Source organism: Haliotis rubra, unplaced genomic scaffold (assembly GCF_003918875.1).
Source record: "Haliotis rubra isolate DU_JTF1 unplaced genomic scaffold, ASM391887v1 Scf230, whole genome shotgun sequence".
NCBI lineage: Eukaryota > Metazoa > Mollusca > Gastropoda > Lepetellida > Haliotidae > Haliotis > Haliotis rubra.
Window position 1 is genome coordinate 617,920 of NW_025766337.1, and position 144,179 is coordinate 762,098.

Genomic DNA, 144,179 nt, shown 5'->3' on the forward strand with positions numbered 1-144,179 from the left:
AGGTGTCTTTTCTACTGATAGATAAGCATAAAGGAGTGATAGAATTATCAGCACCGACATGACTATCAGAATTAGATTATCAACTCTGTTCTATGGTGACAGAGGAATATTGTGCAGAATTCCCCATACAGGAGACCTCGCTGCAGACACGCATGCTACCTGGGGACGGTTCTAGTGGCGATATCAGCGCGAGATATCCTTCCACGACAGCTAAGCTCTTTAATGTCCAGCTCCTCCCCTTGAAAAATGTAACCAATATAAAAGAGGCATTGCGCATGCGCGCGCGAGGAACGAGCGCGATATAAACACGACAAGTTAATTTTTGATTCGATGTCGCTAAAAGCAGTGTCATTTGTGATCAGGGGCGCTACTGGGAGTTTCATCGCACGGAATGGAATCTTGGCGTCCAACCCTTGTACCCCGGCCTCCTCAGTTCGTAGGTTTTCAGGGGTAAGTGAAATGACATTTTTAATTCAAAATACGTATTATTGATTGCAGGGGAAAATCGTGTGAAAAAAATATGATTGATAATTATGATCCAACCTTTTATGACTTTTTAAAATTTTCACTCACGTTATGCTGTAGGCTAATGGTGCATCAAATTAAATTTTTTAGCATATTGTGATAGCCTTTTCCTATGGTGGTGGTGCTAATACCGACGGCACGTGCATGGCACGCGACAATCCGCGCGCGACGTAATCGAGATAAAGAGTGAAGGGGCGTTGTGATGTTCCGTCGTCACAACCGGACGCAGCAGCCACCGTAGTTGTTGTCAACGTCATATACTCATTTCAAAACTATTTTGTACACTGTAACACCCTTTATAACTAGGAAACAAGACGAATGCTAAATATATATTGTCGTTATAAACATCAAATTGAATATACGTATTCATCAGGCATTTTAACCGGTGTTGAATCAAATCATGCTGTCATATTCTCAGATAACCCCAGAAGCACAATTTCATGTTCTAAAGATCAGGTTATGAATATATTTATGCATGTATTATGAAAATAATAATGACAGTCATATTAGGGTCGTTTGTATGGCGCTGCATTCCGACTAGGAGTATTCTCAAAACGCTTACAATAAGAATGGAATTAAAAACGTTCATATTTATTTATATGCATGTGTATAAACATGTTCGTGTGTGTATGTTATTTGAAACGCAAGATTAGTTTTTAGCGGATGGCAATGCATGTATTTTGAAATTAACATCTTCAACAACTAAATGTAGTAGTAGTAGGAGCAGTAGTAGTTGTAGCAGCAGTAGTAGTAGTTGTCGTTGTAGTAGTAGTAAAAGTAGCAGCAGTAGTAGTTGTAGCAGCTGTAGAGGTTGTCGTTCGGTGTTGCACCAGTCAGTACTTTAACTTTAAACTTGTATCCTCACGATTTTCATTGAAGTTCAAAATACTGTATTTAAAGAAAATATACTTATGTGAAGATGTATATGATATTCGCTGAGAGTTTGTGTCAGTCCAACTTCCTTATCCCCACAACACGGACAGAGGTGGACTCATAGCAATAAATATTATTTTTTATCGATGATATGGTTATTAAAGTCTTTGAAGTGAAACACATAAAGGCAAGACTTTGTGGATGTCATCTTCTTTATGTTAATGGAAGCGTCGTGTCCATCAAACTAAACAAGTTGACATCCATAAATTCTTGCCTTCAATATGTTCATTTCAACTGATGTTTCTTAAGCATGGTCTCTATATTTAAAACATATCCAGACAGATATATGACAGCCTTAGATTCAATAATATTAAGAAGCGTTTTGTTTTGCAGGTTTGGTGGTGAATTAAATTTCGCAAATTGTCACAAATACTATGCTGGAATTATTCTGATTTTAAATCACAGCCAAAATCATATAAAAAATAATATATTATATAAGCTTCAATCAAACAAGATATAGGAGAAACAAACTGAATTCAGTTATTACAGATATTCTTGTTACAATTAAAACAATGTTAATGTATGCGTTACTAGACACCAAGTTGTATATGATTCGGTGAAATGGCGCCATAGCGTTCATGTTAATAGGTTGTGAGTTATCATACCGAGGACCATATGGTGCATTAGGTTTATAATATAAAGCTTTATAGAACCAGATTCGAAATAAAATACAGAAAAATCATAATTATATTTCAATAATATTATTTCAAGAAGAGGAATTATTTTTTAATAAAATGATTTATGTGATTATAATTGAAATGAACTACAAAATTATAAAAATTATGTCCTATCAAATAAACGTAGAGCAATACAAGATATTTATATTGCAATAAAATCAAGAAATATGAAATAAATCCACATTAAATAACAGACTATAACGCTCAAGTATACATGTCGAAATGCAATGTTTGATGGGATACTGGAGAGGTTTAGCTTGTTAAAGAGTGTAGAGAAGAGTTTAATACCTTGGGCCCAGCTGCTATGGGTGTTTGTTGTACCATCATGCATAATACATACTCGTATCCCCACGTTACACGCGAGCTCTGGGGCCTTGTATCCCAGTGTTACACGCGAGTATGCTAAAGCACATGCGGTGGTGTCTTTGTGCTTCTCTGAAATGCTATTATATCATCTTTCATGTTCGACTCGCTATTGTCAAACTTGAATTGTATTACATTACCTAAGATCATTTGTTAAAAATCGTAGACTGGCATATTGGAAAGAAAGGCTTAATCCGAGATTCCGTATCTTAGCTTCTGAAAACAAACACGGGGAGGATTACATGTTTTGAGGAGATAGAGACGCTGGATGTTCGTGCTCAGTGTGTAACTGTAGTAGAAGAGATAGAGAGGCTAGATGCTTGGCGCTGGGTGTGTCACTGTGGAAGAGATGCTAGATGCTTGGTGCTGGGTGTGTCACTGTGATAGAGTAGATAGAGAGGCTAGATGCTTGGTGCTGGGTGTGTCACTGTGATAGAGTAGATAGAGAGGCTAGATGCTTGGTGCTGGGGTGTCACTGTCACTAGAGGAGAGAGAGGCTAGATGCTTGGTGCTGGGTGTGTCACTGTGGAAGAGGAGATAGAGAGGCTAGATACTTGGTGCTGGGTGTGTCACTGTGATAGAGGAGATAGAGAGGCTAGATGCTTGGTGCTGGGTGTGTCACTGTGATAGAGTAGATAGAGAGGCTAGATGCTTGGTGCTGGGTGTGTCACTGTGATAGAGTAGATAGAGAGGCTAGATGCTTGGTGCTGGGTGTGTCACTGTGGAAGAGATGCTAGATACTTGGTGCTGGGTGTGTCACTGTGATAGAGGAGATAGAGAGGCTAGATACTTGGTGCTGGGTGTGTCACTGTGATAGAGGAGATAGAGAGGCTAGATACTTGGTGCTGGGTGTGTCACTGTGATAGAGGAGATAGAGAGGCTAGATGCTTGGTGCTGGGTGTGTCACTGTGATAGAGGAGATAGAGAGGCTAGATACTTGGTGCTGGGTGTGTCACTGTGTGGATAGAGAGGCTAGATACTTGGTGCTGGGTGTGTCACTGTGATAGAGGAGATAGAGAGGCTAGATACTTGGTGCTGGGTGTGTCACTGAGATAGAGGGGCTAGATACTTGGTGCTGAGTGTGTCACTGTGATAGAAGAGATAGAGAGGCTAGATACTTGGTGTTGGGTGTGTCACTGTGATAGATGAGATAGAGAGGCTAGATACTTGGTGCTGGGTGTGTCACTGTGATAGAGGAGATAGAGAGGCTAGATACTTGGTGCTGGGTGTGTCACTGTGATAGAGGAGATAGAGAGGCTAGATACTTGGTGCTGGGTGTGTCACTGTGATAGAGGAGATAGAGAGGCTAGATACTTGGTGTTGGGTGTCACTCCTGATAGGAGATAGAGAGGCTAGATCACTGGGTGTGATAGTGATAGAGAGGAGAGAGAGAGGCTAGATACTTGGTGCTGGGTGTGTCAGTGTGATAGAGGAGATAGAGAGGCTGGATACTTGGTGCTGGGTGTGATAGAGGAGATAGAGAGGCTGGATACTTGGTACTGGGTGTGTCACTGTGATAGAGGAGATAGAGACGATGGATACTTGGTGCTCTTTGGGCCATTGTGCTAGAGGAGATAGAGAGGCTAGATACTGGGTGCTGGGTGCGTGACTGTGCTAGAGGATATAGAGAGGCTAGATACTTGGTGTTGGGTGTGTCAATGTGATAGAGGAGATAGAGAGGCTAGATACTTGGTGCTCAGTGGGCCACTGTGATAGAGAGGCTAGATATTTGGTGCTGGGTGTGTCACTGTGATAAAGGAGGTACATAAGCTAGTTACTTGGTGCTTGGTGTGTCAATGTGATAGAGGAGATAGAGAGGCTACATACTTGGTGCACAGTCGGCCGCTGTGATAGAGAGGCTAGATACTTGGTGTTGGGTGAGTCAGTGTGATAGAGGAGATAGAGAGGCTAGATACTTGGTGCTGGGTGTGTCACTGTGATAGAGGAGATAGAGAGGCTAGATACTTGGTGCTGGGTGTGATAGAGGAGGTAGAGAGGCTAGATACTTGGTGCTGAGTGTGTCACTGTGATAGAGGAGATAGAGAGGCTAGATACTTGGTGCTGGGTGTGTGATAGAGGAGATAGAGAGGCTAGATACTTGGTGCTGGGTGTGTCACTGTGATAGAGGAGATAGAGAGGCTAGATAGTTGGTGCTGGGTGTGATAGAGTAGATAGAGAGGCTAGATGTTTGTGCTGGGTGTGATAGAGTGATATAGTAGATAGAGAGGCTAGATATTTGTGCTGTCTGTGGTACTGTGATAGAGTAGATAGAGAGGCTAGATGTTTGTGCTGTCTGTGGTGCACTGTGATAGAGTAGATAGAGAGGCTAGATATTTGTGCTGTCTGTGGTACTGTGATAGAGGATATAGAGAGGCTAGATACTTGGTGCTCAGTGGGCCACTGTGTTAGAGAGGTTAGATACTTGGTGCTGGGTGTGATAGAGTAGATAGAGATGCTAGATGTTTGTGCTGTTTGTGGTACTGTGATAGAGAAGATAGAGAGGCTAGATGTTTGTGCTGTTTGTGGTACTGTGATAGAGTAGATAGAGAGGCTAGATGTTTGTGCTGTTTGTGGTACTGTGATAGAGTAGATAGAGAGGCTAGATGTTTGTGCTGTTTGTGGTACTGTGATAGAGTAGATAGAGAGGCTAGATGTTTGTGCTGTTTGTGGTACTGTGATAGAGGAGATAGAGAGGCTAGATGTACTTGGTGTCTGTGGTCACTGTGATAGAGGAGATAGAGAGGCTAGATACTTTGTGCTGGGTGTGTCACTGTGATAGAGGAGATAGAGAGGCTAGATGTTTGTGCTGTTTGTGGTACTGTGATAGAGTAGATAGAGAGGCTAGATGTTTGTGCTGTTTGTGGTACTGTGATAGAGGAGATAGAGAGGCTAGATACTTGTGCTGTCTGTGGTACTGTGATAGAGTAGATAGAGAGGCTAGATGTTTGATGCTGGGTGTGTACTGTGCTAGAGGAGATAGAGAGGCTAGATACTTGTGCTGGGTGTGTCACTGTGATAGAGTAGATAGAGAGAGACTAGATATTTGTGCTGTTTGTGGTACTGTGATAGACAAATGTAAAGAAGTATTATCTCGAGCTGAATGTCAACACATGACGACAACAGATTGAATTTCTGCAAATACCCAAACAAATTAGGACAATTTGCGAATTTAGCTGCACCTTTGAGACTGGTCATACTCGTAAAGTCAGCGATTCATTAATTCACTTTTCCCGCTAGTTACAAGTCTAGTAAATTAAATACATCTCTGAAGACAGCGTTCATTATCTTCGGCGATGCTTGCTAGATGCCAGTTGATCACACCTTTCACATATGTAAGAGTTTACTTGGAGTGAGTGAGGGAGTGAGTTTAGTTTTATACCCTTTTTAGCAATATTCCAACAATATCACGACAGGGGACACCAGAAATGGGCTTCACACATTGTAGCCATGTGGGGAATCGAACCCGAAGCCTCCTCGTGAAGAGCTGACGCTTTAACCACTAGGCTATCCCACATACACGGTGGCCCCAGGAAGTGTAACGGATTACTGATACCATCTATAACGTTATGTCTTCTCTAAACTTTCATTTTATGCAGTTACAAACATAATAAAATTCACATTTTTCATGATTTTTTGTCAGTTGTTTATTTATTTAATATATTAAGGACTGTTTTACATGACGTTTAACATGTATTTCAAAACATGTACAACTAAGTGTTATAATCAGTAGATATTAAGGGATTCGGTAACCTAAGGCTTAGTGGCAATATACTGTATACACAAATGCAATAAATTCATTCTGAGAGAAAAAAAATGTGAAACCATGTGCAGGCCAAATCATTGCAACATGTTGTCATGGCAACTTAATCTTATATCCTGCAAGAAATGGTAATAGTTGTCCTGATGTGTATTAGATGTGTGACTTGGTCCAGTATTCCCCTAGGTGCTGGTTTATCACTAATCTAATACTCAAACTTAAAAAAATGTTTTAACTTTTACGGTTTGTATTTCTGGCTTGTAAAATTCACCAACCTAACCTTTACACAAGGTTTCACAATACATGAATTCTCAGCCCTTTCAACCAATCAAGTTGCATTTGTATTTTATTATGAACCTGTGTTACTATTATCACCTTGTGATTACCCTATTATCACCTTGTGATTACCCTATTATCACACACCTGTGGCGTGTTTATTGTAAACGTTCGTGGAATACCAACGGTACATCTGGCTCTGAAATGTCTAAACTTTCAAACCGATGCTTTCTATAAATCCTCTTTCTTAAATTTAAACTGATAATAGTAACCACATGTCACTTATACCGCTGATCATATGCTATTTGAAGTTGTCCTTACATTAGTGAAATAATTTATACCACAGACCACATTCCATGTGAAACTTTTCTTAGTCTTTAAATGCATTTTATAAAAAAAAGGTTCGATTTTATAAATTACTTTCAAATGTATTTTTTAAAGTTTGATTCCAATATGTAAACTATTTGTATACATCGGGGACGGATTTTTTAATGTATTTTTTCTCTCCTGCCATATAAACAACGCCTAGGTGAAATAGTTTTCACTTTTGTTTATAAATAAAAATATTTGCCGACCATGTGCTTAACATTTCCTAGTTTGATGCATGACTTGTGGGCCGCTTGTACCAATCAATCAATCAATCAATCTTTATTCTCTTTTAACCACCCGCGGTGGTACAAGAGCATAGGATATATAGTATACATAAATTTAATTGCATTGTTGGAAGATCGTTGCATTATTTACAGTTTTTGCGTAGCTTTAACACGGTTATTGATAATAGATATAAACTTTGATAATTTCTTAAGAATAGACAGTTTTGTTGGATGCGAACAATGATTTCATCTTATACAAACTGACAGCAATACTCATATAGAGTCATCGGAACCGAACCCTCGTCCTAAGAGTATCTAGGCAACTCTATATCCACTGGACTACCCCCATACTCCCTCTCTACCCAACACCATAATATGGTTCTTCATGGAGTAACTAATTCTAACTGTTCTCGAGTTTATAACTCTGACTTCACTCAAATACAGATATCTACCGGCTGTCCTTTGATCTTATTTTTGTATTAAGTTATAAGTTAGCATAGTGCAGTTAGTAGGGGAAAATCATCAATATTCATAACCAAGAAATATTGTCCTCTCTTTCGGTTACATTCCACCCCCTGGCGCTTCTTCCCACGTCTCCTATTACAACCCCGCTACTCTACCTGGTCGTACACACAACACCTGTAACGAGTGGTGCGTTCTAACACCTGGAATATGCAATAAGGGAGGAGGGATATTTTCATAGTCACCCACCGCCACCTCTGCCTTTACTGTTAGGGTATCGGAGATGAGAGGCGAATGAATAATTCTATCAGATTAAGATTTGGTGGCATTGTTCGGGTGTGTCCAAAGTTGACACAAAGATATTATTCTGATCGTCTCGCGCCACGCGAGATGGTCCCTGTTCACAGCGCGCCCCTAAGAGCTCTATCACCCATCTGCGATGCGCTCCAGCCTAAGGCGCGCGAACCTCGACACGCTGGTTGAGTCCATGTGTATCTGCTCGTTAAAGCGATGTGGTTCATATGCTGTGTCTAAGAGTTTGACAAATTCTTGCGTTATTCATTTTCATTAACACGCTGGCCCACAACTTGGATATATCCCTTTGCTCGATGGACGGGACACATATATAGTAGACTGATATAATTATTTGAAAGAACAAACCAGTTCCATTTAAACTGAAAAGGATTCTCAGCGAGCCTGAACCTGAGGAAAATCAAGATTTGCTTCATTTAGGTATTTTGTGTTGTAGGAAAGGTTAGGCGGCGGGGGAATAAAGTGGTTCAAGGACTGTGAGACAGAAATATTTTATTCTCTTTAAACCAACAGGAGGAAATTGAAATATTTCTTTGCAAAAAGTTAGTGAACCAAACTGACATATTGTTTTGTCACTTTATCGTTCTCTAGTGATAACAATGACTTTCGTCATAGTTTAAATATTTTCACCGTTAATATAACGTAGACATTTCAGTTCGTATTCTGTAGGCAAGGTACAACGGTAACAAATTCATATTTCCTGGCTTCCACAACCCGACTGAACTGTCGGTTAACACAATTTGGCAAAGAACATGTGTAAAAAATAAAGACGTCTAAAGTGTTACCAAGCAACCGTTTCAATTCCCCTACCGAATTGTTTGAATAAATATTACGTTATGATCGTGTCATATTTCAACAACAATGAAATTATACTGTGTCATCATTCTTTATAGCATTTTCCAGTGTCAGCGAACAGTATCAGTAGAAACTAATACGTACATACCCTTATAACGAACTGCGGATGTAACGAACTCACGGATAAAACGAAGTGTTTTGTTTCTGTTTTTTTTGTCCTTATTGCTGTGTATTTTAGTCGAATGAGGAACTAAAATTATGTGATCCCAATAGTTAACTTCTGTATATTTTATTTCAAAGCCGACATTCAGTTAGATTACTACCAGAATTTTAGATATGAACGGGAGCCGATGGGTAGCCCAGTTGTTAATGCGTTCGTTCGTTACACCTGAGACCATGGATCGATTCCTAACCATAGTCACTGACATAAACGTACTGTGCAACTTAAGTTTCCTATTTCCGTTTAATCAAAACTAAACGATATGTAATTAAACTAAACGTCGATTAGATAAAGACACAGAGACATGCCCCAATCCACAAACTTTGGTACAAAGGATACACACACACATGTTTCATTGGAAGTTTACAGCATAGGCACAGATGTGTGTAGCAAGGTCTGTCTGTCCATAGGTTTATCTGTATATTATGCGCTGACATGGGCGTCTATGGTTGCGTAACACCGCAATCATTTCATCCGATCAGATCGACCGATTTCCTATTGACACATGCACTACACACACTATTAACGGCATAATTATCTGCTGATGTAATTTAGCTTAAATTTGTTTTGATGTTATAAAGTCACAGCTGACGTGATGTATTTCATCCAGAACCAAAACAAGTTAACGTCACATTTTTTTATATTATTGGCATGAAAAACACTATCAAGAAACAATACAACAAGCGACCCGCTTGTAAGAGGCGCCGCCGGCGCGCGTTCATTCCACCGACATATCCACCATTTTACTGCTTGTACGTGAATCACGCTCATCGTGACACCCACCACAAGTTAATTGAAATATTATAATTCTAAACCCGCAGTATTCATAACTAACACATGTTGCATTGCAATTCTCATAACTACGATTCAATAGAAATTCGACCATTTTTAAAATTTGTTTAATCTCTGAGAGATAGTGAATATACAATTTTATGCAAACAGCGTGAAACTACTCGGTACATTTAGCCTAACGACTGTCTGTCAATGGTAGTCCGTGAGCCGTGTCTGGCATACTGAAACATACATTACAAACTAATTAAAATACACGTTAGCATTTAGAATAATGTAAACAAACCGTGTTCCTTCACGGAGCGGACTGGGATAGTTTCGTTTTTATCTAAATACGCAAGTGTCTATTTTTTTCTGCCAGATTGTCGATACTGAAATTTTGTGTGAACATTAACATGTTATGTTTTGTATTCTTCCCGCTTTTCATTAGCATGCAATTTCAAATATTCCAATTTGCCCACAAAGTGAAATATTTCTCATTATTAGAATACCTTATAATGTTTGAATACATTAAAATTTAAACAAAGCACATAATTTTATATCTCAGCAATCGGCTGTCAGTGATCGTCGTGATGGGTAATATGTGGCGGTGTGGGGGTGAGCTCCTTCATGCTTGCTGGCTATATGCACGGACTTGGCAATGAAATGTTTGATTTAAATCAAAACAGTTTTCATGAATTAATAACCATATGCATGCATATTTGAAGAGGTATTGGTAAAACAATATCCCTCTGTATAGAACGTCTTCAATTTTTTAAGTAGCACGAATGTTTGTTCCTAATTAATAGGATATCAATGGGCAGCCGTGAGAAACATGGCGCCTGTTGCAGGAATCGTGGCAGCACCTTCAGTTGCTGGCGATCCAGGTACTGTGTAGCGTGGACAAGGTAACGGCGCGCGTACACTGGAACCAGACGGCAAACACACAACTTCCAAACTCATATTGACCAGTTGGTCCGTGGGTTATACTCCCAAAAATTCGAACTTAATTTAAAATTTGGGTGATTGGTCATTGCGCAATGTTATATTTTTTGTTAAATTAAGTTTTAAAATTTATCGATTATATTTTGGATTTTGTGTTTTTAAGGAGACAGGTAATTACTTTAAGGAAATAATATTTAAATTTCGAATATTTCTTTATCAAAGTGCACACAAATTGTTCCCCCATCTTCCAGTTAAGTTAGATGCTGAGGTGGATGACAGTTTTCTTTACACGCAGGTGGAAAACGAATAAACAACATATTTGTTTATCACCCTGTTTACCTGTAATCTTCCTTAAAGAGTTCCTGACATTATGTTTGGGGACTGTAGGGCGAGGAACATGTTTAGATTCTCACGGCGGGGCTGTATCATTGGTTTTGCTTGCTTAAAGATATACAATTTGCAACAAACCAATATTGCATATTTTGCAAAGCCTCGTGTGTCTTGGAATAAACGCCTACCTCCATCTAATCTGAAGAGCCATCTAGCTGCTGTGAAATTGTGCCGTCTCGGATCTGTATTTATTGAAAGTTTAATTAGAAGGAGTGTTTCCGTTGGACAACGATCGAACATGGCATGGGACCTTATGGACATTTCTCCGTCGGCTACAGGTGAAGGTTCCGGGCATCGACTCTGCAATAAGACACGACAATTTGAAATATGTACTGCAACTTTAAAGTTACATGAAAATATTCAGATTTATCTCATATGTTTTTATACATGAAAAATGATTTATCATCCAAAACTGTGTTCGACAGTAGATATCGCTTGTGTGAGATTAGACATCTAGATTTTGTACAATGCCCTGACAATGCTATGACGTCATGAACTTGTTGACGTCACAATGTTATGACATCGCTGCACTGCAAATCTAATGGCAGTACTGTGTTCAGAGATGTACATTTTTCATTGAAAACTAATGAAGAGTGATTTTTGATGATAAATAGAATCTCACCCTCGTGTCTTCTGATATCAAATATATCAACACTCGTTGATAAAAGTAAAAATATCCTCGGCAAGCCTCGGATATTTGTAACTTTATCAACTCGTGTTGATATAATTGATATCAGAAGACACTCGGGTGAGATTCTCTATATAACATTTAATATCCCAAGTGTTTTATACAATGAAACTGGCCACGGTGCTTTGCAAACCAGTGTGACGTCATCGGCTAACATGAGATCACAATCAAATGATGTCACTTCTCAGTCTTCACCTTGATCTAGTTCGTTGACGTCATCGGCTAAAATGACATCACAATCAAATGTTGTCACTCTCAGTCTTCACCTGGATCTAGTTCGTTGTGCATGTGTACACTCATATCATTACTTCTTCTGTTTACAAACAGAACGAATAATGGGGGGAATTACGTTAAAACCACTGCCCTTACTTCGATCAAAATCAGATATTTTAAAGTCTGTTTACACTTTAAACAGATTGTTTCGGAAAGTCGGTCGTAAGACTTTGTCAGTCCTAAAATTAGAACTTAAACACCGAGAAGCACATTCGAAAGTTTCATATTTTTCAAATAAAGATATATATTTTATAGGTATCTATAAATTAATATAGAACGAATAACTGAAACTGAACAAGTTTGGCATAATTTTTAATGTTTTCTTACTGAATAATACGGAAGTAAGGAAGTGGCTCGGATATTCTCGGATATTCAGCGATCAAAGGCTCTCTATTTGCCAGAATTATCTTTCGCAACTCCCTTACTTTTCATGTAATATGTATTCCCACGTACTTTACGTTGATGTACACAAGATGACACCGTAATAACCTCCTGTCTGTCAGCTGCACGTGCCATGTTGAAGTATGCCGTGGCATGCATTGTCATTGACATAAGAACATCTTGTCAATAAGAGACATTGTAGTGCTATTGCAAGCAGTGGTGTAGGGACCTGAAACAGATGCCTGTGTCGTGCATTCAAGGGGTACTTGTTTCCAGCGTGTTGACTCAACAAGGTGGACTACTTCTTCAAACTCTCTTTTTCTGTAACATCTAGTTTGTTTATGCATCAGACTGACAGTAAATTGAGGACAATGTTTATGGATATACAACTTCTTTATTCTGTTTCGCCAAAGCTTCTAATGTCGTTGTCAGGCAAGTATTCGTGGCTCGACAACGACATTAGAATCTGTCACGTGGAAACGTCGCCTGTACAGAATAAAGAAGTTGTATATCCATAAAAATAGTCCTAATTCTTCATCTTATTAGTTTCTAGAATGCCAATCAAAAATGTCATGACGGTACATTGTTCTTATTAGCAATTGAAGAATTAGGAATTAAAGACTTGACAAAAATTCCTTCCCCGGCCGAAATAGTAAATTGACAGGTGCGTGTAGAACGGGCGGAAACTGGGTCTAGTTAAAAGTAAAGATATTTACGTCACTGGTTTGCCGGTTTTACACGGATCCGCCTGATCGGCTGTGTTGATGACGAGGCGTGTGTTTGTCCGTGATGTCTAGTTGTACATCCCCCCTTCAGTTTATGCTGTTAAAGGTTGATTCTGTAATCGAGGAGCTGTTGGAAGTTTTGCGAGGGGTGAGAGGCAGCAAACTAAATGTGCCTTTAATTCGATTACAGGTGTGAGAGGAGAGCCATTTGTATGGCATCATAGCTCTTAATGTATACCCTAGCCACGGGCTTTGCAATGTTGATGGCAATTACAACGCGGGCAGTGCGAATTATATTACAATTTATTATTCTAAATGGCGGAAATGTTGCGCTGCAGATACCGAAATTACTGTATACTCGATGGGGGCCCTATTACCTAGACACGTGCCCTGAACAAGGATATTTATGACGAGGGGCTTTTAAGATGAGGGAACATTCATTCATCAACAGGTGCAGTATGGAGTGTGTTGGATATAATGAATAAACGATGAGACACGAACCAAATAATAGTTATACTTGAGCAGAACGGATCGACAAAAAGTAATTCGGAATCTTTCAGATTAACCATTTTTATGAATGGTTCATGTTGTTGTTTTGGTATATTATTTTATTCTTAACGAAAATAATTAATTACATTATAATTCACCACCTACCCATTGATATACAAGTATTTACATGTAATTGTTCTACACTGCACGATTCTCGGTGCTAAATAAATGTAATTGACCATAACAATTATTCCTTTATTTAATTTATGATGACAAAAAAGTGTTGCATTTAAGTGTGATCAACACTTACGTGTCTGCTATAGTCTGTTTGCAGTGAAAACGTACCGATGAATGTCAATTTAAACAAAAAAGTAAATCGAATAAGATGAAATTAAGATTGCGAATCCTCATAATTTTACCTTGCCAATTGAACATTTAAATCTCCGAATTTTATTCTACTAAGGATAGAAGTTGTTCAACAAACGATCATAGATTTAAATCGCTATTATTGGTTTGTATTACAAGGGTGTATGCACATTAAATGAAACACCGGTACATGTAGAGTTGGTCTAAGTTAACGCTCATCACGAACCGCACGTGCACTAGTTTCACTGTTCCATCTACTGCGCTCACCCCCTTGTAATACGAACCAATAATAGCGATTTGAATGTATTATCGTTTGTTAAACAACTTTTGTCCTACAATGAATAAAATTCTGAGATTTAAATGTTCAGTTGGCAAGGCAAAATTATGAGGATTCGCAATCTTAATTTCACTTTATTTGATTTTCTTTTTTGTTTAAAGTGAAATTCATCGGTACGTTTTCACTGCAAACAGACTATAGTATAGCGTTACGAGTACTACGTCTGTATGACTTAGTCCTACATGGCGTTCCACTATTTCTCACAATCCAGCTGTCCGGCTTTTTTTTACAATTTTATTACCCGGATCAAATAGCCAGATCATGACCAGTTCTGATCAGATACGGCTTATCTAATATTGCGTTATAATTTACAGCAAATTTTCTAATATCCTCGACATTACCAGATCGCAATCTTTGCTATCGGACCAGTCATGCATGTCAAAAACTAAAACACGACTTTACCAGAATTATCGGGGAATCTTAGCGAACATTCCAGGGTCTAGCATTGTAACATAAGACCTGTGCAGGATGGGGCCGACACACGCAGGTTGACAAACCCAAACACCTAAATCGTACAGTAATGTGGCTAAACTTTCGAAAGCGGGTGATAGATAAATGTACTTCCTTATCTTCAAGTTTGGTGATAAGGACGGATAAGGAGATTTCGATAAAGCAAATCTGATGAGAGTGCTTTTTTTGGAAATACATTAGAAAATATTTATAATGAATTCATCGAATGTAGATATGATTTGATGAAATTCTTATGATTATTTCTGAAATGGCTATATTCCATTAATACAGATTTAATGTTGTGCTCTGCATTGTTCCAACAAGAAATTGTATTTTAGACAGTTGTCCTGATACGATAATTATGTATCTAAAGATAAGAGTAATTGAATTACCATCGGTTAGAAATTAATTTAGTTTACTACTTTCAGTTTCATAAAATTATAAAGGTTTTGGTATTGTGTTTAATTTCTTCTTTCCAAAGAAGAAATTCATCGCTTTTAGTTATGTCATGTTTGTGGAATATAACCACGACAAATGAAACCTGTAATGTTTGTCGTAAATGTTTAAAGACTAGGGCGCAAATTATGAATGTTTTGTGTCTAAAATCCGTTGATTATTGCTCTACACGTGTATAGATTCAAAACGTCCCCTGCCATCCTATAGACCCGTATCTATTTACTTTCTGAAGGAAATGGTAAATAAATTACACCTGCTACTGTAGGAAGCATAAAGGTGTTGACTTTGAGCGTCTAATATAGCTGGTGGACTCATATTTATTGAAAACAGTTTCTTCAAACTAAAATACCAGTGGCGGGTAGGTTTCACTTTAAATGTTAAATTGGAAAATGGGACAGTGTATAAAATATTGGGCTACTAATGACAAAGGTGTCCGGTGGCATGTGCGTGGGTCATATGCATAATTTTGCAGTGAGTATTATGGGGAAGAATGGGCTGCGCCGGGACATGAAATAATTATGAAGATCATTTGTGCCGTGCACGTTGTTGGGGTATGCGGAGGGTTGCGTGTAGCCGGGGAGTTAAACAGTTGAGGGGATGCGTGTTAACAGACAGCATTACTGGGTAAAAAGATCCGCCAAGGTTTGTGGACATTCGAGCTTTCGACTGGAGCCACTTAGTGGGAACGTGCTGTATGGTTGCCGGATGGAGCAAGCCCAGTCGGAAGTCCCTGCTTGCTGTGTCCATGTAGGAGAACAAATACACAACTTCTCGATCTCGTACTACCGTACTGTTCCCAAAAGAAGTCATGAAGACAAATATTTGTAATACAAAAAAATATGAAACGTTACAAAGATTGATTCAAACTAATTTTATTTAGAAATGCTGAAGTTTGATGATGACGACGATGATGATAATGATAATGATGATGATGATGGTGATCATATGCATGCATCATTTCTATCATATTTTATTTTGACAAACGAAAAATCTTAATAAATCTCTTATAAATTTTACTATGATCTTTAAAAAACCAGATGTTCTCGGAAATCGTGTTTATTTTGCCAATATAAAATATATTTATTTGTATAAACCCTAGTTCAGGCTAACCTTTGGTGAAGCCGAACTCCTCACCCAGAGCTAATAATTGTATTCTCTCACGGCATTAGACTCTCGGGTAGGTTTCATATTTACCAGATCCAGGTTCAACCCTCACTTAAGTTGGAACTCTTTGACATAGTGTTGTCAGCATGCACGTGTTGTGTCAGCGCACTTAAGTCAGGAAATGCATATTCATGCATAATTTACGACCTTAATGTAGAAATGCTTAGACACACCGACTTAATATTTTGGGGCTTTCAAGCCATTTCTCGAGCAAGCAGATTCTTCATAGAACAGACATACCACTTACTGTATGGCAATAAAAGCCATGGGTGGGTCTCGGTCGGTAGCATTGTGTATAGAATCGGTAGTGTTTGGAGTCAGGGGCTATAGATACTGCTGCACTCAGTGTCAGTTAAACATGGACGATGAAGCGTCTGGTCCCATGATAAACCTCACTTTGTTGACGTGGACAGATGATGACCACCTCGGTACAGTCACATGTTTGGATGTATAATTTATGTGTTTGTGTGGAAATACTTGCGTCTGTCCGTCTGTGGGCTCTTAAAGAGGTATTAGGTATCACGTAACGCCGTATCGCGCATCAGTGGATTGTAAGGTTGTAGTATTAGCCTTTAACATTGAATAATGTGTTAAACAGTATAAACTAACCAAACAATCTCTCTCTCATTCTCTCTCTCACACACGCACGCGCGCACACGCACAGCAACACACACATACGCACACGCACACGCACAGCACACATGTAAGACAAATTGATATACTAACCTGCCCCAGAAACTGGGATTGATACACTAAAATCTTCCAGTGAGTGCGATTTTCAACTATACATGGTGTCTATCCGTGTCTATCATAAGAAGAATGCCAGCCATATTCGTGCAATAAGAGTCACATTGAAATATACAAGAACCTGCCCGTGACAGTGGGACTGAAGTACGACCAACCGTGACATACTGACTACCCATGGAATCTAGCCCCGAGTGAAACACACATGGAACCCATCAAGCATAAGGGGGCGGTGGGGTAGCCTAGTGGTTAAAGCGTCGCTCGTCACGCCGAAAACCTGGCCTCGATTCCCACATTGGTACAATGTGTGAAACCCATTTCTGGTGTCACCCGAAGGGATATTGATGGAATATTGATAAAAGCGGCGTAAAACTAAACTCACTCACTTCACTCATCGGGCAGCATGTGACTTAGGTAGTACTGTCGTCACGACGTAGATACACATTACATGTACGCCGTGCTGCACGGATCTTGTGATGACAAATAATATGTGGAAAAAATAAATAAAAACATTTTCTTTTTGCTTATCACAAATTTATCTGACTATTTTGTCATGTGTGCAGTGTTAGTCAAGCGTGTTTGTAATTTCTTGTGTTACGAAATAATCCATGATTTGAACATTGTTTGGCGAGTAACGCCAAGTTGGTTTTCATGGGAATATAGGAACAGAGTTTTCCAAAACAAAATCACTTTTTTAAACTTAATCCGTTAACAATTTTGGCAAAGTGCAACCTCAGTGAAACACATGCAGTGGCCGTGTATGTCAAGACGGGTCGCTCCGCTTAAGGGGTTGTAACTTGTAGCCATGTAAGGAACCGAGACTGATCTATGGCGCTATGAACGGGACCTGTAACCACTGGACCACTCAACCTTCCCTTTCAAGGGAAAGGGCGGCGGGGTAGCCTAGTGGTTAAAACGTTTGCTCGTCACGCCGAACACCCGGGTTCGATTCCCCTCATGGTTACAATGTGTGAAGCTTATTTCTGGTGTCCCCCGCCGTGATATTGATGGAACATTGCTAAAAGCGGCGGAAACCGATACTCACTCACTCACTCACTTACAAGGGTGAAGATCCGGATTACAGCTGGTCTTCCACATCAACTACAACTTGTTGTAAGAGGCGACTAACAGTATCGGCCCATCAGGGAGGATGTTTCGGTTGAGGCATCGTAACTTATAGTTGTGTAATTCGATGTTCTTGATGCCAGTCACTGGATTTTCTGATCCAGACTTTGGGATTAAAGAACGAGAAGATGTCATGGGAACAGAGACACAACGAGTTCGAAGAACGAGTTGTTTCTCTACTTCCATGACGTCTTCGAGTCCAATACAAAACATCCAAATGGACTAGTATGACGTTCTATATTTATTATATACACTCTTATCTTGCATTAATCTGTTACTTAATAAAACAAATCATAGCGTAGCAATGTAGAACTACGGAATCTGGATGCAATACGGAATTTGACCACGTCATCCGTATTGCACCCCTTTACTCCTATCCTAAGTTTACATGGGTATATCATAAAGTTGGAAGATTGCTAAGCGAGACAATAAATACAAGCTCTCCAAGTGACACCCACTAGGCCAAATAGAAGCATGCATGCATGTTTTTTATTTGTTTTTTATTTGTTTTTTTATTCAAAGACCATAAGCCCATAGGACGTACATTAACCGCACATACACATTTTGTTATACCTCAATATATAAACGATAAATACATTTCACAAGGTATTACTATAGTAATACACAATGCATGATAATAACATTATTGGTGTACCGATGGGTAAAGTTTAAGTGCTAGAAATACATACTTACTTAAATTTAGCAGTGTTTGAGGACATGTGGAATTGATAAGGTTTACAAATGCTGCAACAGAAGGATGTTCATGGTATGCAGGGTGAATCTATATGATTTTCGTAGATTTGAAAACGCTTTGCATACAAGTAAGAAATGGAATTCATTCTCTACTACATCGTTTCCGTAGCGGCGGAAGTGTGTACATAATCTGCTTTCTACATCTATTCCGAGTCTTCGTCCAAGCCCAATCCTTAAGTCGTGCATCCGCATGTAAATCTTGATAAAGCTTGACGGTATATTCTTAAGTTGATAAGAGTTAGATACTGTTCGACATTAAAAACTGACTTATAGGTAGAATATGAAGATAGTTTAGAGTTGTTATTAATGTCTGCTGGCCATTGTTGAATATCTATGTTGATGATACGTTGCTGTATTTCTGATAGAAAGAGTGTTCTATTGCCGAAGTCCTGCATGATCCATGTGTATCAAAATCCATATTGAAATAAAATCTGTTTAACTTTTGCATGCATGCATGTATACATCAGAAAAACAAGCCAGACATATAGATGTAAGCTGGATATATAGATAAACAGATAAATACATTTGTACAAAGTCAAAGATGTACCGATACATTAGTACAACCAAGATGGAACCGATAAATAGTTCCACAGGAGATCACAAGATAGACTTTAATTAATTAATATAGACACAGTTCTTTTATTTCTTACAATAGGAATAATTGAATTTAAATCCGCGTGATCGTTTAGATAAAGGTCCAAACTGTTTTCCCAAAGTACTATGATTACCGTCACCTGATCCCGCTTGCCCTGGATCCGGGTAGATGCATGCTAGATAATCAGAAATATCAACCCACTGTTAAGAATTTCACATCTTTAAAAGATTAATAAAACGATTGCAGAGGCATTCCGTTGAACGATAGAAGCAGCCAAAATAACACGCCTGCTCTCTCGCTTTTGTATGTGGTAGATAATCAGTGGAGTTGATCTTTATCTCCCCGAGACAATCCCCGTGACTATAGTGGAGCATTATTTAACTGTCGTGTTCATAATGTTAGATGTAAGATACGTAAAGACGTATCGCTCCTTACTGATTATCGGCCTATGGTAATTGTATTGGAGGAAAGCCGAATGGCTCATTACCAACAGGAATATTATCAAGCTTGCTTGAAATTCAAACCTATACACACGGCACATTATAAAAGCGAACGCCGAGGAAAATGTTTTTTTGCGTCGCGATGTTGAATATATACATTACTAATGCATGAAAATGATTCAAGCAAATAACTACAAGTCTGTATGATTTCTTTTCTAATTTGATCATTGTTTCTGAACTAGATTGTAGGAACGAAAAATGTCCTTTTTCGCTGCAGCATGAAGTGTGTTTTGATCATGCTTCAAGTTGGTCAGAATGCTTCCGCCTTGTGTAACGTCTGCAACACGTGTGATGTTGGCGATGACTTTTATAACATTTTTCTCTGCTCTTTCTTCAAACATACAATGTAATCGGAAAACATATATTCCTAACCGTCATGTTAAAAAACCCAACGTGTTACAATTTAACGAATTGTTTATCTGTAAACGAATTAGTGTTTTAAAAAAATATGTGTATTTTGTAATACCATCAAGAAAAGTGTTCAATGTTCCTGCCATGTACACGTAAATGTATATCTGTATCTCTTATGCCGAGTATCCCCTCCTGAGCGTGACACAGATTCTGTTCTGTTCTGCTCTGTTCTGTCATACGCTGGCCCATCATCATTATGTTTCTGTAAATAATATACCTATAGTGTATAGTTGTCTTGGATACACATACACCCACCGGGCAGACCTCTGTACACACAACGTTCCCTGAGTCAGTTTCACTTGACTAACGAGGAAACTTTAGAAATAGTATTCGACTAACGCTTAGTCTCTGACTATATATAATTTTGATTGTAACAAACAAACCCATTTAAAATAATGTCTTTCAGTAGCATTTAGAAGTTGTACATTGATGTCCAAGATATTTTTATGGATTAAACTTCTTCACAATTTCCCTCACGACGTTTCGAGACCATTCCAGGTCCCTTCATCAGGTGAAACGCCGTGAGGGAAATTATAAAGAAGTTTAATCCATAAAAATATCTTGGACACCATTTAAAATAGTCTAGCAAATTTCTAAAATATTTTAGGACATTTCTAAAATAGTCTAGGAAATTTTTAAAATAGTGAAGCATTATTTTCAAGCGTTTTGTTGGAAAGCAATATATTCCCAATGTATACACATGTTATCCCACGAGTTGACTGTATAGGTATTTATCTGTGCTTGCAGTACAAGTTGCCAGCGGAATGTATATGATGTCAAAACACATGTATAAATATGTCCATTATCTGAAAACAAATTATATCTTTCCGGTTTAACTAACTTTATAAAGAAAATACACACTAAGCCCCAGAATACTGACCCGGGAATATGGGACTGCTTATTCTTCAAACAATATTGCACCGGTTCTTCCTAATTAAATACAGGATTCTTACATTGTAAGAAGAAATAAGAAGAAATGCTTTTCCGAGCTGATTCATACTTTTACATATATTCGACATATTATAACACAATATCTTAGCATCCCAGCTTTTACATATAGTTAGTTAGTTATAACACAATATCTTAGTATCCCAGCTTTTACATATAGTTAGTTAGTTATAAGACAGTATCTTAGTATCCCAGCTTTTACATATAGTTAGTTAGTTATAACACAATATCTTAGCATCCCAGCTTTTACATATAGTTAGTTAGTTATAAGACAGTATCTTAGCATCCCAGCTTTTACATATAGTTAGTTAGTTATAAGACAGTATCTTAGCATCCCAGCTTTTACATATAGTTAGTTATAACACAATATCTTAGCATCCCAGCTTTTACATATAGTTAGTTGGTTATAACACAATATCTTAGCATCCCAGCTTTTACATATAGTTAGTTGGTTATAACACAATATCTTAGCATCCCAGCTTTTACATATAGTTAGTTGGTTATAACACAATATCTTAGCATAGCTTTTACACAATATCTTAGCATCCCAGCTTTTACATATAGTTAGTTAGTTTACATCTTAGCTTTTACATATAGTTAGTTAGTTATAACACAATATCTTAGTACCCCAGCTTTTACATATAGTTAGTTAGTTATAAGACAGTATCTTAGTATACCAGCTTTTACATATATTCTCCATGTTATAACATTATTTTATTAAACCAGTTTTTACAATTATTCTCTATGTTATAACAGTATTTTGTAAACCAGCTTTTACAAATACACTCCATGTTATAACAGTATTTTATTAAACCAGCTTTCACAAATATTCTCCATGTTATAACAATATTTTATTAAACAAGCTTTTAAATATATTCTCCATGTTATAACACATTATCTCATTAAACCAGCTTTTACAAACACGGTTCTGTTCATGGCAACAGCCTAGTAACAGTTTTACGCTAGTCTTTTATGGTAACGGTATCAGGTTGTGTGAAATAGTTGTTTTACACTTTGTCTGTTTGTCATCCGTTAACTTCGAAGATATACCAGGCAACATCCCCATTCTTCATCCTGCTCAGTATCACTTGTTTTACGCAGTTGTCAAAATCTACACCCAAACGTCAGCTCAGTTGTAGTAAATACACTTTCTTCATACAAATGGTCCTGTCCTTGTATCTCTCACTTGATGTGGTGCCACCTTGAACTGACTAGCCGTGATGGAGCTGGGATATTGGTAAACGCAGCATAAACCAGCCTAACTCACTACCCCGGTACTCACTCACTTACTCACTCATACACTCACTTATCTCACCTCGACCCACTCACTCACTCATTCACTTTCTCTCACCTCGACCCACTCACTCACCCATTCACTCACTCATTTACTCACTCATTCAATCACTTCCTCTCACCTCGACCGTCTCACTCATTCACTCACTCAATCACTTCCTCTCACCTCGACCGTCTCACTCATTCACTCACTCAATCACTTCCTCTCAAGTCGACCCACTCAATCACTTAATCTCACTTCGACCAACTCACTAACGCTCACCAACCCGTCCACTCCCTCACTCACTCACTCACTTCTAAATGCCAGTGGAACAGTCACAGTTACTGGAGAGGAGAGTCCGCGGTTGCAGCTCCAGTTCCCGGGTCTAGTGGTGCCTGTAGTTCCCGGGTCTAGTGGTGCCTGTAGTTCCCGGGTCTAGTGGTGCCTGTAGCCAGATCTGTGAGAACCCTCCGCTCATACAATTCACAGAATCCCTAATTACACCATCCTACAACTAGGGAAGTTCAACATTCCAATCGTCAGTAAAGCGTTTGTATGATGGTATGATACAATAACTTCTACGATTCATGGGTAGTGTGGTCTGATGGTGAGATATGTGGACCCAGAGGCAGTGATATCTACTGACGATATCACCTGATATTAGATATCTGCCGGCGTGCCAGGCAGTTGTGGAAGCGAGGATAGGAAACCGGATCGAATATCAAACTGGCAACATGGATGGCGCCTAGCTGCTTGAACTCCATCAAACTTTCACAAGATGGCCAACTCTAGGATCTACCGTTACCTGTAGCTTTCTATTTTGTAGGGAAATGGCGTGACCGACGGGAATTAATCCATCGCCCTTCGGTTTTACTTGCAGTTGGGTTCCCCGTGGGAATATTAATCTGAATTTCAAATCGTTTTGTGCATTCCACTGGCTTCGTGGGGCTCTGTTACACCGACATCGCATACTTCTACTGAAGCATTGCAACATCTCCTATCAGATTTATCACTGACGATCTACTGAAGTTTAGAATACCAACTCGTCACATTTGTCTGAAATAGTGACATGCGAATATATATTTTTCAGATTGCTAACATACCACACGAATTAATAAGATCGTCAACAATAGCATCTGGGTAATATAATGTATATACTCACAGGCAAAAGAAACTGATCAAGTTTTTAATCATCACTTTGAGATTATGTAACGCATATATCTGGAAAACCTTCTTGTACGATGTTTATAGGACTTGAAGATTGACACGGTAGCTTGTAAAGGGCAGGACATGATTCTCCTGTTCACGAATACCTGATCATATGGTTTTCAGTGATGCATTCATTTGATTGTCACAGTTATTCTCACCTTTCGTCAGATGGAACATGGTTCTCAGGATAGTCAAGAGTGGATATATATGTTTTTGCATTTGATATTTTAAAAAGATTAAAATTGAAAGAATTTACGTGTTTAACATTATTCCCAGAGGTTTTTGTGCTTTTACACAAGTAAATGATATTGTCATTTCCCATAAACAGTGTACCCCAGTGTGGATCGGGAACACATGTATATATTGATTGTTTGACTTAATCATGCGGGAAAATTCAAGCTGTCCTTTCCTGTCTTGACCATTGACCGTTAAAAGAGTGATTGAAGTGCTATCCGGAGATGGGGTTGTTAATGATGAGATTTTTACATTTAAGAGGGGGTGCGGGGGTGAGGGGTGTCAGCAATTTTTTACACATGTACTAGGGTGTCATCAATTTTTTACAAATAAGTATTTAAAAATTATGGGAAGAGGGTCATTGATTTTGTACATGATATGCAAGGGGGTCACTTACTTCGTTCGTAAATTTAAGGGGGGGGGGGGAGCCAATCACATTGTACATGCTTTTGCATAAAAATCATCATCACCCCCTCTTGCCATAAATTATCAACGATCTCTTAGGTTCGAGAGTCACAAATTCAGACCCGAATTCTTACGAGTTTTGATGCAAGACACAGAACGTGCGTTTTATTTGACTTTAGGATAGAGTCCATTACATTATCGTGTTGTACTCGGTAACTGGACCCCCGAAGATCCGGGTTGGAATCGAATTTCAGCAACCCATGTCGTAAAAAGCGACTAGCGGGATCGGGTGGTCAGACTCGCTGACTTGGTTGACACATGTCATCGTATCCCAATTGCGTAGATCGATGCTCATGCTGTTGATCACTGGATTGTCTCGTTCAGGCTCGATTATTTACAGACTGCTGCCATATAGCTAGAATATTGCTGAGTGCGGCGTTAAACAACAAACACACAACAATTCCTATATAACTGGGTGACATCTGGGTGACATCTGATAACGATACTATTGACATTAAATAATTGGTTAAAATGATAAATTTGAATTTGTTTGAAATGGATTGAATATTGCATATAACCGTTTCTTAACATTCCTACCTCATTGCAGAAAGTATCATATTTACATAACTTGTGTGTGGGTTGGGTTGTGGGGGAGGGGGTGACAACCATTATTGGCATGAGTATATTTGAATTTGTATAACGGAATTCTTCATGCTCTCATGTACAGTCCGTATAATCTGTACAATCTGTACAGTCTGTGAAACTGTGTTGTATCCATGGTTTCTTCCTTTGTATTACAGTTTGGTCCCACGAAGTGATGTCACAGGACCCGAGGCACTACCCCACTGCCTCCCCCCGATCAGACCCCCCGTGTTGTCCCCCAGGTTTCACCCCGACATCACCAACAGACTCCTGCTCTGTCCCCCTGTACCTCCTCACAACGTCTTCTACTTCACGCAGGAGGACCTTGACTTTGCACTCTACGGGTATACACCTTCCCATAATGCACCTGTGCCGTGTTCGCATGCTCTCAGCGGCATCAAATCTGGCGCCATGAACAGTAAGTATTGTTACCATAGCAACGTTACAGCAATTATACAAAAGACATTAATCCTTTGCCCTTTGTTATCGAACTCAGGTCAACGGCGTACAGAACGAGCGGTTCACCAACTGGGCTACCTTCTTGAAACTTTGACAAATCTTGAAATATTCAAAACCTAGCTTATCATTTTGTATGTGGCAAGGACGTCTAAAAGGTAGATGATGGTATGAGTTCTTGATCTGTTGACTGATGTTATATATCCAATACATAAAGGATTAATGCTTTCCTCATTGTTGTTGGGTATTGTCTTTACAATTAATCCATAGTCTGTAAATTCATTTGTGTTTGTAGCTGGTTTGTTGAGTTTCTATAGCGGCTGTGTATATAGGTTAAAGCACTCATGTGTTCACAGTTACCGATTTAGGTCTTTACATCGTGTAAGTTCAGGATACTTCATATGCCAATCGAAATGTGTTTTATAGGCGGATCAAGAGACGTGTGTGTCTGTGTGTGCAAAACCACCACACCACACCCCACACCCACCACCCTTGTCTGAAAGTTTATTTAATGACCATTGAAATAATTGAAATAACTGAATGATGAAATAATCTGTCCAGGTTTTAGTGGAATGGACAAGATGTTGACGGCATCAGGGGAGCTAACCGCGTCTGTCCCCTTCACCGGGTGGAGAGGTTATAGATCAGATCCACCCGTTCACGACCTTCCTCAAGGTAATAAATTCGGCATTTATTTCTTATCATTTTGTTTTCCAGTATACACCTTTATAACCCAGTTATATGTTTTCGCTGTAGTTATATATACACTAACGCTTAGTCTCTGAACATACATGTATATAATTTTGATAGTAACAAATATACCTATTTAAATTAAAAAGGAGCCCCAGGGAGACCAGCGATTCAGAGGAACCTGAGGAAATCTAGACTTGCTTCATTTAGGGCTTCAGCACTGCAGACAGGGCTTGGCAGTAGGGAGAGTGATGTGGTTCATGGACTGTGAGACAGTCAAAAGTTATATACTACAAGTATTTCCTCTATATATTCGGGTTTGTTGTACCCTTGCGTCTCTCAGTCGCTCCTCGCTGGTTCGAATCCAATCCTGATTATGATTCTCGTATTGTCAGCATCTAGGGAATCTGGGTTAATCTGAACCTTCTCTCGTCTTAGTGAGTGAGTGAGTGATTTGGGTTTGACGCCCCTGTGGGGGTTTTCCAGTTACACAGCTAGTTAGCTATATGTGTGAGGAAAGCCCAACGTGAAGCAGGCTTCGCATTTGGTGAAACCTACAAGCAGTGGTATGGTGGTGAAACCTACAAGCAGTGGTATGGTGGTGAAACCTACAAGCAGTGGTATGGTGGTGAAAAGCCTTGAAGCATAACGGGGATGAATCCAACGATCACAGGTTTCTGTTGTGCCAAAGGGAGGTAACTCTTCACAGCTACCACACCGAAGCCAGTTTCTCAACGCCGTCATAACACTGCGACTGTCGGAACCCCCTTATTTTAACAGATTGAGTGATTGAATTTTAGTTTTACACTGCTATTAGCAATATCCCAACACTATCACGGCGGGGGACACCAGAAATGGGCTTCACACATTGGACCCATGTGGGAATCGAGCGCGGATCTTTGGCGTGACGAACGAACGCTTTAACCACTAGGTTACCCCATCGCCCCTACTTTAACATAAACTGTCGTAGAGGGATGTTCACTTTGTGAAACAGACCCTGTTCAATGCCGGTTCTTCCATGTTTGTGTCTGACTTCAACAGAAGTCTTATTTCTTGCAGAGCTGTGCCTATCTCAAGCCAACATAGGAGGAGTTCCTCATTTTGGAGTCTTCTGCCGGAAGGACATAGTCAAGAAGGGGTCAAAATTTGGGCCATTCAAGGGCAAGATCGTCAACACCAGCGAGATTAAAACATTTGATGGAAACAGTTTTATGTGGGAGGCAAGTGTTTCTTATCTTGTTTCGCCGACAGGAATTGATAGAAGCTTGGGTCAGTGGGAATCGTAAATATCAAGCATACAATACGTTATAGAGTCTGTTGTATTTTTTTCACAAGGGCATGAATGGGAGGATTTGGTGAATACCACAATTCATGTTTTGCCCTAAAGCGGGAATAATCTGGGATCCGACCAAGTTTGATTCCAGAGCAGTAAGCTTCGTAATAACGAACTGGTTTTTGTTATATGGTTCTTGTCCGATTTTTGTGGTCCCAGCATTCTGCTGTAAACGTTTTCAGAACGAACTACCGTATAAAACGAACTAAAATAAATAGTCCCTCTGAGTTCGTTATAAGCATAGTTTACTAATAGGCGGATCCAGAGGGGATGGTTTGGTTTTTTTGCAGGGGTGCACACACACACACACACACACACACACACACACACACACACACACACACACACACACACACACACACACACACACACACACACACACACACACACACACACACACCTTGTCCTGAAAATATATTAAATGACGATGGAGACTCTCGTGAAAATGAAGTGTGCACCCCCACCTTCTCCAGAGTGTGCACACCAGCTTTCCCAAGAAGCTGTATTCGCTCCTGTTACTGTACTTCGAAGTGATAATAAACAGAAGGTTACAGAAGAAAGCACTCGCCCACGTTAGATTGATAGTAATATTACAACGAAATAAACATGTGGCCGTGTGTGATTCGGATACGTGCGTTAGGATCATACGTAACTGTTCCACACTTGTTACGTTAGGATCATACGTAACTGTTCCACACTTGTTACGTTTGGATAACATTGTGTGATAGGTTGGTCAAATTCAGTTTTCACGTGTACACTGTATTTTGCCGACAGTTACTTGGTTTAATTATTGTTTGGGGAATGACAAACAGCAACTTCACAAAATTTACACTCAATTTACAAACAACATTTCATGTTTGAACATGTTTCGTCATCTGGAAATATCCGAGAAATAAGTGTAAGTTCTAATTGGTTGCGCTCTAATGTATTAAAAAACATACTTAACAAAACTGGTTAAGGATCAAGAAAGTGAAGAGGATAGTTTTATGATTTTTTTCTTTAGTCGTCAATACAAGAAATTCCAGTAGAATATTGATGACCCAACATTTCGTTTGTCCAAGATAGGTTTCATGTCTCAGAATGCAGATAGTGTTAAAATATTGAAGGTGAATACCACTTTCTGAAGAAACAATAAACAACCGATATCACCCAATACTGATTGCTTAATAATTTAAATCAACGCCATTAAAAACTTAGTCGTTACTCCGGATACCATTTTGATGTATTTGGGGTGTAATTTTTAAAGCTCTCAAAGTTGATCTTGTTTTTCGTCACAAAATCGTATTCAGGGGCGTAGCTACCATTATAAAAAAGCCCGGGCTTACACATGATTGGTGCTAAAAAGATTGGGCAAGCCCTCAATACTATCTAAATATAAAGCTTTGCAACCTATCGGGCTTCCACGAAAACATTGTGTTGCTACGCGCCTGGTATTCTAACAAATATGTATATTTAAACAGATTTTTAAAGATGGCCGACTCAGCCATTTTATTGACGGAAGAGGCGCGGCCGGAAACTGGATGTCGTATGTGAACTGCGCACGTCACGGTGGCGAGCAGAACATGCACGTGTTCCAGGAGGGCGACGAGTTGTTCTACGAGGCCACGAGAGATATCTGCCCAGGGGCAGAGCTGCTGGTGTGGTACGGGGAGAAGTACGTGCAGGTGATGGGGATTCCTGTCACCATGAAGGAGGAGGTCGTCGAAGGGGAGCTGGAGAGGCCTAAAGAGACAGAAAGTAATTATCCAATTGATACATTATTTGTCACGGGTTTTAATTCACTAATAATCATTTGTAACAAATTAAACAGAATTCTTACCCTGTTAAGTTGAGTGTGGCGGTGGATAGCGATAGCGAAGCTTTGAAAGCGGATTCTCCAGGTGAGTTCAATATGTGAAGCGGAATATGCTAACGACGGCGAGAAACCACCCTCACTCACCATCCCCGATGGGAATATGGGTTAAAGGGTAATAAACAGACTCGGAGGTCATGCTCGATGACTTGCTAGTTTGCCGGAACCAGTACTATCAGTCACTGGTTTGTCTGGTCGGGACTCGGTCATCTACACGTTGTCGTGGCGGGAGACACAAACAACAAACAAACAATGCTTTATTGACGCGAACGTCAATGGATTTCCCTTTCTTTGTATCAGGGTATGACATTAGGCTCGTTCACTGCTATCTTATACCGAGGAATCTTTTTTATTGATATTCTTTGGCTGTTATTTTAATGAATGTAAACTGCCGGAAACTGCCGACTGGAATAAATGACCCGTAAACATCCGGGTTAGAATTGGTCTTCAGCAACCCATGCTTGTCTCCCGCGAAGATCCGGGTTAGAATTAGTCTTCAGCAACCCATGCTTGTCGTAGGAGGCGACAAATGGGTTCGGGTAGCCAGGCTCTGGTTGACACATGTCATCGTATCCCAATTTCGTAGATCGATGCTCATGTTGTTGATCACTGGATTGTCTGGTTCAAACTCGATTATTTACAGACCGCCGCCTTGTAGCTGGAATATTGCTGAGTGCGGCGTTAAACAACAAACACACTGAAATAAATATACTCTTTTGTCATCACTCCACATTCGATACTGGGTGATAAATCGAATATCGTATACAGTCTTGTACTAAAGAGAAGGTAAGAACATTTGCGCAAATAATGAAAATGAAGCAATTGTTATGTCGTGTCCTGCTGCTGGGAACAAAAGTAGCCAAGTGGTCACAGATCCAGGTTCAATTTCTTACATTTGCACGGCATGTGACGACCACCTTCTTTTCGCCCTGGATCAAACGAAATACACTCACTCACTCTGTAATAAGTACTCAGTTTGAAATGCTTTGATGTGCATGTTGTTATTTCATTCGTGTTGACTATACATAGATTCCGCACTTCCCTTCGAAACGTTGTTACTGTGCATGTAAGGAAAATCATCTTGTAGAACCGGGATTGTTTCAGTGGAACGGTTCAGCATGGTCCTTGCACTACTTCAATAATGAACATCCCGAATAAACGTATACTCAGAAAAACCGACACTTCCCAAAATAAAGTCCACATTCTTGTAATATGGACATCAATTTCGGTATTTTACTTAGATTTCGGTTTAAGAGCTTTATTTGTGTTATATTACCATGTTAATTGTAGCTCTCATGTGTTGAAGCGAGATCGAATACCGTCTGACTCGCATGTCTCTAATCCCACAATACAATTCAGCAATGGAAACAAGAAATGTTGCCGTTTTACGGCAAGTCGTAAAAAACCGGGTACGATCCAAAGCACCGCACTGGTCACACGGGAGTGTTCTGTTTATCGTCATTTGTTGAGGAGGGTTTAGGTAAAGCTCCCTCTAATAAGCCAGGCAAGAAGGCATCTGACGGACGTCATTTTTTGTTGTGCCATAAACTGGTTTAATCCTAACAGTCGAGTTCCGTGTCCGAATCTAATGAGAAGCCGTGTTGACTGAGACAACGAAATGGCCAATTTGAAGACGGGGCGAGGTCCTCAGGGAGCCGTCAAGGGGAGATAATCCACGTATATACAATTGTAATTCTTGCCCAATCTGATTGAGTGGTCATCATTAGAGAGGGTGGGAGAAAAGACGCAGACAAAGTGCAGAGTGATGCGGTTTTAATGTGAATAACATTTATTATAGTATTACAATACGTCAGAGTTATGTGTCGGGGATTTGTAAAGGATGAGATTTGCGAGGTCATGAAAACAACACTACTGTCTGGGATGTACTGACAATATCCACGATCATGACCAATCTTCAATGGCCAAGCGTCATTCTAATTAAAGTTGTGGACGTTTACGAACAACTTTCGAATCAATTATTGTTTACACTCGTTAGGAATATAATTATAAAGGCATAATTTTTTAGAACAAATTTATTTTACAAGTTAGACCCTATGTAATGAGATGTATCATATTCAGGGTCTGAATGTTGAGATTAGGTAATAACGATAACAACTTACCTGTGGAAAGTAACTCAAAGCGGCGCTAAACCCAAGTCACTCACTAACTCTGGTTGGTGGGTCTACGCCCTCCCGTTACGCGTCCGAAGGTGCACACGGGATTACCCAGCTCGTTATAATCAAGCACCTTCCGCGCTGCTGACTCAACGGATTTATCAACAAGACTCCATGAATCACATTTATGTTTGTTTGTCTTGGTCGCAAGATAGTTTGTGTCCATGTTCCATATATTTAATTGCTCGCAAACGGGAAGACAATCTTTTGGGGTGAATTGAAGAGTAAATGAAACGTGAACGCCAGAAAATAACCTGTCTGGATTAGTAAATTCGGGGAAACATATCCGTTATGAAATCAGTTGTTTTCGAAGAGGTTGAGCATGCCCTACGGTACCGCCACTCACTTGTGTTGCAGCTGGTGGTTGTGATACGAGGACGCCCAGATGTAGTCTTGGTTGTTGAATAAAGACGCCAAGATGTATTCTTGGTTGTTGAATAAAGACGCCCAGATGTATTCTTGGTTGTTGAATAAAGACGCCCAGATGTAGTCTTGGTTTGATGCAGATCTCTCCTTTCCTATTCATCATTGGTTGTTGAATAAAGACGCCCAGATGTAGTCTTGGTTGTTGAATAAAGACGCCCAGATGTATTCTTGGTTATTGAATAAAGACGCCCCGATGTATTCTTCGTTTAAAGATGGCTGTAACGACAGTGCATTTATTGAATTTAAAACACGACATGTTTACTAGTTTGTTACGTTCGTTGTATACAGAGGTGATATTCTGCTGGATGTAAGTAACGTTTCAGAAATATGTCCGATTTGCGACACTGTGGGTACAATATTAGTTATATCCAAGTTACAGCCCTTCCGACTTGGACTCAGAGGTGGTCATGGAGCGCCTATTCCAAACGCAGCTTAATATAAGAAAGGGTATTAGTATTAAAACATTCTGCTATCTATAGTTTTAGGACGGTTTTCTGCACAAATTCTATCAAGTAGTATAAGACTGGTTTCGTGTGAAAAATTCAATTGTTACATACATAAGTCATTGAAGCATTTGGGTATCAGTTGATTGCTTCCTTAATACTCATGGCGATAATTCAGACTGTTAAGTACAGGTACATTGAACCGTAAATGTATTTGTTGTTAATGTTGTTGCCATTAGTTACAGAGTGGTTCTTGTTCCAGACACTGACGGGTACCAGTGCGAGCGGTGTGGGAAGGTATTCGCCTACAAATACTACCGGGACAAGCACCTTAAGTACACCAAGTGTGTGGACCAAGGTGACCGGAAGTTCCCTTGTCACCTCTGCAGCAGGTATGAATGTACATTGAACGTGTTCCCAATGACTGACCATCACACTACTCAGAACAGGTTTAACAACACCCGACATTTTAATTCGATCTTAGTTAATCCGTAATGTCATTCATAGGGGTCTGGAGTGAGTGAGTGAGTTTGGATTTACGCCCTTTTAGCAATATTCCAGCAATATCACGGCGGGGGGACAACAGAAAAGGGCTTCACACATTGTACCCATGTGGGGAATCGAGCCCGGGTCTTCGGCGTGACGAGCGAACGCTTTAACCGCCAGGCACACACACACACAAACACACACACACACACACACACAAAAAAACCCAAAAAACACACACACACACACACACACACACACACACCTAGGGGTCTGTTTCCAACAATTTTGTAGCCACAAGACATTTTGTCCATACATAATCTAACGAAACTAGTTAGGAATGATGACTATTATGAGGATGTTAGTATAGTATTTGTTGTAAAGCACACACTTTGATAGAAATACCTCAAGACGCCCAAAGTAATGACAACTCACTTATAGTTCAGGTTATAGAAATTTACACATTTGTATTTGCCGAGTGTGGTGAATGTGTCGCTCTTACGTGTACGGGGTGGTGGGATAGCCTAATTGTTAAAGTGTTTGCTTGTCATGCCGAAGACCGGTTCGATTCTCCACATGGGTACTATGTGCAAAGCCAATTTCTGGTGTCCCCCCGCGCTGTGATATTGCTGGAATATTGCTAAAAGCGGCGTAAAACCATACTCACACACTCTTATGTGTACATTTATTTCTATGTCTGGACGCAGTGACCGATAACACTCCAGCGCAAGCAAATTCCTAGCCATATTTTATGCTTTAACAATATTAAGTAGTTGTCACGTTTGGACATTCAGTTATTTGTACAGTTATTTTACATGAATTCTTGCAGGCTGAATGTATTTAAATGTAAATAACACTGGCCTTAGGATCCCTGAATTTTGTCAGTGCAATTAATGCCGGTTTCACAAACAATTCATGCACCTTTAAAATAGGCAGGGTAATTATTTCTGGTCTTATACAGAATTTCTGCAGGTTACAGCAGATTGAATCAGTGAACATATTATTGGCGTTAAGCACCGGTTAATGACGACACCTCAACACTATGTATGACACAAAGGTCCGTTGTGGTACTAAGTTTACAAATATTGTTAATCGGTAGAAACACGGTCACAATCTACTCAGGGCCCCGTACCACAAAACCATCTTAGCGTGATGACGATCGAAGCCTGTGTTAAAGTGCGGCAGTCACGATCGCCTTAGCGCTAAGACCGCTCTGTGAAACTTTCCTCGTATGCAAATTTCCCGTCCAAGGACGTTGACATTATCTATCATATTTCTCTACCTATGTCCACTTTTTGTTTTCCCAGATCGTTTGAGAAGCGTGATCGTCTACGGATCCACGTCCTGCACGTGCACGAGAAGCACCGCCCCCACAAGTGTGCTGTTTGTGGCAAGAGTTTCAGTCAGAGTTCCAGTCTCAACAAACACATGAGGGTAGGTTTGCATATTTCAGTCGGCGTTTGTTTGTTTGTTTTGTTTGTTTGTTTAACACAGGAACATTCCAGACCAAAGTGATATCGTATCGGCATTCAAGATTGTTTCACTTTCATAGACAACCGTTCAGATGTGTGTACAGCTGCATGTGTTAATAGTACCGACAAGACAAAACAAGGAAACTGATGCTCTGAATGTAACAATCGTTGAGGTGTAGATTTACAAAACGGTCGCGGTGCGTCTTACAGTAGCATCTAATCACAACATGAAATTTCGTGAACAACACGTGATGCACGTGCATGCAGAAGCCCATGCGGAGACTGGTCCGCTACCATGGCAACCGAGAGTGTGCCCAGATCCCGTATGCTATCAGGGTGCGTTGCATGCATCTCCCAACATGGCGAACAAACCGGATGTTGATCTTCACACTGGAAATCAAGTTTACAGACATCACATCTTCACCACCAGTGCATCAGTTCCCTTATTTTATGTACGTAGCATAGTCTTGAGTAAAACATATTTTGTACTAGCCCACTGAGATACCATGCCACCGTTTAACACAGACGCAGGATACAGACTAGACCGACCAGTCCTTGTTTCATTCCCGTAATGCCTATAGCCAGGCAGAGAAACAACAAGTACCGTCTTATAACGTCTTTTGGTATGACGTGGCCTTGGGTTCGATGTGTTCTATTTATATTTTTCTGTACCATTCTTCAAAATGGGGTCGAACAGAAGGCATTATGTATATTTAAAGAATAGCTTTCCAGAGACTTTTTTTCATAATGATTATGATAACGATTAAAGCTACAGTCATATCGACTTCATGGCGGAAGTACTGAGTTATCTGACCCGTGTAGATCCTGGCTAGAACTGGTCTTCAGCAACCCATGCAATTGTCGCAAGAGGCGAATAATGGGATCGGGTGGTTGACATATCACACAACTGCGCAGATCGATACTCATGATGTTGGCCACTGGATTGTCTGGTCCAGACACGCTTATTTACAGACCGCCATCATATGTTGCTACGTGCAGCGTTAAACAACAAACAAAAAACAAACAGAGTTATCAGCCCCTGCCCTTTCAGGATCATTATTAAGATAGATCAAGAAACAAACCCCCATGTTTGAATATTGCCATGTGGTTGATGCTGAGTGTGTGCGGTGTTGCAGGTTCACAGCGGGGAGCGGCCGTACAAGTGTGTCTACTGCAGCAAGTCATTCACAGCCTCCTCTATACTGCGCACCCACATCCGTCAGCATTCCGGCGAAAGGCCATTCAAGGTGAGGGACACCGCTGATCATTGTTAGGAAAAGACCGATATCGATGAAACCTTGATTTTAATGTTTCCAGTCCTCTCGAGATATCAGGCGACTATCTTGTCGTAAGAGGCGACTAACGGGATCGGGTGGTCAGTTTCGCTGACTTGGTTGACACATGTCATCGGTTCCCAATTGCGCAGATCGATGCTCATGCTGTTGACCACTGGATTGTCTGGTCCAGACTCGATTATTTACAGACCGCCGCCATATAGCTGGAATATTGCTGAGTGCGGCGTAAAACTAAACTCACTCACTCACTCACTCTCGAGATATCACAGATATTCTGTGATTCAGTGAGTGAGGGAGAGAGATTTGGGTTTAGCCCTGTAAGAACATCCCCGCCGTGATTTTGCTGGAATAGTGCTAAAAGCGGCGTAAAGCCATACTCACTCACTGACTCACTCACTCTATGAACAGTGTTTCAGAATTGTCACGGCATGTCAGCTGGTAAGCGATAATGTAGACAAACCAATAGCCATAATTAGAAAACAAGGAATCGAATTGGTCATAAGATTATGACACGCTTAAGGGACGCAACTCTGCAAAGCAGATCGCGGCGCCTTACGTTCACTGAGACAATATTTCCGTTAGCTCAAAGGAGTACTGACAAATTCAATCCTACATTGACATGGAAAGTACCAGTTACACAAACAAATATAATGATATACTACGAATTTGTTACTCCTTTTTATCGGCACTGCCTCACTTTATATTGTTGTGCCCAAGTTTCTACCGACAACAGAACAATCTCTTCTTTCCCCATTCTTGACGTTGAAGTAGGTTGCCATGCGCGTGGAGCATGTCGCTTGACAGTAAATGTGCACAGATAACCTGATGGGTTGTTGTTTTTCAAACACTCGGACTAAATGCTTGCCAAAGTTTTTAAGATTTAGATGAAAATGTAACAATTACATGGGTGGATCCAGGAATTTTGAAACGGGGGTGGGGTGGGGGTTTCAGGGGTTCGAACCCCTGAATCTCCCTGGCTCCGCCAACGCAAGAAAAAATCTTCAATGTGGTCTTAAGTCATTTTCAAAAGGGGGGGTTCGAACCCCCTGAACCCCCCCTCTGGATCCGCCAATGAATTATGTTTTGTTTTCTCATCGTCCGATGTCTTCAGCACAGATGGAGAAAGCAGATAAACCCATTCTACAACCCTGGAACGCTTCATCTGAACCCGTATGAAAACAATGTCGTCAATACTAATGGCTCCTACTTTTCTTTGCAGTGTAAATTCTGTGGCAAGGCTTTCGCTTCACACGCCGCCCATGACAGTCACGTGAGACGCACGCATGCGCGTGAGAAGCCCTTCGTTTGTAAAGCATGTGGCCAGGAATTCGCTCATCAGTTTGATCTTAAAATCCATCTTCAATCACACATAGGTACGTTATTGACACCAGCGCGTTCATCTTCAGACATGTAATAACAAAACATGGTAAGGATCGGTGATGGGGTGGGGTGGGGTGGTTTGGTTTATTTTCGTCGTGAAGACTAAGAACACCACTGTTCGCAACAGCATCAACAAATATATTCATGGTACCCAGTTATTCTGCATCCTGTCATTCACCTGATGATGGAGTAAGCATAAAAAAGATGACATCCAAAACCTCTGTCCTTTATCAGCTTATTATGATTAGGATTTATATTTTAGTTCTATTTGGTAACATTTCAGATTCCTCGCGCCCTGTTTGGTCCGCTTCTCCATCAGACGATACACCGGTCACCATGGTTCCCATGGCAACAAATCCGTGACGTCATCCTGACGTTATCTCAGAAATCTCCGTGGATCAAGCATCGGCCGAACAACTATAGGCTATACAACCACAATATGACAATCCGTTACGTCATCAGAATTTTTATGATGACGTCATACTCTATTACGTCACAGATTGTGGTACAGATATGTCCAGCGTGGTGAACCTAGTCATTGATCACGTGCAGATCGTCCACAATGAAGGACACTTGAGAGTATTAATAGCCTAGCAACTGAGCGAATATTACTTGGTATGCCCGAGAGAAAACATCAGTATCTTCCCATCATAAATATGAGAGATTATTACTTACTGTCGCATCAGATCTTGAACATGACCAGCCAATGACAACAATAAATGTCTCATTTTGTAAATGGATCTTCAATGCATTACGTTAGATGTATGTAGCGTTGTATACAGGCGTCAGTGGTCGCGTTGATAACGTGTTGGTTCGTCACCCACGGTTCGATTCTCCCCGTTACCAGCATAGTCCCTATGTCCACTATGGTGATGGTCCTGACATGTCGACATCGGTAGAACTGTTGGTGTGAGGTCCACACTGAAGATGGGGTCGCCGAGTCACGTGAATGTACAATGTATATTAAATTATCTAATATTTAACATTGTTATGTTTTCCTTGTGGGCTTGTTTGTTTCTTGAACCCCGTACTCAGCAATACGGCGGCGGTCTGGACCAGACAATCCAGTGATCAACAGCATGAACACCGATCTATGCAATTGGGAACAGATGACATGTGTCAACCAAGTCAGCGAGTCTGACTACCCGATCCCGTTAGTTGTCTCTTAAGGCAAACATGGGTTGCTGAAGACCAAGATAATACTACATGCATATTTGTATATAGCACTATGATCACAGTTGACAGTACTATAAACAGATACAGTTGACAGTACTATAGACACAGTTGACAGTACTATAGACAGTTGACAGTACTATAAACAGATACAGTTGACGGTACTATAAACAGATACAGTTGACGGTACTATAAACAGATACAGTTGACGGTATTATAAACAGATACAGTTGACAGTACTATAAACAGATACAGTTGACGGTACTATAAACAGATACAGTTGACAGTACTACTACCCATCAAAAGTTTAGACTCACTAGTGTAAATGTAGCCACTTACTTGTCCACTGTTCTAAACTAGCTTTTTGCAAAATATTCCATACTGTTTAAAGGTACTGTTTAGTTATGAACTGGTGTATTGTAAAACATATTCGTAACATTGAAAAGATTATTGTCATGAGTTCAGTAAATGATTAAAATCTGTGAAAATTGGCGAATTCTTAACAAAACTTTACACCAAAACGCATCTGTTCACATGCACGACATTTGCTCATGCCTTTCGCAATTTGAAGCATCATCCTTGTGCAATTCATCTGCATAAGGTTTTCAGTTGGTTCCCCCAAGTTGGTGGAGAAATTCATCTTCGATGTAACCACATACATATACATAACATATAGTGAGTGCTTTAAGTGAGTCTAAACTTTTGATGGGTAGTATATATAAGAATCTCAAGTAGAATGCAAATTTATTTTACTGAGTAAATGAGTTTTGAGATGACACGTCTTTGCCATTTGAACGGGTCGATTTAACCTCTTCGGAAACGTTAGACAAAACACTTGCATTTAAGCTAGCGCATCAATATCTAATTAAGAACGTTCACAGTTCTCTCGCGTGCCAAGCTCCAGTGAGTGAGGAGGTTTAAGTCCGTTATATGAAAACAAAGATTTACAACCGATCGGACTTCACAAATGGCATATTTCATAATTCATATTCATAATAATTCTAAATGTCGTTCTATCTTTTCATCTGGAAACAGGTTTAGTACCTCATAACGTACCGTACATCACCGGAGAAGACATTTTGGCGACAAAAAATATGAAAATACTGCTGGAGAAACTGTTTTGCACGTGCTTACTGTGTTTCTGCACGTGGGCCTAAATTATTCACACTGCCACGGTCCATAAAGTAGACAATTATAAACTGCAAATGGCTCAGAAAATTGAAATATTTACACTTTTGGGCATTTCTTCAGAATTCTAAAATTGGCCATACACTCGGTAGAGCTCGGTTTTGGAATTTTTTAAGAAACATCTTATGCGTATTAGCTGCATTTCAGTTTCGAGTTTTGGTTGACTGGACATCGGTGGAGCTCGTTCTTAGACAAATTCAGATAAGTTGTTTATTTTTGTTTTAGTGAAATAATTGTCGGTGCAACATATGGGAAAATCAAACATTATCTGATTTGAAAAGTCAAATTCCCACTTCCACGACAGTACCATATGAAATTCAGAATTATCTTAAAACACGTAGAGGACCGAGGTGCCGAGGTCCCGGGAGGCGCCGTAAGTCGCCCAGATGTGTTGCGTCCATTGATCGTGGATGAAAAGAAGACGAAATAGTCGTCGGTAGTTCGGGTAAGTTTACTAGCATTCACGTTTCTAGTACAGGCATTCCCGCAACATGTGCGAAGCAAGGCACGGACAGCACGTGGTTACATCAAAAATAGACACACACGAAAAAAATCGAAGTCGGGTGTTTCTGGCGGGTGTATATAATTGTTGAACTGGCAAGAGGCGAAAAGCCTTAATTTTCTTATAATTGAAAATCGAAAAGCACATAATTCATTACTTTCTGACAGTGAACAAGAGGTTTTTTATAGCAGACTTCGTCTTGGGCATTGTGGTCTTAGTATATGTCTCAGTAGTATTAATAAAAATATGTCTGCAATTTGTACAGAGTGTATTATTTACTGCATTGAAAAATACGTAAATCAACGTAAGGCAATGGTGTAATCTCTTACAGCTCTCAATATTGACCTCTCACTGGCTGGACTATTTGTTCAAGGAATATCGTTCACCATGAAGTTCACACTGTAATTCCTGCTTGTATTAAAGCGTGTGGCAGCTTTGCTATTTTATGAAATTTTAGAAACTTAGCAAACCGTTTTGGTGGTCAAGGTGTAAATGGGCCTAGTGGCCCGAATCGCTATAAATCTTAAATGATTTATCAATCAATCCATCGTGGATACGAATGCCGGCTCGCCCTACTTTGGATGATACATGTATGAGTACAGTCACTATTTCATCCTCAGCCAGACTGTATGCCACACAAACGAGCACTGGTCTAAATAAAGTATTGGTTAGTCCAGGGTATCCATCTGCCGGCCTTTACTTCCGCCGTAACACAGAGGGCAACACAAGAAAATAGTCTCAGATTGAAGGAATAAAACCCAGGATTTAGTGTGTTTTGTCTTTTGTTGTTGTTTTTCTTATGCATTGTTTAAAAATGGTCTTTGATGTTACCTACTTTGATTCTGATCGTCGGTTGGACAATCCACAGATTCGGCTCAATTATGACGTATCGGTATACGTATTACAGGTAAGTCTGAGGACGTCACACGTGACGTATTAATGCGCCACTGCGACATGAGAATGAACAAAACACGAACCGATTGGATGCTAGGATAGCGAGGGTGCATTAGGGACAGATGGGTGTACACCTGTCTGCCATGTGCCATATATTCTCTCACTTCAGAAACGTTTTGACACAACTTGTTGTAAGATATATGCTATATGAAGGACACATGTAGCAATCTCTATTATGAACGAGGACACAATCAAACACAAACATGGAATTCATTTCTACGTTAAGACACACGCTCAACAAACGTGCTTTATTAATTGGAGAAATGACTCCCCGATTGTATCCAGAAGACAGAGAGGCGTCGCTCCGCCGCGGAATGACGACAGTCTCGCGTTACTCCTTCAGGCAAAGGAAGTAATACACTCGTGGAATCAATTCCTTAATGTATTAAAGAGGTGTTTTGCTTTCATTACACCTCTCCTCGACCATATCCGAGGTCCCAACGGACAAGTGTTTCCTCAAACCTACGGATTTGAACGAATGGTTCCGAATGCCCCAGGGCTGTGCAGAGCCAGCGCACATGATATGTACCTGCAACTTGTTACACTCGAGAAGGCTGCTCGCGCTGCCGTGAGCTGAGATTTAATGTGAAAATATCAGTTATTGTCAATGTAAGGCGTCCAATATAGATTTCCTGTTTTGAGGCTGACTGTCAAATCCATTTATCAGACTGGTTCTATTGCCTAATAAACTAAAAGTGCAGATGATTCTAAGGATGGATATTGTTATAATTTGAATAATGATAATTACTATAATTATCGTTTTGTTCGTATATATTTAGTTTCAGTACGGTGAATTCCGTTAATCCGAGCGGTGTCTTTTAATCTCTGTGAATCGGTGTATTTATATCAATCTGTTTTCTTGTATCATCATAACATAATATAATGAAACAAAGAATGGCGAAGTCACCCATACACAGTAAGGCTGGATCCACTCCACACACGATGAGTGAGATTCGTAATAAACTGCGAATTAAACAACGAGGTTGCATACATTTATGATGAACATAATTTTAAACAGCCAGATACAAATGTCCTGTTGTTATAGGGACAACACTTATATGGGGGAAATGCAGACTGAATTATATGTTCGGATACGAATGAGCACGTAGAAAATGTACACATTTTCACATTTCATAGAATCCAATAATCCAAGAAGAAAGTGGTCTATGGAAAATTGGATTTAACCAAACAATTAAGAAGGTCATCCATACGTTTCTTGGTAGAAAACAATGGAGACAAAGTTAGGTATCCATTACCATCACATTTCAGTAATCATCCATGCGTGTATACTATGGTTTAGGTTATATACATATAACAGGGGCGGAGTGGTTAAAGCGTTCGCTCGTCACGCCGAACACCCGGGTTCGATTCCCCACCTGGGTACAAATGTGTGAAGCCCATTTCTGGTGTCCCCCGCCGTGATATTGCTGCAATATTGCTAAAAGCGGCGTAAATCTAAATTCACTCACCCGCCCACATATAACGAAAGTTACAGAGATACATTATACGATAGACATACCCACCAGAAATCTAACAGCATGTGGGGCGGTTGGGTAGCCTAGTGGTTAAGGCGTTCGCTCGTCACGCTGAAGACCCGGGTTCGATTCCCCACATGGGTACAATGTGTTAAGCCCATTTCTGGTGTCCCCCGCCGTGATATTGCTGGAATATTGCTAAAAGCGGCATAAAACCATACTCACTCACTCACTCTAACAACATGCATCTGAAGACCCTGTACGCATGTCATACATAGCTGCATCTCCTATATTCCTATTACATCGCACGCCAAAGTCGTTCGGTGGACGTTTTCCTCGCAGAAAGTGTGGATTCTTTAATTAATTGGTTGCAGTTTGTTTGCTTGTTTGTTTGTTTGTTTCACACCATATGAGTGCGGTATGTCAATATTTGAGTCTTGACCAGACAATCCAGTGATCAACATTATGAGCATCGATCTACGCAATTGGGATACCATGACATGTGTCAACCAGGTCAGCGCGCTTGGGATACGAAGCCGTGTGCTGTAGTGCGAAATCAAAAGAGATGTGTTATGGAAGGGTGTCCCAGCTAGTGGTGACCACTGGAAACAACGAAGTTTACAAAGGAACTGGCCTATCCGGAAAACTGGCAACTTCACTCTGATTGATTGATTGAGTTTACTTTTACGCCATTTTTAGCAATATTCCAGCAATATCACGGCGGGGGGCACCAGAAATGGGTTTGACACATTGCACCGATGTGGGGAATCGAACCCGGGTCTTCAGCGTGACGAGCGAACGCCTTAACTATAGGCTACCTCACCGCCCACTTCACTCTGAGTAGAGATCGAATTTAATATTATCATCATTAATCATCATGCACTTGGTGTAGAAATGACATCATGCGAGCCCCAGACGGCCATACAAGTGTTTTCATTCCTATGTTACAAGGGTTATCATGGCAAGATAGAAATGAATTTGAGTTCCCATCCACGTTCAGCTTTATTAGAGCGATTAAACTGTTAAAGAAACATTGGCTTTATATATCGACGTTTATAAACTGGCATATCTTTATATTATTTTCTCCATGATCCGTCCCACAATCGTTATTTATCTTCATTTATTTTTTATTTAGTGGCTGAAAGGGGGCAAAATAATGGGGGAAAAAACATCTTTCCTAACAAAATATTGAAAATCTGATACGACAGTTAAGCCATAATAGTGCCTCTTTAATTGTCAACACCATCCGCTGTAGTTAACCTTTAACCCGGAAATCAAGACTCAACGGCAATCAAACCCCCGCCGAGATCACGCCCTCTCCCTCTCATAAGGAGAATTACTGCCCTGGCGCTGTACGGAGTTTGCAATCGGCGGTCAGTTGCACATGTGGCGTTGGGCTTAATCGCCTTAATTGAGACAATCTCCTGAAAATCAAGTTCATAAAAATCGGCAGAGAAAACAAGAATTGGAATCGAACTCTCACGGGTCGACTTAAATTTGCCTTGCCGTGGGCCGTAATTGCTAGCTCTTTATGCGCGCGACTAGGCATTAAAACCACTGCTAAATAGTTTGTCTAGTTGTGAATTCAAGGGTTTAATTTCCTCTTTATTGCACGAGGCGACATCATAAACCGTCTTGCATCTCAAGGACTCAGCCTTAACTGTTCATGCCCGTTACTATCTTGGTCTTCCGGTTACTGCTATTGCCACTTCCGCCCCAAGGGACCAGTCCGTACTCTTTGTGTTCTGATTTCTCAATTTGATTGTAATTAAACGCGTTGACAAAGAGAAATAATGATCGATCCCCATTCGGGCATGAATACAAGATAGAGCTTGAGACACAACCTGAGCCGGTCATCTATCAAGGAACTATTTACTTTAGCGGACGAACACCGGTCTTTTTACACTGTCCTAAGTTTGAGTATTGCTCTCACGTTCGGCCGTCTTATCTCCTTTCGCCATTACGATGCAATGCCGGCGAATTGAGCTGGTAAAATTGTGGTGATTGTCGCTGGGTGAAAACAAAACGGACGCTGGGCGGCTGTAATCAAGTCAACATTGTAAGCAGTAGAGAAGATTAGTGAGTGAAAGCGGGCCCGCTGCACAATGATGAATGTTCCGTTTGGCGTTCATTAAAATGAATGCATGCTTAGAACACCGAGGGTAGGAGCCTTGAGGGAGGGTTGTATTAACAGCACCGCAGAGGCCGTCCTACCAGACTAAAAACATCTTTAATATAATTTTAAACCAACTTGTGCGCGCTGTTTGTGATCTTTGGGGACGGGCTATTTGTCAAAATTTACCACATGTAATTAATGCCGTTCTCATCTATCATGTATAATTTGATAAAACTTTCATATTTCATCTTGGTTTTAGTTTTAGTCAGACTTTATAACCCCCGGGCCCGACGTGAAATCCCTATCTCAATCAATCAATAAGGAATACAGAAAATAAACACTTTTTGTGTATTCAAGTATACAATTTTAAATACAACTTGGTTTCGTATTCTTTTTCTGAAAATCACTCAGAAATTCTGTTTGGTCTAAAAACAAATATAGAAAAGAAAAGGAGATGGTTTAAACGGTTTTGCAAAAGGATAAACCCAGAATAATATATATTTAGACCTTTATGGAAAGACGGAAACCGATTTAGGCACCCATGCAGCACGGAAAATACGATACTGGTGGTTTCTGTATGAATATTGACGAGTGACTGACTCCACACCCAATAAAGATGTGTCACTTCAGTGACGGTGTTTTTTGTCACCTTCGGTCTTTTCCAAGTTTTTGTGCGGTTTGATGAGACTTATCGCTGAGACAACGGCGTCTAAGTGGAACCTCGTTGTCAGAAACGTAGCCAAGCGTAAAGTCGTCGCGTCCAAGAATGTCGTTAATCATAGCTTGCATACATTCTTGATAGCACACTGAATCACTTGACTGGCGTTCGACTCATGTTTGGTTGACTTCGGAATGTAGAATGGCGCATCAACGGCGTAAATGTCCATTTAACTTGAAATTTAAAAACTGTTTTATACATTTTGAAATTGATACACAAGTGTCTGTTTGATATTTTTATGTGAAATACTAGTATTACATGATTTATTTCATACGGAGAATATTCTACTTGTAAATGTAGATACATATAATAGCGATATAAGATAGGAGTGTTGTTGCACACAGTGAGTGAGTGAGTGAGTATGGTTTAATAGTCCGTTTGCTCCAAAATCGTACAGATGAATTCCTAATTACAAGGAGTTACAAGTAATATTTGTCAACAATTTTCACATCTTTTTTATTTGTTTTCCTGTACCAACTCATGATGTAACTTTGGCACATGGATATAAAGTAATTAAAAAACGTTGCTTAACAAATTATCATAAGACTGCTGTTGTTATAATACATTTAGTTACACGGGAGGCTGTACAATCACTGTAACAGCCGAACACGATGGATAGTCCCGGGGACAGTCTCAAAACTTTACTCTTAATATTCACTGTCACTGTGGTCACTAACATCACTGTCAACTGAGATCATATGGGCTGAACTGTTGCATGGTGTAAATCATCACGTCTCCAGTATGCGGATTCCACATCTCTCACAATTATCGCTACACACCTGGCCCAAACCTCCTGCGAAATGTTTCCAAGACTCTGAGTCACAAGTTTTTGAACATCTGATAGTTTAAACGTCTCGTTTTGTCTGTCAACATCACCTTTTACAATACCCCAGATCATTTCGATGGGGTTCAAGTCACAATGGTAAGGGGTAGACGAAGAACACCATGTCCATGTGCATGTGACAGTTTGTCCACTTTGTACACCGGTTTGGTCTTATTCGGCTTGATGACTTCATACAGTTCAGGTTTTGTTGCTATTGTTGGAAAGGGAACATTGCTCGTCTGCAACCAAGTTATCATGTCTCCTTTCCGTGGGTTTGACGTTGGCATCTTCGTGTTCAGATCCTGCACACTGTGGTAAGAGGCCTTCTCCTTAATGATGAGGGACTTCTTTGGCAGACCAGGAAGCAGTTGTTTCTCCGTCCACTCCAGGAACTAGGGTTGCGCAATATAACCGGTTCAGACATGAAGACGATACGTATTGCGATACGCTGATCGAAAACCGGTATTTTGACATGCATTCGGAAAACTTCGTAACAGTCGGAAATCTTCGGATATTTCCGTTTTTTTAATTGTTCTTTTCCCTGTTTCATTAGTGCCAAATGTTACTTACATTTTTATTTTGTCATGATTAAAAGTTTTTATAAAAGGTTAATCAATCATAGTGATTTTGTTGTGTTTTTGCTTTATAATCAAGCAATTACTCGATTATAAGTGGTTTTTGTTAAAAAAATAATCCTTGCAATATATTGCAATACATATCGCAATATAGGCTTCCGCATCGCAATATATCGCAATATGAAAATTCTCTGCAATACCCACCCCTACCAGGAACACAGAGCCATTCATCTCTGTATGGTAGACCCTGTTGTCTTTCGATTTCACATCCTGGCAGAAGTCCTGTACCTTCACAGCCAGCATGTAAAATGATAAGTCTCTCTCCTTTGCCAAGTTTGCGTGACGTCTTGGCGTAAGAGGCAACCCATTGATGTTGTGCCGTATGACATGCATTCATCCTGGTCTTATCAAGGTAGATAATCTCGTATCCCCCTTCTCTCTTCTGAATGAATGGTACGAAGATAATTGTTCCTCAAAGAGACGACGTCATTTCTCTCACACAAAACATGTCTTGTCTCTCCTGAGATCTTATTGTAGCAATATCCAAAAGAATGCAATAACTTCCATAACTTCCAAAGACAACGTTTGAACACAATCAACGAAAATTCTTTCTTCATGTATGATTTCAATAATCGTAATGAAATGAACTGTTTTCTGCAAACAGTTTTCGGATTGCATCTCTTACAATTTTCTTTTGAAAACTGTCAAGTCAATTTAATGAAATTGATTTTGAGACGACCCCGTTATTTGTCCTGTCTATCTCATACCGCTTCTGCGAAATGTATGTCAGTTTACGTTCAGTAATACCAAGAGCCTTGGCAGATCGCTCCCGATATTTAGGAACGGATCAAACACACACCCACCCACCCACCCACCCCACCCCCCCCCTCTCTCTCTCCTTCAGTCTTATTAAAGCTATAAACTTGACAGACAAGCTTCTCCATATCATCCGTGAACGTCATAATGTACCGTCTTTATGAAAGCGTTCGCATTTAATTATATATTAATATATATATATATATGTGTGTGTGTTTGATATGGGATATGGGATACATGTGATATGTATTATGTATACATGGGTTTCATTTGAAGGGAATGTTTATATTATCGCATAAATGTATGAACTGTATAAAGATTTTATTTTCACCACTGAATTATATTAATTCAAAATAAATTTGATATCTAACAATCGATGTTCCTTTTAAGATGTGTGCACTTGAATTCCACCATATACGGTAAAGCCCTTGCGCGAATGATCACACTGACATATATTTCTCGTGCACAACAATCGGCTGTTACAGTGATTGTACAGCCTCCCGTGTAACTAAATGTATTAAAACAACAGCAGTCTTATAATAAATCGTTAAACAACTTTTTTTTATTACTTTGTATCAATGCGCCAAATTTACGTCATGATTTGGTACATGAAAACCAGTGAGGAAAGATGTGAAAATTGTTGACGAATATTACTTGTAACTCCTTGTAATTAGGAATTCATCGGTACGATTTTAGAGCAAACGGACTATAGCAGTATTCCTACATCACAAGAGCAATATCAAAGAAATCGTGTTGTTGGGCGACACGTATAGGAAGAATCGTGATCGAGGTGATTATAACATTATAATTATTCCAATGTCACACAGTCTCTGTCAGCTACAGTCCGTTTGTGGGGCGATGGGGTAGCCTAGTGGTTAAAGCGTTGGCTCGTCATGCCGAAGACCCGGGTTCGAATCCCCACATGGGTACAATGTGTGAAGCCCATTTCTGGTGTCCCCCGCCGTGATGTTGCTAAAAGCGGCGTAAAACCAAACTCAGTCAGTCAGTACAGTCCTTTTGCTTTCATTTGAGACCGATGACTTGCTCACTAACACAAAATCTAATAATTGTAAGAAAACCAAATTTTGCACAGTCACATGAAATCGACAGACCAACTCGTCTCATAATTTTAGACACCCGAATAAAAAAGTTGTTTAACAAACATTATTTTGTTGTCACTTTACCCTTTTTTTTCGAGGGGGACCACTTGCTGATAGAACAGCCAGGTATTCACCAACAGAAAAAACACAGTCGATTGAGATTGTTATAATCAGTGGTTACCATTTGCAGGCAGCCGTGAAGATGCGGGTTAGAATTGGTCTTCAGTAACCCATGCTTGTCGTAAGAGGCGACTAACGGGATCGGGTGGTCAGGCTCGCTGACTTGATTGACACATGTCATCGGTTCCCAATTGCATAGCTCGATGCTCAAGCTGTTGATCACAGGATCGTCAGGTCCATGCTCTATTATTTAAAGACCGCCACCATATATCTGGAATATTGCTTAGAGCGGCGTAAAACCTCACTCACTCACTCACATCCATGTCTGCAACCCAAACTATGGTCCTGTCGGTTTCCGTTCAAACTGCGAAAAACATAAGTCAGCTACGTGCATGTAGGAGATGAATAATACCATATATATGGCATATTGCTGAGTGAAGGGTTAAACAACAAACAACATAATCGATTCACAGCCACTGTAGAGGTGGTTTATTTTACGAAAATCTGATTTGAAGTTAAACAGAAAGTTGACTAGAATGTTGTATTTAACACACATTTCCTTCAACGTTCACACACAACATCTGAACGCATGGCGTTACACATCAGTGATGTATATACTGAGGAGCAAAAGAAACTACACCTAGTTTGCTTTCTATGAAATAAAAACCTGACGAAAACGTTAAATTTCATAATGTCCTTTCACCACTCCATAAACTCATGTGTGCATCATCGTGTAACAAATAGTCTATGCCTGGAGTTTTGTGTCAAGTTAAATTGGTTCAATGAAGACTGGGGTAAGAAATATATTCGCAACCACGTGAAACCTACCATGATCGAAAAGTTAAAATTTACCCCGAATGTATCCAATTTTCAATGATGTCTAAGGTACTATCAACAGTTTTCTGTTGTTTTCTTTTAAGTTTGAATAGTTTTAAATCAAAATATATTTTTCACAAATATAACCATGACGTGTATGTATTCTCGGAGTGATGACGTAGCGCAGTTCACCTTCAGGGCATAACATCACTACGTAAAGCAAATACTTGACAAAACAACTGAGAGGTGTGGTTTCTTTTGATCCTCACTTCATTATGTGTAAACATTCATCTAACCATATCTTTAAATAGATATGAATACCGCACGGCAACATAGAACAACACGGCAACACAACATAGAACGCGGCAACATAGAACGCGGCAACATAGAACACGGCAACATAGAGCACAATACATACAAACGTGTAGTTCTTTGTAATATTTTAGCTGTAGTATAATCAATCTGGTTTGGAGTTTTGCCTTTCATAATCAATATGATTATTTAGGGTTTGATATGGCCCTTCATCACCAATAAAATTCTGTTGGGTTTGAAAACCAGGACTAAACTGGTGTTGGAGCAGTTATAAGCAGCACATATTTAAACAACGTCCACGACGTAACAAGGATACAAATAAAGCGTTACTGACCATTAAACGACGGCCCATGCTGAGGCAAAGCGGGAAAACGCGAGAATGAGCAGAATAGTTCAACATTATCGGGAAGATTAATAATATAAAACGTGTTTAATGTTCTAAAGCAATACTGCATCGTCTGTGTGATAACGCTGTTCCTTACCAAAAGAGATATATGTCATAAAAATAATTTCTCGGTAATTTTTTTATCATCCCCTCATGCCTGTCATAGCGTTGGCAAAAATCGATAAGTTGAGTTTTCCTTCATCGGGTTAAATGACCAAAGGGAGATAACTCATGTAAAGGTATTGTGAGCCGCCACATTCTTCAAAGCGATCCAAATGCGATGTGATTGTGACTCCCGTGTTTTTAACGAAGACATACGACCGTCGTAACGCTTTGGATATAACACCGTGACATGTCTACATACAAACACCGAGACAGCTCAAACTGACTGTGGTATATATATAAAAAAAATTCCTTTACAAATGTACAAATATAACAGCTCAAACTGACTGTGGTATAAATTCCACTACAGTCTTGTACAAATATAACAGCTCAAACTGACTGTGGTATAAATTCATCTACATTCTTGTACAAATATAACAGCTCAAACTGACTTTGGTATAAATTCCTCTACAGTCTTGTACAAATATAACAGTCATCTCATCCAATTGTTTGGGACTCTATAAAAGCGAAATATCTCGCTTGAAACATAACATTAAAGTTACATATCACAATTTACCTGAGGAAAATACGAATCTGTGTCAACTGAAACTGTCCTGTGTTTAGGAAGGATGTACCCTCTTCCCCGATATCGTCTCCGGTTAACCCGAAGATTGTTGTTAACTCGAAGTGACTACATGTTCGTCTCTTGTTTCAAATTACAAACGTAATTTTGACTTCCTGGTACAGGGTCAGTTGGCAAATGGAAACTTATTGTGAAAGTACATACCAACTATTCGTCGCGTTAACCTTGACGTCACGTCACGTCACGTGACACCATTTTTCGAAGTAGAAGGTAATTATAGATTAAAAGTTGTGGGGAAAAGCAAAATGTCTCGAATACCATGAACTCATTCGCATATGTGTTTTAACCTGCGATTTCCGTCACCATTTGTGTATGAATCTGACATTCGGTTCCTATCAGTCTACGGAATGGCGGCAGTAATGGTTTAAGAATCGTGATGGAATGACGCATGCGTAGTGCGTGTCCACGGGTTAAGCGCACCACCAGTTTCCGCTCCTTCCGAAGATCTCGATGAGGTAGGTGTTCATGAACATGTCACAAGGGTCCACCTGTGCCAGTTTCCGCATCCTTTGGAAGTGGTCCAGATTGTCACCGTAGACGAGTTTGATGTGGTCAATGATGCCGGGAATGTTGTCGTGGCGTTTTCCCCAGTGGGGTCTGACCTTCTGGTCGCGGAAATGGTCAACAAACTGGAAGAAAAATGATGATGAAAGATTAGTTTATGCCACATCGCAGAATAACGAACGGCAACACTCGTATCCTTCCGGGATCGCTTCCGCCCATTGGAAAACCGTTTCCGAAAACTTTCCGTGAATTGTGCAAAGGATAAACATGATTGGTCGCGAATGCAGCTCGAAAACTTTCCGGAAATTGGCGAGTGATATAATTGGTATAATTGGCTTATATGGTCACAAAGAATTCGACACTTTGATTTAGTTGTGATCAATCCACAGAAATAGAGTTATCTGCCCCTGCATTAACGCTTCGCCCCAGCTAGCTGGCTGTACAAAATTTAGCATGCGCTGTTTAGACAGGGGGCCAGTTTAAGAGTTCTTCACGCTTGACGATGCTTAAATGACACCAAAGCAAGTCAACGCTTCACAGCATGTGTACATACCTTCCTGGCGGTGGGGTAGAAGCCGTACTGTGCAGGGGGAGCCAGGAAGTCGATGACGAGGGTGCGGTTACTGTCGTCGGGCTGGGAGATGTCGTAGTTGCCGGGGCAGAGGTCGCAGTCCGAGTTCTCGAAGAAGCGGGGAAGGAGGGCGTTCAGTGGGGTGGAGCCGTTAGCCTTGATCTGATTCTCGGCCTCCTCGATGATGAACTGGAGGAAACATGCAAATTAAAAGTGTTTAATCGACAAATGTCTTGATTAGTGATGTCGGGTCCCGCTCCCAGCTCTCTTTAAACTGGAGGCGGTGGGGTCGTCCAGTGGCTAAAACGTAGCTCGTCACGCCGAAGTCCCGGGTTCGATTCCCCACTTGGGTACAATGTGGAAAGCCCATTTCTGGTGTCCACCGCCGTTACCGCCGTGATATTGCTGGAATATTGCTAAAAGCGGCGTAAAACCATACTCACTCACTATAAACTGGATCGGGTGGTGAGGCTCGGTGACTTAACTCTGGTCTTCGTATCACGGGAAGTGGTTTACAAAATGACATCACCCACTTGCCTGGCCGAAGTCTATGATACACGTTCATACAAGACTTCGCGAAATGAATTTTCAAACACACTCAGAGAAACTTTATAAGATCGAACCCTTAAAAACAGAGATGTTTATGGGCGTCTACATTAAAATATGACGTCATTCTTTCTGACCACTTAGTTTTTTTGTGTTGCGTTATTTGAGATCCTCCCAATTGTAAGGCCCTCCCTCACTGCACCATCTGCGACGTATGTCTCACAGTGTAGCAAGAGGACAAGTATGATTTTATTACGCTTCATATGTTTTGTTGATACGATACCAAACTCAGTGCATGGGTTGCTTGCGACCATTTTTCAGTAATTGAGCTTCATATATCACCCTTTCTCGGCATTGAGGAGGGAGCCGTGAGTCACAGAGGGAAACATGGTATTCCGGTTTCAGGGGAGACGACTCTTGTCAGGTGTAGACCGGCAGACCAATGACTGTAAGTATTAACAGCAATCCATGCCACTTGGGCGCCAAACGTCTCTGTCCTCCAATCACAGATCGCTAACCGATGTGTTTGTTTGTTGTTTAACGCCGAACTCAGCAATATAGCAGCTATACGGCGGCGGTCTGTAAATTATCGAGTCTGGACCAGACAATTCAGTGATAAAAAAGTATGAACATCGATCTACGCAGTTGGGATACAATGACACGTGTCAACCAAGTCAACAAGCCTCGCCACCCTAACGCATTAGTCCCCTCTTACGACAATCATGGATTTTAGAAGACCAATCCTAACCCGGATCTTCACGGGTCAAAAACTAGTTCCTTATAGAGTATCTGTTACAACAACTGGAGGCCTTCAGGGAATGGGGGAACTACGGGAGGGGCCTTACCTGTAAGGCTGCTGCCGCTCTGGTGAACTGGTTATCTATGTTGAGCATGAAGGCGGCGCTGGTTTCTGTCCCCCATCTTGGCGGGAGTATGACGGGAAATGCGTTGACAAGATGGTGGTAGCTGACGGTCGGGACACGTTTAGCAATGGCCACGGCCTCCTGAAAATAGGATGACGTGTCAAGACTAAACAGTTTTAGCTCTGAACATTAGAGTGAGTGAGTGAGTTAATATTTAACGTCACATCGGCAATATATCAGCCATATCGTGACGATCTGAACATTAGACCACATACAGATTCTTGTGTGTATTTTTACAGAACAATAGATGATGAAGAAAAACAGGACTTGTTAGTTTTAACGAAAAAAACACATATTACATGTCTCCTTTCATCAACAATTTTAGTGCTATATCTTGATGATTCCGCCTCGTAAACTGTATCCACGGCAAGTGTCTATTGAACTTACCCTTCCTCGGAGAAGGCTTTTCTCACTGCCTCCGGACAGTGACCCTTTAGTGGGGAGGAAGTGGGTGGGCTCTAGGGGTCTTCCTCCGAGCTCAGCCTCGCTGACGATGGTGATAGATCTGTAAAATCAACATCATCATGATAATCATCATCATCATTACCATCATCTACGGGCCTAGTGGTCAAGCCGCAGAGCTGGGTTTGGTTTCCCTTATTGGTACAATGTGTGAAGCTCATTTCTGGAAAAATGCTAAAAGCAGCGTAAAACGTAACACAGTCATTCATCGTCATCATCATCATCATCATCATCATTGCCTGAATAACGGTATGACTGAAACTCTGTTCGTAAGAGTGTCTTCACTCACTCACCCAGCAACTCACTTACTCACTCAGCCACTCACTCACTCAGTACCTAAGCCAGATGAAGTCCCGCTTGGCGTTCCAGGCAGTCGGTATTGTGCCGTCCTTCCTGTAGTCTTCGGCCTCAGCGTCCGTGACGGAGTTGAAGGGGAACCAGGAAATCTCCGTGAGGAAGTTGCCGGTGACGGTGTCGCGCAGGGCTGTGTGGTTGTAGATGATAGAGTCGAGGGGAACGAACTGGTTGTGTACTTTGGCTATCAGGGTGGGGTATACCTGGTCAAACAAGAAACGTGTCACGTGACATATGTACCGGATGGGGGTTGAACAGTGAGTTCTGTATGTCAGCAGCTCTGTTTTAAGTATAACTAGATCATATTTTAAGTATAACTAGATCATATATTTAAAGTATAACTAGATCATATTTTTCATCAATTTTTTGTTTAACTAAGTCGCACAGTTGTTTTAAGGTTAAATGGCCTACTCAGCTCATATTTTTCATCATAAAAAAGATGTTTTAAGTTCAGGTATCTCTCTCAGATCATATTCTTCGTCAAAATGTAGGTTAACATGATTACACGGTGCTAGTTACGGTGAAACCATTAGAATGTACCAGAATGTATGGATCACAATCAGCGTTACAAGGGAAAGATGGTTGGTTGGTTTGTTGTTTTACGCCGCACTGAGTAATATTATATATGTCAGCAGTCTGTAAATAATCGAGTCTGGACCAGACAATCCAGTGATCAACAGCATGAGAAGTGAGCGGTGAAACGGTCGTAAAATCACAGACCCTCTTCAATCCGAATGGTTCAGATTTTGTCTACAGGGGCTTGTAACGCAGAAACATATCAGGGGATCTTTTTTTATATAGTACTGACACTGGTTGTGTCTATATATCATGCAGGTACTAAGTTTGAAACTCCCGGTGCCTTGTTCGCCTTAACTGAACAATCAGAATCAGGAATACCGATACATACAAACATTTGTATAGCGCTAATATCCAGTACAACTGCTCAAAGGCGCTTTGTTTTCCCTCGATCATTGGATGTCCCTGGGGTTCATACAACTCTTGCTGCCTACTAGGCGCACCGGGTTAATGTGGCTTTCCCATCCTAACGAGGCACCCATTCACAGCTGGGTGGACTGGGACACATAGTCACAGTACTTTGTCCAACTCTGCTGCACGTTGCTGTACCCGCAACTAGGTGTTTGAACGTATTCATGTGGCCACCATCTGGTCATCTACCAACGGATTCGTGGGTTCTTTTAAGTGCACAGGGTTGTGTACTGTACACTAGGGGTTGTGACAACACTGAAAGTGTTAATGTCCGATTACACTGACCACTGATTGGTCGCAGTGCGTTCCCCATAGTTCCTCACGCTGTTAGCCACCGGTTTGTCCGGTAGAAGTAAACAACACCCGCTACAACCGCCGTCAGTTTGATATTTCAGCAGAGTTATCTGTATTTACTATGCCAGCTTTGAACCCATGTGGGAATCGAACCCGGATCTTCGGCGTGACGAGTGAACGCTTTAACCACTAGACTACCCCGCCGCCTCTCTTATTTATTTACCTTACACTATCCCAGCAGTCTTACCTGTATACCCTCTAATTACGTTAAAACTACCCCAGCAGCCTTACCTGTATGGTGATGTCGTACATGATGCCGAACATCCCCAGGTTACAGATGACGGCTTTCATCAGTTCCGGGTGCCTCTCTATGGTGAACCGCCGGAGTCGGCCACTGGAGTCCATCAATCGCAGCTCCCTCACGTACCCACTGTAGGTCGGGGCGCTCCACGTCGACCCCTGGCGGGAGGAAGGGGAGGTTACTCACAACCATTGATTGAATCCATAATGGCTCATTAAAATCGTTTAACGCTTCCACAGAAATAAACAGGTCTGATACTTTTCGGTAATAATTCGTGTGTGCATCACTGAACTGGAGACATGTTTAATTTTTGTTGTGATTAGTTTAACACTGGCGGAGCTGCCTATGTGTCCCTTACTGCCTTCTCCAATGGGTTGTAAGAGACGGGATATATTTTCGTAGCTCAGCAATTTATAATCAAAACATGTTTTGTTTGCAAGGACACGTATCATACATGCACTGAAGGTAATTATTTCTATGGGGTATTAAAACTGAATTCAGGTTTTTCATGACCAATTTTGTTTTAAACTACAATGGAGGTCTACTGACGTGTGTGGCTGCGGCGACCATCCCTCCAAATGTCTCGTTCACGTTGAGTGGCTGTGACAGCATTGTGACGTCATTCCGGACCATGAACTCATTCAGATCGTATTCATATACGCCAGTCATCGCTGTCAACGTCTTGTAGTTCCGGATGTTGTTCTGTAGCAGAAACATATATGATGTATACAGAGGAACCTCGCTATTTCGAAACCCTCACTTTCTGAACGGTTTCTGTTCATTTGGATTGTTAGTGTGTTGAAATATGTATTTAGACTGTGGCTTAGTGGATTGGGGGTCTCCATTGAGTAGGTCAGAAGTTAAATCCCCAGTCGCGTCATACCAAAGGATGTTAAAAGATGGTACTTTTTGTTGCCCTGCCTGGCGCTCGACATTACGGGAAACAAGTACAAGTCGGTTTGGAGTAAGGCTATTCATGTTAAACATGCGTCGTGTTAACAAATTGTCTTTAATGGCGTACTGTATACTGGCATGGTGGTGAGGTGAGGTTTAACGTCGCACTTAAGAATATTTCGCTCATATGACGACGTGCATGCGTGTGTATGTGTATGTGCGGCTACTTGTACTAGCCCAGACTGAAGCTGGTTTTATAGTGCTAGACCACTGAGATACCCCACTCAGACACATTATACTGACTCCGAGCCGACCAGTCCTTGTTGTACCCATTAATGCCGAGCGCCAGGCAGGGACCAACAAGTACCATATCTTAACGTTTTTTGGTATGACGCGACCGGGGATCGAACCCGCGACCTTCCGCTCTCCGGACCGACGCTCTAACCACTACACCGGTCCACGAGAGATGGATAAACTTTCAACACTAATGTTTTTGTGACACAGCTTCTTAGAAATGGCTGGATAATTTCATGCCGTTAGTAGCAGGGCCATCCGTTTTTCCAAGAACCCGTGTGATTTCAGGACGACACAGCCGAGATGGTTCCACACAATGAGTCCTGGAAAACATACCTCGGGGTTGATCTGCATCCGGGGCCCATCATGTCTCTCCAGATCTCGGACATCCATCATGATGTTGCCTTCGTCAACATACAGAGGTGATCGGCTATGTCCGGCCCCAGTCGCCCTAACGCGCATGCCCAGATGCCTAGCCACCAGGATGATGCGTCTGACCTGTTACGACAAAAACACATAATGCGTTAATCAACACGTCACCTGTATTCGTTCAGAGCTGTTTAAACATCTAGCGGGAGTAGTCATATCCATAGCAACAGCGTCGTTTTACGGATGTGGTTTGCAGTTAAACAGTGTGCCGAAATATTCCAGCTTTTTGGCGACAGTCTCTTAATAATCGAGTCTAGAGGAGACAAGTCTCTGATTCACATTATGAGCGTCGATTTTCGATTTAAAGATACGATGACATGCATCAACAAGTCAGCTGGCCCGACCACCCGATCCAGTTAGTGGCCTTTTACGACAAGCATGGGTTGCTGGATTTCAGTCGTTACCCGGATCTTCACAGGAAATGAAGAATGTCGTCTGCTCTCTGAATGTTTTGGCACTTCACGATTTTGAATAAGTTCTAATTCCTTCATCATGCTAGACTAATGCTTAGTCTCTGAATATATATACTTTTGATAATAACAAACAAGCCGATTTAAATTGAAAAGGAGCCCTAGAAAGGACCAGAGATTCAGAACCTGAGGAAATCTAGACTTGCTATATTTAGAGCTTTAGCACTGCAGAGAGGGCTTGGCAGTAGGGACAATAATGTGGTTCAGAGACTGAGACAAGCTATCATCATGCTATAGCAATTTGTTACACCAAATAGGAACACCATAAGCCTCTTATAGAGTTACTTACCTTTCCTGTTCTCAAAATCACTATGGCACAATCATTGATTCACAATATCATAGTACTGACACGTGCACGTCGTAAGAGACAGCAGGCTCGGCAATTCTGTTAAAGGGTTAACCAGAATTCGCTGGTTTGGGTTTTAGGTTCACCCGAAACAAAAAACAAATTGTGCTTGTAGCTTCCATAAAGTACTGGGATTGGTTCTTAAATCGTTTTGTGTGAAGTCCCCCGGCGTGATATTGCTGGAATATTGCTAAAAACGGCGTCAAAACTAAACTCACTCACTCACTCTTACATCGTTCGCTCGTCATACAGAAGGCTTGAGACAGTTCCCCAAAACAATGTTTGTATCTCATTTCTGATGTTCCCAACTATCCACCGCCACATCACATACCAAGCATACTCATTCACTCACTCAATCACTCACTCACTCACTCACGCACGCACGCACTCAGAAAGTCGTACGCGTGTACGTCCTGTACTCACACGTCAATCTTTTAAAATTAAACAACATGATGTAAGTACAAATAATGAAAATACTCAAAACCAACACACTGGTATGTTTCTGTTGAACGACCCGATGCTCGAGGGAAAATATATCAGCGCCTTGAGCAAGCACTAGTTGCCTGGATATGTGCGCTATATAAGTATCATATAATAAATAAATAAATGCTGCTATGTATAGACGGAACCTAGTTCACACTAACCTGGTAGATGCTGGTAGGTCTGGTGTAGAAGAGGTTGTCGATGTTGATGGTTTTGTCCCAGTTGACGTAGTGGTAAATCTCAATTTTAGGCTCCCTCCCGATCAGGATTTTGAGAATAGACAGCAGACTGCGCATGCGATAGTATACCTCTGAAACCGTGACCGGAAGTAGGATGTCAATCGCCATCGTTTGACGTGCATCTCAAACACAAATGTGTCAGAACAGATTGTACGTTGTCCTTACACAGCCGCCAATAGACAACAAGTTGTGACTAAAACATTGCTCACTCACTCACTCTCCCTTTTTCTCAACACTCGCGTTTTTTCAAACTTCCTCATTTCCGCGCATGTATTTTATAGGATCCTCCTTATGTTAATTAATGATCTAATATTTCTCGATATAGACAAACTTCATGGATAACAACTTCTTTAGTTCGTCAGTGCGATGTTCCTATACAGATTCTTGTACCGTTGACTCGCGAAATAAAGAAGTTGTTATCCATAAAGTTTGTCTATATTGTACTTCCCAACTTCTAAATGCCACTCAAAGAAACTTAGATTTCTCGAATAAAGTGTCCATCCGTTATGGATTTCGGAATAGGCCCCGAGTTACGGAGGTAGCGGAACAGGCCGAATGGACCCGACTCGGGGAATCTAAAAAATCGCCTGAATCAGTGAAGTTTGAAAATGTTCACCTACCGTCACTTCTCTGAAACTCCGTGAGATCTCGTGCATGGCGTCGGCTGAGGGGCCCCATGATCTCCGACAGCGCTGTTGGCTTCCTCATCACAGAGCGCTTGGCTGCAACACAACACAAGCATACAATACACTGAGACAACAACCACGAGGACTGTCAAACTCTGATGTGTCGAACGTACGCTTATCTCGAAGTAAAGCCTTTATCCCTCCCGATTCTTTCTTTATTCATATATTTCCGGTTGTGTAGAACCTCTTATAACTCGAAGTATTGACGTAGATCCCCTCAAGTTCGACATAACTGTATTTGACTGTACTCATCTAACAGCCGGACCAGCAAACCGGGGGTTGACATCATGAACAGCGATCAGCGTTGATCAGCGTTCATTGATACATCGTCAACCAAATCACCAAACCCGACAACCCACAGCTGCCTTGGAACAAATTATCTCCATTCTTTGAAACCACAGGTGAAATAGGTATGGCAACATATATTCATTGATTCATTATATTTCCCATTTAGATTCTATTCATTATGACGTAAGTATCACTTGTGTTTCACATGACATTATTCAACGGCAACACAATGTACCTCTGTAGTTGGCTGGCTCGTCCCCCAGAGGGACAATGGTGTCCTCCAGACCTGCAACAAACACAATATTGTGTTAGAACAACAAGAGAAAGATTGAATGGCGCTGTAATATACCCGGCAATTGAGGACCACACTATCCGGTGACTGACATCATGAGCAACAATCCTATACAAAGCTCCATAACCAAGCAGCCATATAACTATAAATTTTCCCTAAACGAGGCGATGGGGTAGCATAGTGGTTCAGGTCTAGATGTTTAGGTGCCACCCCGAAAAAATTCTCCACTTGGGTTCTTTGAGTGAAGCCGATTTCCGGTGTCCCCCCTCCCTGATATTGCTCGAATATGGCTAAATGCGGCGTAAAACAAATCTCACGCACTAAACACATTAAAGTTATTCCGATATTCGTATCGTTCTTCAAGTAGATTGGCGTAGTCAAACAGCATCAGCTGAGATTCAATGAAATATTGCCTCAGATCGTGAGGCAGTAATTAGCATAGTCATAGTATGACGTAGAATCGAAACCATTGCGTGAAAAATCGGAGACTAAGATTTTAAACTGCCACTGTAGAATGAACTATGAATTAAGAATAAGATCAAATTGTTCAGTTACCTTCAAGACTGTCATCGAATTCACTGCTGCGGAGCGACCTTCCCTTTGTCAGGGATATGCATGTTGCAAGACAGAGCGTGATAGCCAACAACACCTTCATGATGAACTGTGAAGTGAAATATCAATACTTGACTGGATTTAGTTGTAAGAAATGTCGTCAGATACAAGTTTATTCTAATGTTCCTGTATTTAACAAAGGTAACTTGTTTTTTCTAAATTACCGTTTTATGATGGATATACAACTTCTTTTATTCTGTGGAGGCTTGTATATCCATAATAATTGTCATTATTCTTCATCAACTCAACTTCTAAAATGCCCTTCAAAGAAAGAAAAATTACCGTTTTGTTGAAAAATGTAACTTTTCGTAATAATCATAATTGGGTAATGTTAGGTTTGTTGAAACAGATTTCTTTCTTTTCAAAGTCCCTGAATCTTTTTGTTGTATTTTAAAAGAAACGACTCAAGTGAAATTTCGTTTTCACCAGAGTCAGCTTTTTGACTACACAATGATATTCGTGGTGACACGGGGTGCGCAGGGGAAAGCTAAGCTGGCTTCGTCTCTGCCTGCTTAGAGCCGTGTGGGCATAAACGAATTCGAAAATACATGTGTCATGGAGAAGCGAGGTTGTATGTGAGATTGTAGCATATTAAAGAGTAAACCTGGCACACACACACAACCAACCACTCACCCCTAAAATAGGTTGGAGAGAACTAATGAGAAACAGGACTATTATTTTACAGACCGTGACCACACCTCTCAAATGACTTTAAGTGTAGTGCTTAAAGAAAGGGTGTGAAATACTTGAGACTGAATAGGACGCCCAACTCCATAAGTACAGAGGCTGGCTGGGTGACCCCGCGGTTAAACAATCCGATCGAGCGTGAGACCAAAAGTCAGAAAATTATACTCTCAATCCAATATGTCATTCGTTCGCAATATTCATTATTTCATGGAGAAGAACATAGGATTTTGAACATACTTTTTTCCTACTCATCATAATTCATAGCATTGAAACACACGCACACACACGCAAGAACAAAGTGACTAGCATCACAGCTAAACCAAAAACAATAATTCACTTAAAACAATTGCTTGAATAAGTCAACAGTTAAATACATAACAACCCATCGCGCACAGACACACAGATACTCCCCTCCTCTCTCTCTCTCTTACACACAGACAATCACACACACTCTATCTCTCTCTCACACACACAAACACGGCATGTCTTACCTTGCTCTCTGAAATGTTATGGCTTTAATGTTTCTGCGCCTGATATTTATACGCTAAATACAGTCTTAAAATACACGTGAGTTATATATTTATATATATGCGTCAAACCTCCGTTCCGTGTCCGGAATGGAATCGAATGAGTTTGTTCCGTGTATGGATTCACTCCCTCCCCATCCCTCCAGTCCTATTCGCCCCCGCCGCACCGCTGACTTGTTTCTTATTCATGATAGGGGCGTGATGTTATCGCTATTTGGCCCTGATTGCACCCCGGTATTTACTATCGTTTTACTTAGATAACATATACCACGTGCTACGCTGCGATTTCTGTGAAGCTGTGTGTTATACAATGAAGTTTTCTGCACAGATCCGGATTGGGTCGGTGAAGGCAACTCGACAGGTAACTCGACAGGTAACTCACGTGGCAGGCGATCTTATCTGAGGTAGCGGCCTGTGACCTTCGCTGAATGAGAAGGCCAAAGCGCCGTACTCAGTCGGCAAATTAAGGGGGATGAAGACGCTGTATTTCGTGAGCACTTCTTTTTTCAAATAATCGATAAATTAGCAAATATGACTGATTTGATTGTTACTGATTTGTCTTCATCGGTATATTTATATTGCCGCTATAGAAATGATATATGAATGCATAATATAAATACATTTTATACATGATACAGTTCCCAGGATTTGAGTTAAAAATTTAGAAGAAACAGAGATCCAAAAGATAATATCTCACAGTTTGATTTTCAACTGAAAATGTTTAAGTAACAGGGACGTACGTAGAAACGGTTTTCAGAGTGTGTGTTGGTGTGTGTGCTAATTTATGAACCCCGAGTCCCACCTGTTCCTACGTCCCTGAGTAAGCAGTATTTTATATAAAATGAGCTATAATATTATAATATACATATACATTTCTTTGAAAACGTTATTTGATTTCAGAGTTTAAACAAATACAATACAATCGCACAGTTGCGGGCGTGTATCTCAGTAATTTCATCTTGAAACTTGCTAAATCTGGGGCTTTTCGTCACAAACTGACGTGTGTCTTAATTATATGTCTGAAAATTGATCAAATTTGAGGCTTTTCGTCACAAACAGGCGTGTGTCTCAGTACTCTCATCATGAAAATTGATACAGTTGGTTTTTCGGCACAAACATTAATTGACACGGAAAAGATCAACATTTAAAGAACTACATGAATGTCTCACCTAGTGTGTAGAATATTAATCGTCTTTTCACCAAATAGGAAATATTTAGGAATTTTATCAATTCCTTTCAAGTAATTTAGATTTAAATGATGATAATGAATTGGTACATGTTATTGCGGGGGAGAGGTTATTCCATAAATAAGCACAATCATAGATGACTTACGGAGAACTGTGGTTCGAAACTTTGGAATAGCCAAACAAAACTTGGTACGCAAATTATATTGAAAAATAGTTTCAGTAGATTGTGGAAGTAAGTCTATAAGATAATCAAGAGCTTGCATGTTAAAATTTTTGTAAAATGTACAAAGTTTCTTATGTGTACGTCTAATTTTTAAAGGTAACCAACCAGTTTCACTGTACAAACTAGCTCTTGAAGCGAATTTTCAAGGTAACCGTGTGATTTATGTCCGACAAAACCCCCTTTCTATAATCGGGGCTGTAAGATTGTGACTGTATCATAAGGCTGCGTTTATGAAGCTCTGTCAAATACTGAAAACATCGGGTGTCAGAGACAATGACATTTGTGGCAGGTAACTGATTTAGCGGGGTCACATCCGATGTCTGTTTAGGTCGGGCACAACAGACAGTCCATAACCGGACGCAGCTGCGGAGACGCGGATTTTAGAATATGTCACCCTCCATCTTTCTGTTTCGTCTTTATTCCTAAATGAGGTGTATGAAATGAGCCACGTGGTCGGTTGATTCGTTCATCTCGACGTTTTATTCGAGCATCCGGGTATTAACCACGATTTTGACTTTCCAGAGTCATCGTGATTAATGTGCGACGTTATATATGTTCTTGTTCCCAGAAGCCTGACACATCCGACGCAGTATTCTCCACCGACTGCCTCGCAATACGTAAATCTAGTTACGGCAAACTTAACATGAATAATAACATGTCACCGAGGGAACGCATTACAAATATCTCAATTCGGATTTATCATGACCATTTCTACAGAGGCACCTCGCTAATCCGGTACCTCCGCAATCAGGACGACTACTGACTCGATTTTCTGGCCATTTACAAGGCACTACTCGCCAGGTGCACGGTGGCTTAAGTTGTAGATATGTATAGTAAATATGATAGATGTATTCAAAGTAAAACATAATAAACCTATTAATGGTAAATATGGATATTATAAACAGCTCAGACAGTAGATGTAGAAAAAGGTTGAGAGTAAAAGAATGTTTTGATAGTTAGAAAGTAACATATTAATGGTGAAATAGTACAACGATTAATATAAGACAAAAACATTATTAATGGTATATGTTCTAGATGTACAAAGAGTAAAGACAGTAGGTGTAACAATGGAAGAGAGTAGAAGGATGTATTAATAATAATATTAGAATATGCATCGATGACAAGTAGATACAGGAATGGCAGATGTGTTAATAAGAAAGATAGGCGAACGGTTTCCGTAAGATCAGTAGTGATTGAGTGAGTGAGTGTGGTTTTAGCAATATTCCAGCAATATCACGGCGGAGGACGCCAGAAATGGGCTTCACACATTGTACCCATGTGGGGAATCGAACCTGGGTCTTCAGCGTGACGAGCGGACGCTTTAACCACTAGGCTACCCCACCGTCCCCCTAAGGACTACATAGGCGTATTGATGTACGATACATGTAATATTCGTATTCACCGTAGATGTACATATGTATGCATGGTAAATGTGCTTTAATGGCCTTGTTTCGTGTTCTAGCCACGACATTTTAGGGTAAACGTCACTACACTACACGTGGGGGTGCGAGTGCAAGCCATACTTTGTCAAATAAAGCAGATGTAGCTGGTGGATGTGTTAACATTAAAGATAGAATCTGTATTGACAGTACGGTAGACTTTACAATAGTTAAGATGGTAGATGCGTTGATAGTGGCTGTTTTTATCTTTATATTGCTATATGGAAATTAAATAGACAATAACAAATAGATATTGACTGGATCTAATAGGGTTCAATATCTGGCGCGTGTCCTTGACATTGTCAAGTCGTACTGAAAGTGATGATATCCGTACAGGCATGAATTAAAACGAATGTCAGGTGTTCTCGAGCCCAACGTGGTGTCATAATGTTCCGTGATTGATTGTATGTCCGGGTACTGTGACATTCACCTTCTACATAGGATAAACTGCGTCCTGTGTTATATATACTCATGCCAATATTGGTTGTCACCCCTTCAAAAAATTTTATTGGAGAGATTGGGAACAACCATTATTGGCATGAGTATATGTTGTATGCACATGCACATGGGCTTGTGTTGAGGGGCTATATATGTTGTAGCACATGTTGTGTTGAGGGGGTATATATGTTGTAGCACATGTTGTGTTGAGGGGGTACATTATGTCTTGTTACACGTTGTGTTGAGGGGGTATATCTGTTGTAGCACATGTTGTGTTGAGGGGGTATATATGTTGTAGCACATGTTGTGTTGAGGGGGTACATTATGTCTTGTTACACGTTGTGTTGAGGGAGTATATTGTGCTTTATTACAAGTTGTATCTTACACAATCTAATATCTTACACCCAAACTTTGCTCAGTTAACAAACACTGAATAAGCTACATTTCTCTTACAAACAGAAAATATTGTTAATCCACTGTAGTTAGCTGCATGTATCGGCGTAAGCTATCATCACAATAACTTTTTTTCCCCCAAGTTCTTTCACATGTGTGATACTCATCTATGTTTTAATCTTATATTTTATACATTTTATGCACATATTGTCTAGTGTGTCTCATTGGCCATCCGGCTTGGTGTTTGTATTGTTCTATGTTCTTTTACAATTGCCATTTTTGACATGACCTTTGTACATTCACGTGACACATATATAAACTATTTTGTCTGTCTGTCTGTCTGTCTCGATCAGCTATAATGTGTTTTGTTACCACAAAAATTACAACAATCTTCACACATGGGACCTTCAACCCAATCATATTTCATAAATTAATTATTCCATACTACAGTGGAAACCTGATACGTAAAATTTCAAGGGACTCGCCAAAATTGTTTACTAATCAGGTATTTTACTTATCCCAACTTATCAAAACCTGGAAATGACAACCATATGCAGGTACATGTATACAGCAGAATAACAGACAACATTTGTAAGTAATTTGACATGTTCTATTCGATAAAATTTCACTGAGTTAAGTAATACATTTATAATACATTTATAATACAAAGTAATACAAATCAAACACTAATGAAACAAAATCAAACAAAATCAAACAAAATATTTCAGTCACAGACTAGCTTACAACTCCACAAAAGCTGTCATGAGGGATTGTCTCTTGGCAAAACATATTTTCATCTTCTTCTCTGCAACATAGTTGGCCATCATGTTGCAGCCTGACATGACAGTATCTCCATCGTCTTGTGAAATAACGTACCGCCTGACGATTTCTAGGACTGCTGTTGTGGTATTTCATTCCCCACGTGAGTCAGTGAGTGAGTGAGTTACGTTTTACGCCGCACTCAGCAATATTCCAACTATATGGCAGGGGTCTGTAAATAATTGAGTCTTGACCAGACAATCCAGTGATCAACAGCATGAGTCAATCTGTGCAACTGGGAAACGATGACATGTGTCAACCAAGTCAGCGAGCCTGACAACCCGATCCCGTTAGTCGCCTCTTACGACAAGCATGGGTTACTGAAGATGTACAGGTAATGTACAGGTAATGTCCAGGTAATGTGCAGGTAATGTACAGGTAATGTCCAGGTAATGTACAGGTAATGTACAGGTAATCCAATGTTCTATTTGTGGTACAACTACTGGTATAGTTTACAATGGAATCATGGTGTGTAAATAAATCAATGATATTAATGACCACAATAGCCATCAGCAGAACTTTTTGGGTGTGACCTAGAATTTCAGATAAATAGGAATTCATGAACATGTCGCACGGGTCCACGTCCGCCTTGACACGTGCAGCCATGAAGGCCCGGATGTTGTCTCCGTACACACGGCGAATGTGGGGTATGATTCCTGGAATATTGTCGTAACGCTTGGGCCAGTGGGGGCGGATATCCTCCTTCTCGAACGCTGCCATGAACTGAGGGGAGAGAAAGGAGGATTAGCGGGAAGTGTGAGGGGGATTGTGTACGAGGTGAGTCAGTGTGAAGTCAGCGGTCGTGTTTGTAGAGGCGGCTACGCGCCGTGTCAATACAACCTGACGGCGGCCTACCTGGGTTGCATGTGAAACGTATTGGTGAGTGAGTGAGTTAAAATTTTACGTCACATCAGCAATGAAACGTATGGTATGGATATATGTGAGACGTATGATATTCATATACGTTATTCAACATGTCAGGCGTACGATATTGATATATGTGAGACGTGTGGTATTCAAATATGGTATTCCTATATACGAGACTTGTGATATTCATATGTGTCAAACATGGTATTTCTATATGCGAGACTTGTGGTATTCCTATATGTCAAACATGGTATTCCTATATACGAGACTTGTGATATTCATATGTGTCAAAACATGGTATTTCTATATGCGAGACTTGTGGTATTCCTATATGTCAAACATGGTATTCCTATAGGCGAGACTTGTGATATTCATATGTGTCAAACATGGTATTCCTATATGCGAGACTTGTGGTATTCCTATATGTCAAACATGGTATTCCTATAGGCGAGACTTGTGATATTCATATGTGTAAAACATGGTATTCCTATATGCGAGACTTGTGATATTTCTATATGTCAAACATGGTATTCCTATAGGCGAGACTTGTGATATTCATATGTGTCAAACATGGTATTCCTATATGCGAGACTTGTGGTATTCCTATATGTCAAACATGGTATTCCTATATACGAGACTTGTGATATTCATATGTGTCAAAACATGGTATTTCTATATGCGAGACTTGTGGTATTCCTATATGTCAAACATGGTATTCCTATAGGCGAGACTTGTGATATTCATATGTGTAAAACATGGTATTCCTATAGGCGAAACTTGTGGTATTCCTATATGTCAAACATGGTATTCCTATATGCGAGACTTGTGATATTCATATGTGTCAAAACATGGTATTTCTATATGCGAGACTTGTGGTATTCCTATATGTCAAACATGGTATTCCTATATGCGAGACTTGTGATATTCATATGTGTCAAACATGGTATTCCTATATGCGAGACTTGTGGTATTCCTATATGTCAAACATGGTATTCCTATAGGCGAAACTTGTGGTATTCCTATATGTCAAACATGGTATTCCTATATGCGAGACTTGTGATATTCATATGTGTCAAAACATGGTATTTCTATATGCGAGACTTGTGGTATTCCTATATGTCAAACATGGTATTCCTATATGCGAGACTTGTGATATTCATATGTGTAAAACATGGTATTCCTATAGGCAAAACTTGTGATATTTCTATATGTCAAACATGGTATTCCTATAGGCGAGACTTGTGGTATTCCTATATGTCAAACATGGTATTCCTATAGGCGAAACTTGTGATATTCCTATATGTCAAACATGGTATTCCTATAGGCGAAACTTGTGATATTCCAATATGTCAAACATGGTATTCCTATGGGTGAGACTTGTGATATTCCTATATTTCAAACATGGTATTCCTATATGCGAGACTTGTGGTATTCATATGTGTCAAACATGGTAATTATGTTAATTCCTGACATCAAATTTGTAATAAATGTCAATATATTCTTCAGGTCGGAAGCTTAAAGTTCGAGTTTTTCAATATCTTAACAATGTGTTATATTCAAAAATGTTGACTGTAAATTATGTCTAAATCTTCAAAGACAATACAATGTTTTAATCATGAAAGAATAATTATCTGGTTATCCGCCCCAGCCCTAATACGTACGATAGGAAGTGTGAGGTAGTCATATGTATTATATTAATGAGTGTGACATATGTAGTTATACGAAATGCATATATAGTATCCTTTTCAAGCAAAACACATATTTCGCCGTCATTAATATGAAAATCAGTATTTTCACCATCGAAAACCGGTATTTTTATGGTGACGGAACTAGTTTCGTCCGGAGAGTTGTCTCCCTTGGTTCGTCTGCTGCCAACCTGTCCCGTGCTCCACCATGCGAGCAGGTCGAGAAGAGATGTCAAAGGTCGGGTAGCTAGGTACTCATGTAGCACGTATGTCATCGATAAATAGCGGCGTGGGGCGCTTTCTTTCATTTTTATGCAGACATTATGCTGTCTGTTCTTGTTTGATTTTCGTTCAATAAACATCCCAGGAAGCGGACTATTGATCTTTGCTGTGATTGATGCCGTGTTGTCTACATCGGTTAATGCGCCTTTCAACAAATGCGCGTAATACAAAACAGCCTTAAATACTTCGGATTTCTTTATCTTTCCTAAGCGGTATATCAATGATAGATATTTGAAATTTTGAACCACAATTCTGAGTGTTATATGTGTAATTTTTGTTAACTATTAACGAGGAACTATTTTTTGCACACGCTGTTGATAACGGTAGTAACTGGGGATACGACTTGGACAGCTGGTGAGGACTAGTTGAAAAGGGAGGCATTGTGGCATCACAAATTTATGTAATAAATAGAACACTTAATTGTTTTTATCAAATACGACGTATATTTTATGTCGTGAATGCAGAAAACAATATTTTACTCGTTTTGTCGCAACTCGTGAAAACATGGCTGTCAGACGTTACGACATGAGACAAACATCGTAATTGACGCAAAGCATGAACTACAAAAAGTCAGTCGTAGGACAATGTTATGTGTGGGACGTATATTAAACATGAAAGATAAACGTAAAGTATTGATATATGTGAGACTAGCCTTGCTCCAAGGCTGTACGGAATGCTAAACCCATGGATGTGAAGTAATTCCATCCTTTTAAAGAGACATGTCCAGATAAGCGGTCAGCCAGTGTCTTTTTTTTTTTAATATATTGATTTATTATATTTGAAAATATATCATTTGAACTATTAACCATTGCCCTAGAGACTTGTGCCATCTAATGCGTGACGTATGGTGTTCGTTATATCCAAAGTCAACTGCCCTGACCAGTGTTGACCTCGCCGAACCGTTCGTATCGTGTTAGGTCAGTTTGTGCCGCTACAACTGGTCACCGGAGATTGGCCCAGTGGTGGAAGGTTCGTTCACTTAACAAACCCTGGTTTGACTCCCCCAGTAAGCTAGATGCTAGATGCATGGTGTATACCGTTTCGTGACGACTTAAAACAACGCCATGGCCCTATAGGTTCAACTAACATGCATTGTGTTTGTACAGTGAAACTGCCCATAGCACGGAACCCAGTAGTCCGGAACCCCTGCATACCGACCTATCACGGGTCAGATACCGATATCCCTGTATGCGATCGGCACAGTGGACGAAATGTACTGCAGGCGGATGGAGATGGAACCACTAGGCTTTGCCTTGATATTGTAAACAAAATCCTATATGGTATATGTCTGGATGAATTGTGTTATATGTCTGGATGAATTGTGTTATATGTCTGGATGGATTGTGTTATATGTCTGGATGAATTGTGTTATATGTCTGGATGAATTGTGTTATATGTCTGGATGAATTGTGTTATATGTCTGGATGAATTGTGTTATATGTCTGGATGAATTGTGTTATATGTCTGGATGAATTGTGTTATATGTCTGGATGAATTGTGTTATATGTCTGGATGGATTGTGTTATATGTCTGGATGGATTGTGTTATATGTCTGGATGGATTGTGTTATATGTCTGGATGGATTGTGTTATATGTCTGGATGGATTGTGTTATATGTCTGGATGGATTGTGTTATATGTCTGGATGAATTGATGATTGTATATGTCTGGATGGATTGTGTTATATGTCTGGATGAATTGTGTTATATGTCTGGATGGATTGTGTTATTTGTCTGGATGGATTGTGTTATTTGTCTGGATGGATTGTGTTATTTGTCTGGATGGATTGTGTTATATGTCTGGATGGATTGTGTTATGGATGGATTGTGTTATATGTCTGGATGGGATGTCTTGGATTGTGTTATTTGTCTGGATGGATTGTGTTATATATCTCCTTGATTGTGTTATATGTCTGGATGGATTGTGTTATATGTCTGGATGGATTGTGTTATTTGTCTGGATGGATTGTGTTATATGTCTGCATGGATTGTGTTATATGTCTGGATGGATTGTGTTATATGTCTGGATGGATTGTGTTATATGTCTGGATGGATTTGTGTTATATATGTCTGGATGGATGTGTTATATGTGGATATATGTCTGGATGGATTGTGTTATTTGTCTGGATGGATTGTGTTATATGTCTGGATGGATTGTGTTATATGTCTGGATGGATTGTGTTATATGGATTGTGTTATATGTCTGGATGGATTGTGTTATATGTCTGGATGGATTGTGTTTGGATGGATTGTGTTATTTGTCTGGATGGATTGTGTTATATGTCTGGATGGATTGTGTATATATGGATTGTGTTATATGGATGGATTGTGTTATATGTCTGGATGTTGTGATGGATTTGTTATATGTCTGGATGGATTGTGTTATATGTCTGGATGGATTGTGTTATTTGTCTGGATGGATTGTGTTATTTGTCTGGATGGATTTGTCTGGATGGATTGTGTTATATGTCTGGATGGATTGTGTTATATGTCTGGATGGATTGTGTTATATGGATTGTGTTATATGTCTGGATGGATTGTGTTATATGTCTGGATGGATTGTGTTATATGTCTGGATGGATTGTGTTATATGTCTGGATGGATTGTGTTATATATTGTGTTATATGTCTGGATGGATTGTGTTATATGTCTGGATGGATTGTGTTATATGTCTGGATGGATTGTGTTATATGGATTGTGTTATATGTCTGGATGGATTGTGTTATTTGTCTGGATGGATTGTGTTATATGTCTGGATGGATTGTGTTATATGTCTGGATGGTTTGTGTTATATGTCTGGATGGTTTGTGTTATATGTCTGGATGGATTGTGTTATATGTCTGGATGGATTGTGTTATATGTCTGGATGGATTGTGTTATATGGATTGTGTTATATGTCTGGATGGATTGTGTTTTATGGATTGTGTTATATGTCTGGATGGATTGTGTTATATGTCTGGATGGATTGTGTTATATGTCTGGATGGTTTGTGTTATTTGTCTGGATGGATTGTGTTATATGTCTGGATGAATTGTGTTATATGTCAGGATGGATTGTGTTATTTGTCTGGATGGATTGTGTTATATGTCTGGATGGATTGTGTTATTTGTCCTGATGGATTGTGTTATATGTCTGGATGGATTGTGTTATATGTCTGGATGGATTGTGTTATATGTCTGGATGGATTGTGTTATATGTTTGGATGGATTGTGTTATATGTCTGGATGGATTGTGTTATTTGTCTGGATGGATTGTGTTATATGTCTGGATGGATTGTGTTATATGTTTGGATGGATTGTGTTATATGTCTGGATGGATTGTGTTATTTGTCTGGATGGATTGTGTTATTTGTCTGGATGAATTGTGTTATTTGTCAGTATCAGAAGTGAGCCTACTTCGTACCAATGCTTTGTTAATCCGGACTTTTGTTAATCCAAATACAATACAGTCCGGATTAGCAGGGTTTTATTGTAATCTGAAGATAAGACAATTGTATAGGTAGCAACGTTCGTATTGCTTGTAACGAAGTTACCGGAAATGTCGTTGCGAACAATGAGAAAGTCGATATCCACAAACATGTCATGACGTGATCAGTTCTACCAACACAGGGGCGGTGGGGTAGCTGAGTGGTTAAAGCGTCCGCTCGTCACGTCAAAGACCCGGGTTCGATTCCCCACATGGGTACAATGTGTGAAGTCCCACAGGGGACACAGCGGTTTTACAGAACATTATTGTCAGAAGTTACCACAAACAAATGACATTGCCAAAAATGGTAGCAAATTATTGTAAACAACGAAGCCTTATCTGACCACTGGAGAAATTATAACAACATGCCATTTAGATGCACAAGTGACAGTTAACTACAATGGTTCCAATATAGAATATTACATCACATCTTACCGACAAATATAAAGCTATTTAAGTTAAATAATAATAATATATAAATAATTCAAAATGCAGGTTCTGCCAAGACGAAATTGAGACACTTGATCACATTATCTGGTCTTTCAGTAAAGTTAACCATATCTGGCTAAATCGTAAAGCTCTTATCAATATCAAGTATTGCTTGGTTTCCCAGACAAAAACAATAACCTTCTCAATCTAATCATTATTATCTTTACAAACCTAATTTTTGATAGCAGATTAAAAAACAGTGTGCCACCTTTTGATGTTTTCCAGTATGAAATTAGACATTATTATATGATAACAAAGTGCTCTTCTTTAATGGAGTGTAATATCAGCGCCTTATATAAGTTTTGGGCTTCATATCATGAACTCTTCACATAATTTGTAAATCATATGCTTGTTGGATTGTAACCTGAATGTCCTTTGTTGAGTTTTCTGAATATTTTGTAAAATATATTTAAAAACAATAAAATTATTTTAAAAAAACAAACAAACAATGTGTGAAGCCCATTTCTTGAATATTGCTAAAAGCGGCGTAAAACTTAACCCACTCACTCACTCACTCACTCTTCCACCTTATGAATGCTTATTACTCTGTTGTTATTTCAGCATTACCTTAATGGTGATGTCGTAGAAGCCGGGTTGCCATGGAGGCGCTAGGAAGTCGATTACGAAGGACCTGCCGGTGTCTCCGGCGACGTTGAAGGCGGTGTTTGCGGGGCAGAGGAGACAGTCGGCGTTGAGGACGAATCGGGGAAGGAGGGCGTTGACAGGGGTGGTGCCGTTGAGCCGAATCTGCCGTTCTGACTCCTCAATGATGAACTTGTAACAGAGAAAGTGACAAATGTATATATATTTGATAAATTGTTCCTTATTTCACTTGGCTGGCTGTTTGTCTTCATATCTGACGAGGTGGATTGTTGCTTATGACATTGACCACTGGTTTAAAGTAGATTATTTACAGTGGGACATTAAACAATTTTTTTGTGTGTGTACAATCTGGTCTCTTGCTATCCGACTATACCTATTGTTGGTCGACCAAGTAATACGAGACTCAGTATATTGGTTTGACAAATAATCTCCGGATAAGCGAGGTTACTCTTTGCCACATGTTAACACTATAAACAAGGGCAAAAGTAAATACCTTGCCGTCCGGATAAACGGGGTTAGAGTTCGTTTCCTCTAGACCCAGTACATGGTAAACTAGTGTTACCATTATACATTGCCGTCCTGATAAAAAGGGTTACTCTTTATTTAATCTCTACGATGTATGGTAAAGTGGGGTGACCATTTATACAATACTGTCCTGATAAAAAGGGTTACACTTTATTTATTCTCTACGATGTATGGTAAAGTGGGGTGACCATTTATACAATACTGTCCTGATAAAAAGGGTTACCCTTTATTTAATCTCTACGATGCATGGTAAAATGGGGTGACCATTTATACAATACTGTCCTGATAAAAAGGGTTACACTTTATTTAATCTCTACGATGCATGGTAAAATGGGGTGACCATTTATACAATACTGTCCTGATAAAAAGGGTTACACTTTATTTAATCTCTACGATGCATGGTAAAGTGGGGTGACCATTTATACAATACTGTCCTGATAAAAAGGGTTACACTTTATTCATTCTCTACGACGCATGGAAAAGTGGGGTGACCATTTATACAATACTGTCCTGATAAAAAGGGTTACACTTTATTTAATCTCTACGATGTATGGTAAGGTAGGGTGACCATTCATACAATACTGTCCTGATAAAAAGGGTTACACTTTATTTAATCTCTACGACGAATGGAAAAGTGGGGTGACCATTTATACAATACTGTCCTGATAAAAAGGGTTACACTTTATTTATTCTCTACGACGCATGGAAAAGTGGGTTGACCATTTATACAATACTGTCCTGATAAAAAGGGTTACACTTTATTTAATCTCTACGATGTATGGTAAAGTGTGGCGACCATTTATACAATACTGTCCAGATAAGAAGGGTTACTCTTTATTTAATCTGTACGATGTATGGTAAAGTGGGGTGACCATTTATACAATACTGTCCTGATAAAAAGGGTTACACTTTATTGATTCTCTACGATGTATGGTTAAGTGGGGTGACCATTTATACAATACTGTCCTGATAAAAAGGGTTACACTTTATTGATTCTCTACGATGCATGGTTAAGTGGGGTGACCATTTATACAATACTGTCCTGATAAAAAGGGTTACACTTTATTTAATCTCGACGATGCATGGTAAAGTGGGGTGACCATTTATACAATACTGTCCTGATAAAAAGGGTTACACTTTATTTAATCTCTACAATGTATGGTTCAGTGGGGTGACCATTTAAACAATACTGTCCTGATAAAAAGGGTTACACTTTATTTAATCTCTACGATGCATGGTAAAGTGGGGTGACCATTTATACAATACTGTCCTGATTAAAAGGGTTACAGTTTATTTAATCTCTGCGATGTATGGTAAGGTGGGGTTGACACGAGTACAGTAATCTGTTTCTTACACACCATAAATCGTATCATTTTATGGTCGAACAGATTCAAATTTCATGTTTTCTAATCGTAGGTGCGCAATAATACACACCACAACGTTTATGAATGAGTGACGTCACTTGGCTTCCTAATCACTACTCATCCCCATGGTGACCCTCCACAAAAAGGTTTCTGCCACCTCTTCGCATCATCAAGGCAATGGTGATAATGATCACTGGATAAGATCACTGAAAATTAATTAAACCCTCTAAAACGATGATGTTACCATGCAAATGTGGATGATTTTAATTCTTGCAAGCGTAAAATATTTGAGCGTGTGACGTCATCGTTATCGCTTGGTGGTTGTCGTCATCATCGGAAGATTGTTTTGGATATCTCTGCACATTGGGGATCTGTACTTGTGTACCAGTTTACGCTCAATGTTCTACCATCGACCGGAGCCAAAGGTTTTGAGTGTGTGTAATTAGGTGCACCTAGTGTGCTTGAATGTGACATTGCTGAGGTTACGTTCACTGTTCACTACTCTTCTTCGCCACATCCTTCTCGTTTTCCCGAGCCAGAAACTGCCACTTGGAATGTGATGGAGTTTACGGAGTTTTCAGTATGAAATGTGAGTTGATTACATCCTGTAAGTTATCAAGACATAAACTTTTCATTATCATGCGTCAGAGGAATATCTTAAGCAATGACTTATGTGTAGATCAACCGTTCCTGTACATGTTCGATTGAACAGAAAGGACTTGTGCCGGCATTTGCACTCATGAAGCCTTGCAAAACGTTCCATGTTGTACATTGTTTCAACGAGTGTGTTTTGGTTCAGATTGTCATGAGTGAATTTGATAACATTAGAATCACATAGTATCTCGGAGATGGTAGTGGGTCTCCATCATGTGTATCAGTGAAAAATGTCATCTTCATCAATGCATCAAAGAAACAACAAGGCAAATTGATCTCTCGACAGGCACTGACGTTATCGTGTCAGGTATTTTTGCAAGACGACACATGACACTTGTCGCATCTCTCCTGTAAAAGTACCAGTGTTGTACATTTTGAATATTCGAAGGGAATCAAGGGCTTTATGTCTAACGGTGATTTTCACATAATTGTTTACACAGGTATCACAGATTGTTGGAGCCATTTTGAATTCATGACTAGAAATCAGAGTTTTAATAAAAGGAATTAGAAAAAAAATAGATTTGTGTTATATTTATTCTACTTGTGACTCATTGTATAAATACCTGTTTATGTTGCAATCGCAAAAATAACAGGTAGGTGTAAAGGGGTATTTTTTGCACGAGTAACAGGTTTCTGTTCGATTGAAGCACGAGTAACTTATCAATGAATTTGAATCAGAAATAGTCCGTCATACCCTGACACTAGGTCATCACCATGGAGTAGCCAATCACGGGATTAGAAATCGATCTCACACATATGTGTGATACCAGTTTTCTCACATGGGTTTCTCACCCACGGGTGTGTAAGAAACTTCATTACGTCATGATTGACAACTTTTTTATCTCACTCGAATCAAGAGGTTCCACTTTGCAGCATACTTGGAAGTTAAACGAGCTTCTCCATTTCACCCGGCAGTCCGGAATGATAAAGGTCTAGATCATACAGCATATACTTAATAGATAAAAAGAGATGATTACACACGCGGGTGTACAGGCAGATTTTACGAAATTCTTTAATTTACCCCAGCAAGAACGAGGCTAGTACGAGAATTCTAACGCGCAAGCGCTTCGTAAATCAGTAGGACACACATGCGAGTGTAATCATATATACTCCAATATTGAAGGCTATGGAGGGACGCTAAAAGCTATGAAATCTATTTTATGTTAATGTGTGTAGGTTTTTGTTTTATTTCTGTATTAGTTATTTCTATCGTTCCGTTCTTCCGTGATCTGAATTTATTCTGCTATATACCCAAGTTTCTTCCGTATATTTTATCACCATATGAACTTAACCGGATTTGATATATCCAGCTTGATGCGGATGATGGACCACTCAAGAAACATTTAGTTAAACGGTTTCAGGTTCACCTGAATATTTAGATCTAAAAGTGATCGTTTTAAAATGACCCCATAAAGCTGGATATACGCCCCCTGTGCCATGTGTCCACTCAGACGCCATGTTGCTATTTGTATGGGTAGAGCTCTACCAACATTTAACTCATGTCCAAATAGTTCTCTCGATGACGAAAATTTATACCTTTATTTCATCAGTATCACTTTATTAACTGTGAATCGTTTTATTTGCGTTTTGTGGGTGGTATGTTGTGTACCTGAAATAGCACCAAAATATCACTGGGCCTGCTAACCGCGTTATGATATAGGTGAACAGAAACACGCTTTCGCCGAGGATGAATTTCGTCACGGTGGCCGTGGCTAAAGAACTGTTGTTTATTCTAATTGTGTCTGTTTAGAAGCCACTCATTCTTGGAACAGAGTGTGTGTGTGTGTGTGTGTGTGTGTGTGTGGGAAAATTTTGTATAAAGATCTATCGTTTCAATGTAAGCCACCACAACGTTCCTACTATATATATTTTATTGTACATTTGTGTCGAATCCCTACAGGTGTCGTATATAATAGCCCGGAACCAGGCTTCCCTTTAACACCGCACCACGTGCCATAATATTGTATAGCCTCGTGTGCAAACATACGGGTTGTCTGAACACGGAAGTCTATAGATACCAATACAATGAGGACTGACAGGAGAGCGCTAAGAAAAATTTGATCAATAGGGTCTAGTTTTTGCGTCAACAGTTCAACGAAAAGCGCATTCAGGTTTCTTATTCGATCTCAGTCCTTCCAAGTAAATGAACGTATATGAACCGGAGGATTAATCGGTCATGCAGTGCGACTCTTGTAGAAGACTCAGAACGAGGCCATGTGTAACCCGGAAGCAGGATGTCGTGAGAAAAAGCGCTTTCAAATGTTCCATATTGCCTATAGATCTACAACATGACATCTGAGACGGATGGTGGAACTAAGGCATGATGACATTAACACTTTGAATCAACTCTGGTTGGACTGTCAATTGAACAGTGACTAACATCTCTATAGGTTACACACAACCAAATGTTTTCCCACAGACTTCCATAGCACCGTTTTATTGTCTAAAATAACCAGGGTGCCGTTCCACTAACCGATCTTAGCCCAATGCCAATAATAAACCCCTAAAATCCCAATCTTAGCGTGACGTTACAATCGGCATACCGTTCCACTAACCAATCTTACCCTAGTCAATCGTAAAGTTAAGATTCAAAGTCTAAGTTGCTCATGACCAACTTAGGATAGCTAAAATCAATCGTAGAGAAACCAAAATGGTGGCTTTCCTATTCTATGTGAAAAATAAGAGCGAGCATTTCACCGTGAGCGTCCCCTAAAATCCCCCCATGAAATGAATTTGTATATTTCTGTGATGTAAACAAACACTGCACTGAAGCCCTACAAATGTCAGACCAGTCTGACCACTGTCGTCATGGGAACACAACCGAGCGAGTCGGTGTGACACATTTGTACAACAATATTGCAACGTCATGGTTAAGAATAGGGACGGGTCATGAAGTGAACAATGTTCTGAAAAAAAAGAAGATACAAATATGTTTGATTTCACGTGCGCTTATTTGGTGGGGGGATTCTAAAGGCAGGCCACGTGTTACTCAAAACCACTGACAGATTCTACATACGTTATAGAGGATGCCTCGTCACGCCTTGTTTATTCTGATTGACAAGGTTCAGGCACATATTAAAAGCTCTGACACAATTGACATTTTTAAAGTCCTGACTTAAAACCTGTTCTCAGTATATTACTTATAATCTCGGCTGTAAATACGTTCATGCATAGCGTTCATGCATCTTAGCTAGATTATTTACAGACCGCCGCGATATAGCTTGACTATTGCTGAGTGCGGCGTAAATCTAAACTCACTCACTCACTCAGTTGGTTTGTAAACTACTTCCATTATTTGCTAGACTATGCAAAGGGAGATAACTCGTGCCACGCATTCCTCTATCTCTCGCACGAAAGAGTCTCGATCGGATCGTAAGATCGGGACCGGCTACGATCGGCCTAAGATCGGGTAGTGGAACGGGTGTAACTTTTAGCTAAGACGATTGTAAAATTGGCGTAACTTGCTAAGATTGATCTTAAATAAGATCAGTTAGTGGAACGGCACCCAGGGTGCCGTTCCACTAACCGATCTTAGCCCTATGCCGCAGATCGATGCTCATGCTGTTGATCACTGGATTGTCTGGTCCAGACTCGATTATTTATAGCTAAGACACATAGCTTTCATGCATCTTAGCTAGATTATTTACAGACCGCCGCGATATAGCTTGACTATTGCTGAGTGCGGCGTAAATCTAAACTCACTCACTCACTCAGTTGGTTCGTAAACTACTTCCATCATTTGCTAGACTGTGCAAAGGGAGATAACTCGTGCCTCGCATTACTCTATCTCTCTAACGAAAGAGTCTCCGTCTAAGCTTGAATCGGATCGTAAGATCGGGACCGGCTTCGATGGGTCTAAGATCGGGTAGTGGAACGGGTGTAACTTTTAGCTAAGACGATTGTAAAATTGGCGTAACTTGCTAAGATTGATCTTAGTTAAGATCGGTTAGTGGAACGGCACCCAGGACGTTAACGTTGAACACACCAACCGCAGTTCCGCATCAAATGTCACCTACTTGAAAACATATCTGCACACATTCAGCATAAGCCATTGTGTTGAAAAAGACAGCACTAAACGTCGAAAAATATTGTCAGTTTTAATTACTGGATCGATGTATATTTAAAAAACACAAAACTCTTACACAAAATCATCCAATCACAGCTGTCAGATAATTCGGCCTGCACTACGAAAAGTTATATCTAAGGAACATGATTTGGTGTAGTATAACCTAACCACCACACTTACCTGCACAGCCCTGGTCGGCCTGTCGAAGTCCTTGTCTATATTCATCATGAAGGCCGCACTCGTCTCCCGGCCGTGTTTGGGGGGCAGGATGGTGGCGAAGGCGTCGATGAGGTAGTGGTAACTGACCCGTGGCAGAGAACGTGGGATAGCCACTCCTGCCTGCAATACATAGAGGATATTATATGAGTGCCCATGTCAGACTATGTTTACGACACGAGTGCCTAAATGTTGGTATTTCCCGAGCGAGAGCGAGGGATATACCGATAATTAGGCCCGAGTGTCGTAAACATAGTATGATGTGGGCACGAGTATAATATTCTGTTTATTACCGAAGTCGTCAAATTGAGAAACATACACCCAAAACTACTTTCAAACATAGGCTAGCTACCTGCCGTCGCCTATGTAGCACGCAACGTCATAGAAGAAACGTGACGTCATAGCATTGTTCATGACGTCACGTCACCATGACAAAGTGATATTTTGCCCTAGGGCATCGTATGAAAAATATGAACCCCGATATGTTCTCCCTCGTAGGTAATAGAAAGGGGTATGAACTTCAAAACCTAAATGTACGAGGGGTATGTGGACGTTTGGAGCCTTGCATAATTCACATAACTGACATATTGAAAAAAAACAAAAAAACAAACACTTGGCAGTTCAGTACAGTTACTCTTCTCTTCTCCAGTGAATTAGCTCTGAGGTCTCTCTGCCCTCCTCCCCCCTCCTCATGCAGTAGCAAGAAATCTTTGGTCTCCGATAGATCTCTGACCATGCCATGGTTCGAGGCAGGTGGGGGCGGTGGGGTAGCTAGTGGTTAAAGCGTTGGCTCGTCACGCCGAAGACCCGGGTTCGATTCCCCACATGGGCACAATGTGTGAAGCCCATTTCTGGTGTCCCCCGCCGTGATCTTGCTGGAATATTGCTAAAAGCGGCGTAAAACTAAACTCAGTCAGTCAGTCGAGGCAGGTGGCAGCTAGCGTAGAATTCAGATACACGGATAGGGTGGAAGGTCGAATTCGCATCTCCTAGACTAATGATGACACACATATTCTGGGATCCTACCAAGTTCGATTCCAGGTCAGCAAGCTTCGTAATAACGAACTGGGTTTTGTTTTATGGGATTTTTCCGATTTTTTTTGTCCCGGCATTCTGCTGTCCACCCCTTTACAACGGACTACCGTTATAACGAACTAAAACTAATGGTCCCGCTGAGTTCGTTATATACGTACTTTTCTCGTCCATAACGATTATATCAACAGCTGTATTGTTGCTGTTAGATAGTACTCGCCACCTCCAGTTCAGACAACTGACGGACCCACAGTTGTGTCCCTTCACATTAGTGGTTGAGATATGCTATGCCGGCCGGCACCCTCTAGATATTCAGGCTCAGTTCAGGAACTGCGCGAGGCTACAAGCTTGGTGAGGCGCTGTTAAAATTTACTCACTTACACAATTCGACTTGGAGGAACAGTAAAAAAAACCTTATCACCCACTTTGCACAATGAATTACTGCCCAGTTGGTCGAGTTAGTGAGTAAATATCATTTTCCACCCCATTTAACAATATTCGAAAACTATTCCTTCATGGAAATAAAAGAGTAGAAATGAGCTTCACACACAGTACCCATTATCGGCTGAATAACATGGTAACAACGTGGTAACAACATGGTAACAACATCCTACCCTGCCCCGCAGTAGACTGGTGACGTTTCCTCCCGACAACGCCCCCTTGGTAGGCAGGAACACCGGGCCCTGGATGAGGGACGGGTCTACATCCTCCACCAGCTCGATTGTCCTGCAACATCAACCTGCAAAATCAGCTTGATTGTTCTGTAACAAAATTCTGCTATGACTTTTGGGGGATGATGTAATTTGATTGGTCAATTTTATTAAATTTGAAGTGGTTAATGGGCGATAACCAATTCAGATTTTACGGCCGCCTCACATCGCATAGGAATACTTTCACTGGATATGATCACGGCATTACAACACGTCTGCTCTACTGGGAATGTCATTCATCAACCCCGTTATTCCGGATCCGAGCTCTCGAAGCACTGCCATGACTGCGATCGTTGGGAAGGTACTGTACAGTTATGTAGTTAAGGGGGAATAACTCTGTTACCATTTGATAACCCGATATGTGAAACGCACGATTTCACGTTGAACAGTACGTATCACTCGAATTAACGTGGTAATACTGTGTGGTGGTACCGTTGTGGGGATACTTTAGGGATGATATAGTTCCTTGGCGGACTGACCTCAACCACATGACGTCTTTCCTGGCGCTCCAGCTGCTGGGTATAGTTCCGGTCCGAGAGTATTCCTCCGCCTCGCTGTCTGTGATTCCGCTGAATGGATACCAGGCGGGTTCTGTGAGGAACTTGGACGTGACAACGGCTTTTAGTGCCTCCGCGTTATAAAAGAGGTCCTCTATTGTCAGGAACTGATTTTCAACTTTGGCTATTTTCATTGGAAATACCTGTGACGGAATAAAAAACACTTATGGTGTTACATCAGTGATTTACTAGTCTAGTTCAAACATCAGCGGATCATCACACGAGTAAGGGGCGTAACTCTAACCAAAACCTAGTGTCGGAGACAAAAGAAATATTACAGACAAAGACTAAATCATGCAACTTCTTGTACTCATGGATAAAGTACTCCCAGACCTATTGTTGTCGTTTTTAAACAAACATTACAATTACCATGTGTTTGTGTTCATTTTCTAAATTGTTCCAGGAATTGTTTCCTGGTTTATGGTTCTCTTGAAAAGCTTTTAATCGAAACAAAGAATTTAGGCCACGCTATGAAAAGGTGTCGATGCACAATATTTTCTTGGAAATGTTTCTTCAATTACAGAGGTGGTGGTGTAGCTGAGTGGTTTTTAGCGCATTTGCTCATCACGCCGAAGACCCGGGTTCGATTCCCCACACGGATACAATGTGTGAAACCCATTTCTGGTGTCCCCCGATGTGATATTGCTGGAATATTGCTTAAAATTGCGTGTAATTAAACTCACTCACTCATTCATTAAATAAGAAACAAAAGTGACAAACATTGTTAATCTTCATTTCAATGTCTTCAATCTGATGGGGATTACCTTCAGGGTGACGTCATACATGATGCCGAAAACGCCGAGATTACACATGAGCGCCTTCATGACGTCACCATCGTCTTCCATTGTGAACGTCCGGAGCTTGGACCGAGAGTCGATTATTCTCATCTCAATAACGTAGCCGCTCATGGTTGGTCCATCCCAGCTTGAACCCTGGGTCAAAGGTCACAAGTCAGGACACATGCATATATACTCATAGATTAAATTGAAAGGTGTAATGTTGATGCTGAAGAGGGGTTTCCCATTTCGTACACCATGTCAAAGTTGCACGTACATCTTCTTTGATAAATTCAAACTACTTAAGAGCACAAGACGGCTTATTAACAGCTTTAGCCTGATGTCATTATAACATACATGGTGAAGTAGAAAAAATCTAAACACTAGTTTCATAACGTTTCCAAACAATCACCAAAATATTTGTTGTTGTTTTTTTCTATAAAACGTTATCAGTCAGAAAACGACATGTTGAGATTTGCACTCGCGCCTATTTTGAAACCCCATTAAAATCACTCCCACTAGCCATATTATGAACAGTCCCTTGATGTAGGGTGGTGTTGTTGCTTACTGGCAAACAAGGATAAGTTGGACCTGCGCAGAGAACGCGTTTACGAGAAGTAGGCGGTGCACGTCAATGAGCATTCGTGACCAACTCGTGTTATTCCGGGACAAGCCGAATAGCGACTTCTTGGAGTTTACGGAAAGGGGCGAGTGGTGACGAATGGGCAATGAGCAAATCCATTTGGTTTGTGAAAGGTAGAGCAGATGTAGGCTAGTGCACGTGCATTACATGACGATGAAATTGATTCCGCGCGTAGCACCACACTTGATCGCGGACAACCTGGGGCCCCTTCGCTAAAAATGGCAAGCGCCAGTTGGCGGCACTCATAACTGCTAATACGGGTCAGTTGTCAGGTCGGTACTCAACTTATTCTTGTTTGCCAGTAGTGGTTAAATCGTTCGATCGTCCCGGGTTCGACAGTGCGTGAAGCCCATTTCTCATGTCCCCAGCCATGATTTTACTGGAATATTGCTAAAAGCGGCGTAAAACCGTAACACCATGTATGAAAATAGAAAATGAAATCCATTTTCTTGTAGACTGATATGTACAACGACCTGCGATACGACCTGTTCCAAACAATGCAACAATCTGATGTATATCCATCCTTCAATAACTCCTCCTCATTTATAAAATGTACACATCTATTAAACACACCAGATATAGTCCATCTCCTCTGTGATACAGTCACAGACATGTATAAACGTCGTCAGTCATTATCTTAAAGTTTATACACAACTTGTATCTTAAGTTTTAAATGTGTTAATATTTGACCCTTACATTCATTAACACCAGATGAATGCATCACATGGTGTGTGAATGTTATGTATTGTAACAGCTGTACGAGTGTACGTAGCTGTATTGTATTTCATTATAGTGTTTGCTTTGTGTTAAATGGTATTGTGTGCTGGTTACCTGTATCTGTATGTATGTGGGTATACAATGTGTGATTATAATACATTTATATTTTTGTGTGTGTATGTGTGGATGTGTGTGTATGTATGTATGCTTGCATGCATACTTGCATGTGTGTGTATGTGTGAAGGTATATATATGTACGTGGGTTTGTATGTACATATGTATGTGTTTGTACGTATGTGTGTGTATGTGGGTGTGCATGTGTGCGTGTGTTTGTATATACATAGGTACGTGTATGTGCGCGCGTGCAGTATGCGTCTTTGTATGCGTGTGTGTATGTATGCGTGTGTGTCTGTGTTGGTACGCGCATTTGTACGCGTGTTATATGTACGTTTGTATGTAGGTGTGCATATTTTTTTGGGAGTGTATGTATATATGTGTGTGTGTGTACTTGTGTATGTGTATATGTGTGTAGGTAGGTATGCGTGTGCGTGTAATATGTGCGTTTGTATGGCTATTTGTATATGTGTTTGTATGTATGTATGTTTGTTGTATATATGTTATGCATGTATGCATACCTGTACTTGTTAACTTCAAATGTAAACGGTTATATGTGTGTACATACTGTATGTTTACAATGTTTTATTGGTTTTAAATAGTCTCTCATAACTATTTTCTGTACTTTTAAACTCCACCAAAAAGCTTGCATTATATGACAATGTACAGAAAGTGAGATTCAAATAAACATTCTCTCTCTCTCTCTCTCTCTCTCTCTCTCTCTCTCTCTCTCTCTCTCTCTCTCTCTCTCTCTCTCTCTCTCTCTCTCTCTCTCTCTCTCTCTCTCTCTCTCTCTCTCTCTCTCTGTATGCTGGAGTGAGTGTGATTAGGGGCGCGCGTGACCAAAGGGAGACAACTCACGTGTGAGGACGCAGCCACCATGCCTCCGACTGTGCCGTTCACCGTAATGGGCTGAGAGAGGAAGGTAAGCCGGTGTCGCACCAGGAAGGCGTTCAGGTCAGAGGTGACCACGCCGCTCATTGACGTCACGGTGTGGTAGGCGCGCGAGGCAGTCTGTTGAAACAAGTAGCAAATAAATGTTTGTTTTAGAAGGTTTGATTTCTTCACTGATGACGGTGCCTAGGAGTAATCCACTTCACCGGATGTGTAAAGCCGTGTAAAACACGTGTAAAATAATCCGGACATCTCTGAGTCCCGGCAAAACTGGTCTTAATTTATTATTAAAACTTGCTATCTAATCCGGACTCTCTCAATTACGGATTACGGACTAAAATAACAGTCCCGGCAATCAACTTGCTATGAGAACGATGCTTTGTACCCCGGAAGTAGCTGGCTGTATTTTGGAGACGAGAACAAAGATGTCTTCACGAAATTCAATCATAAACATCAATAAATATCTGTAGAATAAGAAAGAAATCTGTGTCATATATTCAACCTGAGACGCCTACTGTATTAGCAACCAATCAGAAAGTATCACCAGGAACGATTGTTTTTATGGATACACAACTTCTTTTTTGCAATGGCTGCGACGTTAACCGAAACACCGCATCCATTGTAATACAGGAGTTTTTGAGTAGCATTTTATTGGGACGTACTATACTGGACAAACTTTATAGACAAGTCTCTGTAGCGAAACGTCGCACTCACGAAATAAAAGAAGTTCTTATCCATAACGTTTGTTCAATATTATGATAAAGAAGTCGTCTATCCATGACGTTTGTTCAATATTATGATAAAGAAGTCGTCTATCCATAACGTTTGTTCAATATTATGATAAAGAAGTCGTCTATCCATAACGTTTGTTCAATATTATGATAAAGAAGTTGTTATCCATAACGTTTGTTCAATGTTATGATAAAGAAGTTGTTACCCAAAGAAGTTGTTATTCATAACGTTTGTTCAATGTTATGATAAAGAAGTTGTTATCCATAACGTTTGTTCAATATTATGATAAAGAAGTTGTTATCCATAACGTTTGTTCAATATTATGATAAAGAAGTTGTTATCCATAACGTTTGTTCAATATTATGATAAAGAAGTTGTTAACCAAAGAAGTTGTTATCCATAACGTTTGTTCAATGTTATGATAAAGAAGTTGTTATCCATAACGTTTGTTCAATGTTATGATAAAGAAGTTGTTATCCATAACGTTTGTTCAATATTATGATAAAGAAGTCGTCTATCCATAACGTTTGTTCGATATTATGATAAAGAAGTTGTTATCCATAACGTTTGTTCAATGTTATGATAAAGAAGTTGTCTATCCATAACGTTTGTTCAATATTATGATAAAGAAGTTGTTATCCATAACGTTTGTTCAATATTATGATAAAGAAGTTGTTATCCATAACGTTTGTTCAATATTATGATAAAGAAGTTGTTATCCATAACGTTTGTTCAATATTATGATAAAGAAGTTGTTATCCATAACGTTTGTTCAATGTTATGATAAAGAAGTTGTTACCCAAAGAAGTTGTTATCCATAACGTTTGTTCAATATTATGATAAAGAAGTTGTTATCCATAACGTTTGTTCAATATTATGATAAAGAAGTCGTCTATCCATAACGTTTGTTCGATATTATGATAAAGAAGTTGTTATCCATAACGTTTGTTCAATGTTATGATAAAGAAGTTGTCTATCCATAACGTTTGTTCAATATTATGATAAAGAAGTTGTTATCCATAACGTTTGTTCAATATTATGATAAAGAAGTTGTTATCCATAACGTTTGTTCAATATTATGATAAAGAAGTTGTTATCCATAACGTTTGTTCAATATTATGATAAAGAAGTTGTTATCCATAACGTTTGTTCAATGTTATGATAAAGAAGTTGTTACCCAAAGAAGTTGTTATTCATAACGTTTGTTCAATGTTATGATAAAGAAGTTGTCTATCCATAACGTTTGTTCAATATTATGATACAGAAGTTGTTATCCATAACGTTTGTTCAATATTATGATAAAGAAGTTGTTATCCATAACGTTTGTTCAATATTATGATAAAGAAGTTGTTACCCAAAGAAGTTGTTATCCATAACGTTTGTTCAATGTTATGATAAAGAAGTTGTTATCCATAACGTTTGTTCAATATTATGATAAAGAAGTTGTTATCCATAACGTTTGTTCAATATTATGATAAAGAAGTTGTCTATCCATAACGTTTGTTCGATATTATGATAAAGAAGTTGTTATCCATAACGTTTGTTCAATATTATGATAAAGAAGTTGTTATCCATAACGTTTGTTCAATATTATGATAAAGAAGTCGTCTATCCATAACGTTTGTTCGATATTATGATAAAGAAGTTGTTATCCATAACGTTTGTTCAATGTTATGATAAAGAAGTTGTCTATCCATAACGTTTGTTCAATATTATGATAAAGAAGTTGTTATCCATAACGTTTGTTCAATATTATGATAAAGAAGTTGTTATCCATAACGTTTGTTCAATATTATGATAAAGAAGTTGTTATCCATAACGTTTGTTCAATATTATGATAAAGAAGTTGTTATCCATAACGTTTGTTCAATATTATGATAAAGAAGTTGTTATCCATAACGTTTGTTCAATGTTATGATAAAGAAGTTGTCTATCCATAACGTTTGTTCAATATTATGATAAAGAAGTTGTTATCCATAACGTTTGTTCAATATTATGATAAAGAAGTTGTTATCCATAACGTTTGTTCAATATTATGATAAAGAAGTTGTTATCCATAACGTTTGTTCAATATTATGATAAAAAGTTGTTATCCATAACGTTTGTTCAATATTATGATAAAAAGTTGTTATCCATAACGTTTGTTCAATATTATGATAAAGAAGTTGTTATCCATAACGTTTGTTCAATATTATGATAAAGAAGTTGTTATCCATAACGTTTGTTCAATGTTATGATAAAAAGTTGTCTATCCATAACGTTTGTTCAATATTATGATAAAGAAGTTGTTATCCATAACGTTTGTTCAATATTATGATAAAGAAGTTGTTATCCATAACGTTTGTTCAATATTATGATAAAGAAGTTGTTATCCATAACGTTTGTTCAATATTATGATAAAAGTTGTTATCCATAACGTTTGTTCAATATTATGATAAAGAAGTTGTTATCCATAACGTTTGTTCAATATTATGATAAAGAAGTTGTTATCCATAACGTTTGTTCAATATTATGATAAAGAAGTTGTTAGCCATAACGTTTGTTCAATATTATGATAAAGAAGTTGTTACCCAAAGAAGTTGTTATCCATAACGTTTGTTCAATGTTATGATAAAGAAGTTGTTATCCATAACGTTTGTTCAATATTATGATAAAGAAGTTGTTATCCATAACGTTTGTTCAATATTATGATAAAGAAGTTGTTATCCATAACGTTTGTTCAATATTATGATAAAGAAGTCGTCTATCCATAACGTTTGTTCAATATTATGATAAAGAAGTTGTTATCCATAACGTTTGTTCAATGTTATGATAAAGAAGTTGTCTATCCATAACGTTTGTTCGATATTATGATAAAGAAGTTGTTATCCATAACGTTTGTTCAATGTTATGATAAAGAAGTTGTCTATCCATAACGTTTGTTCAATATTATGATAAAGAAGTTGTTATCCATAACGTTTGTTCAATATTATGATAAAGAAGTTGTTATCCATAACGTTTGTTCAATATTATGATAAAGAAGTTGTTATCCATAACGTTTGTTCAATATTATGATAAAGAAGTTGTTATCCATAACGTTTGTTCAATGTTATGATAAAGAAGTTGTTATCCATAACGTTTGTTCAATATTATGATAAAGAAGTTGTTATCCATAACGTTTGTTCAATATTATGATAAAGAAGTTGTTAACCAAAGAAGTTGTTATCCATAACGTTTGTTCAATGTTATGATAAAGAAGTTGTTATCCATAACGTTTGTTCAATGTTATGATAAAGAAGTTGTTATCCATAACGTTTGTTCAATATTATGATAAAGAAGTTGTTATCATAACGTTTGTTCAATATTATGATAAAGAAGTTGTTACCCAAAGAAGTTGTTATCCATAACGTTTGTTCAATGTTATGATAAAGAAGTTGTTATCCATAACGTTTGTTCAATATTATGATAAAGAAGTTGTTATCCATAACGTTTGTTCAATATTATGATAAAGAAGTTGTTATCCATAACGTTTGTTCAATATTATGATAAAGAAGTTGTTATCCATAACGTTTGTTCAATATTATGATAAAGAAGTTGTTATCCATAACGTTTGTTCAATATTATGATAAAGAAGTTGTTATCCATAACGTTTGTTCAATATTATGATAAAGAAGTTGTTATCCATAACGTTTGTTCAATATTATGATAAAAAGTTGTTATCCATAACGTTTGTTCAATATTATGAAAAAAAGAAGTTGTTATCCATAACGTTTGTTAAATATTATGATAAAGAAGTTGTTACCCAAAGAAGTTGTTATCCATAACGTTTGTTCAATATTATGATAAAGAAGTTGTTATCCATAACGTTTGTTCAATATTATGATAAAAAGTTGTTATCCATAACGTTTGTTCAATATTATGATAAAAAGTTGTTATCCATAACGTTTGTTCAATATTATGAAAAGAAGTTGTTATCCATAACGTTTGTTCAATATTATGATAAAGAAGTTGTTACCCAAAGAAGTTGTTATCCATAACGTTTGTTCAATGTTATGATAAAGAAGTTGTTATCCATAACGTTTGTTCAATGTTATGATAAAGAAGTTGTCTATCCATAACGTTTGTTCGATATTATGATAAAGAAGTTGTTATCCATAACGTTTGTTCAATATTATGATAAAGAAGTTGTCTATCCATAACGTTTGTTCGATATTATGATAAAGTTGTTATCCATAACGTTTGTTCAATATTATGATAAAGAAGTCGTCTATCCATAACGTTTGTTCAATATTATGATAAAGAAGTTGTTATCCATAACGTTTGTTCAATGTTATGATAAAGAAGTTGTCTATCCATAACGTTTGTTCGATATTATGATAAAGAAGTTGTTATCCATAACGTTTGTTCAATGTTATGATAAAGAAGTTGTCTATCCATAACGTTTGTTCGATATTATGATAAAGAAGTTGTTATCCATAACGTTTGTTCAATATTATGATAAAAAGTTGTTATCCATAACGTTTGTTCAATATTATGATAAAAGTTGTTATCCATAACGTTTGTTCAATATTATGATAAAAAGTTGTTACCCAAAGAAGTTGTTATTCATAACGTTTGTTCAATGTTATGATAAAGAAGTTGTTATCCATAACATTTGTTCAATATTATGATAAAGAAGTTGTTATCCATAACGTTTGTTCAATATTATGATAAAGAAGTTGTTATCCATAACGTTTGTTCAATATTATGATAAAGTTGTTACCCAAAGAAGTTGTTATCCATAACGTTTGTTCAATGTTATGATAAAGAAGTTGTTATCCATAACGTTTGTTCAATATTATGATAAAGAAGTTGTTATCCATAACGTTTGTTCAATATTATGATAAAGAAGTTGTTATCCATAACGTTTGTTCAATATTATGATAAAGAAGTTGTTACCCAAAGAAGTTGTTATCCATAACGTTTGTTCAATGTTATGATAAAGAAGTTGTTATCCATAACGTTTGTTCAATGTTATGATAAAGAAGTTGTTATCCATAACGTTTGTTCAATATTATGATAAAGAAGTCGTCTATCCATAACGTTTGTTAAATATTATGATAAAGAAGTTGTCTATCCATAACGTTTGTTCAATATTATGATAAAGAAGTTGTTATCCATAACGTTTGTTCAATATTATGATAAAGAATTGTTAGCCATAACGTTTGTTCAATATTATGATAAAGAAGTTGTTACCCAAAGAAGTTGTTATCCATAACGTTTGTTCAATGTTATGATAAAGAAGTTGTTATCCATAACGTTTGTTCAATATTATGATAAAGAAGTTGTTATCCATAACGTTTGTTCAATATTATGATAAAAAGTTGTTATCCATAACGTTTGTTCAATATTATGATAAAGAAGTCGTCTATCCATAACGTTTGTTCAATATTATGATAAAGAAGTTGTTATCCATAACGTTTGTTCAATGTTATGATAAAGAAGTTGTCTATCCATAACGTTTGTTCGATATTATGATAAAGAAGTTGTTATCCATAACGTTTGTTCAATGTTATGATAAAGAAGTTGTCTATCCATAACGTTTGTTCAATATTATGATAAAGAAGTTGTTATCCATAACGTTTGTTCAATATTATGATAAAGAAGTTGTTATCCATAACGTTTGTTCAATATTATGATAAAGAAGTTGTTATCCATAACGTTTGTTCAATATTATGATGAAAGAAGTTGTTATCCATAACGTTTGTTCAATGTTATGATAAAGAAGTTGTTATCCATAACGTTTGTTCAATATTATGATGAAAAAGTTGTTATCCATAACGTTTGTTCAATATTATGATAAAGAAGTTGTTAACCAAAAAGTTGTTATCCATAACGTTTGTTCAATGTTATGATAAAAAGTTGTTATCCATAACGTTTGTTCAATGTTATGATAAAAAGTTGTTATCCATAACGTTTGTTCAATATTATGATAAAGAAGTTGTTATCATAACGTTTGTTCAATATTATGATAAAGAAGTTGTTACCCAAAGAAGTTGTTATCCATAACGTTTGTTCAATGTTATGATAAAGAAGTTGTTATCCATAACGTTTGTTCAAGTTGTTATCCATAACGTTTGTTCAATATTATGATAAAGAAGTTGTTATCCATAACGTTTGTTCAATATTATGATAAAAAGTTGTTATCCATAACGTTTGTTCAATATTATGATAAAAAGTTGTTATCCATAACGTTTGTTCAATATTATGATAGAAGTTGTTACCCAAAGAAGTTGTTATCCATAACGTTTGTTCAATGTTATGATAAAGAAGTTGTTATCCATAACGTTTGTTCAATATTATGATAAAGAAGTTGTTATCCATAACGTTTGTTCAATGTTATGATAAAGAAGTTGTTATCCATAACGTTTGTTCAATATTATGATAAAGAAGTTGTTATCCATAACGTTTGTTCAATATTATGATAAAGAAGTTGTTAACCAAAGAAGTTGTTATCCATAACGTTTGTTCAATGTTATGATAAAGAAGTTGTTATCCATAACGTTTGTTCAATATTATGATAAAAAGTTGTTATCCATAACGTTTGTTCAATATATGATAAAGAAGTTGTTATCATAACGTTTGTTCAATATTATGATAAAGAAGTTGTTACCCAAAGAAGTTGTTATCCATAACGTTTGTTCAATGTTATGATAAAGAAGTTGTTATCCATAACGTTTGTTCAATATTATGATAAAGAAGTTGTTATCCATAACGTTTGTTCAATATTATGATAAAGAAGTTGTTATCCATAACGTTTGTTCAATATTATGATAAAGAAGTTGTTATCCATAACGTTTGTTCAATATTATGATAAAGAAGTTGTTATCCATAACGTTTGTTCAATATTATGATAAAGAAGTTGTTATCCATAACGTTTGTTCAATATTATGATAAAGAAGTTGTTATCCATAACGTTTGTTCAATATTATAAAGAAGTTGTTATCCATAACGTTTTTGTTCAATATTATGAAAAGAAGTTGTTATCCATAACGTTTGTTAAATATTATGATAAAGAAGTTGTTACCCAAAGAAGTTGTTATCCATAACGTTTGTTCAATATTATGATAAAGAAGTTGTTATCCATAACGTTTGTTCAATATTATGATAAAGAAGTTGTTATCCATAACGTTTGTTCAATATTATGATAAAGAAGTTGTTATCCATAACGTTTGTTCAATATTATGAAAAAGAAGTTGTTATCCATAACGTTTGTTCAATATTATGATAAAGAAGTTGTTACCCAAAGAAGTTGTTATCCATAACGTTTGTTCAATGTTATGATAAAGAAGTTGTTATCCATAACGTTTGTTCAATGTTATGATAAAGAAGTTGTCTATCCATAACGTTTGTTCGATATTATGATAAAGAAGTTGTTATCCATAACGTTTGTTCAATATTATGATAAAGAAGTTGTCTATCCATAACGTTTGTTCGATATTATGATAGAAGTTGTTATCCATAACGTTTGTTCAATATTATGATAAAGAAGTCGTCTATCCATAACGTTTGTTCAATATTATGATAAAGAAGTTGTTATCCATAACGTTTGTTCAATGTTATGATAAAGAAGTTGTCTATCCATAACGTTTGTTCGATATTATGATAAAGAAGTTGTTATCCATAACGTTTGTTCAATGTTATGATAAAGAAGTTGTCTATCCATAACGTTTGTTCGATATTATGATAAAGAAGTTGTTATCCATAACGTTTGTTCAATATTATGATAAAGAAGTTGTTATCCATAACGTTTGTTCAATATTATGATAAAGAAGTTGTTATCCATAACGTTTGTTCAATATTATGATAAAGAAGTTGTTACCCAAAGAAGTTGTTATTCATAACGTTTGTTCAATGTTATGATAAAGAAGTTGTTATCCATAACGTTTGTTCAATATTATGATAAAGAAGTTGTTATCCATAACGTTTGTTCAATATTATGATAAAGAAGTTGTTATCCATAACGTTTGTTCAATATTATGATAAAGAAGTTGTTACCCAAAGAAGTTGTTATCCATAACGTTTGTTCAATGTTATGATAAAGAAGTTGTTATCCATAACGTTTGTTCAATATTATGATAAAGAAGTTGTTATCCATAACGTTTGTTCAATATTATGATAAAGAAGTTGTTATCCATAACGTTTGTTCAATATTATGATAAAGAAGTTGTTACCCAAAGAAGTTGTTATCCATAACGTTTGTTCAATGTTATGATAAAGTTGTTATCCATAACGTTTGTTCAATGTTATGATAAAGAAGTTGTTATCCATAACGTTTGTTCAATATTATGATAAAGAAGTCGTCTATCCATAACGTTTGTTAAATATTATGATAAAGAAGTTGTCTATCCATAACGTTTGTTCAATATTATGATAAAGAAGTTGTTATCCATAACGTTTGTTCAATATTATGATAAAGAATTGTTAGCCATAACGTTTGTTCAATATTATGATAAAGAAGTTGTTACCCAAAGAAGTTGTTATCCATAACGTTTGTTCAATGTTATGATAAAGAAGTTGTTATCCATAACGTTTGTTCAATATTATGATAAAGAAGTTGTTATCCATAACGTTTGTTCAATATTATGATAAAGAAGTTGTTATCCATAACGTTTGTTCAATATTATGATAAAGAAGTCGTCTATCCATAACGTTTGTTCAATATTATGATAAAGAAGTTGTTATCCATAACGTTTGTTCAATATTATGATAAAGAAGTCGTCTATCCATAACGTTTGTTCAATATTATGATAAAGAAGTTGTTATCCATAACGTTTGTTCAATGTTATGATAAAGAAGTTGTCTATCCATAACGTTTGTTCGATATTATGATAAAGAAGTTGTTATCCATAACGTTTGTTCAATGTTATGATAAAGAAGTTGTCTATCCATAACGTTTGTTCGATATTATGATAAAGAAGTTGTTATCCATAACGTTTGTTCAATATTATGATAAAGAAGTTGTTATCCATAACGTTTGTTCAATATTATGATAAAGAAGTTGTTATCCATAACGTTTGTTCAATATTATGATAAAGAAGTTGTTACCCAAAGAAGTTGTTATTCATAACGTTTGTTCAATGTTATGATAAAGAAGTTGTTATCCATAACGTTTGTTCAATATTATGATAAAGAAGTTGTTATCCATAACGTTTGTTCAATATTATGATAAAGAAGTTGTTATCCATAACGTTTGTTCAATATTATGATAAAGAAGTTGTTACCCAAAGAAGTTGTTATCCATAACGTTTGTTCAATGTTATGATAAAGAAGTTGTTATCCATAACGTTTGTTCAATATTATGATAAAGAAGTTGTTATCCATAACGTTTGTTCAATATTATGATAAAGAAGTTGTTATCCATAACGTTTGTTCAATATTATGATAAAGAAGTTGTTACCCAAAAAGTTGTTATCCATAACGTTTGTTCAATGTTATGATAAAGAAGTTGTTATCCATAACGTTTGTTCAATGTTATGATAAAGAAGTTGTTATCCATAACGTTTGTTCAATATTATGATAAAGAAGTCGTCTATCCATAACGTTTGTTAAATATTATGATAAAGAAGTTGTCTATCCATAACGTTTGTTCAATATTATGAAAAAGTTGTTATCCATAACGTTTGTTCAATATTATGATAAAGAATTGTTAGCCATAACGTTTGTTCAATATTATGATAAAGAAGTTGTTACCAAAAAGTTGTTATCCATAACGTTTGTTCAATGTTATGATAAAGAAGTTGTTATCCATAACGTTTGTTCAATATTATGATAAAGAAGTTGTTATCCATAACGTTTGTTCAATATTATGATAAAGAAGTTGTTATCCATAACGTTTGTTCAATATTATGATAAAGAAGTCGTCTATCCATAACGTTTGTTCAATATTATGATAAAGAAGTTGTTATCCATAACGTTTGTTCAATGTTATGATAAAGAAGTTAATCTATCCATAACGTTTGTTCGATATTATGATAAAGAAGTTGTTATCCATAACGTTTGTTCAATGTTATGATAAAGAAGTTGTCTATCCATAACGTTTGTTCAATATTATGATAAAGAAGTTGTTATCCATAACGTTTGTTCAATATTATGATAAAGAAGTTGTTATCCATAACGTTTGTTCGATATTATGATAAAGAAGTTGTTATCCATAACGTTTGTTCAATATTATGATAAAGAAGTTGTTATCCATAACGTTTGTTCAATGTTATGATAAAGAAGTTGTTATCCATAACGTTTGTTCAATATTATGATAAAGAAGTTGTTATCCATAACGTTTGTTCAATATTATGATAAAGAAGTTGTTAACCAAAGAAGTTGTTATCCATAACGTTTGTTCAATGTTATGATAAAGAAGTTGTTATCCATAACGTTTGTTCAATGTTATGATAAAGAAGTTGTTATCCATAACGTTTGTTCAATATTATGATAAAGAAGTTGTTATCATAACGTTTGTTCAATATTATGATAAAGAAGTTGTTACCCAAAGAAGTTGTTATCCATAACGTTTGTTCAATGTTATGATAAAGAAGTTGTTATCCATAACGTTTGTTCAATATTATGATAAAGAAGTTGTTATCCATAACGTTTGTTCAATATTATGATAAAGAAGTTGTTATCCATAACGTTTGTTCAATATTATGATAAAGAAGTTGTTATCCATAACGTTTGTTCAATATTATGATAAAGAAGTTGTTATCCATAACGTTTGTTCAATATTATGAAAGAAGTTGTTATCCATAACGTTTGTTCAATATTATGATAAAGAAGTTGTTATCCATAACGTTTGTTCAATATTATGATAAAGAAAAGTTGTTATCCATAACGTTTGTTCAATATTATGAAAAAGAAGTTGTTATCCATAACGTTTGTTAAATATTATGATAAAGAAGTTGTTACCCAAAGAAGTTGTTATCCATAACGTTTGTTCAATATTATGATAAAGAAGTTGTTATCCATAACGTTTGTTCAATATTATGATAAAGAAGTTGTTATCCATAACGTTTGTTCAATATTATGATAAAGAAGTTGTTATCCATAACGTTTGTTCAATATTATGAAAAAGAAGTTGTTATCCATAACGTTTGTTCAATATTATGATAAAGAAGTTGTTACCCAAAGAAGTTGTTATCCATAACGTTTGTTCAATGTTATGATAAAGAAGTTGTTATCCATAACGTTTGTTCAATGTTATGATAAAGAAGTTGTCTATCCATAACGTTTGTTCGATATTATGATAAAGAAGTTGTTATCCATAACGTTTGTTCAATATTATGATAAAGAAGTTGTCTATCCATAACGTTTGTTCGATATTATGATAAAGAAGTTGTTATCCATAACGTTTGTTCAATATTATGATAAAGAAGTTGTTATCCATAACGTTTGTTCAATATTATGAAAAAGAAGTTGTTATCCATAACGTTTGTTAAATATTATGATAAAGAAGTTGTTACCCAAAGAAGTTGTTATCCATAACGTTTGTTCAATATTATGATAAAGAAGTTGTTATCCATAACGTTTGTTCAATATTATGATAAAGAAGTTGTTATCCATAACGTTTGTTCAATATTATGATAAAGAAGTTGTTATCCATAACGTTTGTTCAATATTATGAAAAAGAAGTTGTTATCCATAACGTTTGTTCAATATTATGATAAAGAAGTTGTTACCCAAAGAAGTTGTTATCCATAACGTTTGTTCAATGTTATGATAAAGAAGTTGTTATCCATAACGTTTGTTCAATGTTATGATAAAGAAGTTGTCTATCCATAACGTTTGTTCGATATTATGATAAAGAAGTTGTTATCCATAACGTTTGTTCAATATTATGATAAAGAAGTTGTCTATCCATAACGTTTGTTCGATATTATGATAAAGAAGTTGTTATCCATAACGTTTGTTCAATATTATGATAAAGAAGTCGTCTATCCATAACGTTTGTTCAATATTATGATAAAGAAGTTGTTATCCATAACGTTTGTTCAATGTTATGATAAAGAAGTTGTCTATCCATAACGTTTGTTCGATATTATGATAAAGAAGTTGTTATCCATAACGTTTGTTCAATGTTATGATAAAGAAGTTGTCTATCCATAACGTTTGTTCGATATTATGATAAAGAAGTTGTTATCCATAACGTTTGTTCAATATTATGATAAAGAAGTTGTTATCCATAACGTTTGTTCAATATTATGATAAAGAAGTTGTTATCCATAACGTTTGTTCAATATTATGATAAAGAAGTCGTCTATCCATAACGTTTGTTCAATATTATGATAAAGAAGTTGTTATCCATAACGTTTGTTCAATGTTATGATAAAGAAGTTGTCTATCCATAACGTTTGTTCGATATTATGATAAAGAAGTTGTTATCCATAACGTTTGTTCAATGTTATGATAAAGAAGTTGTCTATCCATAACGTTTGTTCGATATTATGATAAAGAAGTTGTTATCCATAACGTTTGTTCAATATTATGATAAAGAAGTTGTTATCCATAACGTTTGTTCAATATTATGATAAAGAAGTTGTTATCCATAACGTTTGTTCAATATTATGATAAAGAAGTTGTTACCCAAAGAAGTTGTTATTCATAACGTTTGTTCAATGTTATGATAAAGAAGTTGTTATCCATAACGTTTGTTCAATATTATGATAAAGAAGTTGTTATCCATAACGTTTGTTCAATATTATGATAAAGAAGTTGTTATCCATAACGTTTGTTCAATATTATGATAAAGAAGTTGTTACCCAAAGAAGTTGTTATCCATAACGTTTGTTCAATGTTATGATAAAGAAGTTGTTATCCATAACGTTTGTTCAATATTATGATAAAGAAGTTGTTATCCATAACGTTTGTTCAATATTATGATAAAGAAGTTGTTATCCATAACGTTTGTTCAATATTATGATAAAGAAGTTGTTACCCAAAGAAGTTGTTATCCATAACGTTTGTTCAATGTTATGATAAAGAAGTTGTTATCCATAACGTTTGTTCAATGTTATGATAAAGAAGTCGTCTATCCATAACGTTTGTTCAATATTATGATAAAGAAGTTGTCTATCCATAACGTTTGTTCAATATTATGATAAAGAAGTTGTTATCCATAACGTTTGTTCAATATTATGATAAAGAAGTTTTTATCCATAACGTTTGTTCAATATTATGATAAAGAAGTTGTTATCCATAACGTTTGTTCAATATTATGATAAAGAAGTTGTTAACCAAAGAAGTTGTTATCCATAACGTTTGTTCAATGTTATGATAAAGAAGTTGTTATCCATAACGTTTGTTCAATGTTATGATAAAGAAGTTGTTATCCATAACGTTTGTTCAATATTATGATAAAGAAGTTGTTATCATAACGTTTGTTCAATATTATGATAAAGAAGTTGTTACCCAAAGAAGTTGTTATCCATAACGTTTGTTCAATGTTATGATAAAGAAGTTGTTATCCATAACGTTTGTTCAATATTATGATAAAGAAGTTGTTATCCATAACGTTTGTTCAATATTATGATAAAGAAGTTGTTATCCATAACGTTTGTTCAATGGTTCAATATTATGAAAAAGAAGTTGTTATCCATAACGTTTGTTAAATATTATGATAAAGAAGTTGTTACCCAAAGAAGTTGTTATCCATAACGTTTGTTCAATATTATGATAAAGAAGTTGTCTATCCATAACGTTTGTTCAATATTATGATAAAGAAGTTGTCTATCCATAACATTTGTTCAATATTATGATAAAGAAGTTGTCTATCCATAACAAATCGTTCCTGTTCATCACACCAGCTTCGAAATGCCACTCAATGAAACAGAAAGATTAGTACGCTGGTGGGCGGGGCCTGCTTTGAGGGATTTATGGTAACTTTACCGACCAAACATTAGCCAATCACTTGCAATTTGTGAACTTGGACGTGGGTTACGAGAATCTCTATGTGTACCGTACTAACCATAAACTGTCGCAATTTACGTTACGAGTAATCTTGACGTTGAACATATGCATACATTAGATATAACAGGACTGGAAGCTATCTGGATAAAACTTAAACTTAAACAAACAACTTATATAGTTGGTACAGTGTATAGAGCGGATAAAAGTGAAAAATATTGGGACATGATCATTCAAGCAATAAGCGATGCTGTTGACTAAGTCTGAATACAATTGTAGTAGGTGACTTCAATATGAATATATTGAAAGACGGTAGACTTAAATGAGATCAACTGCAACTTTTGTATGGACTTTCTCAAATTATCAACGATCCTACAAGGATAACCCACACATCTAGCACTTTAATTGATCTCATTTTTGTTTCTAGTACTGACAATATCCTAGAGTCTGGAGTCTTGGATCCTATATGTAGTGACCACTGTCCAATATTTGTTACCATCAAAGAAAAACTTAAGAAATGTAATACATACCAAAGACAAATATTTGATTATTCATCCGTAGATATGAATTATATTAGGGACATAGCTAACAATGTCAATTGGGATTCCCTGTTTATATCCCAGGATGTTTCTAAAATAGCAGCTGAAATCTTCATTGTGCTTAAAAGTATCAGAAATACATGCATCCCTAATAAAACTGTTACCATGCGCCCTAATGACTGTCCAGGGATGAATAATGTAATACGCAGTTTAATCAGTAAACGCAGTCGAAAACATAAGATTGCAAAAAAGAAAGATTCGCCTCAGGCATGGAGTACCTTCAGACAAAAAAGAAATTCCGTTATAAATGAAGTAAGAAAAGCTAAAAAACGTTATATTAATGACATTGACGAAAAAATAAGTTCATCGTGCGGTAGTAAAACGTGGTGGCGCTTGATAAAGCAATATCTTAAAACAAATAAATCCACATGTTCATTCCCTAATATTGTTCATGATGATGTACTATATGATGACGATCAGGACATTGCAAATACATGTATATTAAACAATTATTTCACTAATCAGGCTGTTGTACCAGAACCAAATTTGAAATAGAAGATATTGTTTTAACACCAACTGGATCCTTGAGTGACATATCTATTGACAAGAATGAAGTTAAGGATATCCTATTGTCTCTCAATGTTACAAAAGCGTCTGGTCCGGACGGCTTAAGTAACATATTCTTAAAAATTGTATCCAATCATATAGCCGAACCTCTAGCGAAGTTATTTAATATCTCTTTAAAACATAGTGAGTATCCAAAAATCTGGAAGGAAGCGACGGTTGTGCCATATCACAAGAAGGGTAGTATTGATGAATGTAGTCATTACAGGCCAGTTGCTTTAACAAGTTGTTTATCTAAAGTTTTTGAAAAATGCGTTTTTAAATACTTATTAATTTTTTTTAATGACAACCATATACTTTCGAACCTGCAATCAGGTTTTATGCCCGGTGAGTCAACCTCTTATCAGTTAACATTTCTCTACAACTTTACATCAAAAACACTAGATCAAGGCAAAGAAATTAGAGCTGTATTCTGTGACATAAGTAAAGCCTTCGATAAAGTATTGCATAAAGGCATAATCCATAAACTGGACCGTTATGGTATTAAAGGCAATTTATTAAATTGGTTTAGAAGCTATCTAAATGAAAGAACACAGAAAGTTGTCATCCAGGGTATAAACTCATCTGAGCGTGCTGTGTTAGCTGGGGTTCCACATGGGTCAGTCCTTGGACCCTTGCTGTTCATAATCTACATACATGATATTACAGATGGTATCGATAGTAACATCCGTTTATTTGCTGATGACACCTCATTATATATCACTATCGAAGACCCAGCAATTGCTGCTCGCTACCTAAACAGCGACCTGTCTAAAATTTCATAGTCGGCCAAAAAATGGAAAGTCTCATTTAATCCATTAAAAACAGAATCCATACTTTTTACTAGAAAAAAATATCCGAGCTCTAAACTACCACTTTTTATGAATAAGACTGTTACCTGTGAAGTCGAAAGTCATAAACATTTAGGGGTTGCTCTGCAGAGCGATTGCACTTGGAGCAAACACATTACCGATGTCGCATAAAAAGTAAGCCCAATGATAAATTGCTTACGGAAATACAAATACCGTCTTAATCGTAAATCCTTGAAATTATGTATAAACAGTATATATTACCATTGTTTGACTATTGTGGTGACATCTGGGACAACTGCACTAAAGAGCAATCTGAATTTCTAGAAAAATTGAACCTATATGCTATACGAACAATAAAAAATACATTTTAGAAAGTCCGATATGCTCATGTGGACTAGCAAATGAGGATAGTTTTCACTTTTTCTTTACTTGTCCAATATACATGTATACTGTAACTCGAAATAACATGTACTTTTACCAAAAAGGATATACATTAGACTCGTCCATGCAACTGCACCTGTAAATATGCAGATTCTTGAATCGGTTCATTTATATATCGTAAAATCAGGCAGATTTGACGCCCTTTTCTCAAGATAATGATTGTTTACTCTCAACTTATGATGTCGACATACCTCTCTTCTTTTGGACTATGTACAGCGTATACATGATTAACAGCCAAACTATAATTAGCATTTGTTTTTGTAAGGGAGAGGTGTTCAAATAAGCTTACAGCTTGTTCACCAATCCCTTTCAATTTAATTTGAATAAAAATATGTTTAAACCAAATAAACTTATTACCGGTTCGTTTATCTGCAGTTTCGGGCCGTCATGACGTTCCAGACCCGTTATGTCTAACATCACGTGACCCTCATCCACGTAGAGCGGCGCGCGACTCTGGAAGTACCCCACGGCGCGGACACGTAGTCCCAGCCAATGAGCAGCTCGGACCACATTCTGCACGTGCCTCACGTGAGTTGGCTTGACGTAGAAGACGTTACTAATGTTGATGGTTCTGTCGTAGTTCTCAAAATGGCGGATGTCGATGACGGGGCCGCCGCGTCCGACGTACAGTTGGATCAAAGGAAGGACTTGCCGCATGTAGACATACACTCCTGTATACAAGGAATGGATCTGTCAGATCGTATATCACTGTTTACGTCACACTGTTGATTGTTTCAATTTGACGTCATTCATGGTTGTTGGTTACGCCCACTTTCCTTACCAAATGTGTTTGTCTTTAACGCTTTCGCGCCCTTGTCAGGACGCATAAATGCATGTAAAGCTTTAAGATGGATACATGACAGGTTTTATGGATAACAATTTCTTTCTATTCTTTATACGACGTTTCAGAACTAAGTCTTGCTCCTTCATCGCCTGACGTATAAAGGTTGTATAAAGTATAAGAATATAAGAATAAAAGAAGTTGTTACAGAACAAAACGTGTCACGTAGCCATCTTCGTCCAACTTCTAAATACCTTTCAAGAGCATAAGATGGTGTTTAATAGAATATTGCATGTCCGATATGACTAATAGGCTAACTTATTGATTCCAACAGATCTTCATTATAGGATTAAGACTACCATATATCCTTATACAAGCAAGGTGGGAGGTTTATCACTCAAACCTTGTGGCAACACGGGATATCGCTTTTCTCAGATTTAAGCGATTTCTACTGTGAGTGATTATGGTTTTACGCCGCTTTTAGCAATATTCCAGGAAATATCACGGCGGTAGACACCGGAAATGGGCTTCACACATTGTGGCCCTGTGCTCGGGTCTTCAGCACACAACAAACACACACACACACACACACACACACACACACACACACACACACACACACACACACACACACACACACACACACACACACACACACCACAGTAACTTACGGTCACTTCTCTCAAATATGCTTAAATCCCGTTTCTCTCGAGATAGTATTTCTTGAATTTCTTCCAGAGGTCGCAGTTTTGATCCGATGGATTTGCCTAGCAAAATAAAAATATATTGAACATTGATGTCCAAATATACCAAGCCTGTAATCTATGGAATCTGAAAAGGGACATTGTCGCTATGTCGCCCTCTCAAAAACAAGTTAAGTGAGGCAAAATAAACTAAAACGCGACACGCGACAACGCGACATTTCGCCCATTTGTCGCATTGTCGCGATGTCGCGTGTCGCGTTTTGGTTAATTTTGCCTCATTTTGCTTGTATTTGAGAGGGCGACAACGCGACAATGCGACAACGCGACAATGTCCCTTCCAGGATTCCATAGTAATCCCCTATCAGTTAACCAGAGACTTTGCACAAAGTGATGGCAAAATAGATAGCATAAGAACAAAATGTGAAAGTGTGCGTTTCTATACCACATATAGGAATCGAACACGGACTTTTGACATGACATGCGAACGCTTTAACCAGCACCCCCAACCCCACCGACGTGTGCATATGTTTTCAAGTCGAAAATGAAAATAATACTAATTTACAGCAGTAATATTTGATGACGGAAAGTTGTTGCCATGGAAACCAGAACATATGTATCTTCTGTGTGCCTCAAACAAAACTCAGGTTTAAAAAGCAATTCAGTTGTATGCAAAGAGAAATACCTACCTTGAACAACCAGCACTATTGACAATAGTGTCGCGAGGCATGTATTAACGACCATCATTTCCACAGCGTTCCAAAGATACCACCGTAACTGGTGAATGCAGCCTGTTCTTATACCTGCAAAGGTAAACATTCGTCATCCAATCTAAGGTGACAAGGTATTGAATAAGATTGGGTCACGTGGTATGGGAATGATTTATATCCGGCTCAGGTGTGCTCCGATTGGTGTCCGAATGGCCATTTAATGGCGGACCTTACCCGGGGAGAGAATGTGTGTGTGTCTCCGAGTGATGCTCATCCTCACCTGGGCGTGTATTCTCGACGTGCGGGTCTGTTCAAACACCGACGTCAGTCAGATAAAGAACACTCCCGAATTAAATGCGTTTTAATGATGTGTTGAAATAAACTGCATGTATCATTGTTCTTTTTTATGTTTATGTGAACTTTGCTCACTTACCAGCGACACGCCTCCTTAAACCCCAATAGTTTTACCAATGAACACGCTTCTCTAGATAAAAGGGTAAACATTCTTCCCTGTTGGTTATGCATACACTGTGCACACCGAACGATGGATATCTACTGCGGTTTGCATTTACTTGGTTCCACATTTGATTCTTTCCGCTCGAATTAAGGTGAAATTTATTATGATAAACGTCCGATGTCCCCGGAGAAGCCTTGTGGACCTCAGATGTTCCAGCTCCACGATGATGGCAGCATTCCGCAGTATTCTGTTTCCCGCAGTATTATGCCATTAATAATGCCATTGATAACCAGGCAATGTCATATGGTATAGTGCCATTTATAACCAGGCAATGTCATATGGTATATTGCCATTTATAACCAGGCAATGTGATATGGTATATTGCCATTGATAACCGGGCAATGTGATATGGTATATTGCCATTTATAACCAGGCAATGTCATATGGTATATTGCCATTTATAACCAGGCAATGTCATATGGTATATTGCCATTTATAACCAGGCAATGTCATATGGTATAGTGCCATCTATAACCAGGCAATGTGATATGGTATATTGCCATTTATAACCAGGCAATGTCATATGGTATAGTGCCATTTATAACCAGGCAATGTGATATGGTATATTGCCATTGATAACCAGGCAATGTCATATGGTATATTGCCATTTATAACCAGGCAATGTCATATGGTATAGTGCCATTTATAACCAGGCAATGTGATATGGTATATTGCCATTTATAACCAGGCAATGTGATATGGTATATTGCCATTTATAACCAGGCAATGTGATATGGTATATTGCCATTGATAACCAGGCAATGTCATATGGTATATTGCCATTTATAACCAGGCAATGTGATATGGTATATTGCCATTGATAACCAGGCAATGTCATGTGGTATATTGCCATTGATAACCAGGCAATGTCATGTGGTATATTGCCATTGATAACCAGACAATGTCATATGGTATATTGCCATTGATAACCAGGCAATGTCATGTGGTATATTGCCATTGATAACCAGGCAATGTCATGTGCTATATTGCCATTGATAACCAGGCAATGTGATATGGTATATTGCCATTTATAACCAGGCAATGTCATATGGTATATTGCCATTGATAACCAGGCAATGTGAAATGGTACCGTATACCGGGAAATTTTCAAGGTATTAAAAATGTCGAGGTTTGAGACCCCCAGAGCTTTCGAGGTGATTTAAATTTTGAGGTTTGGGGACCTAAACTATATAAATATTTTAGACAATGTTAATTTCGAGGTTAGAAGAAAGTGGCCAGAAACATCACTTACCAGACCAATACTCACTGAGCTATCGGCAAAACTCCTAGTAGCCAGTGATAACTGCCGTCTGACTGTTATAGCTACCGGTATACCAGTCCATGGCAGCAATAATAGTAATGAAAACAAACGTTTGATCCTTTGTTGTGATAAATGGCCCATAAAACATTCTAACGGCAGAGTTCAAACATGACGCCATTTTTTCTCAGACGATATTGTTTTCTTAACAACTAATTATAAGCATGTATGCATGGGTCTCTGCTGAAACTATGTTGTTGTTAGAAAGCTGAGAAGTTGAACTCTTTTGTTTACGATAGTTTATACATGTAAGTAGCTTGGCTCAAACGTGCCATCGCACGAATAAAAGTTTGTTTCAGTCGATGTCGTGACATCTTGACGAGACAAAATGAGTCTAATAGCGTGGTTGTAGACAGGCATTACAGAGTTAATGCGCATGTCAGGAAGTCATTGTTTGCCAGCAGTTGAAATGCTTATCGATAGGAAATCTAGCCCAAAGGTACGAAGGTCGGAAAAATTCATGGATATAATATTTTCGAGATTGCGTTTCTAACCTTCGAAAACCTCGAAAATTAGATACCTCGAAAATTTCCCGGTATACGGTATATTGCCATTGATAACCAGGAAATGTCATGTGGTATATTGCCATGTATAACCAGGCAATGTGATATGGTATATGCCATATATAACCAGGCAATGTCATGTGGTATATTGTCATTGATAACCAGGCAATGTCATATTGCCTTTGATAACCAGGTATTGTCATATGGTATATTGCCATTGATAACCAGGCAATGTCATGTGGTATATTGCCATTGATAACCAGGCAATGTCATGTGGTATATTGCCATTGATAACCAGGCAATGTCATGTGGTATATTGCCATTGATAACCAGGCAATGTCATGTGGTATATTGCCATTGATAACCAGGCAATGTCATGTGATATATTGCCATTGATAACCAGGCAATGCCATGTAGTATATTGTCATTTATAAGCAGGCAATGTCATGTGGTATATTGCCATTTATAACCAGGCAATGTCATGTGGTATATTGCCATTGATAACCAGGCAATGTCATATGTTATATTGCCATTGATAACCAGGCAATGTCATGTGTTATATTGCCATTGATAACCAGGCAATGTCATGTGGTATATTGCCATTGATAACCGGGGAATATCATGTGGTATATTGCCATTGATAACCAGGCAATGTCATTTGGTATATTGCCATTGATAACCAGGCAATGTCATATGGTATATTGCCATTGATAACCAGGCAATGTCATAGGTATATTGCCATTGATAACCAGGCAATGTCATGTGTTATATTGCCATTGATAACCAGGCAATGTCATGTGGTATATTGCCATTGATAACCAGGCAATGTCATGTGGTATATTGCCATTGATAACCAGGCAATGTCATGTGGTATATTGCCATTGATAACCAGGCAATGTCATGTGGTATATTGCCATTGATAATCAGGAAGTGTCATATGGTATATTGCCATTTATAACCAGGCAATGTCATATGGTATATTGCCATTGATAACCAGGCAATGTGATATGGTATATTGCCATTGATAACCAGGCAATGTCATATGGTATATTGCCGGTAATAACCAGGCAATGTTATGCCACGAGTTACATTGACCTAGTGTTACGCATATACGTGTATGACCTCTCTGTCGTCGTTTGACATCATAGAAGGAAATCCGGATCCATTTTTGACATTTATTGCGAGTCATTTTTAATGTTGAGCGTATAACGTTATGCACAAGCACATAAACCCAATTCATATACACTTATGTCGTTCAGATATCAGGCTGTATTTTCTTCGCTGACACTTTCCGTAAAGATGCCACATTAAAAAATTCGTAGCACAGTGCTTTTATCGGTGCGCGATAAAAAAGCAGATAAATTTACTGTTTTTTAACGCATAACAAACTTTGGACAACCTTTAGCAGTGTCTATTTCTCAAACCGCCAAGGTAGTTGCACTTATATTTATACCAACGGATAGGAAATTTAATATTCACATTTCTGTGTAATTTTGTAGCCGTATCGCAATATCGAGCACGCAAAGGGAGCAGGGAACCAGCTTACGAGCTCCTCTGACGTCCAACCTGGGTTCGAGTTCCTCTGACGTCCAACCGGGGTTCGAGATCCTCTGACGTCAAACCGGGGTTCGAGGTCATATGACGTCCTGCTAGATGAACTACCTGACTGGGGAGGATTCGAATCTGTCGGAACATAAGAAGTTGACTCTTCCAGACTTGAATTACTCAACTCACCTGACCTGAAGCGTCACTAGTTATTGCTAACAAAGTAACACTACTGCCTGAAAACTACTCTAACCAGGTTACAGTCCGGGTTTACTGATCTGCCTTTTACTCCATCCAAAGTCTTTGCATCAGCAAGCACACACTACATGACTGACTGACTGACTGAGTTTGGTTTTACGCCGCTTTTAGCAATATTCCAGCAATATCACGGCGGGGGACACCAGAAATAGGCTTCACACATTGTACCCATGTGGGGATTCGAACGCGGGTCTTCGGCGTGACGAGCCAACGCTTTAACCATTAGGCTACCCCACCGCCCCCACACTACATGAAGTCTTCCAGCTAAATCACAATGCCTCATCTCATCATATGATGGCAATCAGCTCGCGACACCTATCAAAAACGGTCCTGTTCCCAAGCCAAGTCTACGTAAATTATACTATCACCCCTTTTCTTTGAGTGCCCACATATACTCCAGTAACCAAGTCATAATCCTTCAAAATGGATGTTTCACTACGTCACAGTTTGAACAAGCATCAACGGGTGGTCTTGAGCTTAGTCCATTAACATTACCCATTTCGAATCAGTTGCAACCTTCTCAAAGTATCTGGAAAGTATACGACAATAAAAACTTCTTCCATAATCCTGAGAAGTTCCCCAAACCAGAGGACCAAATGTGATCCAAATAATAATGATAATAATAAGTGCATTTATATTGCGCTATTTTCAACCCTTTGTGGTTGCTCAAAGCGCAGGTATCAAGGGTAGTACTTGGAGAAGAGATGGGTTATAAGTTTGGACTTGAAGACAGCTAAAGATGGGGAGGTTTGATATCAAAAGGAAGACAGTTCCAGAGAGAAGGAGCACAGAGTGAGAATGATCTCTGGCCGAAGGATTTGAGACTAATTTTGGGGATGGTAAATAGAAGTTGATCATTGGATCTCAGGTTTTTGTTTGAAGTATATTTCTGGAGAAGTTCTTTCACATATGCTGGTGCAACATCATGGTAACAGCTGTAGGTCAGGGAAAACACTTTGAACTCGATTCTAGCTAGTACTGGGAGCCAATGGAGATTCATCAATATTGGTGTTATATGGTTATATTGTAAAATAGCCAGTTATCCTCTTTACTATGTAGTTTTCCACACAAAAGGGCATGACATAGTGAGTTTTCAGGGCGATATTTCAGCCACAATAAAATCGAGTTCAGTTTTAACAGTTTAGCAACATTTCAGCAATATTAAAGCAGGAGAATCCAGAAATGGGCTTAAGACATTTTGCGGATATAGGGAATCGAAGGCGAGCAACGGACTCAACATGAAAACAGTTAAACCATCAGACAAACCCGTTAACAAGAGGGTAGTGGAAACACATCAGACTCTACAAGAGAACTCTCTTAATTCACCAAGCTACCCACCTAACTGTAAAACGTGTGGAGATCCGATTGTAAAAGCGTTCGCCCTTCTAGTTGAAGGTCTAGGTTCACCTCCCCAATCTGTGTACTGCTTCTAGTTTCATGGGGATATATTGCAAGAGATGCTAGTTGTCATTCATCAACTATCAACCGAATGGCCAGAAAACAGCAACAAACTAATGACGTTAAAGGCCGTCAGTGATCAGGTCGACCACGTGTGTCATCTCCAAGGGAATGCAGCCCTTCCCAGGATCACAAGACTTCATCTGTTTATGTCAAGTGCCGTGGGGCCTCAGTGGCTTCTACACCGTCGCTAAACCAAGAGGACTGACCGAAATCGTCTAAATTCGGCAGGGTATAAAGCCAGATGACCTATCAGACATCTTTTGTTTTCCACAGAGCATAAAGCAGTACAACTAGTTTGATGTCAAGCTTGATGTCACTGGAATTCGACGTCAGGGAAAAGGGTCCACCGGTCGGACGAAGAGGATATCTTTAAAATTTGTTCATGACTGATGGCCGAGCTCTTGTTGGCACCGCATTAACACTCCGCATACCGGATTATTTTGGAGCTCTGTGTGTGTCTGTGGACAAAGGCATATCACTGACATCCTAAACAGGGTTGTTGTACCACATTTCGATGGCCATCCTCTGAACAGTGAACACCAGACCAGACTTCATGGATGACAATGCTATGCCCTACTGTACGTTGCTTACGTCAAGAGGCGTAACTCCAGCTTGGCCCGCTAGGAGTCCAGATCCAAACACCATAGGACATGTTTGTTCCACTTTAAGTCGCAGAATACGCTAAACACATCTTCCATTACCACATCTTGATGTACTGCCCCGATCAAGAATGAAAGGCTACAATGTATTATGACAACAACAAATTGATGACGAGGATGTTGTGTACGATGTTTTGTACTATGTATTATGACAACAACCAATTGATGACGAGGTTGCTGTGTACGATGTTTTGTACAATGTATTATGACAACAACAAATTGATGACGAGGATGTTGTGTACGATGTTTTGTACTATGTATTATGACAACAACAAATTGATGACGAGGTTGCTGTGTACGATGTTTTGTACAATGTATTATGACAACAACCAATTGATGACGAGGATGTTGTGTACGATGTTTTGTACAATGTATTATGACAACAACAAATTGATGACGAGGTTGCTGTGTACGATGTTTTGTACTATGTATTATGACAACAACAAATTGATGACGAGGCTGCTGTGTACGATGTTTTGTACTATGTATTATGACAACAACAAATTGATGACGAGGTTGCTGTGTACGATGTTTTGTACAATGTATTATGACAACAACCAATTGATGACGAGGATGTTGTGTACGATGTTTTGTACAATGTATTATGACAACAACAAATTGATGACGAGGTTGCTGTGTACGATGTTTTGTACAATGTATTATGACAACAACCAATTGATGACGAGGATGTTGTGTACGATGTTTTGTACAATGTATTATGACAACAACAAATTGATGACGAGGATGTTGTGTACGATGTTTTGTACAATGTATTATGACAACAACCAATTGATGACGAGGATGTTGTGTACGATGTTTTGTACAATGTATTATGACAACAAATTGATGACGAGGATGCTGTGTACGATGTTTTGTACAATGTATTATGACAACAACAAATTGATGACGAGGATCTTGTGTACGATGTTTTGTACAATGTATTATGACAACAACCAATTGATGACGAGGATGTTGTGTACGATGTTTTGTACAATGTATTATGACAACAACCAATTGATGACGAGGATGTTGTGTACGATGTTTTGTACAATGTATTATGACAACAACAAATTGATGACGAGGATGTTGTGTACGATGTTTTGTACAATGTATTATGACAACAACCAATTGATGACGAGGATGTTGTGTACGATGTTTTGTACAATGTATTATGACAGCAACAAATTGATGACGAGGATGTTGTGTACGATGTTTTGTACAATGTATTATGACAACAACAAATTGATGACGAGGATGTTGTGTACGATGTTTTGTACAATGTATTATGACAACAACAAATTGATGACGAGGATGCTGTGTACGATGTTTTGTACAATGTATTATGAAAGCACTAAATGTACTTTGGGAAATAAAAATACTTAAAAACAAGAATGAAAGGCAACACCTCAACATCAGTTTCAACTTCTGATAAAGTTAATGAGGATGAGGTTCAGAGATGGAGTCAGTTGTGGGAGGCGACACCAAACATTGACATTGTTCTCGGTTATTGATACTTATGTGATTTCTTTAAGACATACGAGCATAGATACAAGCACTACAAAAAGAGTCAATTTTGTGCTGTGTTTGCTTCTCTGAATAAACTACTGTTTATCTGATATTTGGCGTTTAGATTTGTCATTTAAGTAATCCTTTGTGAGGATAAATGTATCAAGATTGAGTTAAACTAAGGTTTGGATACGTTCGTTTGCTATATTGGTTAATAGTTTATGGTTATTGATACTATGAAACACGTGAGGTGTTGCAAAACCTTTTTCCATGTGTATGCTTGTGGCACAAAGCATACATACCAGTATTTTCAGTCTTTCATTGCTTGATATGTAGTGATAGTAAAATTTCCAAGTCCTGTGAGGGGATTCGAACCAAGGTCAGACGCCTTTGTCCACATGACCAAAGAAGTTAACCCCATCGGCAAGCAGGCCCTAAGTCAAAAAGATATAACTGAGAAAAACTCGATCAAAAAACAAGGAATCCAATCAAATCTTTATTATTTTAATCGTCTATACAAACTGTTTGTACAAATATGGCAATATCATAACAAACACTCTATTCATAACATACCTCTCTGCAAGGTCACAAACTATACACATATACTCACAGCCAAAACTAAGGCAACATACTTAGCAGGTATCTGTCCTAGTCAAACAGTGCCTTGAACACGATGCATTGTGCTTACCTAGCAACTCAGTTACTCTTAGGTTACCGGGCAACTGTGAATGTAACAATACCCTAAAGCATCATCCTTCATCCTCACCACAGGAATGCATGAAACATGGTCTCTCTACTGAATGCTCAACAAAGAATTCGAAGACTATGACATAAACTATGTCACTTAATTATCTTGTATGTATAATGAGATTAATGTCCAGCTATTTTGTTTAAAATTGAGGTAGGGTATTTATATATCTCTTGTATTATGCTAGGTCATTTTGGCACAAATGTACTGACATACACATCTGACAAAAAACATACCCTAAGTACAGTGAGGTTTGGCTTTAGGTTATAGACAGGGGGGGGGGCACTATGGGGATCAGCTGATTAACATCCACTGGCCTAATGCAGCTACCATGTAAGGGTTTTCTGCCTGAGATGCCTGTGTTACTGGGATGATGGTGTGGTTCAACTAAAACATCAGTTTGACTGAAGGATCAGCTTCAGTGACGGATTGGGTCAACTAAAGGATCAGTTCAACTGAAAGATCAGCTCAAGAAAAGGATCGGTCCTAAAGAAAGGATGAGCTCAAACATGAACCGTTCAAACAAAGGATTAGCTTAACAAAGGATTGGCTCAAAAACAGGATCATCTGAAAAGAAGGATCATCTCAACCAAATGATCAGCTGGACCACATTAGAAGCCTACTGGGTAGGCTGCCATCCCAGTCTCCCCAACACCAGTCCTCGCCACCTCATCCTCTCCAGTCAGCTACAGACAAGTCATGGAGACATCATCCCAGATGAAGGGACGGTGGGGTAGCTTAATGGTTAAAGCATTGGCACGTCACGCCGAAGACCCGGGTTCGAATACCCACATGGGTACAATGTGTGAAGCCCATTTCTGGTGTCCCCCGCCGTGATGTTGCTGGAATATTGCTAAAAGCGGGGTAAAACCAACCTCAGTCAGTCATCCCAGATGAAACTTTACTTTCCAAATATGGGGTAAATTTGAAAATCTGGGATTTCAACAATGAAACGTACTTAGGATTTAGCAAGGTCTACAGCAAAAGCTGCTACAGAATCCTAAATTTGAAGATATATTTTCCTAATTCTGGCTGTAATGGTGATAGTGCCACAGGACTGAAGCTCACCTGTATATGTAGTCAACAAAGGTCAACAAAGACAGATTCAAAACCTAAGTTGGTTTCAGCACTGATATTCAAATATTTTCTTCCTAAATGGGAGGTCAATACTTCGTATAGATACAAAACAGTCATATTGGCTTGACATGATACATACATCTTGTATGGAGCAGTACTTGTCAGCTTCAATACAATCTTCGTTACTTATATATCCATCACATCCAGTCAAGGGCACATCCAATCAAGGGCACATCCAATCAAGGGCAAAGTTTTTGATATTGCGAAAAGCAGAAGGTATGTATGAACGACAAATACACCAAATTTCATAACATTTTGAACAAACTGAGTAATTGCTGTAAATAGATGTTTGTTCAAACTTGGGTGAGCCTCCCAAGTGTCCTTACTAAATTTCTTCACATTTTGAACAGACTGAGTAACAGCTATAATAAGGTTACTCCGATTGGTCTCCGAATGGCCATGTCTCCGAATGATGCTCATCCTCACCTGGGCGTGTATTCTGACGGGTCTGTTCAAACACCGACGTCAGTCAGATAAATAACACTCCCGAATTAAATGCGTTTTAATGATGTGTTGAAATAAACTGCATGTATCATTCTTCTTTTTTATGTATATATGAACTTTGCTCACTCACACGCCTCCTTAAACCCCAATAGTTTTACCAATGAACACGCTTCTCTAGATAAAAGGGTAAACATTCTTCCCTATTGGTTATGCATACACTGTGCACACCGAACGATGGATATCTACTGCGGTTTACATTTACTTGGTCCCACATTTGATTCTTTCCGCTCGAATTAAGGTGAAATTTATTATGATAAACGTCAGATGTCCCCGGAGAACCCCTGTGGACCTCAGATGTTCCAGCTCCACGATGATTGCAGCATTCCGCAGTATTCTGTTTCACGTAGTATTATGCCATGAATAATGCCATTTATAACAAGGCAATGTGATATGGTATATTGCCATTGATAACCAGGCAATGTCATATGGTATATTGCCATTTATAACCAGGCAATGTCATGTGGTATATTGCCATTGATAACCAGGTATTGTCATATGGTATATTGCCATTGATAACCAGGCAATGTCATATGGTATATTGCCATTGATAACCAGGCAATGTCATATGGTATATTGCCATTTATAACCAGGCAATGTTATGTGGTATATTGCCATTGATAACCAGGCAATGTGATATGGTATATTGCCATTTATAACAAGGCAATGTCATATGGCATATTGCCATTTATAACCAGGCAATGTCATATGGCATATTGCCATTTATAACCAGGCAATGTCATATGGTAAATTGTCATTTATAACCAGGCAATGTTATATGGTATATTGCCATTTATAACCAGGCAATGTCATATGGTATATTGCCATTTATAACCAGGCAATGTCATATGGTATATTGCCATTGATAACCAGGCAATGTCATATGGCATATTGCCATTGATAACCAGGCAATGTGATATGGTATTTTGCCATTGATAACGAGGCAATGTCATGTGGTACATTGCCATTTATAACCAGGCAATGTCATATGGTATATTGCCGTTGATAACGAGGCAATGTCATATGGTATATTGTCATTGATAACCAGGCAATGTTATATGGTATATTGCCATTGATAACCAGGCAATGTCATATGGTATATTGCCATTTATAACCAGGCAATGTCATATGGTATATTGCCATTTATAACAAGGCAATGTCATATGGCATATTGCCATTGATAACCAGGCAATGTGATATGGTATTTTGCCATTGATAACGAGGCAATGTCATGTGGTACATTGCCATTGATAACCAGGCAATGTCATGTGGTATATTGCCGTTGATAACGAGGCAATGCCATATGATATATTGCCATTTATAACCAGGCAATGTCATGTGGTATATTGCCATTGATAATCAGGCAATGTCATATGGTATATTGCCATTGATAACCAGGCAATGTCATATGGTATATTGCCATTTATAACAAGGCAATGTCATATGGCATATTGCCATTGATAACCAGGCAATGTCATATGGTATATTGCCATTGATAACGAGGCAATGTCATGTGGTATATTGCCATTGATAACCAGGCAATGTCATATGGTATATTGCTATTGATAACCAGGTTTTGTCATATGGTATATGAGGTATATTGCCGGTAATAACCAGGAAATGTTATGCCACGAGTTGCATGTCGTCCATTAACCCATCAAATGTTTCTGTTTAGACACAAAACACAGTGTGTGTGTGTGTGTGTGCGTGCGTGTGTGTGTGCGTGCGTGCGTGCGTGCGTGCGTGCGTGTGTGCGTGCGTGCGTGCGTGCGTGTGTGTGTGTGTTAATCACTGTTCAAGTGACAGTCCAACCAGAGTTGATTCAAAGTGTAAATGTCAGCCTGCCCTAGTCCCAACATCAGGCTCAGATGTCATGTTGTAGATCTATAGGCAATATTGAACATTTGAAAGCGCCTTTTCCCACGACATCCTGCTTCCGGGTTACATGTGGCCTCGTTCTGAGTCTCCTTCAAGATTTCGAGTTGCACTGCATGACCGATTAATCCTGTGGATGAGTAAGAAACCTGAATTTGTTTTTTGTGAACTGTTATCACAAACTCTAGACCCTATTGATCAAATTCATCTTGAACGTTCTTTTGTCCGTCCGCACTGTATTGATATCACAAATCATGTCATTATCTTTTTGCATTAAAAAATGGCATAACATCAAATAATATGCACAGTTACTTTATTTAGTAGGGTAGTATGGCAGCTATACGTTCATCTACGGCTGGCAAGATTCCAACACTGATGACGTCAATAGATGTAAGTGCGTGTGAATGCATTATACACGGGTACATATGCGGTGTCAGCCCGATCTGTCGACAAATGAAAAATAGGATGTTCCTAACCGTCGACAAAACAAAAATCCCGGAGTGTCGACATCGCGTGGTCAACATACCGTGACGGTGTTAGTTAATGAAAGAGAATGTTTGCTTAGTGGTTGGAAGTGGCCATGGCGGCTACAGCTATGCTCGTATCATGAGTAAATTAATTAAGTTGATTAAAGAGAATGTTGTTTTAACAATTTGCAAGAGAATTAAGGTTGCAAAAACGGTGTCTGCACAGGACGTCGACCTTTGGGTGACATGTCACGGTTCAGGTAAGGAAAAAGGTCGACGTCCTGTCCATTTGACATTATACCAATCAACAGGGGATTAAAAAAGACAGAGATAATCCAGTGTTTACACAAGGTGATAATCTGGATTATGCGGTTGAAAGCACAGACAACAGGAGAAAAGTATTATATTTCGTCCATTTAATTTCTGATTCGAAATCATCCCACATGAAGCAGGTGAGATGCAGCATCTGCAAAATCTCTGGTGTTGATGAGGCCATTCCTAAGATCATGTTTTGGGACGTCCAGGCGACGTTCCAAATCCCTGTACTTCTTTTTCTTCAAGGGATTTTTGTCCACTGCCGAACTGCAACAGGCGGACTTCAGTGTGAGTCTGCCTCCTTTGCAAGAAACTTGATCATTTCAAAGATATTGGGGTTCGCCTTCCCCACCAATCTCTTGAGACGAGAGTGCCACCCTTCTAAATGGTTGGCGGGGCTATCAGAATCATGGTGGTTCCACTGTGGTCTATGGAGGTCACCCTCGAATCGAGTAGCTGGTGATGTAGTCACTGATGTCTCGGCATCGTGGGTCGTCGGGCATGGTTGCTAATGTGTCCAGCCACAGCTCCTCAACCTTTGGAGTTACAGTTCTTTTCTGTGCACTTCCAAGATATCCAATCTCTCTTCCTCTTATTCACACGGTACATAAAGCCACCAACACACAGGTATCTGCCACCACGAGATGTAGGAAGAAATCGCTGATTCAACTGTGCATTTGCCATTTCGAAACTGAATGTAAACTACCTAAAGTTCTTTCCTTATATATATCCAAATTGAATGAAATGTGTTCATCATTGTAAAAATCACTCTCATATGATAACATTTATGACATTGATGACATTTTGTGTGAACTACGTGGGTGAACTATGTTCACGCCTTTTGCACGCCCAAGTTATCGACAATCTTAAAACAACACCCACTGGCGGATTAGCGTGACTCTAACAACACCTTCGACATCAAAAGTTAGCCGCAGGTCGACTTCGTGTCCATAGCGAAATTTCAAAGGTCGACTTCGTGTCCACAAACTATTGTTTGGCACAACAGAATCAACAAGTATGCCATGAAGACACATCCGAATGTATTTGAGGTTGTGCGAATGCTACAAAAAGAACAGTCAGCTACTGAAGTAAAAATTCAGCAGATCCAAGGACAGCAGAGAGATCCCGTCTGTAGACGTCGCTACCGAATCATCGACGCTAGGACTCGATCCTTGAAGGCCGACCTTCTTGCCGACATACTTACTGACTTGCATTACACAGACCATGTGTCAGAGTTGCTTCATCTTGGCTGAACATTCAGATTACTTTAGTGCACATATAAAGGTTTTTTGGCAAGTAGAAATAACTGGACTCATCTTTTATATATTTATTACTTATACACCTGCAGAAATCACTTATTTATATAAAACACACACACAAATATATTGTGTGAGCTTTATAAAAAATATACAAATATGTTATATTGTGTGACATATGCTACATGCATGATACAAGTATGTTGTTATATTGACTGAATAAATATATTGTCTACTATATATATCACACTCTGTTTTAATTGGTTTGTTAATTTCGAGAACACTGGGAGTGAAGTCACTCATGTAGAACATCACCTCCCTTTTCCCGGACTGTCGACAAGTAATCTGGACGGATTATTTCGTGTTGTCGACAGTCCGGGCATAAACCACATATGCACCTGTGTCGTATTTATGTCACACCATTTTATTGTGCACAGTGAACTGGTATCTGAGATCGATTTAACAACTTCAATGATGTTTCACGAAAATGAAGCGAAATGAAGAAATTAAGTAAATCATTCGGAGCCCGTTAATTCGCATTTTCGATTTTCCAGACGACTTATGTTGGGAGTGTCTGTTAAGGCGGTTTTACGGTATACAGGGGCGTAGGTACCATTATAACAAAAGCCCGGGCTTACACATGTTTTACAAAACGAAAGTTGGACAAGCCCCTAATACTATCTAAATTATTAAGCTTTGCAACCTATCGGGCTTACACGAAAAACATTTGCTTGCTACGCGCCTCACAGGGGCTTGTATTCATATGCTCAAGTCTTTAGATGATAGTGGTAGAACTACATGGGCATCAAAAGTTAAAAATCTTCTGTTTAAGTTTAGTTTTGGATATGTTTGGTTGAGCCAAGATGTTGGTGATGTAAAGATGTTTATAAGCTTATTTAAACAAAGATTATCAGATAATTTAAAACAGTCCTGGTACTCTTCCCTGAGTAATTCTTCCAAATGCAACTATTATCAGTATTTTAAATCAGCGTTAAGTGTTGAATGTTATTAATCGTTTAACCTTTCTACACATTTAAGAGCTGTTTTAGCACAATTTAGGTGTAGTAATTTTAAAATAGTTGTAGAAACTGGGCGTTATAACTGGGCGTTAGGACAATATGGGAATCTAAGAACTAACTTATATGTCGGATAGGGCCATCCAAATCGCTATTACGTGCTTTCACATGTAATACGATGTCATTTTTCTTGTAAATTGTGAAAACTGCATCAAACTGCATCCGCTCACATTGGGGAACTTTGAATTGGAATAGTTTGGTTCACCATGAACATAAAATAACGAAAATATAGCGTCCGTATCCACAACAAATTCTCTCCATGTGATCGGAGTTACATTGACCTAGTGTTACGCATATACGTGTATGACCTCTCTGTCGTCGTTTGACGTCATAGAAGGAAATCCGGATCCATTTTTAACATTTATTGCGAGTCATTTTTAATGTTGGGCGTATAACGTTATACACAAGCACAAAAACCCAATTCATATACACTTATGTCGTTCAGATATCAGGATGTATTTTTTTCGCTGACACTTGCCGTAAAGATGCCACATTAAAAAATTCGTAGCACAGTGCATTTATCGGTGCGCGATAAAAAGCGGATAAATTTACTGTTTTTTAACGCATAACAAACTTTGGACAACATTTAGCAGTGTCTATTTCTCAAACCGCCAAGGTAGTTGCACTTATATTTATACCAACGGATAGGAAATTTAATATTCTACATTTCTGTGTAATTTTGTAGCCGTACGTAGATCCAGGGAGACTATATAGTTGTAGAGTATCCCTGGTAGATCCAGGACCACGCGAGCGCAATTCTCGCACAACGTTCACTTTTCAAACCGTATGAAAATGTGCGCCTGAAAAAAAACCTCGGCATCAAGGGGGTTAAGCTGGGCCCCGTCTCGCATATCGCAATATCGAACGTTAGCGCGCGCAAAGGGAGCAGGGAACCAGCTAACGAGCTCCTCTGACGTCCAACCGGGGTTCGAGTTCCTCTGACGTCCAACCGGGGTTCGAGATCCTCTGACGTCCAACCGGGGTTCGAGGTCATATGACGTCCAACCAGGGTTCGAGATCCTCTGACGTCAAACCGGGGTTCGAGATCCTCTGACGTCCAACCGGGGTTCGAGGTCATATGACGTCCTGCTAGATGAACGACCTGACTAGGGAGGATTCGAATCTGTCGGAACATAAGAAGTTGACTCTTCCAGACTTGAATTACTCAACTGACCTGACCTGAAGCGTCACTAGTTATTGCTAACAAAGTAACACAACTGCCTGAAAACTACTCTAACCAGGTTACAGTCCGGGTTTACTGATCTGCCTTTTACTCCATCCAAAGTCTTTGCATCAGCAAGCACACACTACATGACTGACTGACTGACTGAGTTTGGTTTTACGCCGCTTTTAGCAATATTCCAGCAATATCACGGCGGGGGACACCAGAAATAGGCTTCACACATTGTACCCATGTGGGGATTCGAACGCGGGTCTTCGGCGTGACGAGCCAACGCTTTAACCACTAGGCTACCCCACCGCCCCCACACTACATGAAGTCTTCCAGCTAAATCATAATGCCTCATCTCATCATATGATGGCAATCAGCTCGCGACACCTATCAAAAACGGTCCTGTTCCAAAGCCAACTCTACGTAAATTATGCTATCACCCCTTTTCTTTGAGTGCCCACATATACTCCAGTAACCAAGTCATAATCCTTCAAAATGGATTTTTCACTACGTCACAGTTTGAACAAGCATCAACGGGTGGTCTTGAGCTTAGTCCATTAACATTACCCATTTCGAATCAGTTGCAACCTTCTCAAAGTATCTGGAAAGTATACGACAATAAAAACTTCTTCCATAATCCTGAGAAGTTCCCCAAACCAGAGGACCAAATGTGATCCAAATAATAATGATAATAATAAGTGCATTTATATTATTTTCCACCCTTTGTGGTTGCTCAAAGCGCAGGTATCAAGGGTAGTACTTGGAGAAGAGATGGTTTTTAAGTTTGGACTTGAAGACAGCTAAAGATGGGGGAGGTTTTGATACCAAAAGGAAGACAGTTCCAGAGAGAAGGAGCACAGAGTGAGAATGATCTCTGGCCGAAGGATTTGAGACTAATTTTGGGGATGGTAAATAGAAGTTGATCATTGGATCTCAGGTTTTTGTTTGAAGTATATTTCTGGAGAAGTTCTTTCACATATGCTGGTGCAACATCATGGTAACAGCTGTAGGTCAGGGATAACACTTTGAACTCGATTCCAGCTAGTACTGGGAGCCAATGGAGATTCATCAATATTGGTGTTATATGGTTATATTGTGAAATAGCCAGATATCCTCTTTACTATGTAGTTTTCCACACAAAAGGGCATGACATAGTGAGTTTTCAGGGCAATATTTCAGCCACAATAATATCGAGTTCAGTTTCGGAACATTTCAGCAATATCAGAGCAAGGGAATGCAGAAATGGGCTTAAGACATTTTGCGGATATAGGGAATCGAAGGCGAGCAACGGACTCAACATGAAAACAGTTAAACCATCAGACAAACCCGTTAACAAGATGGTAGTGGAAACACATCACACTCTACAAGAGAACAATCTTAACCACCAAGCTACCCATCTGATTGTAAAACGTGTGGATATCTGATTATAAAAGCGTTCGCCCTTCTAGTTGAAGGTCTAGGTTCACCTCCCCAATCTGTGTACTGCTTCTGGTGTCATTGGGATCTCACAAGACTGTAACCTTACTTGTGACGATCAAACAAAATCTGAATGGACAAAGGTATATCACTGACATCCTAAACAGGGTTGTTGTACCACATTTCGATGGCCATCCTCTGAACAGTGAACACAAGACCAGTCTTCATAGATGACAAAGCTATGCCCTACTGTACGTTGCTTACGTCAAGAGGCGTACCTCCAGCTTGGCCCGCTAGGAGTCCAGATCCAAACACCATAGGACATGTTTGTTCCACTTTAAGTCGCAGAATACGCTAAACACATCTTCCATTACCACATCTTGATGTACTGCCCCGATCAAGAATGAAAGGCTATGTTACGACGTAAATTGTAATCAAAACGCAAATTGTAATACTTGCAGCAAATTGTAATAAACTTGACGTAAATTGTAATAAAAACGTAAATTGTAATAAAAATTGACGTAAATTGTAATACGGAAATTGTAATAAAAATTGACGTAACTTGTAATACGGAAATTGTAATAAAAATTGACGTAAATTGTAATAATTTTCGTTGCGGTAAAATGTAATAAATATTTACGAAAATTGTAATAACAGTTTTAATCACTCGTAAATACGCGGGTGTTTGTTTTTCGTTGGATTTCATACATCAAATAAGCTTGTTAGGGCGATAACTCAAGAAAGAAATGATGGATTTTGTTCAAATTTGGTACCAAAGTATATTGGCGAGATTCACCGACACAAGTAAAATGGAGTAACCTTGAGATAATTTTCAAGGTCACAGAAAAAATCGGAGGGTTTGCTAATATAAAGATTGTCAGCGCGATAACCCAAGAAAGAATTGACAAATCTTAGCTAAATGACGAAAATGATATTCGTCCTGATATATAATCGATATAAACTGTCCTCTGTATCATGTCTTTTCGCAAATATCTTTTGAGGTTTTGATATGTATAAATATAAAGTGGGGTGGGGTGGGGTGGGGTCGGGTTTCTAACGGGTATATCAAATCAAATCAAATTAGACATTTGTATAGCGCTGCATATCCAGAGTCCTGCTCGTGTGCGCTTAGTCGAATGCTCGTTTGAAGAGGATGGTTTTGAGACAAGATCGGAAACTGTTGATATTTTCCGATTTTCTGACATTTTCAGGTAATCTATTCCAGAGTACAGCACCCGGTCTGCTAAATACTCTGTCCCCGTATGTTGTGGTTCGGACAAATGGAATAGCCTAGCTGACTAGCAATAAAATGCATCACAAATTAAACTTCAGGAAACAAAATATGCAAGAAACATTTTTGTATGTTTGAGATTGGTAGAGGTCGGCTAGAATCAAACTTAGATATTAAACTGCACAAAAAAGCAATTTCAAAACTACAATCGCTTGTTCAAATGAATCCCCCTTCGGTTTACTGAAAGAACTCGAGAAAGAAATGATGGATTTTATTCAAATTTGGTACCAAGGTTTATTGACGAGATTTACCGACACCACTTGAATTTAGTGACCCTGAGGTCATTTTAAAGGTCACAGCTAAGGTGTAACAGTTTTGCACATGCCAAGCTTGGTAGCGAACTGAGGAAAGAATTAATAGATTTTGATCCAATTTTATATCAAGGTGTATTGGCGGGAATCCCCCTACACCAATTGAAACAAAATATGCAAAACATGTTGTATGTTGGTAAAAGTCAAACTTAGATATTAAACTGCACAAAAAAACAAAAAAAGCAATTTTAAACTATAATCGCTTGTTCAAGTGACTCCCCCTTCATGTTTACTGAAAGGGCTTGTTTTGGAGACACTACCCACCCCCTTTTAGTTGACGTCATCATGAGGATATAACTCATCCTAAAGTATTCACTTATTCATACATGGTGTCAAGGGTTTAAACTAAATACTGAATGGTCACACAAGTGTCAGCTCTCAATATGTTGTATATCTGGACACAATGTTTTTTAAACTTTAAAATGACGGTGTCCTAAAAAAAACAGTCCCCGTCTAAATGTAAATCAAGCAATCCAAATCTTTGAATGTTGATGATGGGAAGTCATCCAATACTATGCTGAACATATTTTATATGATATTATCTGAGGGTATACCATTATCCAAGAGATAGCGCAATAGTGCAGTTGTAAGGCGTCTGCCTATCACGCTGAAGGCCCGGTTTCGAGGAGGCACCCAGGTTCGGGTCCCGAGATGGGCACATTTGCGTAGTATCCTTGGACAACATACTTAGATCCACATTGTCTCAGTTCACCCAGCCGTGAGTATGTGCTGGCAATGTGAGTGTTTAGTTCATTGCGCCTAACAGGCAGCATGGCTGTACAATCCCCAGGGAGTTGAAAAAGTATCGGAAACTACGATAGTGTCCTATGATCGGGGAAAGTAATGTACGTAGCGCCGTGAGCAGGCAATGTGCCTGGATGTGAGCGCCATATAAGCGGACTATTACTATTACTAGGTACCAAATGGGAGATCGTTTTCCATTTTCTGCAAATTTGCAAGAAACATAATACCCCAATGTTGTGATGACTAATATCTCGTTAACCACATTACCCACATGAAATTTTGGATATGACTTTGCTAATGATAGCTTCAAAATAAAATGGAAGCTTTTCTTCAAACATTGGACATCGAGAATATAGTTAGTTTGACTACTTTTTCAACGCCCCTCGTAACATACTTAAAAGAAATGAGAATGTCTAAGGAAAAAAGCATTTCGATCTCTGAATACTTCTGAGCTATTTAAATACAAAAAGCAAAGGAATAAAGTAAATAATCGAAAAAGAATAGCCAAGGGAAACTTTTAATCTATTTTTTGATAACTATTTATCACCTCAGTCTACTCAATCAGGTGGTTACTACTTCATCGGGACCCATTCCCCTTCTTGTCACTGATGATTCTGGGATACCTTCAGTTTTTACAGATTTGGATAAAGCTCAAACATTAAATGAATATTTTGTATATGTTTCAAATGTTACTGATGGCGGCAAGACTTTGCCACCTGTTAGCCATCGCTGTGGTAACAGTATAACAAATGTCATTGTAACCGTATAGGAGGTATCTGATAAGACCTTACCAGCAAACAAATCTAGTGGACCTGATGGCATTAACATGAGAGTGTTAAAACGAATTTGTACATCTATAGCTGAACCTCTTTGTTTGTTGTATAATATATCACTGAGTGACTGTATTTCCTACATTGTGGAAAACGGGTAATGTTACTCCTATTTTGAAAGAAGGAGATGCAGCCCTCCCAACTAATTACAGACCTATTAGTTTATTATCTATCCTTTGGAAAATCCTTGAAAGAATAATGGTAAAGCATGTGCACGACCATTTCCATGAACATAACAATTTAAGTAAATTCCAGTCAGGTTTTACTGCTAGTCATTCTACTACATCTCAACATAGACATTTATCATAATATATGCTCAGTCCTAGATAATCACCACCTTTACTGTATGCTGTTTTGTGATATTTCAAAAGCTTTTTACAGGGCATGGCATAAAGGTTTATTGCACAAATTAGAAAATGACGTATCTATCTATCTATCTATCTAACTAACTATCTATCTGGGCCCGGTTGTTCAATACTCGGTTATCTTAAACGCCGGTTAACTCCTAACGACCGGTTAAATTCTTTACCGGCCGTTAGGTAACCGAACGTTAAATATGCGTTGTTCAAAACATGGTTAGTCATGCCGTTAGCTAACGTCGCCGTCAAAGTTTAACAGTGTTGTTAACGTCACTGGTTAGCTTCCATATATCCCGTAGTTCCGTTTTCTGTTTACTTCCGGTTTACCAAAAATAGAAACGCAAAATGTCGCCTGCACCCCAAGGAAAAAGAGAAGTCGAAATTTCTCTGCTGACGAAGAGAATGTAATCCAGTCAATGGCCGAGGCCAACTCTATAGTTTATCATAGACATGCGAATGTCGTAGCGCTACGAACGTTTTGTATTGGAAAATAAGGATCCAGACGTTTGCATAATGTATATTTCAAAGACATATGATCCCAGCTCTGTGTAGGACTTACTTCAATTTCAGCAACAGAAAAGACATTTTAATGAAAAACGATAGCACAGCTATAGATAAAATATGATGAATCCATGAAAATAATATTAATATTAGAAGCATGTAGTCCGTGGATAGAAAATGTAAATATATTACACAGAGTTACGCTTAGACGGCTACAGTCTTAATGAATCTTTGAATTCCCACAAGACCTATCGCTCACTTTTCACTCCTTAAATTGTCATGACTGTATGGCCAAGTCGTGAAGATGCTATCAATATCATTTATTAATTATTTGTCAAGTCTGTCAATAACTGTAATGTATGAACACACACATTGACAAATCTTTTAACATCAAACAATATAGATGTTGTGTAATTAATACCATAGCTTTTATCTGAAATATGCATTCAATACCAATAGAAACTTAATATGTTACTAGCACCACGTGCAAGTAATCAAACTGTAATCGTACTATAGGCCCCAGGGCCAACACTGCTGAATATAATCGATCTATTATCCGGCCTTACTTTTGACAAGAATCTCATGAATAATACTGTGCAATATCGTCATTATCTGAACGCCATTCACAGACGCATATTCCGAAAAGATGTCTTGAAAAACATGAAGCTGCGTCTAATTTATAGATGAACATAATTTCCTCGATACTCATTAATCAGACGAACCTTCATTTAGTTCAATTCACAAGTGACTGCAGAAAATGCATAATTCTTGTTAACGACTTCACGGTCGGAAAACATATATTATATTTCAGAAGTGCATTATAGAACGCTGTAGTAGATAAACATAATTTCCTCGATACTCTTTAATCAAGTGAACCTCCATTTAATGCGTAGATAGTTCTTTTCAATGTCTTCAAGGACGGAAAACATGTATTATATTTCATAAGTGTATTATAGAGCGCTGCAACGATTCGGCAGAGAAATACTATTGTGCCATAGTATTCCTTATATGAACCTATCAGTGTATAACATTAGCATTCAGATATTTTTTTAAAATAAGTTAAAAATTCCAAATATTATCGTGTAATATGACAAGAGATAGTGTTGTGTTCGCTGTGACAAGAAGGTTTCGATATTCAAATATAACATTTAATCAAAGTGACTACGAAGTAGGCCTGCATATCACTCACAACAGAAATAGATACATAATAATGTTATGTTTATTTTCCTACACATCAGTTGCGAGAGCAAATTTATGCTAAGTTTTCATCAATTAATACAGCATTTTTAAAAGATGATTTGCTTCAATTAAAACATTCGAAGAATGAAAAAGAAATTAGGCCTATTGCTGAAATGATTAGTAAAAATATAATTAAAATCCATTTATGGGAAGGGATGCCAGACGGACATATCCAAACAAAATCGGATAATTACTTGCAGTATAGACTTTCAAAAATAGTATATTAATTAACAATGATATCAGTTTTTATTAAAATCACTAATAATTCTGAAACGTTGCCGATAAGCCTGGAATCGTGTTCAGATGTTTTCATAAATACACTCACACAAACGCCCTAGTGCACTTTACGCCCTATTGGATAGTGTTTACAAAATTACGTTTCGCGAAGGCCGGTATTGAAACGCCAATTACATCACTTGTATTTCATATTCGGCGGCGACAAATGAATCACTGAATTCTAAGGCTGGGACGGGTACTCGGGTACTCGAATCCGGGTCGGGTACAGCTGGAATCGAGTCCTATTTCTAGGAATCGATTATCCGGAAAGGAGAGAGCTCTGTAATGACAAGGGCAGACAATAGCTTGTCTTTTCATTTTGACGTAACACACATTTACATCATTGAGTGAGTGAGTGAGTTTAGTTTTACGCCGCACTCAGCAATATTCCGGCTATATGGCGGAGGTCTGTAAATAATCGAGTCTGGACCAGACAATCCAGTGATCAACAACATGAGCATAGATGTGCGCAATTGGGAGCCGATGACATATGTCAACCAAGTCAGCGAGTCTGACCACCCGATCCCGTTAGTCGCCTCTTACGACAAGCATGGGATACTTAAGATCCATATTCTAACCCGGAAATTCACGGGTTTTTACATCTTTGGTATGGTCCGATTAATGAAGCATAGTTTTAATGACTGTAATTTATCTGTGCATGAGCAGTGAGTAGTTAAGTTACAGTAGCAGCAGGAACAAAACGTTCGTTGTTAAATTGAGGAATGTAAGTAATGGTGTTACTCTCTATATTGGTTAAACAGACGTAAATTAAATAGCTTGAGGTCAGTTTTAATGTCTTACTACCAACTGTTCAAGTTTTCTACAATAATGCCTGTCAAATCGTGATTGAATATTCAGAAAGTTGACCCGAATGTATTTCTTACATTTCCGGGTACTCGATTCCGATTTGGGTACGTACATGCGGGTACTCGATTCCATTGTTTCCTACTCGTCCCAACCCTACTGCATTCCTGATACATTTTAGAATCTAATTACAACTGGTCTTTTTGGCACCAATATCAAGCGTCTAGATAAAGTGAAACGAAAGATATTGGGGGTGGAAAAAACTGCTGTGCTCGAAAGACAACACCTGTTTGAAATGTAAACAAAGAAAATTTCAGACTTTACACTGTGTAGCATTTTCTCAAATTTTCAGACACCGATTTTCATGGAAAGAGCATAGTAGCAAGAAATGGGAAATTCAAAATAGATACAATACAGGAATGTGATGTGTTTACACGAAACTGTCAAGTTTCTGTGCTGCGTGACGCCATGACTGACGCAAAATCACGCAGAACGACAACGGTAATAATCGGCATTTCTGGCTTCTTCTCTTTCTTAAAATGGAGTGTATTTGGCAATTTCTCTGAGGTGAAGGTCGGTAGAATAAGAGTATACACAATCACCATATCCCGCCGATTACACTTTCAGTATCATAATGTAATCGTTCGGATATTTTTCATGAAACTAATTTAATTATCTACATTTAGCCTTGATCAATATCATATCATACGTTGGTATAGGGTGTACGTGTTATATTCATTGAAAGTGTTTGTTTGAATAATATTTACAGAAGGAATTCACACATTTAGTGTAGTAAAGCATATATAAACCTTTCCACAAGTGTTAAAAGATGAAACGTAGGCATCATGTACTTGTACAACATGTATTTTAGTTCCTTTGATGTGCATAGATACGGTTTCGTATGTAACTTTTCGTCAGAATAATTTCCAATATCGAAGTCCAGTCCACGATACACCCTATCCTTTCTTTGCTGAACTGGCATCATGAAAGCAGTGTTAGCCATGAACGCCATTTGCGAGTTAACCACACTGTTAAAAAGTTAGCGGCGGTCCTTAGGTGTGTTAACTTAACGTCACGTTAACAGCCTGTTAAAAGTTAACAGAGTTTTGAACAACAAGATAACCCACTGTCATTAGGTAACAGTCGGTTAAATGTACTTAACGGCTGGTTAGTGTGTCTCTGTTAATGGAACAAAAAAACTAAATGTTACTGCAGGGGTTCCTCAAGGATCTGCCCTTGGTTAATTTGTTTTCCTTGTATATATCAATGATTTACCTGGAAATTTACAAAATATCACAATAATGTTGGCCGAGGACACATCAATCGGTGTTGAGGGAAAATATGTTAAATCCATAGAAGCAACTCTCAACTATGATTTAGCCCAATTGAATAAATGGGCAGAAAAGTGGTGTGGTGTTATATCTAGCATACTTTAAGACATAGAGGGGGTGGTGGTGGTTCTAACGGTTATATCTCAAATACATGTAGAGGCGGGAGGCCTAACGGGTATGAACAACAATAAAAACTTTCATGCATTTATGACCCACATTTTCGAACCTTTTATCAGTCTCTAAAAGGGAGCTGGCAATAGATTTTAATGAGCTTCGTCCTCCAAGCCTGAAAACCTTTTAATATGGTTGATTAATCCTTTGTCATTTATAAAAAAAAGTAGTGAGGTTGTGCTTTATTGTTATAGATTTCTAAAATATATGGACACTATTGGGACGTTGGTAACTGTCATCAGACATTATTTGACGACCTTTCTCATGGTTTGAATATAGCCGACTTTATAGAAGATAAATATCAGTTTACAACACAACTGCCTAAATCTTGGTATTTTCGGAACCAGAGAAGGGATATGCCGATATTTAGGTCGTTAACCTAGCATATTATGGTCACGAATATAATTTTCTATTTATTACCGAAGTCTTTAATTGCGGAAATTACGCGATAATCTACATTCCAACAAAGGCAGGCTCCCCGTCATCGTTGTATTTAGAAGGCGGCTTCTTAGAAGCAACGTGACGTCATAACTTTGTTCATGATGTCATGTCACCATGACAAAGTGATATTTTACCCGGTGCATATCGCATTAAAACAAATTATCCCTGGTATGTTTGCCCTCGTAGCTATAGGTTATAAGCATTGCTATGATCATTCTTTGAGGCCACCCGTTGAATTCTTTGTTGTATTTTGAGCGGTGAAACTAAATAAATGATTTCTTTAGTCTACCCATAACAATTAAGGTGTCAACTTCCACTGTATACCTTACAGAAAGAAGTTTTGACTTTACTTTAATAACGAGCACATCTGATCAATTCCTTGAAGCAAATGATGCAATTCAATATCATTTCTACATTTTATTTTAAATGCATCAATCAAATACAACAAATGAGTAGACAGATTGACTGCTATGTGGCAAGGAATTACCAGCGATTTATGATATCCTTAGCAAATGTAACTTAAAATTCCCTCTCATAAAAATACAATAATATGTAGTAATATGATGAAGAAAATAATACGAACCAGGTTAAACTATGACAACGCAATATGTCGCAATAACTTCAAATATGTCATTGCGTCAACATTGAAATAATTCGAAAATGAAGAAAAAGAAACGTACATTTCAAAGCGTAAACAAACAATATCCTGTTATTTTGGGATATGCTATGAAGAACTTCAAAATGTAATAGAAATAACATTAAACTAGACGGGTCAGTGCGACCACCGCCTTCTCTAAGTGGAAGGTCTGAAGTTAACACCCTTTTATCTCAGTACCGAACAATAGGATCCCATTCCTTCCTTTCCCCCGCTTCCTTGTTTGGAAGGCATACATTTATCAACCGTCAAATCTGCCATGAGGTGCCAGGTTCACGATTGCTTGCCGTTCGTTTCGACGTCGCCAGACACGAAAAAGCCCAACAAGGAAGTTCAAAGCGGATCGTGACTCACTGACAAACATGACATATGATCAGCGAGATTTAATCTATTTTCGACGCTGTTTACACAATTGACAATATGATGATTTGATAGTGGCGGCTCAACACTAATCGTTAATACATTTATGTATGCTGGTCACTAGGATCGGGAATTTTCTGTCCCCTTTGACAGCAAAGTGATTGGCAAGATTCAGGAAAAGCATGCTATATATGCGGACCTAGCCTTTGAGATCTCTCGCTTGCATCCCAAATACACTGTCGTAGGGCTCCTCGTTGTTCTCGCTGCCCTTGGTTTGGTACCTCCTGATCTCTTGGCGCAGATCAGGAGAGTGCCCAAGTTCTCCACCGGGGGGCACAGCCCTTCTGACACTCTGGGTATTGCAGAAGGCTTCACTGTTGGGGAGCCTTCATATTCTCCTTAAAGTACTTTGTGGATTCGACTAAAAAAAAGTCACATTCGCTGTCTGGGCTGCGTGTAGAGGGGCAAGGGCCCTGAGCTGAGCTGATGATGAGCCAGGCTGTGTCAGGACCATACGAACTCTCTCTGCTACATTTTATCTTAATAATTATGTAATAACATAACTGTGATGGTGTACGCCTCTATGTGGAGGTTGGTATCCTGACAGAGTAGAATTTATTTGAGCATTTCCAGGGATTGGTGCCATATCCTGGTTAAGCTAACTTGCAACACTCGTGGGATACCTTTATGCTAACCGTCAGTTCCAACAGCTTCAATCGACATTTTAAATGAGCGATCGCATTATCCTTCCGAAATTGCAAGATTCACTTGTCAATGACGACATATTCCTTAAAGGTATATGTAAAGATAACGATTTGGACAAATATGGGACAAGAAACAAATAATATAGTATAGTTGCGAGCAGCAATTTAGGGCTCCTTGGGTTTGATACAACCAAGCCACTTGTACATGTGATGTAGAATGTAGATGTTTAAAGTAGTAATGGCTACTGTTAATAGGGATCATATCACTGCCAGTAATGGGAAATTCGTCATTCGTTAACTTTGAATTCATATGGGCCAGGGTGAGATGGGTTAGATTCAAAGGATTGTGTAGTATGGTGTGGATTATGACACTTTCGATGTAGATTCTTACATTGGCAAAACATCTAGGCCAGTAAACACCAGAGTGAAAGAGCACCAGGCATCAACAAATTCGACAACAAATCAGCTATCTCAGAAGACATTCAGACCAACCTCAATCACCAAATCAACTGGACAGAATACACAATCCTGGCAAACAATCTGACTTTACCAAACGGATATTAACTTATGCCATCCACGTCAAACGACACCAACCCCTGATCAACAGAGATCAAGATTATTTCATCCCCTCAGCATATGACGAAATCATCAACCAACCCTAACTGCCTGGATAACTTGTATAAACATGTCAAACCTCTCCTGCTCTGTACATCCCACTGGCTTTTAAATGTAATCCATTGTCACTGGCTTCTACATGTAAGCCTTTATCATCACATTGTTTCTGTACTTTCCAATTAACTTATTGTTCTTGTTATTATTTACTGTACATTTGATACATGCTATTTCATTTACCTCGAACAAGCATGAACAACATATGTACCATACGGTGTTACTATCCACATGCACCATAGAACATCAGCAAACGTTTGGGACACATACTGCTAACTTTCATCGTGCAGCGATAGCAACTGTAGTGTGGAAAATATGATCATTTGTCCCTCTGTTGTGTTTGGAGATACATAACTGAAATCGGCAGATATGATCAGAACTAACAGCCTACATGTACAGGTAAATTTTAGTCGAAATCGGACTGCTGGTTTCAGAGTGAGGGGTGTTTGAAACGTATTTTGAGGGCTTTAAATCGTCCAAAACAGAGCCAGAACACGTTTTTGACAGGCGAGCGCATCTTCCAAATACAGCCAATGTCGCAGGGTCATGTAAGAAGTTCCGGAGAAGAAAGAGTTCCCTCTTTGGCAGGCTGTAGCTCCTTCGGTCTACAGTTAAAACAATTAGCGTTCTGGAATCGCCAGGACTTCAGCTATCAGATGCACACACACATGACCTGCTCCAGAAATTTGGTAGTCATCGGACTTGTAGTTTCGGAGATTATTGCTTTGGAAATTGAAAATTTTGAATTTATTTTGAATTATCTCCCCCTTTGCTATTCAGATTTTCGCAGAAACAACTTCAGCACTGTCGGCACCTTGGTGATTTTTTTCAAGCGATTCTGTCCAGAGGTGCCTTTTGTAGGACTGGCACAAAATACGGCGGAATAATAAATAATAAAAACATTAAAGGTCACATGCAACCAAAAAATCAAACATAATTAAAACACAATTATCACTTATTCATGACATATAATATGCATTGCTGATTATGAAAAAAACATATAAACAAAATTTTAAGCGTATAATCGCAAATCAAAAGTGCAATATTTTGTACTTGGGTTTACCTCCCTCGAAACGAAGCAGCCGGGATACCGAACCCAGTCAGAGCGGGTGGGTGTGCACTCAAGTGTAACGGCTGGTTCATTTGCAGATGCCGCCCCCACGGCTCATTGTGTGTGTATATATAGAGATGTTGGGTTTTGTAAATACATGCTAATTTTTTGTGTATAACATTTTGCAATCAACAGACATAATAACATGTCATGTGTTCAAGTATCACACCTGCCTGTCTGTGTAATTACATAATGGTGACAGAGACCGAACTTGGGCCATAAATCAATGCATTTTGTTTATGGTGTATAGCCTGATTGGTGTTAAGTTCAAATTGATAGCAGCTGTGTATTGAATATTGTCATTAGCATACAGGCAGGCAGACACACAGGTGTCAATAAAACAAGACATTGAGTTTTGTCTGTGACAACGACATATCTATATCACAGTTAGAAATTCTGTCAACGCTAAATAATGACATTGCTTTTAAGTATCGAACTGAGAAAGTGACTCGGTAAGAAGAACGTGTGGTGAAATAGACAAATGAAATTATATAAACAGTCTTTTTACTGTCATAACATATAAAAAGCTCGCGCCTGTGAGCTATCAACAAAACATTATGAAAATAGCTCACACCAAAGCCTTCACCGAGTATTCACCAGACAGCCCGCTTCAGTTGGTAGAATTAACATGAAATTATAGAAACCATATGCTAACAAAAATTTGAAAATTAGTTATGACAAAGCGTTTGTCACAAACATAGCTATTACCCCCGCCACATGTCGATATCTGAATGTCGCAATTATCCTCTGTCTGACCCTGAAAATTATGTAAACGTTACGGAAACTGTCATCTGATGCCTTGATGCAAAATGCGAACAAATTCCATCCATTAGGTTTGGAGATATCGCAAGAATACTCGCTGTGACCTTGAAAATAATCCGAAGGTCCCTGAATTCGACTGGCGTTAGACGATACTCCCAACGCATCTTGGTACTACCTTTAAGCAAAACATATTAATTCTGTCTTGTATTTTCGCACTAAAAAGTTAGACATGTGCAAAACACTTTTCACTGTGAACTTAGAATGAGCACAAGTTTCCCAATCAATTGGTGTTGGGGAATCCCGCCAATGCACCTTGATATAAATTGGATCAAAATCTATTAATACTTTCCTGAGTTCGCGCTACCAAGCTTGGCATGTGCAAAACTGTTACTTCGCTGTGACCTTTAAAATGACCTAAAGGTCACTAAATTCAAAGTGGTGTCGGTAAATCTCCAATCTCCAGTCAATAAACCTTGGTACCAAATTTGAATAAAATCCATCATTTCTTTCTCGAGTTCTTTCAGTAAACCGAAGGGGGATTCATTTGAACAAGCGATTGTAGTTTTGAAATTGCTTTTTTGTGCAGTTTAATATCTAAGTTTGATTCTAGCCGACTTCTACCAATCTCAAACATAGCATATTTTGTTTCCTGAAGTTTGTGATGCATTTTATTGCAGATTTTACGTTTTTTGGGAGTACCAAGCCAAGATAATCAGTCTCACAAAATGGGGATCGTGAGGCTACAACATAGCAAAACCAATTTGCTTGAGGCTGACAGATAATATGTAGAAAAATAAAACATAAAAACAGCTGCATTTGAATCATATTCTAGATGAGGCTGACTACTATTTGAACGTCCCTCGTAGTTATACCCGTTAGAATACCCACCCACCTCTCCGACTCTACATGCATGCAAGTGTGTTAGATATACCCGTTAGAAACCCACCCCTACCCCATCCCCACTTTATATGTATACATATCAAAACCTCGCAAGATATTTGCGAAAAGACATGATACAGAGGACAGTTTATATCGATCATATATCAGGACGAATATCATTTTCGTCATTTGGCTAAGATTTGTTAATTCATTCTTGGGTTATCCCGCTGACAATCTTTATATTGGCAAAACCCTCCGATTTTTTCTGTGACCTTAAAATTATCTCAAGGTTACTCCATTTCACTTGTGTCGGTGAATCTCGCCAATATACCTTGGTACCAAATTTGAACAAAGTCCATCATTTCTTTCTTGAGTTATCGCCCTAACAAGCTTATTTGATGTATGAAATCCAACGAAAAAACAAACACCCGCGTATTAACGAGTGATTAAAACTGTTATTACAATTTACGTAAATATTTATTATATTTTACCGCAACGAAAATTATTACAATTTACGTCAATTTTTATTACAATTTGCGTATTACAATTTACATCAATTTTTATTACAATTTCCGTTTTTATTACAATTTACGTCGTAACAGGCTGCAATGTATTATGACAACAATAAATTGATGACGAGGATGTTGTGTACGATGTTTTGTACAATGTACAATGACAACAATAAATTGATGACGAGGATGTTGTGTACGATGTTTTGTACAATGTACTATGACAACAATAAATTGATGACGAGGATGTTGCGTATGATGTTTTGTACAATGTACTATGACAACAATAAATTGATGACGAGGATGTTGTGTACGATGTTTTGTACAATGTATTATGAAAACAACAAACTGATGACGAGGATGTTGCGTATGATGTTTTGTACAATGTACTATGACAACAATAAATTGATGACGAGGATGTTGTGTACGATGTTTTGTACAATGTATTATGAAAACAACAAACTGATGACGAGGATGTTGCGTATGATGTTTTGTACAATGTACTATGACAACAATAAATTGATGACGAGGATGTTGTGTACGATGTTTTGTACAATGTATTATGAAAACAACAAACTGATGACGAGGATGTTGTGTACGATGTTTTGTACAATGTATTATGACAACAACAAACTGATGACGAGGATGTTGTGTACGACGTTTTGTACAATGTATTATGACAACAACAAATTGATATCGAGGATGTTGTGTACGATGTTTTGTACAATGTATTATGACAACAACAAATTGATAACGAGAATGTTGTGTACGATGTTTTGTACAATGTATTATGACAACAACAAATTGATAACGAGAATGTTGTGTACGATGTTTTGTACAATGTATTATGACAACAACAAATTGATAACGAGAATGTTGTGTACGATGTTTTGTACAATGTATTATGACAACAATAAATTGATGACGAGGATGTTGTGTACGATGTTTTGTACAATGTATTATGAAAACAACAAACTGATGACGAGGATGTTGTGTACGATGTTTTGTACAATGTATTATGACAACAACAAACTGATGACGAGGATGTTGTGTACGACGTTTTGTACAATGTATTATGACAACAACAAATTGATATCGAGGATGTTGTGTACGATGTTTTGTACAATGTATTATGACAACAACAAATTGATAACGAGAATGTTGTGTACGATGTTTTGTACAATGTATTATGACAACAACAAATTGATAACGAGAATGTTGTGTACGATGTTTTGTACAATGTATTATGACAACAACAAATTGATCACGAGGATGTTGTGTACGATGTTTTGTACAATGTATTATGACAACAACAAATTGATGACGAGGTTGTTGTGTACGATGTTTTGTACAATGTATTATGACAACAAATTGATGATGAGGTTGTTGTGTACGATGTTTTGTACAATGTATTATGAAAGCACTAAATGTACTTTGGGAAATAAAAATACTTAAAAACAGGAATGAAAGGCAACACCTCAACGTCAATTTCAACTTCTGATAAAGTCAATGAGGATGAGGGTCAGAGATGTCGGAGTCAGTTGTGGGAGGCGACACCAAATATTGACATTGTTCTCGGTTATTGATACCTATGTGATTTCTTTAGGACATACGAGCATAGATACAAGCACTACAAAAAGAGTCAATTTTGTGCTGTGTTTGCTTCTCTGAATAAACTACTGTTTATCCGATATTTGGCGTTTAGATTTGTCATTTAATTAATCCTTTGTGAGGATAAATGTATCAAGATTAAGTTAAACTAAGGTTTGGATACGTTCATTTGCTATATTGGTTAATGGTTTATGGTTATTGATACTATGAAACACGTGAGGTGTTGCAAAACCTTTTTCCATGTGTATGCTTGTGGCACAAAGCATACATACCAGTATTTTCAGTCTTTCATTGCTTGATATGTAGTGACAGTAAAATTTCCAAGTCCTGTGAGGGGATTCGAACCAAGGTCAGACGCCTTTGTCCACATGACCAAAGAAGTTAACCCCATCGGCAAGCAGGCCCCAAGTCAAAAAGATATAACTGAGAAAAAATCGATCAAAAACAAAGAATCCAATCAAATCTTTATTATTTTAATCATCTATACAAACTGTTTGTACAAATATGGCAATATCATAACAAACACTCTATTCATAACATACCTCTCTGCAAGGTCACAAACTATACACATATACACACAGCCCAAACTAAGGCAACATACTTAGCAGGTATCTGTCCTAGTCAAACAGTGCCTTGAACAAGATGCATTGTGCTTACCTAGCAACTCAGTTACTCTTAGGTTACCTGGCAACTGTGAATGTAACAATACCCTAAAGCATCATCCTTCATCTCATCACACAGGAATGCATGAAACATGGTCTCTCTACTGAATGCTCAACAAAGAAGCCTATGACATAAACTATGTCATATATTATCTTGTATGTATAATGAGATTAATGTCCAGCTATTTTGTTTAAAATTGAGGTAGGGTATTTATATATCTCTTGTATTATGCTAGGTCATTTTGGCACAAATGTACTGACATACAGATCTGACAAAAACCATACCCTAAGTACAGTGAGGTTTGGCTTTAGGTTATAGACAGGGGTGGCGAGGGGGCACTAGGGGGATCAGCTGATTAACATCCACTGGCCTAATGCAGCTACCATGTAAGGGTTTTCTGCCTGAGATGCCTGTGTTACTGGGATGATGGTGTGGTTCAACTAAAACATCAGTTTGACTGAAGGATCAGCTTCAGTGACGGATTGGTTCAACTAAAGGATCAGTTCAACTGAAAGATCAGCTCAAGAAAAGGATCGGTCCTAAAGAAAGGATGAGCTCAAACATGAACCGTTCAAACAAAGGATTAGCTTAACAAAGGATTGGCTCAAAAACAGGATCATCTGAAAAGAAGGATCATCTCAACCAAATGATCAGCTGGACCACACTAGAAGCCTACTGGGTAGGCTGCCATCCCAGTCTCCCCAACGCCAGTCCTCGCCACCTCATCCTCTCCAGTCAGCTATAGACAAGTCATGGAGACATCATCCCAGATGAAGGGACGGTGGGGTAGCTTAATGGTTAAAGCATTGGCTCGTCACACCGAAGACCCGGGTTCGAATCCCCACATGGGTACAATGTGTGAAGCCCATTTCTGGTGTCCCCCCGCCGTGATGTTGCTGGAATATTGCTAAAAGCGGCGTAAAACCAAACTCAGTCAGTCATCCCAGATGAAACTTTACTTTCCAAATATGGGGTAAATTTGAAAATCTGGGATTTCAACAATGAAACGTACTCAGGATTTAGCAAGGTGTACAGCAAAAGCTGCTACAGAATCCTAAATTTGAAGATATATTTTCCTAATTCTGGCTGTAATGGTGATAGTGCCACAGGACTGAAGCTCACCTGTATATGTAGTCAACAAAGGTCAACAAAGGCAGATTCAAAACCTAAGTTGGTTTCAGCACTGATATTCAAATATTTTCTTCAGAAATGGGAGGTCAATACTTCGTATATATACTAAGCAAATAACTAAATGTCCACAGTGTCCATAAAGCTGCAGGATTGAACGTTCTTTGTGCAGTATGTTGTGATACAAAACAGTCATATTGGCTTGACATGATACATACATCTTGTATGGAGCAGTACTTGTCAGCTTCAATACAATCTTCGTTACTTTTATATCCATCACATCCAGTCAAGGGCACGTCCAATCAAGGGCACATCCAACCAAGGGCAAAGTTTTGAATATTGCGAAAAGCAGAAGGTATGTATGAACGACAAATACACCAAATTTCATGACATTTTGAACAAACTGAGTAATGGCTGTAAATAGATGTTTGTTCAAACTTGGTTGAGCCTCCCAAGTGTACTTACTAAATTTCTTCACATTTTGAACAGACTGAGTAACAGCTATAATAAGGTTACTCCGATTGGTCTCCGAATGGCCATGTCTCCGAATGATGCTCATCCTCACCTGGGCGTGTATTCTGACGGGTCTGCTCAAACACCGACGTCAGTCAGATAAATAACACTCCCGAATTAAATGCGTTTTAATGATCTGTTGAAATAAACTGCATGTATCATTCTTCTTTTTTATGTTTATATGAACTTTGCTCACTCACACGCCTCCTTAAACCCCAATAGTTTTACCAATGAACACGCTTCTCTAGATAAAAGGGTACACATTCTTCCCTGTTGGTTATGCATACACTGTGCACACCGAACGATGGATATGATTTAAACAGTATTTTATTTCCAATAATGTCTACATTTTTCAGAGTACACAACATGAGAAAATGGAAATAGGATCAGCAAACAGGCAATATGGCCTATGTCAATGCTTCTCCGCATATAATTCATTATTACCGTGACTTAATTGTATGGAGCAGACAATAGAACATTAACGAATGAATCAAAACAAAATCAAAATAAAGAAAAGAAAATAAAGAACAAGATACCAAGTGCATTTTATGTTTATAGGTTGTTACTTGAATTCCGTAAAGCGGTTAGTTTCAGTTATATAATTCTGTACGGATTTTATTAGGTTTTCATTGTCTAGAGGAGATAAGTCGTCATTGCCGTGAAGTATGGTATATATGCTGATGTGGTTAAGGACAAAGTATTCGTCGGGTCTAAACTGGGCATAGCGGGGACATGACAGAAAAAAATGGATAGCATCTTCTCTGTTATGGCCACATGGACAAGTGGGATCATCAATCAGGAATCTGTCAAATAGGTGTGCTTTTAAATCACTACAACCTAGCCTAATTCTGGATAGGATCACTTGGTATTGTCGCTGGCCATAACTAGCAATGTATATAAAATTTGAAGAAATCTGAATATCTGTGGAAATCAATTGTTTGAACCTAGATAGGGAATCTACATTTCTGATATTGATATCAAGTGCATTCCATGCTTTAACAACAGAAGGCAGGAAAGATCGGTTATACTGGGATAAGCGCCCAGCATTTGTCTGGAAGTCGTTGGAGTTACGAAGGTTATATCTTGTTATGCTGGAGATACTAGGTGGGACCCATAATGATAGGTATTTAGGAGTCAGCCCATTGACCATTTTGTAATATATACATAATTTATGATAATGTCGCCTGTCAGACAATGAGCAATAACCCGTTTCCCTGTAAAGCTTTTCGTGACTAGTTCCTCGTACTGCTCCACATATTGTTCGAAGAGCATCCAAGTGTAGGTTTTCTAGCATTTTTACTTGTTCTTTGTTACAATTATCCCAAATGTTATCGCAGTAGTCAAATATGGGTAAGATAAAAGATTTGTACATAATTTCAAGCGTTCTTCGATTTAACCTGTATTTTAGACTACGCAAGCAATTAATTAGTGGGCTCACTTTACGGACAAGATAATCAATATGTTTGTGCCACTTTCCATCTTCCTGAAGAACCAGCCCTAGGTGTTTATGATCACTTACTTCAGGTATAAGAACATCATTCATTCGAAGAGGTAATTTAGGACTAGAATTAATTTTAGTCGAAAATAGCATGGCTTCAGTTTTGGTAGGACTAAATTTCACTTGCCATTTATCAGCCCAGTCTGTTATACGTTCTAAGTCACTATTCAGTATAGCGGTTGAGAATTCAGGGTCTTCAATAATTACATATAAGGAAGTATCATCAGCAAAAAGTTTAATATTACTTGTTATCCCGTGAGTCAAGTCATTGATATAAACGAGGAATAACAGAGGTCCTAAAACTGAACCCTGAGGAACTCCAGCTAGAACAGGTCTATAATTTGACATGTAGCCATTAATTACTACGGCTTGTTTCCTATTACTAAGGTAGCTCCCAAACCAATCCAAAAGATAACCGCTTATCCCTGTTGACTTTAATTTTGCTAGTAAACCCTCGTGCCAAACACGATCAAATGCTTTGCTAATATCGCAGAACGATGGATATCTACTGCGGTTTACATTTACTTGGTTCCACATTTGATTCTTTCCGCTCAAATTAAAGTGAAATTTATTATGATAAACGTCCGATGTCCCCGGAGAACCCTTGTGGACCTCAGATGTTCATGCTCCACGATGATTGCAGCATTCCGCAGTATTCTGTTTCGCGCAGTATTATGCCATGAATAATGCCATTTATAACCAGGAAATGTCATATGGTATATTGCCATTTATAACCAGGCAATGTGATATGGTATATTGCCATTGATAACCAGGAAATGTCATATGGTATATTGCCATTGATAACCAGGAAATGTCATATGGTATATTGCCATTTATAACCAGGCAATGTGATATGGTATATTGCCATTGATAACCAGGCAATGTGATATGGTATATTGCCATTGATAACCAGGCAATGTCATATGGTATATTGCCGTTGATAACGAGGCAATGCCATATGATATATTGCCATTTATAACCAGGCAATGTCATGTGGTATATTGCCATTGATAATCAGGCAATGTCATATTGCCATTGATAACCAGGCAATGTCATGTGGTTTATTGCCATTGATAACCAGGCAATGTCATATGGTATATTGCTATTGATAACCAGGTATTGTCATATGGTATATGAGGTATATTGCCGGTAATAACCAGGAAATGTTATGCCACGAGTTGCATGTCGTCCATTAACCCATCAAATGTTTCTGTGTAGACACAAAACACAGTGTGTGTGTGTGTGTGTGTGTGTGTGTGTGTGTGTGTGTGTGTGTGTGTGTGTGTGTGTGTGTCAGTGTGTGTGTGTCAGTGTGTGTGTGTCAGTGTGTGTGTGTGTGTTTGTTTTAATCACTGTTCAAGTGACAGTCCAACCAGAGTTGATTCAAAGTGTAAATGTCAGCCTGCCCTAGTCCCAACATCCGTCTCAGATGTCATGTTGTAGATCTATAGGCAATATTGAACATTTGAAAGCGCCTTTTCTCACGACATCCTGCTTCCGGGT

General features: G+C 38.5%; 3 protein-coding genes across 3 annotated transcripts; 1 reads left to right on the top strand and 2 right to left on the bottom strand.

The window, feature by feature from the left end:
- The first annotated feature begins 376 nt into the window (after positions 1–376).
- Positions 377–38,174, top strand: LOC124278076 (PR domain zinc finger protein 14-like). Its single transcript, XM_046713827.1, has 11 exons — positions 377–450; positions 25,343–25,602; positions 26,202–26,315; positions 27,390–27,550; positions 28,137–28,235; positions 29,124–29,400; positions 32,821–32,950; positions 34,352–34,478; positions 35,653–35,763; positions 37,031–37,184; positions 37,475–38,174. Exons 1-11 carry the CDS (start codon positions 392–394, stop codon positions 37,552–37,554), a joined length of 1,572 nt encoding a protein of 523 aa, XP_046569783.1. The 5' UTR covers positions 377–391; the 3' UTR covers positions 37,555–38,174.
- An 11,909-nt stretch (positions 38,175–50,083) lies between these two features.
- LOC124278047 lies at positions 50,084–62,228 on the bottom strand. The gene is made up of 13 exons (XM_046713795.1): positions 62,163–62,228; positions 60,928–61,033; positions 60,316–60,366; positions 59,727–59,828; positions 59,029–59,177; positions 57,476–57,637; positions 56,501–56,653; positions 55,942–56,109; positions 54,352–54,572; positions 53,941–54,058; positions 53,476–53,634; positions 52,067–52,273; positions 50,084–51,638 (listed from the first exon to the last, which is right to left on the bottom strand). The coding sequence occupies exons 2-13, from the start codon at positions 61,025–61,027 to the stop codon at positions 51,420–51,422; spliced, it is 1,809 nt and encodes a 602-aa protein (XP_046569751.1). The 5' UTR covers positions 61,028–61,033; positions 62,163–62,228; the 3' UTR covers positions 50,084–51,419.
- Positions 62,229–66,618: 4,390 nt separating this feature from the next.
- Positions 66,619–106,222, bottom strand: LOC124278077. Its single transcript, XM_046713828.1, has 12 exons — positions 105,856–106,222; positions 105,567–105,790; positions 104,848–104,943; positions 103,753–104,066; positions 86,322–86,474; positions 83,975–84,142; positions 83,133–83,353; positions 82,558–82,669; positions 80,876–81,034; positions 74,051–74,257; positions 67,030–67,420; positions 66,619–66,713 (listed from the first exon to the last, which is right to left on the bottom strand). The coding sequence occupies exons 2-12, from the start codon at positions 105,694–105,696 to the stop codon at positions 66,619–66,621; spliced, it is 2,046 nt and encodes a 681-aa protein (XP_046569784.1). The 5' UTR covers positions 105,697–105,790; positions 105,856–106,222.
- Between the last annotated feature and the right edge of the window lie 37,957 nt (positions 106,223–144,179).

Bases quoted from the DNA above. Each gene is read 5' to 3' on its own strand.
- LOC124278076 (XM_046713827.1), top strand. From the start codon at position 392: ATGGAATCTTGGCGTCCAACCCTTGTACCCCGGCCTCCTCAGTTCGTA. The intron at 451-25,342 runs GTAAGTGAAATG...TTTGTATTACAG, and splicing joins CAGTTCGTAGGTTTTCAGGG to TTTGGTCCCACGAAGTGATG. The intron at 32,951-34,351 runs GTATGAATGTAC...TTGTTTTCCCAG, and splicing joins CCTTGTCACCTCTGCAGCAG to ATCGTTTGAGAAGCGTGATC.
- LOC124278047 (XM_046713795.1), bottom strand. From the start codon at position 61,027: ATGAAGGTGTTGTTGGCTATCACGCTCTGTCTTGCAACATGCATATCC. The intron at 52,274-53,475 runs GTAAGGCCCCTC...TGTTTCCTCCAG, and splicing joins GAGCGGCAGCAGCCTTACAG to TTCATCATCGAGGAGGCCGA. The intron at 51,639-52,066 runs GTATGTACACAT...TTTTTCTTCCAG, and splicing joins TCTACCCCACCGCCAGGAAG to TTTGTTGACCATTTCCGCGA.
- LOC124278077 (XM_046713828.1), bottom strand. From the start codon at position 105,696: ATGTTTACCTTTGCAGGTATAAGAACAGGCTGCATTCACCAGTTACGG. The intron at 82,670-83,132 runs GTCAGTCCGCCA...TTGATGTTGCAG, and splicing joins AAAGACGTCATGTGGTTGAG to GACAATCGAGCTGGTGGAGG. The intron at 81,035-82,557 runs GTAGGATGTTGT...TATGTATTGCAG, and splicing joins CCAGTCTACTGCGGGGCAGG to GCAGGAGTGGCTATCCCACG.